This window comes from Cotesia typhae, unplaced genomic scaffold (assembly GCF_013202065.1).
Source record: "Cotesia typhae breed Kobodo isofemale line unplaced genomic scaffold, CoteBio_Ctyphae contig_43, whole genome shotgun sequence".
NCBI classification, from domain to species: domain Eukaryota; kingdom Metazoa; phylum Arthropoda; class Insecta; order Hymenoptera; family Braconidae; genus Cotesia; species Cotesia typhae.
Window position 1 is genome coordinate 1 of NW_027423752.1, and position 118241 is coordinate 118241.

At 26.2% G+C, this 118241-nt stretch overlaps 8 protein-coding genes across 13 annotated transcripts; 5 read left to right on the plus strand and 3 right to left on the minus strand.

Annotated features, from left to right (window-relative positions):
• Window positions 1-10872: 10872 nt before the first annotated feature.
• Window positions 10873-48174, plus strand: LOC141528196 (cytoplasmic polyadenylation element-binding protein 2-like). Of its 4 annotated transcripts, none has more exons than XM_074244123.1 (7): window positions 10873-10981; window positions 37127-37177; window positions 42086-42325; window positions 42508-42620; window positions 44118-44510; window positions 44595-44705; window positions 45648-48174. In XM_074244123.1, exons 1-7 carry the CDS (start codon window positions 10876-10878, stop codon window positions 45762-45764), a joined length of 1131 nt encoding a protein of 376 aa, XP_074100224.1. In that variant the 5' UTR covers window positions 10873-10875; the 3' UTR covers window positions 45765-48174. The 4 variants fall into 4 exon arrangements, with proteins under 4 accessions (XP_074100224.1, XP_074100226.1, XP_074100223.1 ...); XM_074244125.1 differs by having other exon boundaries at window positions 42152-42325; XM_074244122.1 differs by lacking the exon at window positions 10873-10981 and adding an exon at window positions 26158-26329.
• Window positions 48175-61363: 13189 nt separating this feature from the next.
• Window positions 61364-62396, minus strand: Lsm1 (U6 snRNA-associated Sm-like protein LSm1). The gene is made up of 4 exons (XM_074244105.1): window positions 62258-62396; window positions 62063-62140; window positions 61705-61889; window positions 61364-61609 (listed from the first exon to the last, which is right to left on the minus strand). Exons 2-4 carry the CDS (start codon window positions 62106-62108, stop codon window positions 61436-61438), a joined length of 405 nt encoding a protein of 134 aa, XP_074100206.1. The 5' UTR covers window positions 62109-62140; window positions 62258-62396; the 3' UTR covers window positions 61364-61435.
• A 1198-nt stretch (window positions 62397-63594) lies between these two features.
• Window positions 63595-65997, plus strand: LOC141528271 (uncharacterized). The gene is made up of 2 exons (XM_074244226.1): window positions 63595-63876; window positions 64897-65997. Exons 1-2 carry the CDS (start codon window positions 63808-63810, stop codon window positions 65956-65958), a joined length of 1131 nt encoding a protein of 376 aa, XP_074100327.1. The 5' UTR covers window positions 63595-63807; the 3' UTR covers window positions 65959-65997.
• A 360-nt stretch (window positions 65998-66357) lies between these two features.
• LOC141528252 (uncharacterized) lies at window positions 66358-96423 on the minus strand. 3 transcript variants are annotated; one of them, XM_074244203.1, is made up of 7 exons: window positions 96260-96423; window positions 92955-93588; window positions 92494-92770; window positions 70203-71789; window positions 69193-69727; window positions 67840-67999; window positions 66358-67092 (listed from the first exon to the last, which is right to left on the minus strand). In XM_074244203.1, the coding sequence occupies exons 2-5, from the start codon at window positions 93572-93574 to the stop codon at window positions 69401-69403; spliced, it is 2811 nt and encodes a 936-aa protein (XP_074100304.1). In that variant the 5' UTR covers window positions 93575-93588; window positions 96260-96423; the 3' UTR covers window positions 66358-67092; window positions 67840-67999; window positions 69193-69400. The 3 variants fall into 3 exon arrangements, with proteins under 3 accessions (XP_074100304.1, XP_074100303.1, XP_074100305.1); XM_074244202.1 differs by having other exon boundaries at window positions 69053-69727; XM_074244204.1 differs by having other exon boundaries at window positions 69548-69727; window positions 96260-96421.
• Window positions 96424-98434: 2011 nt separating this feature from the next.
• Window positions 98435-103625, plus strand: LOC141528228 (uncharacterized). Its single transcript, XM_074244166.1, has 4 exons — window positions 98435-98530; window positions 101620-102232; window positions 102601-103023; window positions 103093-103625. The coding sequence occupies exons 2-4, from the start codon at window positions 101967-101969 to the stop codon at window positions 103418-103420; spliced, it is 1017 nt and encodes a 338-aa protein (XP_074100267.1). The 5' UTR covers window positions 98435-98530; window positions 101620-101966; the 3' UTR covers window positions 103421-103625.
• A 1895-nt stretch (window positions 103626-105520) lies between these two features.
• On the plus strand, window positions 105521-110097 carry Rpii140 (RNA polymerase II subunit RpII140). The gene is made up of 3 exons (XM_074244360.1): window positions 105521-105675; window positions 106429-109651; window positions 109722-110097. The coding sequence occupies exons 1-3, from the start codon at window positions 105660-105662 to the stop codon at window positions 110005-110007; spliced, it is 3525 nt and encodes a 1174-aa protein (XP_074100461.1). The 5' UTR covers window positions 105521-105659; the 3' UTR covers window positions 110008-110097.
• A 1922-nt stretch (window positions 110098-112019) lies between these two features.
• LOC141528347 (E3 ubiquitin-protein ligase TM129) lies at window positions 112020-114174 on the minus strand. Its single transcript, XM_074244362.1, has 6 exons — window positions 113812-114174; window positions 113226-113478; window positions 112859-113054; window positions 112563-112757; window positions 112334-112482; window positions 112020-112271 (listed from the first exon to the last, which is right to left on the minus strand). Exons 1-6 carry the CDS (start codon window positions 114011-114013, stop codon window positions 112103-112105), a joined length of 1164 nt encoding a protein of 387 aa, XP_074100463.1. The 5' UTR covers window positions 114014-114174; the 3' UTR covers window positions 112020-112102.
• A 1298-nt stretch (window positions 114175-115472) lies between these two features.
• LOC141528346 (heat shock protein 68-like) lies at window positions 115473-117974 on the plus strand. The gene has a single exon (XM_074244361.1). It carries the CDS (start codon window positions 115552-115554, stop codon window positions 117487-117489), a length of 1938 nt encoding a protein of 645 aa, XP_074100462.1. The 5' UTR covers window positions 115473-115551; the 3' UTR covers window positions 117490-117974.
• Window positions 117975-118241: the final 267 nt, after the last annotated feature.

Below are 118241 nucleotides of genomic sequence, written 5' to 3' on the forward strand. Positions count from 1 at the left end.
ACAGAGTAGCTTATTTTACAAAAACATTATTGTATGTTCATTCGTCGTCGATTGTGACCTAATTTTCGCTTCAACTAGCTTCTCTCTTCCTGCGATCGATGTGTCTAGAATAAGTAAACTTAGCTTCTTTAACCGCAGAACAAAAATAAGTGATGCATACCATTCCAGACAGAAATGGCGAGAGTTTCGTTTTTAATCATCATTTTCTTTATTTTATTATTTTTATTTATTTTTTGACTTGCCAATTTTCTTCGGGAATTTTTTATCTTACCACAGGACCTTTTCCAACCATCTTTTTTATTAAGCTGGGCCGGGCTGGGTGTAAATATTGATTATATCCTGAAGCATTGTCAATCCATAAAAAGGCAAAAATTTATTAAGTGTGTGTTCAGTCACCCGGCGTACATTGTTGGCGTCAAACAATCAACTCAATTTCTAATTCTTTTTTCCTCCACTTACTTTTTATAATTTTTTAATTAACTGCCGATGGCAAAGTTATTTTTATTTTTTTAGTTTTGATTCGTGAACATGTAAACAGGTTAAAACAAAAATTTGTAAATCGATACCAGACAAGTGCTCCAAAAACTTGTAGCGTTTTTTTATTTGTATTGTATGCGCTGACTATTAAATCAGACAATTAAAAGCTTAAAAATAAATTAAAAGGAATTAATTAAAAACAATAATAAAAATATAAGTAATTTTTTGCATATTGTTTAGAAATAGAATCTATTTCTGGCCATAAAAAAATTCTCAATAAATTTTTTAAAAATTTTAATTCATTTTTTTTTTATTAATTAAAGTTAATTATAAAAAAACATAATTTGGAAAAAATTTCTTAAAATCTCAATTTTTGACATTAAAAAGAGTACTTTAAACTTGTTTTCAAATTGTTTACGGTGAAATGCATAAAAAAATTATTTGAAAAAAATTTTGGAAACCAATTTTTGTAAAAATTTAATTTTTTATTTAAAGCTGAAAATTAAAAAATTTTTAATTAAAATTTTTATTTCGAGATTACAAAAGAATATACTCCAGATATCACTCCAGTATAATCTGGATTCATACCGGATTACTATCTAAAATTTTTTTTTTTTGCAACAGATATCACTGAGTATAATCTGGGATAACTTATTCGAGTGTCATCTTGTTCTTTTCGAGTACTTAGTTTAAAAAAGAAATTAAACTGGATAATATGAATAATATCAATTTTAATTTTTCAAATAAATTATAATTTATAATGCTATATAATTAATGAAGAAATTTAAATAGAGTCACTTCAATCCATTGTAATTAATTTTAATAACTAAAAGTGGAACAATAACATAAAAAAGTTGAAAGGAGGTAAAATCGAAGTCATATGTATATATATTCGCTATTGACCTTGAGTGTGTATATCATACATATATGTATTGCTGTACAGTTAGCTTAATCATCGTAACATAGTCGTGGCGCGATATGAGTATTTGTTGTTTACTATGATAAATGTTATTTTATTTTCAGTCAAGACCGAGATTGTTACATTCCTGTAATATTTGTAAATATCTTTACAATATTTGTGAATATATGCAATAGTAAAGTGTAACTTGAAAAATGTACGATTATTCTATGCGAAAAAACAAAGTATTGATCTTTGAAGCTGGTCAAAAATAGTTTAGAACGAAAATGAGGCCGACGCTGCAGTCTAATGCATTCTGCAGTGCGGCTAATGTCGTTTGAGCTTCAATAAAATCATGTATTGTTCTTCAATGTAATTTAAAGATTCGAACAAAAAGAAATTTTTTTCTGCAAAATTTATCATAGGAAAAAAATTTATTTTATACAAATTTATCATAATAATAAATCAAAAGATTGCCTGGTTGAGTTGTAATTTTGAATTGTATGTAACTCTATAAATATAAAAAGTCAATTTTATAGTCAACTTAGTATGGCATAGTAAAGTATGTAAAGTAATAGAGCTTCTTGCGACGGTATAGTAAGATCATATTATCATATGTACAGTAAAAAAGTTGGCTTACAAGATCATGCATCGTTAGATATAACTATGTATACAAGATTTTTTTTATAAACTTATAACAGCGTAAAATTACAATTGATGAACTGAAAATCTTTAATTTTGAATAACTTACTTCAATAATTATTATTTGTAGTCGCAATTTATTTAAAAGTATTTTTGCAATTTGTTCCTACATAACACTTCAAACCGAAGTTGTCAAGTCGAATGGTCTAATTTTATCAAAATATTTATTTTTACTATTAAAATGTCGATAACTGAGTTTTGATTCGATTTTAATTGAGCTATACACTTTAAAAAAATTATATTGATAGTTTTCACCAAAAATAAACTCACAATTTTTTTATTATATTTGTCTAAATCATCAAAAAAATTTATTTTTATAAATAAAAATAAATATAAGGGAATGATCGAGAGATATTGCGCAGGCTCTTGACCTATTCGCGCGAGAAAATAAATTTAAATTTAAGCCTCTAGAGTCGCTCTGGAGTCGAAGTATAATTCATAGTTCAATATAATATGTTATCGATAATCTATTATCTTCGACGAATCGTACAGTATATAATTGACTAACCAACTAAGCTGTAAAGTTTATTGAGAGAATTTAATTCATTGCAGTGACATATATAAAATAAAAATTTGACGCGTAAGCAATTTGATATTGATTAATTTTTTATTAAACATTTTTTTCGTAGCCAAATTTTATATTGTACGTACGAGTTTCATTTAAAAATTAAATATCTGACCACAAAATTATTTAAACATCAATATTGAGTATAATGAAAGTTAGTTATGCCGATTTTCCAATTAATCAATTGTAATTTATATTATTAAGAGAATAAGAAAAATTTTGTCTCAGGATAGTCATATTGTGTCTTTTCAAGGTTTCATATTACTCTCACCGATAGTCAATTTATGATGATAAATATTCAGGCTGCATTCGAAAATACTCGATCTCTAGATACATAATTAAGAAATGACCTTGTATATCTTGTGAACTATTGACATTTTTAAAGATATAAGCTCACCCTGACATTACACTCATCAGAGACCTTTTATTTGAGTACCCACATCAATTTTTCATATATTTATATATATATATATATATATATATATATATATATATATATATATATATATATATATATATATATGCTATGCTATATATATATGTATATATGAAAAATATATCAAAATGCATGTGGGTACTCAAATGAAACTCTTGATGAGTGTAACATCGGGTTGGGCTTATATCTTTAAAAACGTCAATAATTAAGAAAGTACAGTGCAATTTAACAAAATTCATTACTTAACGAAGCAAAATTTTAGTTATTTACAGTTCACAAGTTACGGCAGTCACATAGTGTTTGCACGGTTGCTAGCTTTTATTTACTTACGTAATTACTGTGAAAATACTTTTAAGTTCATTCAGAATTCACAATTACATTTACAAATATATAGTCTACGCTTCTGGAAATTTTCGTATGTTATTTTCTCTTTACAAGTCTACAAATAAATAAATGAGACTTTAATCTAAAAGTTTGAACATTAAAGTAGATATTTATCTTTATTTTTAAGTTTTGCTCTGCTTACTGCTTGTTTCGTTTCAATCTCTCCTTCGTCATACTTTTTCTTGTTTTACTGATTTATTATCTTTACGGCTGAACTGACGTACTTCGTTCTCCTGCATTTGGAAAAGTAATTCGTATAAGTTACTTTTTCGCCTTATATTGATAAATATTAAAGTATAAAATACTAATAATTTTGTACAATAAATATGTGTATCAAGAAAGTTTGTTCAGAAAATTTTGTTTTCTCTTTATTTCGCTTTTGAAATTAAATTAAAAATCAACTTATATGAAAGAAAATAAATATGTGTAACTTTACGCGAGATTGAAGTAAAACTACGTTGACGTTTAGTTAAATTATTCTGACGTAAAGATAAACAAGTTCGATTAAAAATTTTAGCAGTATTAATTACATTCAATTGTCGTAAAGAGTAAAATCGAACTAGCTGCTGAGCTTTCGTTATTTTTTTATTACCCAAAGTGTCAAAAATTTTTTTTAGTTAAAAATTCTGCCTCTAATTTTCCCTACAATCAGCATTTAAAACCAAATCCATTCATAAACTTTTATAACAATGAATATTTGAATTTTATCCTTGTTTTTAAAAATTCACTAACATGTCGAAAAGAAGGAACTTCAAACTAAATTAGAATAAAAATTAAATTTCTGTAACTTAAAAATTATTTATATTGTATTTAGCAAATGAAAAAATAAAATTTCCCGTTCTAGTTCTGTAAGTTCTCTGTTTTAACTAGTACTTTCGTCGGCAGTATTTCAATTAATGTAAAATACTTAAGGGAATGGAAAAGCTCAGAAGAGAAAGAAAAAAAGAGAGAGAGAACAGCATTTTCCCAGGCTATATGAAAGAAAAGCGTTTTTCCTCAGTAGCACCAGCAATAGCATAAGTAGGTCACCCCATTTGTGTTGTAGCATGAGGGGTTGGCTTTAGTAATTGGGAAGAGGGTAACACAAAGACTGGTTGCACAAGAGGGGATGCCGTACGCGAATGGCGGCGTTATGGACTTGGGAGTAGGGTTGACGGGAATGAAAACGGGTGAAGAAAATCCCGACAGGGTAAGGGTAGTAAAAATCTCGCTACAGGTTTTCTCTTGTTTTGTTAGTTATGCCACGTAGCAAAGTCTGTCCCATTAAATATTGCCGCAAGCATCAACAAAGAATGTGCAGTATGTTATTGTATAATATAAATATACGCTAAAAATGTCATCGAATCAATAGTCAGACGAACGCAAGCTCGATCGCAGGCGTCACTAATTTGATTCATACATTTCACTCAACTATTATCCTTCATTCAGTATTTCCGCTAATTTTTTTATCCATTATATTTTAATTTATTAGTAATTTACGATGCAATTCTCATTACCATATATTTATGTATTATTCGCTGTAAATTTTTATTTCTTTGGTCCATTGGAACTAATTAGACTTTTCAATTGAGAAAAAAAATTTTTTAACATACAATAAGTGCCTGGATATAAATTATAGGCTAATTATTGGAAATTGTCAATCGTAGTATTTAGATATTGATGAAATACTAATTAAAAAATTGAAGAACATTTTTTAAATAAAAAAACAGCAATATCATTGAATGTAAATTTATTTTTTTTAATTATTTCAAATTAGATTTCTTAATCAGGATAATTAAACATGCTAAAACAGTTTGCATCGCTTGAAATTTAACAAAAATAAAATTAGTTGACATTTAAAAATTTTATAAATTTTTATTGAAGAAATTTCAATTAAACAATTAAAAAAAAAAATTCATGTGTAAAAAATTAAAAAAATTACAAGTGCAATTTTTTAGAAATATTTTTTTAGTTGTAATTTAATTTAAAAAAAAAACTTAAAAAATTTTAGACGTCTGCTAACTTCAGTGACATTTAAATTGATTAGAAATAATAATAATCTATTTTTAGTCTTAACGATACTTCATTAAAACCAAATGAAGAACTTCTCAGCACTTTCGCCATGTTTACTGATAGACGATTGACCTGATTATTTTTTTACCGTGAGCCTAAAATCTGCTAAATATTGAGTTAAATATTCTAGGATGTATTATAATAAATAATAATTTATAAATTTACAATCAGACCTTGAAAAATTTTGATAACTAATGCACTGTAAGTATAGTTCATGAAATAAAAACATTGAAAACTTCGGAGGGTTACAAAGTTTAAAAATGTATGTATAAAATATATTAAAATTTTCATACTGGTACTAGTACTAGTAGCAGTAGTAGTTAATATTCATAGTGGCTGATCGTGTCGTTGGTAAGTAAATAGTAAATGCAACGTCACTAATCGATACAAGTGACCTCAAGCAGAATAAACACAAGTCGTTAAGAACTGCTGCTACTGCGGCCTGCGGCACCGCCAGACATACGCAGCCACATCTAACCTCTAGGCGCACGCGATTCACTATCGACATTTTTTTGAATATCACAATATTTACTGTTATTTATTTTTATTTATAGAATCGAAAAATATATATTAAAAGCAGAAACTGACCTAGATATAACTTTTCCGACAATTTACTATATTTTTTAAATTTATGACCAAAAATAAATTTAGTAAGGGTTTTTTATAAATAAAAACTCACCTGTACAAACTAAAAACGGATTTATGGCGCTTAAAATGTTTTACTTTTATGAGTTTTACACTTTGCTTTGTTAACAGCGCGTGAGATGGAAAAAACTGTAAAATGTTTGACTTCATAGATCGTCGCTGTTTTCATTTATTTTCATAAAAACCTACTGCAAATTGCTGTTAAAACTTTCGGAATATATTATTTTTATTTTTGTGTTTTTGTACTTTTTAAGCTTTGAAACAATTTAACAGACATAAAACGTTTGAAAAATTATAACCAATTAACCAATTAAGCAAACAATTTTCCAATTTTCATTCGATGTTATTGTCAACATAAGTTAATTCGGAAACATTTCAATAACACGGTCTAAAGTTACACGTGTGTTGAAGCGTACTTGGCGCTAGACACTACCGCGTCTCTGAATATATTTCTGGAATAAATGATTTGTTTTTGCAATCACTTTTAAATTACTAGACCGATTGATTTAAAGACTAATCAATTCTGAAGCTTGATAAACTTCATTTGAATTGATCGAAACTCTGATTTGTTAGAAAATTATTCTTGACGTAAAAATTCAAAAAATTTGTCGAAAAAATCAGAATTATTAATAATCATTTATTTGACATATTCGTATAAGCCGCATAATATATTATTTTACATGCCTGAAAGATATGTTCAGTTATGTGGTATCACAAAAACGATATTAATTTCATTTAGATACACAAAGCATGTGCAGACATCCTACCAAAGGTAACAGAACGTAAGGCGTATCCGATAAACTTTATTATAAAAAAATTGTTGATTATTTTCTGTTTCTAGACGTACAATCTAATATAATTAATTTGATGATAAAAAAATTGACGATTGCTCTATTTTCACTGTTTTTATACTTTTTAATTTCCCGCTAAGAAAATTGAAAATTTTCAAAAATCGGAAAGTTATTGGTTAAACTCTGTTTTATTAAACTTCTATTAGATTTTTGAGCTTGGAAAGCTCAAAATGATACGCAATCTATATTTTTGAACTCAAATTAAATTTTGAGAGCTTAAGTATGGAATTAGCGGAAAGTTACAGGGATATGACCTTTAAGGTCAACCGTTTTCCTAATTTTTTCATTTACGTTAATGATGACTACATATTAATATATTATTCATATTAATTACAATTAGAATAATTAGAAGATGTATGTAAACAAAGTGAAAAAATATTTTGTAAAGAATTAGCATAATATCACCGAGATTTTTAGTTTTTCTTTTGCTTTGTATTCTATTTGAGTTCTCTCCACCACTCATTTGACTTATTCATTTTAAATTGCTTAGAGAACTTTTTCCCTCTTAAGTATCTCTCTCGCGTTCTCGCGGAGTCGTCAATGACGAAAGGAGACAAGAGGGTATCATTTCCTGAAGGGATAGAGAGTCTGTTTCTGGTCTAGACGGCGTTCTCTCTAGTATCATTACTTTACTGTAGTCTAATTTTTTTTACTCGTTGAATCTTCATTACTTCTCTCACATGCGTACAAATATATAGAAAATTTCAAATAGTACCGTATGTTTAAGTTTCCTTTCTTTTCAAACGAAAACATGGTAAAATATGCATAGAAAAATACAACACATTTTTTACTTTGTGTTTATTTTGTTTAAAACTTTTGTTTTTCGTTTTTTACTGTTACTTTGAACACATTTTTATTATCCACAAGCACCCAAACATTTATCAGACTTTCATAATAATAATTATTATGTCATGCGGAATTAAAGAAGAAACAAAGAAAAAAAACGTTGGTGTAAAAATAAATATCTATGAAACAATACATGTGTCTAGATTAAAGTTTTAATTTATGTTGTAGTTGAGTAATATTTTGTAAAGTACAGAGAACTTAAATTTTAAATTTGACAAATGACTTATTCTTTCCGCTATCTAGTAAATTTTTGCTGTCATTAAGGGCCATTTTTCAATCCAGAATAAAATTTTATCCAGTAATGAAATATTTATTTATTTATAATATAACAAAATGAAAAAAATTCAATTTGTTGAATCAATTTTTTTACAACTTTGATCCAAAAGAAAAAAGCTCTTGGAAAAATTATATGTATTTTATTTGGAAACAATTTAATGTTTAGTTAAATTTTAAAGGATACATTTTTTTTCAGGAATAGTTTTTTTTTACAATGAATTTTTGTTATTCTACTTTAGACAATGCTTGAATTACAAAACGTAAATTAGTGTTTCTGGTAAAAATAAATCTCCTGCTGAAAACCGCAGTAAATAATTAATCGACCGAAAGGTTACGATACCCCGGCCTTTTCTTCGCTCATCCGCTTATGACTTGAAATCCTATTCAAACTTGTATGAATGTATTGTAAGCTTCCTATCCATACCGCAACTCTCACTTATATTAGTAAGATTTTCAAAATCGAATTTTCTGAAAAATTATTGGACGCACAAAAAAAAAATTCTAAATGAGTTGCTATACTTCAAACAACGAGTAAGTTTTTTAATTCCTAAGCACATAATTGAATATTTTTAGTCATGGATATAATTTGTTGAAAGTTATTTGATTTTGATTGGCAACAAGGGCATTGCATAACTTTAACGTTTAGCTCAATCGATATAGATTAGTATATTTGAAACACGAGAGGAAAGCACGACATTTTGACTTACGTAGAACTACTTCTACCCTTTAGTATGCAATCTATTGTTCTCTAAATCATTGTTTAACCCTATCCTGTATTTAGGATAATGCTTGATAAGGAAATATTAGAGAAATTTGATAAAATGAATAGTTTTACACTCAAAAATTCAATTTCAACAAGGTATTAATTTTGATTCAAAAAAATCAAGGTAAGAAATTCTTAAAGTGCGATAAGTTATCTTTAAAATAAATTTCTTGGGTCAAGATAACTTCTTTTGAATCAATACAGTTTTTCATCCGTGTATATTTTCGAGTGCTTAAGTTAGAAAATAGAGTAGTGAAAAGTTTGAGGAACGGCCTGCCGGGTGAACGTTGTTCAGATTTTTTCCAGTGTAATGTACCTAAAATCGACTTGACCCTACTTTAGATGAGGATAGAAGGTTCCTTTCACTACCTGTACTGGTCGACCTGCATACACGGTTTACTACTACGACTACTATATTCTTATAAAGTTCTTCTGGCCGTAAATTTGCGCCAGCGCAATTTCACAAAACAAGGAACAGTTTTTCTCTTTCTTCCTTGCAAAACATATATATGTTGGTACAAGGGTGTTTATATATATAGAGAAACGACAGAGCCAGCTTACAGTGAAAAATCAATATAGGAAAACCAGGAACTAGTAGCAGCAGGGCGTGCAAGCTCCACCCTAGCGCCATCATGTTCTCTCACTTTCATCCCCTCTTCTACTTACTTTCACACTCTCATCTATATTCATGTATAGAAACTTAAAAATATGTATATATGATGTAGAAGTGCACTAGGAAAAATACATAGACATTAATTTTACCCTTTTCTAACTTTCAATCTACGTCTCAACGACTTCAGTACCTTGGAAGAAAAAAAAAAAAATCGTCTTTCGTTACAGGCGCTACTTCTGAATGCCTACCTAAAAAAAATAATATGCAAAAGTAATCACCCTTATGCATTTATGTGACGACGGAATTCGGCAAGTATGGCTGGAATTTTTTTGAGATAAAATTATAGAAACATTTGAAAAATTATTCTGTCTAAGGTAGCGCTTCATTATTAATGATGACGAAGATTTTGTAGTATAAAAATAAACAACCTGTATCAGTTGAAAAAAAAATCATCATTACTCAGATAAAATAAAGTATATACCATGTTTTTGTGATTTATCCATAATTATATAGAACTATGTGACCGCCGTGACTTGTGAACTATAAATAGATAAAATTTTGCGTTATTAAATAATGGCTTTTGTTAAATTGCACTGTACTTTCTTAAATATTGAAGTTTTTAAAAATATAAGCTCATCCCGATGTTACACTCATCAAGAGCTTTCATTTGAGTACCCGCATGCATTTTGATATATTTTTCATATATTCATATATATAAATATATAAAATATATGAAAAATTGATGTGGGTACTCAAATGAAAGGTCTCAATGACTGTAAAGTCGGGGTGAGCTTATATCTTTAAAAATGTTAATAGTTCACAAGATAAAAAGGTAATTTCTTAATTATCGACAGATCTTAATATATTCAGATATCTGAATCGATTGTCTGGTAATAAATATTATGACTCTGGTAGTTATGATATTTTGATTTATATAATCATTTTTAGTCTTAAATCAATTTGTGAGTAGTAGTGGTCATGTTCTGGTCGGACATAGAGTTAGCGTGTCAAATATATGTGGTGTAGTTATAACTTGGAATTTCCCTCAAATCTTTTTACTCGTAACTAAGCTGTTATTTTATGCTACGTACGTCTGTTTTTCTCAATCGGTCAACGTCAAAAGCTTTGTTAGGTTTCTCTAGACATTTTTCTCTCTTTTTTCTTCCACCCTTAAGGTATAGCCCTCATTTTCGAGGTTGTTGAACCTAAATAAATTTATATAGGAAATGGTCTGAGTTTTTGGTTGTTACATAAATTGCAGATTAATTTTTCTGTTAAAAGTTTTTTTAAACTAAAAAAATTAAAAAATTGTTTTCTGACGAATTAAGAAAGTTTAGTTAAATTGTTTGAATTTATTTCAGGATCGTATGACGGCGAACGGAAACTCACCACTGGATAATATGAGAACACTAGAGCATTATTTGAGTGACATAATGCGAGCAGGAGCGGCAGATACCCCAGAACATTTAAAAGGTGAGTCAGATTTAATTATTGTAAGTGTATTGACAGAATCCAGCGTTACTGTTTTTGACATAATTTATATAGGTAGCTGTTTGAGTTAAAAATTTACGAATTAATTTTAACAACAGCAATTACAAGTTCAGACAGTTTAAATTAATCCGAGAAAATTACATAATCTTCAAATATAAATATTTATGACTAATTTATATTTATATTAAATTCAAACATCACTTAAACTATGTTTTTTTTCAAATTGTTTTTTTGTATATGAAAAAAAAACTTAATTTTACAAAAAAGTGTGATTTCTTCAGCTGAAAAAAAAGAGTGAAACTAAAATTTCAAACAATTTAATTTTTCTAACAAGAAAGTTCTTTTTTTTCAAAATAGTAAAAATTAAAAAAATTTTTGAGCAGTTCTAATCAATGGAACTGTTCAAACAATATTTATTAACGAAGATTATGAGGATTGATTTTCTCAATCAGAAAAATGAACTATTCCTCTACATAATTATGTTGCACTTCCCATGTACAAAACCGAAATTTTGGTAGTAAGGGCTACAGTATCATTTGTCTTCCATAAATTTGCTGTGAGTAATCAATAATCCTTTAATCTCATTATTCTTGAAAATAAATGAGCAAATGGTCTTAAGAATATAAATTTAATAGTCAAAAAATGGTAAATCGTGTAGAAATTAAATTGTTGCTCGAATAATAAAAAAAAAAAAAATATTATTTTGCATTAACTTAACACAAAAATATTTAACGATAAGTTTTTTGAAGTTATGACGTAAAATTTTTTACTTTATAATAAATAATAAATTAATTCTTCAGTTGTAACCTTTAACCATCAAAAACCGAAATATGTGGTCAAGTTTGCAAATATAAGTATTTAGTATATTTTTATCTTTTTTTAATAAAACTAGAGCAGGAATGTTAAAGCAGACCTCAATTCCTTAGCCTCGTGGTAATAATCTATACGAAGGGTGGATAGTTTATTTCAATAAACTACCTTTATTTCTCTAAAACTTTATTTCAATCTTCTTTATATCTGAAAATTATTTCGCAATTTATACTTTAATAAGAAAGTGTGTGATTTTTGACAAACTTGTAGAAATTTTGTATTAGGTGTACTTGAAAAAAAATTCAAAGATTGTCATTGGCGAGGGTGAGATAGCACGTTACGCTTCAGTTGTTAGACTTCGCACGTTTTGTAGCGCTTTCGAAAGTGGCAAAGAAAAGTGGTTGAGATGACACCCTTGTCCTTGACTCAGCGCAAAAATGTCTGTCTGAAGAGTCATGCAGACGACTATAGTAGATAAAGCAGCTGCTCTTAGTAGTCCTTGTAATGCAAAAGAAACATCAAGAGAATGTGGCAATAAAAGAATAGGTATCAAAGATAGCACATGTACAGTTTTAACGATTTTCTTGTGATGACGATACAAAAATGGTAAAAGAATCAAGCCAATACAAAATTTCGTTTGATAGAAATGATGAAAGTAGTCTACATTCTTAAGAAAATAAGAAAAATTTTGTTTCTAGGATAGTCATTTGATAAAATCGGTTTTTTTAATTAAATTTAGTGTCATTACAAAGGTCTTGATTTGAATTTGTGCCTTTTCAAGATTTGATATTATTCTCACCGATAGTCAATTTATGACGATAAATATTCAGGTTGCATTCGAAAATTCTCCATCTCTAGATACATAATTAAAAAATGACCTTTCATCTTGTGAACTATTGACATTTTTAAAGATATAAGCTCAGCCCGACATTACACTCATCGAGACCTTTCATTTGAGTACTCACATAAATTTTTCACATATTTTATATATTTATATATATTATATATATATGTATATATGAAAAATATATCAAAAATGCATGTGGGTACTCAAACGAAAGCTCTTGATAAGTGTAACATCAAGATGAGTTTACATCTTTAAAAATGTCAATAATTAAGAAATGACATTGTATCTTGTCAACTAATGGTATTTTTAAAGATATAAGCTCAGCCCGACATTACACTCATCGAGACCTTTCATTTGAGTACCCACATCAATTTTTCATATATTTTATATATTTATATTATATATATAAATATATGAAAAATATATAAAAAAATCATATGGGTACTCAAATGAAAGCTCTTGATGAGTGTAACATCGGGATGAGTTTATATCTTTGAAAACGTCAATAGGTAACCAGTACGTTACGAATTTTTGAGCCAAACGATTTCTCAATTAATTAGTAGATAGACAATTCCTTAAAAAATAATAAAATTTAACAATGTATGCACAATAATATTTATAATTTCACCTTTGGTTTGTTTGTGTATCACTCCGAAAGAATGAAAAGTATGTAGGATTTTGTATTATGCACCATTAGTGGCGTATGTTCAGGTTGTCGGATGCGGACATCAGGACGACAAAGCTTTGCAAATATTCAAGGGACAAAAAACTTGTCTCAAACAGCAGTGAAGAGGGACGCGATGGGTGGGTGGTGAGTGCAAGGTTGGATAAAAAAAAAGACAGATGAGGGATCGGGTAAACTAGACTTACCGTGGACACATACTTTTATGTATACATCAAAATTTATAACTAGTGTGTGTTAGCATCGCTCTAGTATAGATCTCGTTGTAAATGTATCATAATTTTGATAATACACTAAGATGAAAATTTTTATAAAATTTTATTAATCTCTTTAATAATAATTTCAAAAAGTTATTTGGAATTAAAAATAAATTTTTTTTTTTTAAAAGTTGATCTATGGAAATTAACAAAATCTCTCTCAATTATAAACTTAAGAATTGAAAATTTCAAGATTTAACGAGAAAATATATTATGTTCTTGTAGTAAATCGTTTGAGTGAAGAGTTGATTCTAGATATTAATATTCTAGATACTGAGAGAGATATTTTATTATTTATTAATTGTCTGGAGTTGAAACGCAAACCGCAAAGATTTCTTTTCGTGGTTCGAGACGGTATTAACCAACGTGTAAAAATATCATTGTGGTATTGTTTACAAGTAGTACACGGAGCATCCAGTCGTTATAATGATTGTAGAAAAAAATTTTTTTATGTCAATTAATAAAGAAATCTTAGAAAATAAATATTGTTGGTGTAAATTATGTAATAATATAATGTAAAACAAGCATTTAAAATTTTTCAACAGATTGATTTCTTAAGTTAAGTATTACTCATAGATAAATCATAAACAGTAACTATTTCAATATTCAAAAACGAGTTTTGATCAAAAAAATTAATTTCGATTTAAGAACATTTTTTTTTTTTTTTTTTTTTTTTCCATAAAACAATTATCAAGTAATATCTTGTTAAAATTAAAAGAATGTGAAATAAGTAAAAAAAAAAATATACTTCACCTCATACTCGGTACATATTGTAAAACTTTTGACAACTGATAAAACACTAATTAACATTAAAAATAAATTATATCATAAATGAATTTATTTTACAAATATAGTCGAGTTATAGACTGTATTTAGGCATACAATTAAATGTTGATATTCATTGAAATGATGAATTACGTGGTTATCTTTACGAGGACAGACAGAAAAAAAAAAATCCTTTTGGTATATTGATTACATAATTTTTATATCTCGTATGCTCTCAGACAATTACGTAAAAATCAAGAATGATTACGTTTTTTTTAGCAATAAAAACACCTGAATAATTTTTTAAAATACTTATTATACCGGTAACATTATTTTCACGCAAACTATCCAATAAAAATTATCGTTAAGAAATAACACTTACATGTTAATGAAAAATAACTCTACAAATATACTTCTGTAAAGATACAAGTCTTTAGCCAGTTGTTTGTCAGGATTTAATAATAATTTTCTGAAAATTATTCATTTAATTTTAATAATAATTATATTGATGATAATAATAATAACATTGAGTATTTAGTCGAGTTCTGAATAGTTTATTCAATAATAGTATAGTCAAAATTAAAGAACTTTTTGTAGACAAGCGTAATAAATCGAAGCTATAAACTAGATAGCAATCTGCAATCTTAAATAACAACCATTACAACGTCCTTAGCTCCAGACTTTTTCTGGCCCGTAACAGTTTGTATCAGCATGTCCCCTCGTTTTGTAAGTTAAGGCCCATCTTCTTTTCTCGCCTTATGTTCCTATTCTACCTTTGCATCAACGCCCGTCATCACAACACTATACACTGTATAGTAACTGTTTCTAACAACGTTTTCGTCTAGTTAAAAATTTTTTTAATTATCTCCTTTTTTAGAATATCAAATGAAAATTTATCTAAATTAATCTAATTGTTTGTTTAGTGTATTGACTCCATATATAATGTTATTATTCTGTTTTATTGAGCAAAATATAATTTATTTTTCTGCTTTTGCAGTACACAGTAAAAAATTTAGCGTCAAAAAAATTTGTGTACAAAATTTAAAACTTTTTTGACGCATCCCACAAAATTTGCCATATTGATTTTTTTTATCATTATTTATTACAAATCGACAATTATTTATTACAGTTTACTTTTTTCCGTGTGATATTTTCACTCCCCATTGTAACACTCAACTGAGTTTTTCGGTATTTATAATTACATATTAACTAAATAAATGAATTTTTCATGTAATGCTCTTTGACTACCCAATTTTTGAGATCATATATCGTGATAATGATAACATTTGTTAAAGTTTACAACAAGATACCATTACTCCCTCATAAGTTCTCCTCAATAATTTACGAGTGCATGGAAGGAAGAAAATGAATTGAAAATTTCGAAAGCCCGGCTGTACGTTAAGAGTTCGTTGAACCCTAGAACCCCAACCACCCTTAATTTATTTTAGGAAAATGCTTGAAATCAGTTTTGGTAGATGGAAAATACCAAAAAATCAATAACAACTGCAATATGACAGGGTGGCGCGTGTTATTTTGAAATAAGGATCTATAATACTATTATTTATTGAGGGGTACTGTTAACAACGTATGTTTAATAGTAACGATAATTAATATTAGAATTGTTAGAATGGAAAAACGAAAGGGAAAGGGTTACTTTTGCTTTTATAAAAATATAATTTATTAAAATGTATTAAAAACTTGGAAAGAAAATATCACTGAAATATTTGAATTTCTAAAAATTTCGTCTATTATTACACTTATAAATTTTCAATAGATATTTGTAATATTTGTAATACATTGAGGTATGCTATATCACTCAATACACTGAGAAAAAAATTGATTTAAAAAAATGAGAAATTATAATTTTTAAAGAAATTACCTTGTATCTTGTGAAATATTGACATTTTTAACGATATAAGCTCATCCCGATGTTACACTCATCGATACCTTTTACTTGAGTACCCACATCAATTTTTCATATATTTTATATATTTATATATATGATATTAAATTATATATATGTTTTCAAATAAAACCTTATATGTGAATAAGAAATCTAGCTGTAAGCCATATATACTTTCCGAATAGAAAATGTAAAACGTTTTAGATGAAGGACTAAACGTTACACATTACGACATATAGAAAAATTAATAAGTGTGAGTGAAATGAAATAACCATCTAAAACGAAAAGCACTCCAATATATATTTCAGAAAGAGTTATACGCAAAGCCAAAGCTTGAGGTTTTTTGTCTCGGTTGTTGGCATTGGAATTAGGGTCAGGAAAGGTCTGGCTGGCAATAGTTTCACCGGGAAAGCATACTGTGGCATATATATTTAAGGATAGAAAGAAGGGATAAGGGTGAAAAGGAGGCTTCATCAATCACTCCTTCAGTCCAGATCCATTATCAACGTCGTTTCCGCATGTCCAGGGGTGGACGACCCTGTACTTGCGCCCCTTATTCCTATCGAGTTGTCTCTTTTCTGCTGACACTCGATACTATGATTATAAGAGACTGTTACGTCAATACATCATTTTAACAAAATATTGTTCTTTGATTTTAAGAAAAATTGTTTTTTTAAATAATAATAAAAATCAAAAACAGTAAATATGAATTTTGAGGGTACGGAAGAAATAAGGAGTTTCCTTGACAATAGAAAGATTACTTTTCAACTAGATAGACTTTATTTTTATGTCAATAACTAGCTACAATATTTAAAAATTGGATTGAATGAAATATCGAATTGTCGGCAAATAAAATTAAACTTCAAAAAATTTTTGATAAATTTTTTTTTCTTCATTCTGGGTGTACAGAACAAATTCATTTTTCTGAAGAAATAGTTTTCAACCTTTAGTTTCGGTTGTTTTTTTAAAGTTTGTCAGAGATAATCTTTTCAACAATTAAGGCCACCGACGTAATGCAGTCTCGGTTTTCTCTGAAGTGCGTGAAGTTGAATCTTTATTCAACTTTATTCATATGGGCCTTTGCCCATCATCTTTATTTATCCAATGTTATCAGGTGTTATATCTTTTAGTTTAGTAGCTGTGTATATACATATAATAAAACCATCTTTATTTAGGTTGAAATCTCTGTAAGGATTTACAACGTTGTTAATCTAAATTGAGGACTCAATTTTTGGACTTGTAAAGTAAAGAAAAATATTAGATAAAAAAAAAAACAACTTGTATTTTGTTGACTTTAAAGCCTATTTTTACTTATATTGTAACACACTTGGTAAACTTATTTATGGAATAAGTTATTATGCTAAAAATAAGTGGGTGAAGTTGTTACCTACTCTTTTTGTTGAAAAAATTATTTGTCTCTAGTGATTGTGATTATATTATGCTAAAACGTTGCTATAAAATATTTTTATCATATGGTAATAAAATAAATTAGATTTCTCTGATAATAAAAATGTAAATTTTCTTGTTTAAAAAATTCAAGGAGGATACAATCTCAAAATTATTCCCTCAACCAGTAAAGTTAAAAAAAAATTTTTTTCGATTCAAATTTATTAAAAATCTGTCTAATTTTCTGGTTGGAAATTTTTTATGAAAATTTTATTCACCATTAGATTTTCTGAGAAAGTAGGAATTTTTTTTTAATTTAATTTACTTATTAGATCGAACAATAAAAATTTATTTCCAATAGTTTTAAATTAAATTTGTAACGCAACCAGTCGACCAGTTTGAAACTTATAAAAAAATTTATTTCATGTCACTGAAGCTCAGCGTGAAAAAACTCAGTAGGAGGTTCTTTTCACTTTCTTCCATGAAGAACTTAACTTATTTAAAATGACCCATCCCTTCTTTTATGCTTTCAACCCAAACATCTTAATTATTAGTTTAAACATGTGAATATTTAGATTTATAATATAAAAAATACATGCTAATTCAATGAAATTTGGAATTTGTGCAAGTCAAAACAATATTCGAGCAAAATTTCAAGTTTAGATTTATATTCATATGTATAAATATTTAAAATATATGAAAAATTGATGTGGGTACTCAAATGAAAGGTCTCGATGAGTGTAATGTCGGGGTGAGCTTATATCTTTAAAAATGTCAATAGTTCTCAAGATACAAGGTAATTTTTTAATTATGTATTTAAAAATAGAGTATTTTCGAATGCAGCCTAAATACCTATCATTATAAATTGACTTTTGATGAGAATGATATGAAACCATGAAAAGGCACAACTCCAGGTCAAGAATTTTCTAATAGTACTAAATTTAATATAAAAATTAATTTTATCATATAAACCTAAGATTTGCAGAAAATAAAAATTTACTTCCAGTAAATTTATTCTACGATTTACTTTTTTTGTTTACCGTAATATTACTTTTTTTGCTATCGTTAGTGAAACTTTGCGTTTCATTTTTTTTTTATTTTGTTGGTTTTTATGCCTCTCTTTTTCTTTTTCCTTCTTCTTCTTTCGTTAGTTCACGATGGAATACACAATCTCGGCAAACAGGAAACGAATATAAGTGCTGTCGCACTACTTTTACTTTGTTTTACCTTGCGGGTGGCTGCACACTTCATACTTCAACTAGATTTTCAGAGTTTATTTTATTTAACTCAAGCCGGCGTTTTCTGTAATTATAAATAAATACAAATGAGTCATATATTTTACTAAAAAAATTAGTGCAAAGTACAAGTCCAAAATTTTTCGTCTTTCAGTTTCATTAAACCTCCTATGTTCATATATTATATAATATTTACTAAATTATGAATGTTTTATTTTGCACACTGAGCATTGGATGTTATTACATTATGTAACAAATTGTGCGTCACAGAAAACATTCTCACCAGTGGTGTACAAAACCTTTCTTGTACCCAGATCGCTGTGAAATATCACTTGTTACCTTTATACAATATATGTATATGTAGAGCATCGTAATGTCGTCAAGCGCGTTTGTAATTGCGTCAAACTGACCTTGGTATCTGATTATTTTCATAATACATTTTTAAAAATATGTAATATTATACAATAATACTTTGTAATGTGTTTTTAATTATCAAATAACTGATAAATAATTTTTTTATATGAAGTGTACAAAAAAAAAAAAAAAATACATTAAATGTTCAAGAGTAGGTAAATATTCAATGACATTAAAGTTAACAGTCACTAGATAATTTTTTGAGTAAACAAATTTGTTTTGAAAAATTATTTTTAAAAAATTGTATTTTCAATTTTTTTAAATTTTTACATTTCAATTTTCTTTTTTTGCCATAATTATTTGTTGAAAAATTTCTTAAAATTGTTGAGTATCTGCTGAATTAATTTTCATACTAAAAAAAGTCGCATTTTTTTCTAAAATTACAATCTTACCTATGATATTAAAATTACCTAACACCTGTCAATTTTTCAAATTTTCATAATAAATCAATTACAATAAAAAAAAATATTTTAATAATTTTCACTAATAATTTCTTTAAATTTTTATATGGGAAATTTCTTTATTAATTTTTTTTCATAATAATTTGTTGTAAAAATATAAAAAAATTCTAATGTCAGTTAACTTCAGTGTGTTTCTTATCTTAATAACTTTTAGTACTTGGATTTAAATTAATTGCATGATTACGCCTTTAAACTTTTTAAATAATGCATTAACTCTCGAGCACAGCGCAAATTTTTTAACTTCCTACTAAATGATGTATTTTTTTACTGATTAACATTATATTCAGAATTAAAATAAGTTTTATTGTATTAATAATCAGAGTGTATGGTAAAATTTAATCACGTTTCGCTGCAATCGACTTTTTGCGAAAGTACTCGGCCTTCTTCGTTTGCGTAAGCATGCTAACTAAACGAAGTGAGCTCAATACTATACAATAACTTAAAAATATAATATTTACTTTTAAGTATATTGGTTTAGCATTTATTTTAATTAACTAAAGATCTAAATAGTTCCTAAAATTAAATTTTCGGTTTACTCGAGAAATTTTGAATATTGGTCCTCGAAAACCGAATGTTTATAAAAGAATAATTAGTTAAAAATAGAAATTCTTATGTACTAAGATAAATACACGGCTAAAGTGGTTCATCACATCTTGCAATAAGTTTGAAGTTTCCATTTACTACTTGACGAGATTAACTACCGAGTCTTTCAAACCTAACTGATGTAAGTTTGTGTTTAATTAAATTGTATTTACCTGAAATAAAATTAAAAAAGGGTGACATTTAAATTAACTAGATACTCACTTCGTATCAATAGCATTAAATTTATTAAAGTTAAAGTAATTTTACCTTACCGCTTATCTTGATTGGGAATTAATCACTAGATGTATTTGATTTGTTAATTTGTTAGCGCCTTGTTTTTATTTTTATCTTTTAAAGTATTTTGACTGTAGTAAGTTTTCAACAAGTATTTCTAAAATTTCTACTACGATAAAAAATTTCTTTGCGGGAGAGTAAATATTCTTTATTCAAGAAATATTTTTAAAACTATTGATAGTTCTTGCAGTAATCAATAGAGTTTTTGGTTTATTTTTCTCTCGGTGAGTTTTTACACTCAGAAAGTAATTAAAAAAATTTTTAACAAAAATTAAAATTTACTTAATTAATTTTTTTCGAAAGCGATTATGTTACAAGCCGTTTGGCATATTCACATATGTTCATGCGTGTGCTCTGCTATATACATCCACTCGAACATCATTCCTTAAATAGACAGAAGATGAGCCTCTTATTAGGACATAGAAATATCGACGTATGTTTTGAAAATTTAATTTTTTAACTCTGAAAAAATCAAGACCTTTACCGGTGTAAAAAAATCATCTTAAAATTGTCGTTTGTTTAATATCTTAATCGTGATACAAATCAATACTTTTTTAAGACGCCAAAAATGAGATATATTGACATATTTTCATTAACTAGTCTTCATCTTTTGTCTCAACGTTTCTTAATATATTACTTCATAATTTAACATTTTTTATAACACTATTTTTCAATTTCTGTTTGTTTAAGAACACTTGTAAAACAAAGTTTCTATTTATTGTACAAGTGTAACAAAGATATTATCATTCGGTTCATTGAATAAGAAAATAAAAAAATTAAATAGCTCTTAAGCTACAATGCATAAAAATAATTTCTTTTCTAGAAAATTACATCAACAAATCAAATATCTTCATTTAAAAAATTTACTTCTATCGAGATATTTAATTTTTTGGAGCAAGAGGCTGAATTTTCTTAAAACAAGATTTTGTTGGAATAAGTGAAATTTTTTGTGTCAAAAAAAAATTTTTTTTTCGCTCAAAAAAATAATTAGGAAGAAAAATATTTTCTTGGCTGAAGTGAAATTTTTTTTTCTGTGAGTTAATTTTCTTGATAGAACTTCCCTCAATCAGGTATTGATTTTACAGATCTTTGGCAGGAAAATGTTTTTAAGGGATGTAAACTTTTCTAGTAAGGGTTTAAATAAGCCGGCAACCTTTGGTTATGCCGTCATCAAACACAAATGTCTGATAGGACGCTCCTCTATTTTACTCCTCAAAATATTATATAAGCTTACGTGGTGTCGTGACTGGGTCGAACCTCCTGCCAGTGTTGTAGCTCGAGGGGTTCCTAGTGCAGTGTAGTATAAATGCCGACCAGGGGGACATCTTTTTCTTTCTTTCTCTTTACATTAGTCTGCATTCTTTTCCCCTCTTTCTGTATATATATATATATATATATATATATATATATATTCCTGTCGTCGTAGAGACAAGAATATCCACACACGCGCTGACTAATGGGACGAGGAGAAATGAAATGAATCATTTTTTTCCTGAGTGCACGCGGCAAATAAAACTACGGCATTATTTGGGTATGGTAGTAGTTATTATACCATGATACTTACACATGTGTTGCACTCTTACAAGCATTTCGATAGCGGATTTTCGGATATTCAAGTCAAAATGAGGGCGACGTGTATAATAGCAAAGTAGGGGACTGTGATCGACAGGAAATGGAAAAGGCATTGAACTTTATCTTCTAAGCGTGGCCAAACTGAAACGTCCAAAATAGATACTCCCGAAAAATTTTTGTTCAACTGATGCATCATCCATATTTATGATTTTTTTTTCCCACATTAAATCCTCTTCTAATTTTAGATAATAAATTTTTATTATTCAACTTTTGTAAGACCCATGGGTATTTAGTCCTGGAAAATAAAACTTATTATTGTTATTTTTGTTTGTAAATCCTAGTCAAACTTATCTAAGCAATACAATTATACACAGAGATAAGATATTTTCCGCATAAATCCTATACTTCATAAACTCAAAAAAAAAAATAACATTGGGAAATCCCAGTGTAAAATATTTGTATTAAAAACATTTTAAAATGATAATAATTTTTCATATTGCAGACGTAAACTTGAATTTTTCATAAAAGAAATACAACTTATATTCAGTTGCATAAGGAAATAATTTGCTATGATATTAAATTTAACCGATATTTTTAATTAAAAAAATTTTTTTAATAAACTAGAACTAAAAATATTTTTAAAAATTACACTTATAGTTTTTCAAGTTTTTTTAAAAATGAACAATTTTTTTTTATTTTTTTGTAATAATTTTTTAATGAATGAAATTCTAAAAATTTTTAGGCATCAGCTATCTTAATTTTCATTAATTAACTCCGATCTTTTGATACACGTCAATTTTTTTACCACAATTTATTTGCTATAAAATTCAAAAATTATTAATCATATGCTAAATTAATTTTAATTTTCAATCCGTATAAGTAAATTTATTTGTTTACACCACTCCAGAAAAAAATAAATCTAGAACATTCTCTAAGCTTCGCGGTTTTAATCTTATCAATAAATAATGTGTCACCTCTTTCTAGTTCTGAAAATCTTGTATTTTCTGGTACTGTCTCATCGAACCGCGTTCATTGCATTATCATTATCATACCATGAAAATTTGTGATATTAAAATTAGCCGACGTTCAACAATTATCGATTTTTTTATTAATTAAATTAGAACTAAAAAATATTTTTACAAAATTGCATGTATAATTTTTAAAACTTTCTACATGTGAAATCTTATCAATTAATCGATATACTGCTTAATATCTGGATTATACCCATTGTAATCTGGATTATACTAGCTACTATCTGGATTATACTCATTGTAATCTGGATTATACTAGCTACTATCTGAAATTTTTTTTTACTCAGTGTAATCTGGGATTATATCCAGTGTCATCTTGTTCTTTCTGTGTAAACTTAAACAAATGTTTGATTTAAAAGTTATGTTTGTGTATTGCTTACAAAAGATGTACTTAGTTGTCAAAAAAACCATTTGATTAAAAAAAAACCATTTGAAGATATCTCTCAATTTCAATATCATAATAAATTATAAAAATTTTCAAATGCCGGCTAACTTTATTAACATTAAAAAATTTTGACATCTACACGTCTACATTGATGTGGATGTTTATAGATCTAACAAAATATATTGATGATATGGTCTACTTTTGTCATATTCACATCTGACGTGTGTACTGTGTACGTGCCTCGTATTGTCATAAGCACTTGTATCGTGATACGTATACGTAGATACGCATGATAAACAGCACATGCGTAGTAGGAGTTTACTGATATGATGGCAAGCTGAGTCGTACCTCAACTCACACTTACTTACATTATCTCTAACCCCTTTTAAACTTTAGGAAATAAGTACAATGTAAGGCTAAGGCACGTGCTTTCTCTCTTGCACTCTTGCGTCTGACATTTCATTTTCTTCGCAGACCAGTGTCGTATTAACCTAAAAATATTAAATAATCATCAATAAACTCAATCAATAATTAAAAGAAAAATAATCTTCCTAAAATACAAAATTAAAATTAATAATTAAAATAAAAACTAAAAATTTATAATTAAATTAAAAAACTAAAAATTATTTTTACAAAATTAACAAATAATGGCATAAAATAATTTGCAGTACGTTCCTGAAATAATTTATCCTTCCTTTTCAATCCCTGTGATTAAACGAGCAGCCATCTTTGTCTGACGAACATTAGCTCCATCTAGGGTAATTTTATCACTGCGTAAGCGGTCGCGAGTGTCGCTGATGTTCATACACTTCTCTACACACATATTTATTAGAGTTTTGTGCAGTAGTGTGGTCGTGATTGAAGTAGTATTGGTTTATACTGTGTTGCTCGAGTGAACACTTTTAGTACAGCGTACAGCTGAACGGGGAAGTAAAGAAAAAGGACGGCAGTACTATACACTACAGTATAGGATATAATATTTGAAATTCCCCACTCTTTTCTCAATTGACTCCCACGCACAACAACTCCAGACCATCGCGGAGCGGCCATTCCTTTACCAAGCTCCAAACAGTGCGCATTAAAAATACACTTTATTTTATTTTATTTTTTTACTCATATTTATATATCTATATATACAAATATCTATTTATAAATATATATATATATATATATATATATATATATATATATATATATATATATATATATATAGGTACCGATTGCAACCACCCCTCTACCAAATATAGATTTGTTTTTTTTTAAGTGTACATATATATTTAATTTAAAAAGTTTACCGCGACAAGTTATTTTATTGTTTTTTACTTTTATTTAATTTTATAAAATATGTATTGATGTGCAACATATTATATAATACATATATCGGAGTGGTAAATGGCCACGTGCGCATAGTCAGAAGAAAATTGAATTAAAGAACACGCAGATCTACAAAGAGGGAGTTAAAACACGTGTTTAAGAAGTGCGAATTTTTTAATATTTATTATTTTATTATTACAAAAATATTTTAACAAAACCGCAGTGATTATTCAAAGTGTTTTTTTTTTTATAACACTGAAGTTGGCTGACATTAAAAATTATTTAAAAATTTTATAATATTTCATTTACTAAAAAAAAAATTAAATAAAAAAATTCCACATGTAAAAATTAATAAAAATTTACATTAAAGTTAGCTGCCACTTAAATAATTTTTTAATTTAATTTAACAAATAAATATTTTCTAAAAAACTATTTTTAAAAAATTGCATTTAGAATTTTTAAAATTTCTAAATGTCAATTTTTTTCTCATTTATTGTTTGCCATAATTTATTTGTTAAAAATTCTAAAAATTAATAAATAGCTGCTAAATAATTTCTCATTAATAAAAATTACAAGTGAAAATTTTTAGAAGTATTTTTTTATTGTAATTGATTTTTATTAAAATTTTTAAAATTTACAGCTGACGGCTAACTTCAGTGTTATTTTTTTATCAATTTATTTTTATTACTATCATTACTTTTGCAATTACTAGTTTTCATGTAACCTGGTTTTGTTAAACGTCATTTAACAGTGACCTTGAGATCCGGCCTCAGGTAGTGCAATAAATTAGTGCGTTTTTTTGTGATAGGAAAAAAATTTAAAAAAAGGATACCTTTATATTTGAAGCGACAAAAATTAATAGTTGTTTTTTTTTTTTTTTTTTTTTAGTGCAATTTATATTAATGCAATTATAATTAAACCACTGGGAAGTTTGTAATACACTGATAAAATATTTAAAGAGGACAGATAATATATTTAATTTAAAAAATAAAATAAAACGACAGGAAATTCCGCAATAGTGATTCTTAAGTTACGCGATCACAAGGACCTGTAGTAGTATAGTGTTTCGTAATAGTTTCTTCTGTATAAGCGAAGGCCGTTTAGTTGTCTCGTAACGTCGTCATTTTATTATATCGTTTATTGTAAACATTATTATTATTTATATTTATATTATTATTAATATAAATATTAGTACGGCCGAAAAGAAAGAAAATATTTTAATGCATTACATTAACGTGACAAATAGTGAACAAAATAAACAATCGTCTTTAAAAAGTCCGAGCGAAAATCAAGAATTGTTTAAACTGACTGAAGATAAAATGTTTCGAGCTTTTGGAACCTCACCGGAAACTCCTGCCGATTATCTGTGGAAACCTCATTCGTTTGACAGAGGTGAATATGTTTGGAATTATTTACTTTTAGTTTTAGAAAAGAGATGGAAATTTTTGTTTATTAATTTATTTATTTAATTGTAAAGAAACTGCAATTTACAACAATATGATTACATTTTTATGTGTTGAATGTTTAGTAATAAGGATTTTATATAATAACATCTGCAAAGAGATGATATATTTAAGAAATTAAAAGAAAAAAAATTTTTTTTTATTTAAAAGAAAAAATTATAAAAAAATTATTTCTAAAACGAATGCAGAAGTAAAATTTTATTAAATACATATAAATTCAATTTATTAACCAATCAAAAAGAACAATACTAAAGTTAGCCGACGTTTTAAAATTTTTGATTTTTTTTCTTTTATTTAATAATAACAAAAAAACATTTTTAAAATTTTCTGCATGTAAAATTTTTTAGAATATTTCTCACTAAAAAACTTATTAAAAAAAAAATAAAAATGTAATTATTTACAAATATTTTTGGCTATATCTAAGTGAAAAATTAACATTTAAAATTTTTTTTTATTCTGTTTTGCCTTTAAAAGTTGGAAAAAATTTTGGCTCTCATGTTTTTGGATAACATTTCTATTTTAATTTTTTTTAAATATTTTTTTTTTAATATAATAAAAAAAAAATTTTTTTGAACATTTAAAGCTGATTTTTTAATTGAAGTATTTATTAGACAAAGAATTGAAAAAAAAAAAAAAAAAAACGATGATTCATCAATTCATCGATTTGTTATGGCCAAAAATAGAATTGACTCCACTTGTAAATGATTGCCAAAAAAAAATCTTACATGTAGAAAATTTGAAAAACTATAAATGTAATTTAAAAAAAAAATTTTTTTTAAATATCTGCTAATTTCAATACAATTTAAAAAAATTTACTTTTAGGCGTATAAAAAAACTAAAGGTAATTTTTTTTGTAGAAATTTATTTATTTATCGCTATATATTTATTTATTTAATATAAATCATTATAATTTACAAACAAATTCGATCGAATTTCGGAATCGCTTGTGTGTTATTCTGGAAATCACCATTATTAATTCAAAACACGTGCTACTTACGAACATAATGTATAGTTCTTATGACAGCTCAGCAAAATATGAATTGTTTTTTATTCACATTGTTTGAAAATTGCAACTTTATTTAGTGCAGAATAGCTTACGTTGTTCGGTTTCAACTGAAAACAAATTTTAATGTTCTTATCTAACGAAACAATCGCTATGTATTGGCGAAGGACATAACTCTATACTATTCTTACTTAAATATTCTGTTATGTAAATGAATTTTTAAGCTGTAAGAAAAATTGTTTGGAATAATTTTAGAGATACAAATTAATCAAATTAATTTTTTTCTGTAAAAATTTATTGATTATTTTTAGTTAAAAATAGCGATTTAATTTTTACAAAACTAAATCATTTATAATTGTTGAAAATTATATTAATTAACGTAAGGTTTAGATTAAAAATTTTATTTAAAAATCTCTTATCACCCTTGAATTTTAAATGAAAATTGAGTTAGCCGACATTTAAAAATTTTTAGAATTTTTTTAATAATTTTTTTCAATAAAAAAATTCTAGAAATTTTTGTATGTCGACTAACTTAATTTCCATTGAATTTTCTGACCTGAATAAATTAAAAAAAAATTTTTTTCACTTGTAAAAATTAAAAACTATAAATCTAAATTTTTCAAAATATTTTTTAGCGCTGATTTATTAACAAATAAATGGCCTAATTAAAATTTAAATTAAAAAATTACACAATAATAGGGTAATTAGTAATAAACTAAAATTATGCGTGTATAACTCACTAATTCATTCGTCTGCTCCATATTATTAAATACAATTACAAATGAATGCTAACTGAAATAATATTACGAAACTATACATTTTCCTTATAATGTATCTTATTCTCAGCTCCCTACCATTTTACTTTATTTGGACTGTTGATTTCTAAAGTATATAGCACGTTGAAGCTTCTATATAGCCCAAGAGCCAAGAGTAGAGTGCCTTGACCTGCCTTGACCTACGCAACTTCGCACCCTTCCAGTACCTGTTATCCCAGTACCGGTTACCCTATCGGTTGTCTTCAGCTCTGTTCCTGTCTTAATGATGGGCCTTACTATTTTTATTCAAAGAAATCTCTGAATAATCTCCAAATTTTCGTAACTGATCTCAAATAAAATACAAGTAAGAAAAATTAAATTCACACTTTGGAGTCTATTTGTAGAGGCTTATTTTAAATTTATTTATTCTTCAAACAATTAAGTCATTTATTATGTCAAAGTGAGTTATAGTTTAAATTTAAAATTTTGAAGGGAAAAATAAATGACTGAAAAGAAAAAGTTACCAAGTTCTTAGATATTTATTTTATTTGAACTACTTATAAAGCTTAGCGATCAATGAAAAAAATTTACCGTGCGGGCACCATCATCTTTGCTTGGAAAAACACTGATATTATTTTTTTCATCGAAAATTTTCTTCTTTTTTTTGTTTGTCTAAAAGTCATTTATATAAATAAATATTTGGATGTCTGTTATTTACTGAATGTACTCATTTCAAGTGGGTATCATCAAAATCTTTAATATGTGGCTTAACACCTATTTATTTTCCAATTCTTTTCAATAATCATTTATAATAGGATTAAGTATACTTACTTCAATGGAAATAACATTTTTTCTTCTTTTTCTTTCAATTTTTATTTTTTTTTTTTCGGCTAGAAAGGTCCCGAAATCGTTTGATCTTTTCGAAGTATATTATTTTGGAGTTCTTATCAGGTATATGGTTTTTGCACTAATTTCTATTTTTTATACTTATTTACTTATTGCAAAAGAACGTCGATCGGCAATATACGTTGTTAGTAACATTTATGGTAATAATAATATATTTTAAGTAAAGTTTAAATTTGACATAAAAAAAAAAAAAAAAAAAATTAACATTAAGAAAAAAAAACCAAGATTATCATTTTAAAGAACTTTGTTGTCTGAGGAAAAAAATTTTTGAAATTAAATTTACTTAAACCAAAGAAAATCTTTTGCTTCAAAGCTTTTTTTATTTGATTTAAGATGATCTGATTCTTTAAAATTATTCTTTTCTTGATACTTGATACTTGCATTAGTACACTGAAAAAAAGAAAATCCTTGACTTAAGGGTAAATTTTTTTGGTTCAAGAAAGTATTAAAGAAGATTGAAAATTTCTTGAATGAAGTCAAAGTTTCTTGAGTCAAGAAAATTTCTTCTTGCTCCAAAATAACTTTTTTTTTCTTTAAAATTTTATTGATACAAGAAATTTTTTTTTTCTGAGTATTATTGAAAAAATAAGGCGGCTCCTCAATAAAAAAAAAAAAAAATTTAATTTTCACTGTACACCGCAAATCAGAAACTAACCTAATAAGTTTGAATCTATTTAAAAACACGTTATCATTTTCACCTAAATTTAATTAACTGTTGTACTAACAAATTGATTGTTACAGAAGTTCCGCTGCTTTCATTAATTAATTTATTTTGTCGGTGACTATTAATAGAGGAAAAGGGGAACAGATGTTTGTAAATAAACTATAGAAAGAATTATTTTATCAAAATTGTTATAAAATGCGCGTTTAATTTTCTTATTTACAAAAAAATTGTTCTTATACAAATTGCGTAAAGAAACAATCTCTTCATTTTTTTTTTTTTTTTGTAGTCTATAATCGTTCCTTTCACTTCATTTGGCGATTAATTATCCCAAGTTATTGATTTTTCCCCTATATGAGCGGTTGTATGTGAAACTTTAATTAATAATTTGTCTCTATAGTATACCATAGTATATTGATGAGTCTCACTTTAAATCGAATGCAATTACAAATATATGTCAGTGTCAAGTTGTTTTACAATTGATGAATTATTAGCTTAGGTAACAATTACATATTAAACAATAATCTATAGTTAATTGATAATTAACCACAGTATAAATCATTAATTTTGTTTCCGTGCATTCATTCAATTTCTGTACCACATGCAACATTTATAAATCTGTTACAAATATTTTTTTTTTTTTTTTTTACTAATATTCAATCAATTTTTATGAGTAAAAAGTATCTTAGATAAATGATGTTAGTAAAAAAATGCGTCACTCATTGTAAATAAAGTAAATATAGTCATCGGCGTCTGCTAGATTACCAAAGATAAGGAAGATGACGTAGAAGAAGTTAAAAAGTATTCGTGATAAAAAAAATATTTTTATTATTGCACTAATTACCAGAAATTAATTTTTGTAGATCAATGTATACTCATTTGGTAATTGATTAAAAGTAGTGATGATAAAAATAACTAGTAACATTTATTTTATTTAGCTTAAGATAAATACTTATCGACAAGAATATTTCCAATAGTAGCTATTAGTTTTTAATAGTTTTAACTATAATTGAATAACTTACATTGATAAAAAAATTAAATTGATTCAAAAGAAAAAATTTTAAACTTAGTAAAAATAGCTTAGAAAAAATTTTTGTGTTTCAATACTTGAATTATTCAAAACTAGCAACCTTGCAGTCACTATGTGAACTATAAATAAATAAAATTTTGCTTTATTAAATAATGACTTTTGTTAAATTGCACTGTACTTTTTTAACTATTGACGTTTTTAAAAATATAAGCTCATCCCGATGTTACACTCATCAAGAGCTTTCATTTGAGTACCCACATGGTAGTTTGATATATTTTTCATATATACAAATATATAATATACATAAATATATAAAATATATGAAAAATTGGTGTGGGTACTCAAATGAAAGGTCTTGATGAGTGTAACATCAGGATGAGCTTATATCTTACTAATTTTAAACATACCAATTTTTAAGACTTGATATTTCTGAAGCGATTCGACTTTTTAAAATCTTTATTCTGATCTTTTTTTTAGACTTCTCAATTTCTTACTAAAACACGCTTTAACCATTCTTGTATTGTAATCCGTTGTAGAGTTATAAAATTCCAAAGTAAAAAAAAAAAATGGTTTTCTTGAAAAACTCTACTGTTATATTTCCAAAATATTAAAAAATTAATCGACTAATCCTTTAATTTTAATTTCTACGAAAACAGTTGAGTTTATTTATAACTTAACAAATCTTTTTACCTCAAAATCTTCCGTCACGATTTCTCTTGAACAAATTGAGCGATTTAGATCAACCTTGCGGAAGTTAATAGATTTAGTAGCTGATAGTTTACTTGAATCGAGTATTCCTCCGATATTCTCTTGTCACGAATTGGTACTTACTAGTTTTGTTGAATATTCAAACCAAGTTAGTGCCAACCAATACTTAAGAAAGATCCATTAAATTAAGATTCGTACAATGGTTGACGTTGGCAGTTTCTAGTTCAACAATGACGATAATTCATTGAATAAACATTCACTAGCACTAATCACCAGTGATAAAAAACTCATGAAAATAATTTTATGTTTCAAAAGTGATTGAATTGTTGAAGAATCCCTCTAATTTAATTTCTTATTAAAAATACTTTTTCTGTGTTTGTTAAATAGATTATAAAGTATGAAAATAAAGGTAAAAATCGATCTCAGTAGATATAATAAAAAATGGGTGCATAAATTGCATATATAGGTCATTCTAACTGAGGTTATCAGACGTTTTTGATATATTTGTATCTTTTTTATTTATTCAGATCAACTTTTACCAATAAATCGATTTTATTGCACCATTATTGCAGCTTTTATGTAGTTTTGTGGAATAAAAATCGAGCTTTTTACCATTTTGAGCTTGAATAAATTATCCAAAATCAATAATTTCGTAGTATTTTATAAACTTAATGTGATTATTCGTCTGATTTGTCGCGTGATACACCAAAAAAAAAATTATGTTATTTATTTATTAATTTTTTTATGTATCAAAAATGCTTATTTCCTTTTTTTTTTTTTTTTAATTTTATCCCTCAGTGTATAGCTGTTATTGTCATTGACTTTTCTTGGAGCATTGTAAAATAATTTTTAAAAATGTATAAATGATTATAATGAGTATAATGATAAAAATTTATCTTACTGCATGCGTTGAATTTTTTTAAGAAAAAAAAATTCTTGTCTGAAAGGTAAATTTTCTTGGCTCAAGAAAATATTAAGGATTGAAAATTTCTTGAATGAAGTCAAAGCTTCTTGAGGCAAAAAAATTTCTTCTCGCTCCAAAATAATTTTTGTCTTTCTTAAAATTTTCTTGGTGCAAGAATTTTTTTTCTGTGTGCTAAGTATCAATGAAAGTAAGAATAACGGTCAATAATATTTATTCAAACGTTTCTGAATATATTAAATGCCATTTGCATTCAATTATCTACGAAAGTCACTTGATAATTGCTTCTTCAATATACGAGAGTAAAGTAATTTAATTCACGCATTTGTGATATTATTTGAGCTCAGTTAATTTAGAGAATAAAAGAGAAAGCAAATAATAAAAAACAATATGAGTTAATCCAATAAATCTCGCAGAATTTGGCAGTTGTCTCTTAGAAGACGTAACTAAGAGACATGAAAAGTAATAGTATACCTTCAATCACGGTAATTGATGTTCTTAATTGAATCCATTCAATTTAATTAAAAAAATTTCATTTAATTTCGGTTCGTTATTATCTAAAGTTAATAAAAAACGCATTAAGCACAATCTTGAAACAAATTATCACGACAGGTGTCCAAGTTTATGATCATTCAAAGAAAGAACTCAAGCTATTGATTTTACTTGATTTAATGTTTGTATTGATCGTAAATCATTGATTTTTGATCGTTAATTTCATAGCTTATACAGAAAATAGTGCCGGACTTATGCGCGGAATGTCTTCTTGATGACAGTGTGCTGTTACTTGAAATTTGAGTGCCATCTGTGCCATCTGACTATCAATAGCTTCATGTATCAGTGTTCAATGGACAATTTACAGTTGAGAGAGCAAGGCGGAGTCAATCCTCGGCTCAATTCTCTTGAGGTGTGCAATACTGAAGAAGAGTGAAAAAAAATGAGAGAAAGCGAAAGGTAGATTAGAGTTTTGATGGAAGTGTGTGGTGTAGGAAAAGAGAGCAGGCAGGGGTTACGCATGTCAACTAGAGGACATTCACTTATCGATCAGTCTCGCTCGGTTTATGCCTCCTCTTTCACGCCCCCAATAATCTCAGTTTTTTTTTACTTAATTTACTGTTTAGTATTTTTAATAGTATTTTTAAACCTCGATTTTTTCTCGACAGTACTTTACATTTTATTTTTTTGATGGATATAAAGAAACAATTGCAAATATTTGGTGATAAATAGATACATTTACTATAAATTCAATTTTTTGATTCCGTAGATTTTTATATGACTAATTTCGAACTGAATTTTGTAAGGAAATTTTTAAATACTTCGTAATTTAATTATTTTTATAAATAATAAAACAAAAAAAAATGTTTTTGGGGTAAAGGGTTTTTTAAATCAAGAATATTAAAATTTAAAAACATTTTTTTTTTATATAAATATTTACGTTTAAATAAAGACAAGATTCATTATAATAAATTTGAATTTAAATCCCAAATTTCGTATCCAGTTGTGTCTTATAATATTTTAAAAAAGTTCATGAAAAATCACAGTTGTTTATAATTGACACGCTAATATTATTACTTTTAACATCGATATCAGCAAAAAAGCGGACGATAAGTACAAGAAGGATACATACAAGTATTGAATTTCCATGTTACTACTACTCTTTTTTATGACAAATGAAACAATGCTAAAAATGTTTTAGTGTAATTTGAGCATATGCAATCATTTAAATTTAATTAATTTTATTACGCTAACGTTGATTAATTATGAGAATTTGAGATGTATTTTTTCTGTAAGTTGTAATAATTAAAAATCGGATGCAGTTTTTTTAAGCTTTCTAAGAAATTAAAAAAATGTTGCAAAATAATTATGTAACTCATAAATTTTATGTGAAAAGAGTGTATTGACAATAAAATTAATTTTTTTTAAATGGTAGGAAAATTCTGTAAAGGCTTTAAATATTTGTGGACAAATTAAAAATTTAACTTGATCCAAGACAAAAAAAAGACTACGTTTTCAAGAAGCGTCCTTACGTTTGAAAGAGTCGGTTTGTACTAACTTAAAAACTAATCGGAAACATTTACAATGAAGTCTAAGCCTCTCCTTAAGAATCGTAAAATTACAAATGTTTTACTAAAATGTATGTACAACTCCAAAAAGTAAAAGAGTCCTTTATGTGACCCAAGTGTCCGGGGTCATAAAACAGAGGTAGGACTTACTTTTCCTTTCGAAAATATTTTTCAACTAAATATTAAGTTTCCTTAAACATAAAATCTAAGCATAGAGTAAAATACTAAAATAAAAAATAATTTGTAAAATAAGATTCAATTTTTGCTCAGAAAAATTCAACAGTATGATTAAGTTGCTAAGGAAGTCCTAATAAAAGGACAAATCGTTCGACTAGAATCAATACTGTGACCAATTTTAAGTTATTTAAATTTTCTGGACGTGATCAAGATTTTAAAGTAAATCAGAATAATTGTAGAAATGATCTATTGAGGTTTAATTAGTAAAAAATTTCGATAGAGTCACGAAGCACAGAGCACAGTCAACTCATTTGCAGAAGTGCAAAAACATAGAACATTGACATGAAAACATACTCAAGTAAATTTAAAGTAACTAGTTTATCCAATAAGATCTTTTTACGACTAATCCTTATATTATTTGAGTAAATGACGATATGCATCATGCAATCCCCAAGTCTTTTTTCTGTTTATTGAGCGTGAATGCATGTATGCGTTTAACGGGTGGAGGAGACTAGAATGAATAAGTATAGAAGAGCTGGATGACGGAATAAAATAGAAATGAGTGAACGGTGAAGATATATATCATATAACATGTGGAACTGAGAAACAACGAAATGGGGCAAGTGCCCCATTGTGAGATAATCCATCCTCGTAACGGTAGGACGCGCATGCGCGGTTCCTGCTTCCGGTTAGTCGCATTTGGCTTATGGCGACGTCAACCAATGTTGAAGTAATCTAGAAGTACTATTACTATGTTTTTACCACAAGCTAATTTATTTACTCCAAGTCACTCTTGTCGTTGAAATAACCAATCGTCAAACTCATTGATTTGTTGTCTTTGGAATAACAATTAAATAGCTCACTGATATTTTTAATTTCGATGCAACTGGCCAGACAAAATTATTGTTCTCATCATCTTGAAGATTTGTTTTTTAATTTGTCACCCAAATTTTAGTAATGAAGGCTATTATATTATTAGTTGCGTCGTAAAGTTTCCGGTAAGATCCTGATTAAAAATAATTATTTTCAACTTCCGTATGCTAGAGTCTTATTGATATGTAATAATTAAGAGCAAGTGTCTGAAGAGGTTTACTTTAAACTATCTTGATTCAAGAAAAATAATTTTTCTAATAAATTTATTTATTTTTCTTGTCTTATTTATTATTCTTGTCTTGGATCTTGTTATCTTGGCTCAAGAGGCATATCTTCGGTTGATAACTATTGTCACTTGGTTCAAGAATACAATCGATTGTCTTCGATCGATACAATCAAATTCTTTATCCAGCTATTTAAAAAAAAAAATTCCGCCAAATTTTCAATTTTTTTATAAAAACCTCTGCAAAAAATCAAATTTTCATTTTTTTTTTCTTCCGTTCAAGACCTAGTTTGAAGACTTAATTAAAAGCAGATATTTTTTTTTCACTTCAAATAATCGTGCTGGGAGTTCTACACAGAAAAAAAAAATTTCTTGACTCAAAAAAATTATCAGCAAGACTAAAGTTATTTTGGAGCAAGAAGAAATTTTCTTGGTTTAAAAAAATTTAATTTCATTCAAAAAATTTCAACTTCATACAAGAAATTTTCAGTCTTCCTTAAGATTTTCTTGATTTAAGAAAATTTATGCTTGACGCATCTTTTTCCCTAGGGCTCGTCGGAAATAACGTCACATTAGCAGAGTTTTTAATATTTTTTTTTTTTTTTTTAAATTTCAGTAATCCCTTATTAAACATTTATCTTCAAGTTTGAATAAAATATTTAATTTTTTCTATTAAAAAAAAATTGTTGAAAATAGACCATTCTTTCCCGGAGGAAACCCATATAATTAATCATCTGTCATAAGTTATTAATAAATCATAAAATTAATAACATGTAAATATCACAAGGTCTTGATAACAACCTTGAAATAACATGCCAAAGGTGTCAATTATCCTTTATCTCAAATAATTATTATGTCACCTATTAAATCAATGATTGCTGTTTTATAGTTAAATCTTGAACCGCTCTCGTATTGTTTTGTTGTTAGTTGTTATAATCAGCCTCGTCACGTTATGTTATTTACTCAATATTTCTCCTTCACGTCTACCGTTATCCAGATAATAAAGTAAAAAAATAGTACTTACACTGATATCGATAATATTCGCAAACTGTATTGGAAATTAATAAAAGTTAAAGCTAACTTTACTTAATAAATTTCAATCTGAAATCAAGCTAATAGCTTCTGTTGACTGGAAGTATCTACTAAACTTTAAATTGTTAATTAAGGTTCGATTTCCTTGTATCGAATTAAACCGATTACTCTCTCACTTGTTGATTTTATTTTTTTAATTATTGAGTTTTACGTTGTTGTAACAAAGCAATTAATTATCAATTAATGCTTGATTCAAATAAGAGATTTTAAACTTTAATAAATAAAAATATCCTTTCTTTAATGTTTCATCAATCAATTGCAATAAAATATTATTTAAAGAATTGTTTGATTAAACGATCAAATTTTTTTGTTACAGGATTTATCAATTGTAACGCCAATACACTACAGTCACTCGCTCAATTACACGGTGAGTTTTTTTTTTCGATTAAAATTTTTTACTGTGTACCATTGTAATTATTTCAGTTGCCTAGTGATTAATTATGTATTATAAATAATTTTAAACGTCGCAAAATTTTACAATAAGTTAATGTGTTAGATTTTTATCCAATTACTTGTTGACCATCTAATTTAACTATAAATATTTTTACAACACCACTCGAGCCACGTGGTTTCAACAAAAATAGTTTTTTTTTCTTGTTTTCTACGGACATTGTCATCCTTGATTTTACGAGATGCCCCGTCGTGCCTCGTAGTTTCCGTTATTCCTCAAACTTTTTCATATAGTAATTATTTCACTATATGCTAAAAATGTGTGACTAAAATACAAACTCTGCTGTCATGTCAACTTTAATTACTGAAGTTTTAAAAATTTAAATACAAACTTTTACTAAATAGTATTATGAAGTTCATGTTTTACATTTTGTATATTAAATTGTACAGTGTTTAATTATGAAGGGCAGTTTTTACTACCCTAAAATCTCGATAGTATTCGTATTTATCTACGTGTATTTTGTAGTAACTTGTGTCTATAAAGAATCTATACGGAAGAGGACGACGAGGCGCGAATGTGAACTCTGAGCAGACTACCTGTAATATTGATCGGAGCTAAAAACCCTTGCTCCTGGCTTTTTTTCATCCTCGATACGCCATTACTTTTATATTTTGTACAATATACCTTATTTACTCAATGTTTTTTTGGTAAAATCTACAGAAGATAGCTTTTTAAGTTTTTAGTAAAATTGATTTATATATTAGTACACGAAAAAAAAAAAAAAATGTGTATTTACCGAGTACATATTCTGTAAATTTTACAGACAAATTATGTATAATCTACAAGAGTATTATGTTATCGTTGTAGAGTAACTTCTTGAATTAAAACTAAGTTTATTCATTAATAAAAAATTTGAATAATGGTCCGTTAATAGTAAATTTCAAATTTTCATATGATAATGAATGATTTTTTTTACTGATGTAAAAAAATGACTTTGTATCTTGTGAACTATTGACATTTTTAAAGATATAAGCTCATTCCGATGTTACACTCATCAAGACCTTTCATTTGAGTACCCACATCAATTTTTCATATATTTATATATTTATATATTTATTAAATATATGTATATATGAAAAATATATGAAAAATGCATGTGGATACTTGAATGAAAGGTCTCAATCAGTGTAACATCGGGATGAGCTTATATCTTTAAAAAAACTCAATAGTAGCGCTTTTCAATTCACTACAATAAATTTTTAGTAATAATTACAAAAAAAAATTCTATCATAATTGTAGAATAAACTCCGTTATAATTACAGACTTAATATATAAAATTTACAAATTTAAAATCACAGAATTCACGATGTAAAAATAACATATCGAGTTCTGTAAATTTTTCACAGTAGTTTTTTCCGTGAAAATATAACTTTTTTAAAGTATAAATTAATGAAAATATTTTTTAAAAATAATGAACAAAAAATTACGTAGATATTTCTTCATTATTAATCGTACACTTCTAGCTATTTATTTGATTATTTGCTAATTTGTTTTAATTGTATTAGGTGACTCTGTAATTGGATTAACGGAAGCTTATTTAATCTTCTCGAGCAAAAGAATACAAGTATCATGGTTTCTACTGTAAAACCATTGAATTAAAAGCAATTAATTCTTAAGCTTAATTAATACGGAAAGGTTTTTTTTATGATAATTTATTATAATTAGTTTATAAATAGATTTATATTATCGTTAAATTTTCGCTTAATATATCAAGTAAATTTTTTTAAATTGAGTTTTTTTAACATAAAAAAAATTATTTAGTTTTTTTTTAATTTTTTTACTTAAATCAAGACGATAAAATTCTTTAAAATTATTTTCTTACAATTCAATTTTTTTTTTTTTTACAGTTTAGTAAATATTAATTTCTACTAATTATCAGTATTAGATTAAGCAATGTCGATTTCATTGACCAAACGTTGAATACCATATCATGTGCATCGCGCGTAAATATCTTTATCTAAACATCCATTAAAAAAATAAATATAAAAAATCAAATGTTTAAAAAACGGAGAAAGTGTTTCAATTTTCATGATTAAGCAAACATTTTATTCTTACTTTAATTGTTATGATTTTATCGTACTCTAGTTGTCTGCGTTATTTATTTATGTATAGAGCCTGTATCTAAGGATTTTTTCTGCTTGATGAAGAGCAATTCGTGGTAGTGTTGTAGGAAAAATCAATCAATATATAATAAAAATAGCAAAGTGGATTTGTATTTATTATTATTTTTATAATAATTAAATTACTTAATTAATTAAATAGAAAATTATACTAATAAAGTTAGCCGACGTTTTTAATTTTTCCTTAATACTTAAATTGGAAAAAAAAATTATTTTTTAAAAATTGCGCTTACAATTTTTCAAGTTTTTTATGAATTAAATATTTTTTTTAATTTTTTTGTAATAATTTTTTCAATAAAAAAAAATTCTAAAAATTTTCAAATGTCGGCTAATTAAATTTTCATTAAAAAATTTCTTATTTAGTTAAAAAAATTTATTTTTTATTCAAAATAATAGTAAATATTAAAAAAAAAAATTATTATTAAAAATATGAATAAAAATTTTTTTTTAAATTAATATAAGTAAATTTATTAATTGTAAATTTAAATATAATTAAACATCTAAAAAAAAAGATTTAAATATAAGTGAAGAAACAAGTCACCTTCTGTTAGACTAAAACAATTTGTCATTTAATTTACTCTAAAAATCGAAGAATTGCAACTTATAGTATTTTTAAGAATTTGTTTGTTGTACTCGTAGAGTTAAACATTTATTTATTTTTTGCGTTGATAATTCGGTGAATTACGAATTCTCCAAACTCCCGTTCGACACGTCACTTAAAATTAATACATCACAACGTAAAACGGAGTGAATATGAAGATGTAATACAATATTGGTTAACGCACGCCTTTTCCCCACTCTAGTCGCAAAACTCCACACGCAACGTTACTCGTCAAGACGTCAACGTGTGTTTGCCCGTCCCTGTTTCACGTAACGTAACACTCGTTTGCCTACTGATTGTCTTTCAAGTCACTTTTTTATTTATTACTATTACCACAACCTAAAAACCGAGTCATATTTATCTTAATTACATAAAAAACAGTCAAAAAATATTTTTTTATCAATTAAACAGCAAATCAGTGAAAAATAAATAAATTATTTTAAGCAAATCACAGTTTTTTGACAATCTATTTACCGTCATGTTTAATTATGGAAGAGTATTTACAATTTACACCCGAGGTATGAAAATTTAATTTCTTTTATTGTTCAATTAAATAAAAAAAAATTTTTTTTTTTTATAATTTTTATTAAAAATTTCAAGTATGATTTTTTGCAGACGTTCAAAATTATTTTTTTTTAATAAATAAATTTCTTATTTTATAAATTATAAAAAAAAAAAATTAGTGATGAAATTTTTAAAAATGCTATTTAATTTTTTACATTTATTTTTTAATTATTAAGTTTATAATTATTTGAAAAATTTTTAAAATTAGTTATTTAATACTCATAAAAATATTCATAAAAAATTTAGTTTTTTCTTCTTTTTTTTTTAACAACAATTGCCTATTCGATGCTCCTTTCTTCATCTGGTTGTACGCGATGTTTTCTACGTTTTTTGTTCCCCCTAACGACCAGTTTAATAATAATCGCGACTTGATGATAGTCGCATTTTTTATACTCATTTTTAACGGTAAAAAATTGAATATGAAATTTATAAAAACTGATTAATAAACGCTTTATACTATGACGACTTTTACAAAAAAAGCAAGATTTTCGATTAAACGTTATTTTGGTGAGTTTTTTTTTTACTGACTGGTTTTTTAATCATACCCGAAAAGTCATAAAAAATAGTTGATCTTCAACACTTTTAAACTGAAAATGTCAGACATTTAATCATTTTCACGATTTTGTCACCTATTTAATTTAATTATTTATAAAATTACTTCAAATTTTTTTTAAACTTTATTTTAAAAAAATATTTTGGAATTTTTATGATTTTTTAATAAATTATTATAAAAAAAAAAAAATTACCTCGCGTAAACATTTTTTTAATTATTTTTTTACGATAATTTACTTGATTATAAAATCTTCAAAATTTTTTAAATAAGTTATTGTAAAAAAAATTCCACAGGTGTAAATTGAAAAAAAAAAAAAAAAATAAATGTGATTTTTAAAAATATTTTCTTCAGTTCTAATTTATTTTTCAAATGAAATAAAAAAATTTTCAAAAATCTGTCCATTTAAATTCTGTTGAAATTAACAGACAAATGATAATTTTTTAGAATTTTCTTTGACAAATTTTGATGAAAAAAAATTCTACGTGTTGAAATTATGAAAAACTAGCAGCCTTGCAGTCACTGCTGTGACTGCTGTGACTTGTGAGCTATAAATAAATAAAATTTTGCTTTATTAAATAATAAATTTTGTTAAATTGCATTGTATTTTCTTAAATGTTGACATTTTTAAAAATATAAGCTCATCCTGATGTTACACTTATCAAGAGCTTTCATTTGAGTACCCACATGCCTTTTTGATATATTTTTCATATACCCATATATATGATATATATATATAATATATATAAATATATGAAAAATTGATGTGGGTACTCAAATGAAAGGTCTCGATGAGTGTAATCTCGGGGTGAGCTTGTATCTTTAAAAATGTCAATAATTCACAAGATACAAGGTCATTTCTTAATTAAGTATCTAGAAATAGAGAATTTTCAAATGCAGCCTACTGACTTCAATATTATAATATTTTTAAATGTTTTTATAATGTAAATCATAAATAATAAAAAAAAAATTAATTTATTTGTTAACAGGTAAGTCTCCATTTTTTCCCGGTCTTGAAGATCAAACTGGAACTTTATTAGAAGATTCAACCGCAGGGCAGCTAGATGGTGTAGGCGTTGGAGTTGGTGTCGGCGTGAGCATGAATCCGCCACAAGCAGCACCACTATCATCGCCAAGTCGCAGCAGCCCTCACAGCCAAAGCAGCGAAACTGGTGAACGTTTCTCAAGGAAAGTCTTCGTTGGTGGTTTGCCACCTGACATTGATGAAGGTTCGTTGATGGTTTTAAAACTTGCTTAATTATTTAACATGCTTCAACTAATTTTAACTTTCGAAAAAAAAAAAAATTAATAAATAAATTCTATTAAATCAATTATACTGTTAAGTTACAGTACCCAAAAAAAAAAAAAAAAAAAAACAGGCATAATAATTTACTTAAATGGAAATTTTCAGATGAAATCACTGCGAGTTTCCGTCGATTTGGACAACTAGTTGTCGACTGGCCGCACAAAGCAGAAAGCAAGTCATACTTTCCTCCAAAAGGTTACGCTTTCCTTCTATTTCAGGTAAACCATAATAACTATCTTAAATCGTAATAGTAAGTCTAACCAAGTTAATTGTATTACAAAAAACCGTGAAAAAAATCTAGGCTATCATCGGACAGGTGAACTCTGTTATTAACATTCATTTTTAAAATTTTATTTAATTCTACTTTTTATTTAATAAAATAGATTAATTTGACTGAGTTAATTTTAAAATTTTTAAATATTTTAATTAATACTAGCAACTTGCCGAGATTTATGAATTATTAATAAGATCACTTGGGGTTAATTATTTTTTGATATTTCTAATCTCACTAGACTTAGGGCCAGTTCTTCAATCCAGGATAAAATTTTATCCAATAATGAAATATATCTATATATTTCATATAAATAAATATACCGGCAATAATAATTTTATCATGGATAAAATTTAATCTCGGTTTGAAAAACTGGTTCAGAGTTTAAGTACTTTTTAAATAAATTCTAAAAATAATAGTGCTATGATAAGATCAATTACAAATTATTTAATAGACGAATATGACGGAGCAAATTTATAGAACCAACGAACTAAATTTTAATATATCATTTAATATTCATTGAATAATTATGACTAGAAATCTGCAGTTATTATGTAACTGCCAAGAGTTACGAATGATTAATAAGATCACTTTGGCTTGATGATTTTTTGATATTTAAAATCACACTATACTTAGTTTAGATATAGATTAAATAAATTTCCGTAACTTGTGAACTATAAATAAAATTTTGCTTTATTAAATAATGATTTTAGTTAAATTGCACTTTACTTTCTTAAATATTGACGTTTTTAAAAATATAAGCTCATCCCGATATTACACTCATCAAGAGCTTTCATTTGAGTACCCACATGCCTTTTTGATATATTATATTATATATACATATATATAATATATATAAATATATGAAATATATGAAAAATTGATGTGGGTACTCAAATGAAAGGTCTCGATGAGTGTAATGTCGGGATGCGCTTATATCTTAAAAAATGTTAATATTTCAGAAGATATAAGGTAATTTCTCAATTATTGACATTTTTTAAGATGTAAGCTAATTTCGATGTTACACTCATCAAGAGCTTTCATTTGAGTACCCACATGCCTTTTTGATATATTTTTCATATACCCATATATATGATATATATAAAATATTGATGTGGGTACTCAAATGAAAGGTCTCGATGAGTGTAACATCAGGATGAAGCTTATATCTTAAAAAATGTCAATTATATAGATTAATTAATTATTCTTAATTATGTAGATTAATAATTTTAATTAATAATTAAAACTCTCGACTAGTTATTTTAAGTTAATAATAATTTAATTAATCAAAACTTTAAATTATCTTCTTCAATTATTAATTTAACAAAGAAATTAATTTTAACATAATTATTACATTACATAGCTTTTATTTATTAAATATTTTAATATAATTTATTTTTCTGACTTGGCTTTAAAAGTTAAATAATTTTTTTTTTTTTTTTAGGACGAAAGCTCAGTGCAGCAATTAATTGACGCTTGTATTCAGGACGATGACAAATTGTATCTTTGTGTCAGTTCACCAACAATTAAAGACAAACCTGTGCAAATACGCCCTTGGCGTTTGAGCGACGCAGATTTTGTCCTCGATGCTTCAATGACACTTGACCCACGGAAGACTGTTTTTGTCGGTGGTGTACCAAGACCTTTGAAAGCCGTTGAACTGGCAATGATAATGGATCGGCTCTATGGCGGCGTTTGCTATGCAGGAATTGATACCGATCCCGAGCTTAAGTATCCTAAAGGTGCTGGACGAGTTGCTTTCAGTAATCAGCAAAGCTATATTAGTGCTATTTCAGCTCGATTTGTTCAATTACAACACGGTGATATCGATAAAAGAGTATGTATAATTATTCAATAGCTTTAACATTTTTTATAAATAATTTAAATTTTACTTTATTATTAATTATAATTTTATTTTTAGGTTGAAGTAAAGCCCTATGTTCTGGATGATCAGATGTGTGACGAATGTCAAGGCCAACGATGTGGTGGTAAATTTGCGCCATTCTTCTGTGCCAACGTCACCTGTCTTCAGGTACAATTCATTTTATTTTTTTTTTTTTTTTATTTTCCTTGCGGTTAATTATCTCCTGGGAAGTAAAGTGAACTAACTTTCATAGACTTAAAAATTTTATTACTTATTTCTTGCTATTATTTTATTGATACAATTAATTGGTAATTTGGAAGGAGGGGCTATATTAACTTTCGTTTTATATTCGACCTATAAAAATAAATAATAAAAAAAAATTTTTTTTAATTATTTTATTTTTCCTAAATTTTAAGAAAAAAGTCAATTAATTACGTTAATTTTATTATTAAAAATAAAGTAATCCTCACTTTAAAGCAATTACCAATTAATTGTTTATAGTAGATACTATTGTAAATTTTTTTAAGCATGATCTAACTGTTGAATACTATCAATTTTATTTCTTACTACACTACAGAATATCTAGGTGGTAATTCAAAGGTATTAACTCAATACTTTTGATTCGATGATAACTTTTAAGGCTTCTTACAGTAGTCTACTCACTAAATATAAATTTACCTTGAATAGTAATCTATATGAATCCAGTAAAAATCACTCGAAATCCACCAATCTAATTTTTTCCATTTAAATAAAATAAATAAAAAATAAAATTCGTTAACATATAAATAAATATATAGATAGATAAAAATTTTTATTTGACTCTGGAACCTAAGCTCTCCTAGAGCCATCATTATTTAAGATGCATTGGTTTACATCGGTTTGCATTTGTATTAAACTCATACAAGATTATATTACTTAATTAATTAAAGGTCTACAATTAAATTTAATTTTAAATTTTAATGAAAAACAGATAGATTATTTAATACAAAGAAATAATTTAGAAATAACGTTAGTTCACTTTATCTATCAGTTGCTCAAATAAATTAATATTAGTTGGAAAAAAAAAAAAAAAAAAAACTATAATGATATATATTTATTTAATGATTTTAGTACTATTGTGAACATTGTTGGGCAACGATTCATTCAAGACCAGGACGTGAATTTCACAAACCTCTTGTTAAAGAAGGCGCAGATAGACCACGTGCAGTGCCGTTCCGCTGGTGTTAACCCCCAGCTGGGTTTTATAACAATATCGCGGTCTTAGCTAATTAACTATTATTTTTACAATCCTCTTATATCTTTATCAACTTCTACTATTACTTTATTACTCTAATACTTCTATTCTTAATACTATTACAACAACTATTGATAATATATTAATCGTCACGACTTATTGTTAATCCACATCGTTTATCAGAATTTAATGATCATCAATTATTGATGATCTGTTAATTAAACTATTGATCACTTTTTAATACACAATCAGCTGAATTTGCTAAATTTAAGTTAAGTTCAGCTTGTTATCAACTATTTTATATCGATCTCAATGGACTTAAGCGTACGAAGGATAATTATAATATTATTTATTGGATAATCTAATCAAAAGAACGTTAAATCTAACTAAAAAAAATTTTATTATCAATTGAATTTAAACGATCTTTTACGCAGTGTGGATCTTTCATAATATAGATGCTTTAATGCTGTATATTATAGACAATTCATCGTTAGGCAAGACCGAATTCAACTGCAGTAAAAAAAAAAAATTGATAAAATATTTTTGGTCTCCAATCGAGGGAAGTAAATTTTTTTTTTTTTTAATTCTCTAAGCTGTGTAGAGAAAAACTATTTTTTTGTGGTAAATGAAGTGGAAAAAATTCACACGTCCAAATCTTTCCGGTGGATCCTGTAGTAATTATTATATTAAAAGTATTTAAATACCATCTTGAGAAAAAAAATTTTTTTCGAATTTAAGATCAAGATTTGAATTTATACTAGTGATTATACACGGAAATAACAAGATGACACTGAATATCATCCCAGATTATACTCAGTGATATCTGGATTATATTAACTAGTATCTGAAATTTTTTTTATAATTTGGAATGACATGCAGTGTTATTTTGTTTTTTCCGTGTACCCTGATAAAAAAAAATACAACACATAATAATCATACATTTAAAGAGTAAAATAAATTAAAATTCAATACTTAGCGAAAAAATCTTTACAGCTATATATAAATATATATATAAATAAATATCGTTTGTATATATGTTCTCGATATCGTAAATTGCTACGCAAGTAAAATCCTTGCGACCCACGAGTTGACGAGATATTAATAAATTAATCTTCTATCTCTATTTAGGCTGCATTAAAGGGGGGGAAAAAAAAAAAAAGAAAAAAAAAATAAAACATTTTATTTGCAGCTCGTATTTATAAGTAGTCAAAAATAAAAATGTTTGTCAAGAATTTTTTAATGCAAACGTGATAATTGTCTACGAAAAAAAAAAAAAAACGTTCTTTTAATCAAATAATACATAAATTTATTATTACTTATATACGATAATTAGTCGTATTTTAACAATAAACAATAACTAAGTTTATTAAATTGAAATAACTTCAAAAGACATTGATCGATTCGATTTTAAGAAAAAAAACCAACAATAATTTTTTTATGTAATTAGATAAATTTATATTAATTGAATATTTCCAATAAATTATTAATTTTTTATTTTTATTATTACAAATAAAGAAATTATTAATGAAACGTATGTGAATAATTAATATGAGCGTTAGGTAGAGCAATTTTACTACAAGTCTTTGGGTCACTTTTTCCATTGACAATTTTTAGATAATTATGAACCAAAAAAAAAAAATAAATAAAATATGTAATAATAATAATGACGGTTCTTAAACAAAATTATTAGGATATTAATGTGTTCTACGATTAGAACATTCGCATGGATAAATCGTACAGATGTACATAGTGTGTTAAGCGCATAAATTTATCCGCGAAAAATTAAATAAATATAAATTAAATAATTTGATATAAATTTAAGTAATTACACTTAAAAAAAAAAAAAAAAGGAACGTTTGAATATTCTCATTAACTGAAACTTCATATTTTTGGCCATGTAGTTTTAGCAATAAATATAATCTGGCAGTCAATCTTTTTACGTGTTATATATCGTGACTATATAAAAAAAAAAATAAGATTAAGTTTAATAAAAAAATATCTAAATAATAAAATTACGCCAGCCGTTTGCCATCTTCTAATTCTAGAAAAATCACTATAAAAAAATAAATTTTATTATTATTATTATTATTATTATTATTATTATTATTATTATTATTATTAAGATTAAGATTATTAAGATTATTATTAACTAAAAGCATTTATATATAACTAATTTTAAAAAGCTAGAGCTAAATTTGTCCTCTATGTCGACAATCTTAAATTTTTTAAACATAAAAACTGCAAACGTCTGGCAAATTGATTTTTATATTATCGAATCCTATTTATTTACTATTTTTTTTTAAAGAAAACTTATTTTGTTATTAATTTGTTAAAAAAAGAAAATAAATATATACAGAAAATTTTTGTAGTAAATCAAAAATAAATTTGATAAAAACCAACAAACATTCGCTTGGTTAAACACCGAATATCATGCTTTGAATCATCAAGATAGATAATAAATGATTTACATATTCCAGATCATAAATAGAATATATTTGTACTGTAATAGTTTGGTAATTGATAACTTCATGGACATAAATACAGTTACGGAGAAAATTTTAGGAGAATAATTATGACAAGGAGCTAAATAATCGCTAAATAAGGAAAAGCCCCAATTATTGACACTGTAAGAGACAAAGTTATGATTTCTTTTTTTTTAAGCAATCAAATATCAATATTGTTGAATTTTGTTTGTGGTAATGTCTCAAGTAATGTTTTTACAAATTAATTTCTTTTTTTATAAAGATGATTGATCGATTAGTAAATTTTTATTACTATTGTACTGAAGATTAAGATTAATTATTACTTGATATGATAATTTATTTAAAAAATTGGTAACAATTCGCGTTACTGATGCTATAAGGGCGTATAATAAAAATCCTATTTTTTTTTTTAAGTCCAAAAAAATTTTTAGCTTGAAGAAAAATTTTTTTTTGCATTTTTTCACGTTTCATACAAAAAAAAAAAAATTGATTCCCGAAAAAAAATTTTTTTATCCGCCCGTATAGCATCCGAGGTGGGTTTCGGGAACCAAAAGGGCGTATAAAATTTTTTTTTTGCATTTCTGCACATTTCGGACAAAAATACTCCGATTCTTGAAAAAAATTTTTTTCTACGCCCTTAAACGATGATGGTAGTCTTCAAAAAAAGAATAAGAATAATATTTAACAATAGATTTGTATTTTTCAGTGTTGGAAAAAAATTTTTTATACTGCTGTTGTATTCTTATCTAAATATCTTAGTTTTGAGTGCAAGTAATAATAATAATAATAATAATAATAATATTGGTAAAATTATATTTATTATAAATCATAATAGTTAATGTTGCGAATGTGAGTAAATATAAATAATTAAAAATTAGATTAATACACGGGAAAAACAAGATGACACTGGATATCATCCCAGATTATAATGAGTATAATCTAAGATTATAATGAGTATAATCTAAGATTATAATGAGTATAATCTAAGATTATAATGAGTATAATCCAGATTATAATGAGTATAATCCAGATATTACTCAGTATAATCTGGAATTTTTTTTTAGTTATCTGAAATTTTTTTTTTCACCACAGATATCACTGAGTATAATCTGGGATGATATCCAATGTCATCTTGTTTTTTCCGTGTACTTAAAATAACAATGAGTGATAATGTAAGTTTATAGACATCGTCGATACGCAAAAATTAAATACGATCGCTGAAACATTTTTTTATTGAAGTTATATTAGTATTTTCAATTTTTAAGCACACGATATTATTATTAATATTCATAATTATTAATTAAAACTTAGATCATGAATAAAAGAAGTAATGAAACTCCGCGTGAATCACTATTAACAATAATTGAAATTAAAAAAAAAATTTTTTTTTGTTGTTAAATTTATTAAAAAAAATTAATCTACAACCAATTTGAAGTTTCAAACTAATGAGTTATTAAATAATCCCAAAATTAAAGGTTTAAAATTACTCTTAATAATTTTTAGACTTATTACTTTTTAAAAATGGCATCTAAAAAATATTTACTTGTAATTAATATATTAATGAAGTAATCATACATCATTGAAGTACAAAATCAAATAAAAGAATTTGGATGTCGTATATAAAAAACTCGACTAATTAAATGTATTTAAAAAAAAATTAAAACATAAAATTCTTCTACGTGAAGACGCAAGAATTTTGATCGTGAGTTTTAAATTAACGTGTGTTACTGTAAGTGTAAGCGTAACTGTCGGGATATAAAATCTATACTTTTCATAATTTTTGCTTTAAAAAAAATATAAAAAAGATTTAAATATTTTGAAAAAAAAAAAAAAAAAAAAAAAAAAATTTAATCAGGTCGAACAATGAAAGTTTGAAAATTATGATTTTTATTTGATAATTTAGTCATCTGAAACTTCAGTGCAATAATTATACTCGAAAAAATTTCTGCAAAGCTTAAAACTGTTAGTCACGCAAGATTTTATCTCAAGCTAATTGATAAATTCTTGTAATAAATAAAAGTTTTAATGATATATAGATTAGAATTTGATAAGAGACTTTAGTTTTTTGTACTCTATAAATTTTTCAAGTGGCATTTTAATTAATACATTGTCATTTCATCAGTTACACCTCATAAATGTATATATATCAAGTATATATTGGGGTACGTTGAAATGGAGTATTGTTAAACAGTTGATAAAAGTTTTTTTTTTTTTTTTTTTTTAAATCCTTAAGGTCCAGTTTTTCAATCCAGGATAAAAGTATTATTATTATTGCCAGTATATTTATTAGGGTGCATCAAAATTAAATCTCCAAGAGCGACCTTTTAAAATTGAAATTTCAAGTTTGGCTTTTAACAGGAGCTGTGTTTGAGCATTTCCTGAGATATTTTGAAGTGTCACAATTTATTTGATATTCACAGAATTTTTTATAAATGCAATGCATGGATAGAAAATTTTTAAGAAGCATTTATGCAAAATTTTTTTGACAATTTGGGGTTGAAAATTTTTTGGTAAATATTTTCAAGTAGGGTCACACCATTTAAACAATTTTTTTTTTCAACGAAATTTCTTTTTGATTTTATTGATATATTTTTTTTTGAAAAATACATAAACAAAATAAACAATTAAAAATAAAATTAATTATCAAAATTTTAACAAATTTTAAAAAAAATTTACAATTTAAATAATAAAAAAGTTAAATATCACAATTTTCAAAAAAATGATATCATCCCAGATTATACTCAGTGATATCTGTAGTGAAAAAAATTTCAGATAGTAGCTAGTATAATCCAGATTATACTGAGTGATATCTGGATTATACTGAGTGATATCTGGATTACACTCATTATAATCAAGATTATACTCATTATAATCTTATATTATAGTCATTATACTCTTAGATTATACTCATTGTAATCTGGGATGATATCTCAGGAAATTTCCAAACACAGCTTCTATTAAAAGCGGAACTAAAAATTCCAATGTAAAAAAATTGCTTTCGGGGATTTAATTTTGACACATTTAATATTTAAATATATGAAATAAATATATATATATATATATATATATATATATATATATATATATATATATATATATATATATATATATATATATATATATATATATATATAGATCATTAGATAAAATTTTATCCTGGATTGAAAAACTAGCCTTGTTTAATATTTTTGACGCAAGTAAAGCACAAAAATTTTTTTCTATCAAAGCAATATTGCAAAGCCCGATAATTTTTTTTTTTAATTAAAACTCCAATTATTTTTATAATAAAAATTAATTTAAAAATAACTTTAAAAAAATCTTTTAATTTTTATCAATTTTACAAGTACTCCATTTTTCTCCGTCCACCTTGCAATATAAAATAAGTAATACATATATATATATATATATATATATATATATATATATATATATATATAGAAAATATAGACATTATTTTACATAATACACAGACATCCTCACATCGTGCTCATTCTTTAATCTATAATTGTTTAATTTGTCCGTATATGTTTAAAAAAAAAAAAAAAAAAAAAAAAATCAACAAGAAAAAACAAACAGATAAAGTTTTATTTTTTGAGACAGTTATTGTATCATAAAGATTTATAGTTATAGATAAATTTTCTTAGTAATTATAGACAATTTTCCTATTTATTTTTTTTCCTTAATGCATAATTAAATATATCGGATTAGTAATGATTAATAATTAACCGAAAAACAAAATAATTTGAAATTAAACATATTGAATAATCAATTGTAACTTAAATATAAATTTCTAGTGTTCATATATATATGTATATACATATATATAAATATAATATATATTGTAATTTTTGTGATTTTTCATATAGGTGTATGGGTAACAACACTTATGTCTTTTAGTGATTAAATACGACAACACTGAACAATTTGATGAAAAAATATTTTATATAAATTTTGTAAAGATTTTTTTTATTATTGTAATAACTATAATGACTTTTAAAATATAATTTTTTTTTATATTTAATAAGTCATTGTTATAAATTAACTATATTATTATCATCACTATAACATAGTTAAGATCTCCACATACCAAAGACACACAAAACATTAACATAACACTCATACTTAGTCATGTTCAGATGCGATTAAGAAGAACGTTAATGCAATAAGTAGTTGCTTTAATTACCATTTTCATTTTTTTTGTATTATTAATACACTGATATTTAATCTATCTTGATTAAAGAAAAATTATTTCTTTAAGAAAATTATTGAGGAATATGTGGGTAACTTGGTTCAAGAATTTTGCCTCTTAGGCTCAAGAGATCATTACTTTTAATCGATACAATTAAATTCTTCATTCAAGACAAAATTTTTAAAAAGAATTATTTTTAATTTATTAAATTAAAAATTTAATTGCAATAAATCCTTTTAAAAAAAAATAAATTTTTAATCTGTTAGAAGGTTTTAATTTCTTGAATCAAAAAAAACTAGCAAATTGACTAGCTAATTAAATAATGACTATTGTTAAATTGCACTGTACTTTTTTAACTATTGACGTTTTTAAAGATATAAGCTCATTCGGATGTTACACTCATCAAGAGCTTTTATTTGAGTACCCACATGCATTTTTGATATATTTTTCATATATAAATATATATAATATATATAAATATATGAAATATATGAAAAATTGATGTGGGTACTCAAATGAAAGCTCGCGATGAGTGTAATGTTGGGATGTGCTTATATCTTTAAAAATGTCAATATTTCACAAGATATAAGGTAATTTCTCAATTAATGACATTTTTTAAGATGTAAACTAATTTCGATGTTACACTCATCAAGAGCTTTCATTTGAGTACCCACATGCCTTTTTGATATATTTTTCATATATACATATATGTAATATATATAAATATATGAAATTATGAAAATTGATGTGGGCATTCAAATGAAAGCTCTAACATTGTACATAAGCTCTAACATTTTTATTATGTACATAATTTTAATTCAGGATTAAAATTATGTACATATTAATTCGATAAGTGTAATGTCAAGATGAGCTTATATCTTAAAAAATGTCAATAGTTCACAAGATACAATGTCATTTCTTAAATACTTTGAACTAAAAATTTTGAAGAAAAAATTTTTCTAAATCAAGTAATTTTATAATTCAGTGTAAAATAAATTTTCAGGCATTATTGCTTGCGTTTCTTATTATCAAAAAATAAAAAAAAATATAAAAAAAACCATAATTTTCTACATAAATGATAAAGTATTTTATAATGACCTGACTAATCCGCGCATTAAATTAACACTTGATAAATGAAACTACTATTGCTACCACTAATAAAAAAAAATAAATAATAAATAATAATAATAATAATAATAAATATAGTGTAATTGAAAATTATAGTAAATTAGAAAAGTATAGAAGATGTATAGATGGTAAAAGAAAAAACTCATCTAAACGTAAATACATCACAGTACTTCGCGTCCCGTCTTTTATATCTATCCAATTAGAAAATAAAAATATGGATTAGAGCTAAGACTTCATACGAAGCAGCTGGGAGTAGTGCAATGAAAATTAAGAGATCGATTTTTTTTCTATAACAAAAATCTGTTAAGGAGGAAATTAAATATATATTATAAGAATTATTCGAAACGGCTAAAACATTAAGATAAACATATTGTAATAAGATAAATCAATTTGATTAATTAAATCTTTTAAACTAAGTATTCTTTAAAAATCACCAGTCAAACTCTTCACTAGAGTTATATATATTTTTTTAATTCGATAATAATAATAATTATAATAATAATAATAATTATACCGTTTCAATCATATATTCTTTAGTGTAAAGTTTTTCTGTTGATCGAATTTTCTATGACCTTATTCAATATAAATTAACAGCTATATCACAGAATTATTAATTATAGTCATAAGAATGGAGGAAAAGCAAGTGTAATGATTAAAAAAAAATAATTAATCATTACTACTCTACTAGAGTATAATTTATAGGAAAATGGGACATTGCAACAATCTAAATTATTAATCCGACCATTTTTGATTAAACTGAAAAATCTCTGTCTATGTTTTTAATATTTATAAGAATTAATTTTATAAGCTCTTTAATTTTGAAAGAAATTTAAAAATTGGTAAGGAAGATAGCCACTGTGAAGATCGAAAAAATAGGAATTTTTTTGATTAGGATAATAAAGGAATTTGGAGATTGGATTTTTTTGTTGTATAGAGTATACATTGAAGATCATTCTCCTAAATTTTTATTAAAAAATATCATGTTGTTAAGAAGTTATAAGCATTTTTGTGGAGCGCCAAAAAAATTTCTCCCACCACGGCAGGATCTCTAATTCAAAAACAAATTATTTAAAACAAAAAAACCAAACTGCGTTGTAATCTGCATGTATGTGGTTATCAAAACCAGACAAATGATAGTTTAAATTGAAGGTAATTAAATGAAGTTGAAGATAAATTTAATAAATTTTATCTATCTGTTCCACCTGGAAAATTATTTTCATAAAAGTACGAAATTCAAAATTTTTTTAAATGAAAAAAATTTTCAAACACCACAACTTGTAAACTAACCGGCCGATTTTGTTCATCTTCGAACTTGATCTTGGTATTGATCCACAGAATGAGCCCACAAAATTTCTTATAGATCGGTTGAGAACTGTGGGCGCAATTCTGTTAACATGGCGCGTTTTTGCAATAATTATTTGACACGCTGTCACAAAAATGACTATAACTCGAAAAATATTCAGAATTTTCACATAAAACTCTAGATACATATTTTTGAATGTACAACCATTTAATAAATTAAAAAAAAAAATTTTTTTTTTTTGAAATTTCACGGTGACCATTTTACCCCAATTTATTTTTTTTTTTTTACATTTTTGATATTTTTTTGTAATGCAAATATTTATTCTGCTTTTCTGTCAAAAATTATGCAAAGATAAAAAAAAATTTTTTTTTTAATTAAAAAAAAAAAAATTATTATAAAAATTTAAATTTAAAAAAAAAGCTTATAAAAATAATTCTATTGATAAAACCTAATAATAAAAAATCAAAAATGGTCATGTCATACCTAATGATTAAAAAACTAGGTACCCTGTTTACATATACTAGGCTACTGATATCGATTATTAATAATAAAAATGAAAGAATGTGTATCGTATAATTAATGTTAGAATATTTTATATTAGTTAATAGCAACGTGTGTTTTCTAGTGAATGCAATAAGTTTTTGATTGTTTTATTTGTATTGATCAATTGAATTAGTTAATTTGTTGATTTGTTTATTTTTATTTTTGTAAACACTTGTTCTTTGCTTATTAGTTAATTTTTATGTTTAATAATTATTATTATGTATTCAATAGACGCAATTTGAATTTATTTAATCAATTTATAAAAGGGATTTTTATTCATAAAAATATTTTTATCTTATAAAATGTAATCAATTTTATCATTTTTAAACAATATAAATTAAACATAATAAAGACATTTATTTTTTAATAAGACCGTAATACATATTCGAAAAACTTAAAATATTTTTTATTTATTTATTTCTTCACTGTATTACTATTATTATCTTTTTTTTTTTTGTCATCAAATGTATTGAGGCAAAAGAAAGTGAAGGAAGTGAAACTATTTTTAAAACTAAAACATAAGCTAAAAAAAAATTTTTCATAATTAAATTTAAAAATTGATAATATTAATTGTTGAATAAAAAATAATATTGACGCGATAGCAGAGTTCGAACCTAATTTTCGATAATTATTTTTAGTAATATAGCATAATCGAAAAATAGAGTAATTCATAAGAATTTGAATGAAAAAATTAAATAAAAAAAAAAAAAAAAAAAAAAAAAACGTTGACTACTTGCGTGAAAAATTGCTATACGATTTGCAATTTTATGTAGTCATATAGCCAATTTACTCCACTGTTTTTTATACAGTTCTTTTTTCTAAAATATATTAATGTTTATTTAATACATACAATCGTGGTAATTTATTTAAGTATGTTTTTAATATTACTGGAAAATAGCCGTTTGTAAAATAGAATTTTTATTAACTCTAAATTTTGAAATTAGTTGATATTTTAATTTGTAAAATTAGCCGCAAATAAAAAATGATATTAATTAAATTAGCGAAATGGAAAATTTCACCAAATATAAATTCAGTCATTTAAAAAATAGCGAAAAATAAAAATTTGTGACGATGTAAATTTAGCCAATTTCAAATTGACAATAGTTTTATTTATAATAATTTTTTTTTTTTTTTTTTTTTTTTAATATATATATTTAAGAAAAATATGACATTTACAAACAAATTATTTTGTCATAATTTACTGAATAATTTTTTTAAAAAATTTTTAAAAAATACTGAACAATATTTTTTAAAAATTTTTTTTGTTATAAAGGAACATTTTTCGACGACTTATTTAAAGACCTTTCAAATACAATTTACAGAAATTCGATAAATTATCCTATTCAAAAGTTATTAAAGTACAAAAATGAAGAAATATAAATTTTTATGATTTAAAAATTTTTTTCAAATTAAAAATTTTTTTGGACTTAGAAAAAAAAACAGAATTTTTATTATACGCCCTTATGGTATCTGTAACGCGATATGTATTTTCTGACTCAGCTCGTCGAGAATAAAATTCTGATTGAAATTCAAATTTTGACACAAATATGAATTAATTTTGAGATCAATCTTAATTTAAAATACTTTTAATAAACTAAAGAATATTTTAAATATCTAAGACTTAAAAACATATAAGACTAAAGAATATTTTAAATATAAAATATCCTAAATATTCTTAAGCCTTTATTAAAATTCTGAAGCAGGATCAAAAGTTCTCTAAGAATGCTAATTTCTATCTAGAAATCTATTTAAAATTTTGATTGATCTTAAAACTAATTCATATTTGTGTCAACAAATGAATTTCAATCTTAAATTAATTTTGAATCAGAATTTTTAGTCACAAAAGATTTAGTAGAGCACTTCCGGCCAAAATTTGAGATTTCAGCGGAAATGCCCAAACTAAATTCCTGTTAAAAAATTCTATGAAAATCAAATAAATCGTCTCACCCCAAAATATCTTGGGAAATGCTTAAACACAGCTTCTGCTGAAAGCGGAACTCAAAATTCTAATTTTAAAAGGTTCTTCATGAAAATTGAATTTTGGCACACCCTAATGGATTAATATAGCAAAATTTTTCAAAAGTTTCGTCTTGAGGGCCATTGCAATAGATTTCTATGAAATTTACTAAAAGCGGCAAATTTTAAAATTCTAAAGTTTAAAATCGGTTAATTTTATAAAATTCTTCAGTAAAAATTTGGTAAATTCCCACAAATTTTTGTTTTTCGCTATTTTATAAATGACTGAATTTTATATTTGATAAAATTTCAATTTCGCTAATTTCATAAATATTACTTTTTATTTGCGACTAATTTTACAAATTAAAATATCAACTAATTTTCAAATTTAAATTTAATAAAAATTTTATTGTACAAACGGCTATTTTCCAGTAAATTTAATGACATACTTAAATTAATTACCTCAATTGTAAAAATATATACACATATAAATATATGTATATATTTATACACATATATAAACGAAAAAATACGCTTAGATAAAAATTTTTGTATACTTCGATAATGACACGCGCGTAATTTACACGTTCGCAGTTTATACATTCAGTTGTAATTTTTTAATATTTTTAGATAATAATATTGGTTGAATCGATTATTGGATTGATAATAATAATAATAATAATAATAATAATAATAATAATAATAATAATAATAATACTAATACTAATAATTAATAATTAATACTAATAATAAAATTTAACGATCACACATTAATTCTAGATCGTTGTGTATAATACATATTCAATTATCAATTACTATTATTTTTTTGTAACATTTTTTTTTTTTTAATTAGTGTTTTAAATTCAATTTTTGACATTAGTCAATAATTTAAATAAAATAAAACTAAAGAAAAATCGGTATACTTTATACTCGATAATACCATAAAAATATATATAAATAAATATATATATATAATACAAAATAGAATTATAGAATTTCGTAAATAAATGGAAAGTAGCGATAAAAAATAAAAAAATAAAATAAAATAAAATATATATTACGAGTCATATAAAAATCAATAGATCAATCTTTTTCTACCTAATGTTTTTAAGTGTTTTAACTTTTATCCTGCGTTTAAAAAACCCTAGCTAGGCATATTTAAATGTAATTAGATTTTTTTTGTAATGATATTATATAAACTTTTGTAAAATGGAAAGAAGTCGGATTGTATTTGTCGTGATGAAAGTGCCTCGAGCGACTGAAAAATTTTGTGAAAGATGGTGAAAATTTCTTTCCCACCTTTTTTTATATATAAAGAAACTAATCTATTTGTTACAACAATTATTTATAAATGATTAAATAGTATCAAATAAAATCAAGTCCATAATTAATTATTGATTTTTTATTTTTTATTCTTTTTAAATTTATTAATTATTAATTATTTTTTCCAATTTTTATTGTTACATAAATTTGAATAAAATTTCAGATAAAAATATCTCATGCATATTTTTAAATCTTATAGAAAATTATATGGAACTTTCTGCAAGTTCTTTGAAAGTTAGCCGACGTTTTTAATTTTTTTAATTATTAAATTAGAACTAAAAATTGCACTTGCAGTTTATCAATTTTTTACTAGTGAAACTTTTTTTTATTTTTTTGGATAAAAAAAAATTATAAAAATTTTTAGATGCGCCGGCTATCTTAATTTTAATTCTTGGAACGAGTTGAAGACGAGACGGAAGTAGTGGATGACGATACGAAAAATCTTGGATATTTTTGGAAAAAGTATGAAACAGAGATATTTTTAGGTGAAACAAAAAAAAAACGTGTACACGGAAAGAACAAGATGACACTGGATATCATCCCAGATTATACTCAGTGATATCTGGGATGAAAAAAAAAAAATTTGAGATAATAACTAAAAAAAAAAAAATTCCAGATTATACTGAGTAATATCTGGATTATACTCATTATAATCTTAGATTATACTCATTATAATTTTAGATTATACTCATTATAATCTTGGATTATACTCATTATAATCTAAGATTATACTAATTGTAATCTGGGATGATATCCAGTGTCATCTTGTTCTTTCCATGTAGAGAGCTTTAATTAATTTTTTTTGTACTTAAATAAATGAATTATCATATAAAATTGTAAAAATAAAATTGACTTTTAATTTTCACTTTCAAGCATCTAATCTTATATAAGATTGTAAAGCACTTCTCAGCTCGTCACGCTTGAGCCGTGCAAAATCAGAATTAATGTGTGTCATACATAGAAAGGCAACGTTTATAATAATAAATAATTTTAAAACATTAAAATAATAATTAATAACATATGATATATATGACAGTGATACTCGTTTGTTGAACATTAAGGGCATAGTGATTTTTCATTTTTAAGTTATTAATAAATCGTGAGAAAAAAGTACAATCAAGTACATGAGGTGAAAATTTTTTACCTTTTTCTAAAAAATATATATAACAAAATACAAACAAAAAATCGTATTAATCTTAGTTAATATTAGATTTAAATAAATTTATCAATCGAGCGTAAAATTGTTCGTAGTTAATTTTTCTATGTACCGAAAAAATATTTCCCGATAAAAAGGATGTAAGGGTAAAAGAGTAAGAATATCTTTTTAAAATAATTATTAAAATTATAATTGTGTGATTATTAAGTTAGAAAATTTTATGTTTTATGTTTGCTGGATTTTATATTGCCCTCCATAATTAGCTTCTTCAATGAACCTGATTAAATAAATGTGTAAATTAAATTAAAATACAAAATTTGATATATCAAATTAAATACAAGGTTTTTTAATTATTGAAATTTGTATTTAACCGAATTTTAATAATTATTAAATTAGTAGATGGTAATTACAGTAACCTCGATATTATTTCACTTAATATACAGTATTATCCGTGTACTGGAATGTCTAAAGTTTGTATTTTTTATTGTATGTAAATATTTGTATATATTTATAAAGAGTAAACGTAGAATCGCGACCGCTTTGATAACGTGATTTTTATAATTTTAAGTGTCTAAAAAAATTTTTAATCGGTAATTTTTATAATATAAAATTTAATGAAAGAAAAAAAGATAATTTTTGATTTGCCAAAATTGAAGAAACTTTATAAAGAAGAAATAAAATTCAAAAAATCACAATGTTATTTAGCAGCCGCGATTTTATATAAGTTTACCCTTATAAATAAAAATTTTTCTTTATAATTGATTTTTAAAAATAAATTGAATTTTAAAAATACTCTTCCTTACTGCGCCTGTACATGTACATCTGACGAACGAAAACATTAATAAAGTTACATAAAAATCGCTGTTAAAAATAAAATGACTTTCATAAAATAAAATTTTTTTTAAGCTGCATAAATTGCCGTTAATAAGTGATGTATGTTTAATGAAATTATACTAGCTACATAAAAGTACTAACTGTTGTTAGAAGTTTAGTAAATGAAAATTAAATTAGCCGATATTTGATCACTTAAAAAATTTTTGCAACAAATAAATTAAGGCGAAACAAAATTTAGAAAAAAAAATTGATTTAAAAATTTTTAAAAGTTAAAAATGCAATTTTTTGAAAATAATTTTTCCGAACAAATTTATTTGTTAAAAAAAATTTTTAAATGGTCAAGTGACAGCTTAATTTAATTTCATCATTTTGCTGTAGGTCAGGAATAGAATTTTATAAAAAATTATAATTAAACTGAAATTGATAAACATCTAACAATTTTTAAGATTTTTACAACAATTAAATTATTACAAAAAAAGGTAAGAAATTCTTCATACAGAAATTTAAAAAGTTTTAAGTAAAAATTATTTAAATTATTTTTTTTTTAATTTTTAAAAATTGTCAGATGTCTTCAAATTTCAGTGTCATAAAATTATACGTCATTTATTAGAAGTGTTCATACTTATTTTTCATAAATAAATAAATATTAAATCTGAAATGAGAATAAATGGAAAAGATTATTAGATTTCTTAATTTAAGTGTTTAATTAAAAAAAATATAGTCAACAAAATTTGAGATACAGAAACACCTTAAAACATATCATCATGACCTAGGTCAGGTATGTATGATAAACCTCTCTCTTTCAACGCTTTATTCATTAAACGTTCTTGATCTTGTTTTAATTCTTGTTCTTTTCTCTGTGCATCCAAAATGTCGTCAACCGATACTTCAGACAGTGGCAAAACTCTTTCTTTATCCCTGTCCTGATAAATAAACAAAAAAAAATTTATGTTTATATTAATAATTAATTAATTTATTACTGCAAGTAAATTAAATAAAATAAATTGTTTATACATACGATTTCGCCTAAAAGAACAACATTTTCTCCACGGACAATAAATACTCCACGAGGAATGTCTCCATATTCTTTGCCGACGTGAATTCTTTCAATAGTTCGATGTAAAACGAGATTTGCAAATTGATCGACACTTCGCAAGTACCCAATCAATGTTCTTCCATCTCGTAATAATACCATGAGTTTTTCTGTTTAAATAAATGGAAAAATTTACAATTCTTACGAATATAACTGAAATCAGCTGATATTAAAAAAATTGACAATTTTTTTTTCTTATTAAATTATTACTAAAAAAATATTTTTTTAAATTGCACTCGTAGTTTTTGAATCTTAAAAAAAAAAAAAAAAAAAAAAAACGTACTATCAAGTTCATCTAGAAGTGACGCTGTTCCAGGTACGATATCCATTGTTATCAATTATTGTTCTTCACTTGTTTAATCTAAACAAAAATTAATTAAGAGATATTTATATTTTTTTGTGCAATAACAATAATGAATAGAGAAAAATAAACAACAGTTAAGGTTATGTTTTTTATAATAAAGTAATAATTCAATACCTAGTTTATTGATTGTAGAAAATTATTTCTGCTTTCAATTAGTGTTTAATAAATTCTTTTTAATATTTAATTTTTATATTGCCGTGAAAAACTTGTGATAATTATTATTTAGTGTTTTGTTGAGCACTCGTCTCAATACTTTTTTAAAATAAAACAATGATGTAAGTAGTGCCCTCTGGTGTAAAATTAAAAAAATAAACTTTACGCGGGAATAATTTAAATTTTAAAAATTTGAATAGAGTAAAATTTATTACTTGACAACTATGATTGTTAAAAATGTAATTGTTATAATTGCAAAGTCTTATTTTTATTAAATGCAAAGTGTTTTTTTTTATGACACTGAAGTTAGCAAACGTCTAAAAATTTTTGATTTTTTTTTATTAATCAAATTACAACTAAAAAGATATTTTAAAAAATTGCACTTATAGTTTTTCAAGTTTTTTTTACACGTGACAATTTTTTTTAATTGTTTAATTGAAATTTTTTCAATAAAAAATTTCTAAAAATTCTGAAATGTCGGTTAACTTTAATGACATTTTTTTTTTTGGCATAAAAATTGTTATTTTCAAATCTTTTTTTGTTCAAATTATTCTATTTCACAAAATAACAATAAAAAGTTATAAAATTAAATTTTTCAAGTAATTTTAAAGTTTTTAATGTTAATAAAAGTATTATTAAACGAAAATCGTCGTTAAAATTTGTCTATTTGTCTAGTTACATAAAAATAAAAAAAAAAAATTGCAAATTTAGAAGACTTTAAAAATTGTAAGTACAATATTTTATAAATATTTTTTTAGTGCTAATTAAATTAAGAAACTTTTAAATTCCTGCTGATTTCAAGATAATTTTTTATTGTATAGATCTAGAATAATTATAAATTGTTAAGGACTTCAATAATTCAAACATAAAAAAAAATAAAATAAATTTATTTCTATTATTTTACTCATAAAAAAAAAAAAAAAAATACCTTTGAATTAAAATTTTTCTCTTTAAATTTTGGGCCTGAAATAAATTTCTGAAAAATTCCTTCTTGAGAAATACCTTAATTTCTTCAGATAAGGAGCTGACACGGTTCTTATCAGCAAAATGCCTTACTAAAGAACGCTTCTATTCACCTATAAGGATGATACCTCAGGACAAATTCTAGTCAGTTATTAATGATGTTGAAATATTACAGAAATTATTTCATCAAACACAATTCCATTATTCAAACTAATGATTTTCAAATAATAAATATTAATTAAAATATTTTGATATCCTATTGTATTATTTAAAAACTATTGCATATTTATATTTAAATACAACAGTATCACTTTGACTGAAGAAACATTATAATTTTAATCTGGAATCTTTTATGGAAACAATTATAATCTATTGAGAATAAACTGAAGAGAAGGAGAAAAGGTTATTGCAGAGGTGGAACTAAAACATAATACAGCATCTTGTAACAAAGTCACTTTCACTCGACTCTTCGTACTATTGAAAGTATAATTGCTCTTGTCTTATTTTATGAATCATTTGGTACCGTAAATTTACTTTAAATAATCAAAATGACAGTTTTATTTGCTGCTTATATATTTTACAGTATTTTTATTTTTGTAATTGGCGAAAAATCCCTTGTAAGTATTTATTTTTTCATAATTATATTTTTTTTTTTTTTTTATAAATTAAATGAAGAAATAAATTATTGTATGCAATTTTCTTCGAGTAGAATCAATTTGTATTTATTATTATAAGACTAAAATAATTTTTTATGCTTTCATAAAATTTTTAATAATATTACAAAATTAATTTATTCCATTTTCATTATTAATATTTATATTTCTCTTTTAATTTAAATTTAAACTTCACTTAAAATTTATTATTGTTACCGTAAATGTATTTTGCCGATCGGCTTTCTTTTGCAACAAATAAATAAATAAACTTATAATATTTTACTTAAAAAGAATATTTTAAATGAAGAAATTACTTCTTGAAATAAAAATATTTAAAAATTAATCTTGTTTAAAAAATTTAATTATATCGATTAAAAATATATTTTCATAAATAAACGATTGAAGATATATAAAAATCTTATTTCAAAAATTTATAAACTAAAAAAATTAAATAATTGATGCAAAAAAATTTTTTTTTTTTAATATAAAAATTTTTGATTTTAGAATTATTTTTACTTGTCAAGTTTTTTTTTTTTTATCAGTAAATTGAACTTGAAAAATTATAATTTTTTTTTTTTTTTTTTTTATACGGTTCACTTCCAGTTTGATAAATAATAATATAATTAAATTCAAAAATATTTTGTTAATTGTTATATTATTTTTCCAGAGCTTGATAAATTTTTAAGACTAAAGACAAAAAGTTGCAAATTGATTATAATTCTTCTTTTTAATTTTTTCAAGGAAGTAAAGTATCATTACACTTCACCATATTTATAAAAAAAATTTTTTTTTATGTAATTAAGCATAATTAATGAATAATTATATATTTAGTCAAAAATACAATTTTTCAAATTCAATCAATATTTATTTTTACAAAATAATTTTTAAATTTAGTTTTTTAATTTGTACTTTATAATAAAAAAACAATTTTTTTGACAAATAATTAAAAAAACTCGATAAATTAAAATAAAAATAATTTTACAGAATTCAATTCCGCAACAATCATCAAATTTTAGTTGTAAAAGTCGTGAGACTGGATTTTACGCCGATATTGAATCAAATTGCCGGATTTATTACACTTGCGACGATCACGGGAACAAATTTTCATATAATTGCCCGCAGGATACAGTTTTCAATCAAGAAACGCTCGTTTGTGATCACACGTATCGAGTTGATTGTCAAAAGTCTGCAAAATTTATTTTACAAGATATTAAAACGCAAAAAATTCAAGAAAAAGATGTTGAATTTGATAATACACAAAATGCAAATAAATTCTCGAGGTCTTTCCGAATAACACCTCAACCATCGATTTATTTCTTAGCTCCTAATAATAATAATAATAATAAATCATCAGTTCAAAAAGATCAATCAAATTCCGGCAGTAATCAAGATTTCTTCAAAAGTTCAAGAAACTCGCAATTTAACAGAGGAAATTTATTTTCTTCCGTAATAAAATCATCATCTCAACCAACATTAACTTCAAGTACAACAACTACAACAACGCGACCTCATCTAAGAAGAGACGAGACCAAAAACATTTCTTCTAAAATTGAGAAACAAAATATTTTTATAAGTTCTCAAAGAAGTACTAAAATAAATGATATTGAGCTTCAACAACCCAGAACAACGACAAAATCTTTAATTACTATTGATCCTTATTCAGGAACTTTGAGATCAATACAAAATAATAATAAAATTTCCAACAGCAGTACTAAAAATCAAAATAAAAAAGAACAATTTATAGTTACAACTGTTCCGACAACAACGACCGCAGGAACGGATTTTCCAATTCCTAATTTTGAAGAATCATTATTTTCTGGATTGAATAATTTAAATGATGATCCATATTACCCACGTTATACGACGAGCACAGAAGGATACACATTAGAAACAATTGAGCAAACTCCATTCTCCTTTACAACACAGAGAATTAGAACAACTAATTTTAAATTAAATCTTGTGGATCTTCTGCCGGATTTGAATTCTGTTGAAGATTTAGTCGATCGTCGGAAGCATCTTTTTATTCCTAAAACTAAAAATATTTAGCTTGATTTTATGTTTTTGTTGTAAAGAAATGTAGGTGTGAATTGATGGCTTTATAATAAAAGAATTTTAATTATATTCTAAAAATTGTCTCATTGCTTATTGAAATTTTTTCATTCTAATGGAAAGAGAAATAATAATTAAGCTTCAATTATTTGGAAATTAATTTTTAAGCTCATCCTGATGTTACGCTCATCGAGACCTTTCATTTGAGTACCCACATGACTTTTTTCATATATTTTATATATTTCATAAATATGAGAAATATCATATATATAAAATATATGAAAAAAATCATGTGGGTACTTAAATGAAAGGTCTTGATGAGCGTAATATCAGGATGAGCATATATCTGGAAAAATGTCAATAATTAAGGAATTTTCAAGAGCCAAATAAAAAAAGTTATATATGATGTAGAATTTTTATTTAATAATTACAATAACATAAATATTACAATAATTGAATGATAATGATAAATTATAGATGAAAAATTAATATGTGAAACTAACCGATGATAATAACAATAACTATTAACTATGATATATAATAACTATAAATACGCGGGCAGAAAACAAAAAGCGTAGATCAACAGAAGCATGACTTATCAACTCTATTTTGTTACTTCTTGATCAAGCATAAAATAACAGCTAACAAAATTGTCGACTAGAGATCACCTGAACCTTAAGATTTATGATGTATTAATTATGCATTCATTTTATTTCTTCCATGTAATCACAGAAAAACTCAGTAATAATCAAAAACACATGAAAAATCATCAGGATAAAAAAAAATGTATATGCGGATATATTGTATACATTGATTCGAGTTATAAATCGACTTTTACTCTAATGATAATTATTGTTGTGAATTACTATTGATGTTCGCATTGATTTACTCAAAAGAATCGGAATAATATAATTTTAAAAAATCGTACAAGTTTCACGGTGACTGTTGCAAAACAATACAATAATGTGATGGAGCAGTAGTGTATAATCCCACATTGAAGTACCCGAAGTACATTAAATCCTTTAGTATGCAAATTACGGTATCGGTTTAAAAAGATTTTTCGCTTGCGTGGTAGGACGTACCATTTCTGGACGTCACTTGGACATACCAAGCAGCGCCAGCAGCATTGTCCTGAAAAAAAAGATATTTTTTTTTATTAGTAAGTATTGAATTGTATAAAATATTGTTGAATAAAATTTCGCTTTTTAATTTTTTATTAAAAATTTTATGTCAAGTTTTAATTGTTGTCGCTTTTCATTGCTATGATGACCACCTTAGCAACGGTTACCATGGCAACAGTTACCATAGCAACGGTTACTATGGAAATAGTTACCATGGCAACGGTTAAATATTAATGAGTAAAATTTATAAAAATATTGATTTATTAAATTATCAATAATAAACATTTTGAAAGAAGCGCGTTCAATTTTCTAGTTGATATAAAATAAAATGAACAGATATCTGAGAATTTTTTGATTTTTTTATTAAAAAAAAAATAAAATAAAAAGAAAAATTACACATGTAGAAAATTTGAAAAACTATAAGTGCAATTTTTTAATAATATTTTTTTAATAAATAAATAGCAAAGTTTTACATGAGTTAAAGTCGGTTAAATTTCAGAACACAGTAACTGTTAATGTTAAGATTGAAAAAAATTTTTTTTATTAAAAAAAAGTTTGTGCGCCAAATTTATAAAAAGTTTGATTTATGAATAGAAAATACTTGAATATAAATATTTTTAAGAAAAATTACTTAAAATTAAGGTCTCAAAGTTTTAAAAAAATGCAGCAATGCTAAAAAAAATCAGGTATTAAAATTTTGCAGATACTGTGTTTTAAAATTGGGCAGCCGTAAAATATGTAAGTAAAAATTATTTACCTTGTAGATGATATCGAAAACAAAATTTTCTTGACACCCTCTTCAAGATTGCTGGTCACGCGTTAAGCTTGTTGAGAAAATACAGCCACCGTTTTAAAAACATGATACCGCATTGAAAAATACTTGTTATTTTTCTTCATCTCCAACGAAAATAGATAATCTATCAAAACACATAAGCATTTGATTAGAAATTAACAACTATTTTTATTTCTTCGATTGATATGTGCAAACTCATAGAAAGATGTTTTGATATACTAGCTACATAGATCTATTTAAATTAATTTAACATGTTATTGATAATCATCACTACCATTGTACCAAGCACAAAATTATAGTATAATTTATAAGTTTAAATTAATTTTTTAATTTTAGAGATACTCAGGCATTTTACAATTTGACCTTTAAAGTTAAGATTTAAGACATTAGTCCAATTAAAATTAGTTGAGAAGAAATATCTATTTGTTTTTATTCAAACTACTAGTATGATATTTTTAAGGTGGTCCGAAAAAAAATTTTTTTTAAAGAGAATAACGCTTTTTAATTTTTTATCTGTTTTTTTCATCAATTTATTCTTATTTATTATTTATTTATATAATAAATTTTTTTATATTAATAAAGTTAGTCGACATTTTTTGATTTTGCTTTATTTAGTAAATTAAAACTAAAAAATATTAAAAAAAAATTGCAATTTTATTTTTAAAAATTTTTTTTTAATTTTTTTGATAAAAAAAAATTTTTTTTAATTTTTTTAATAAAAAAAAATTATAAAAATTTGTAAATGTCGGCTAATTTCATTTTTATAATTTTTTCTTCTTTCATTAAAACTTAAAAAGAAAAAAAAATTTTTTTAGACCACCATAAAGCGCATGAAAAGTTTTTTCTACAGAAAAATGAAGTATGATAAATATATTTCTTTTTGTACTGTTCATTAAAATCATGAATGCTGCATTTTTCTTTTTAATTTCATAATTTTTATTAGTTTATCTAATCAATATTACTTTACAAAAAAAAAAAAAAAAAAAAAAAAAAGAAAAAAAAAAAAAAAAAAACCAAAAGTACTACTATATTAAAATTTATTCCCAGTGAAAATTAAATTGCAACACATCATGACCTTTTATATATTCATAATACTAAAAGTTATTTATAAATTTCAGCAGTAATTTTTTCGAAGACATGCGATCTGTTTTTGACCGTGACAATTTATCAAACTGACCTTAGGCCAGTTGAAAGCTAGCCAAACGAGACAAACATTGTATCTGATAATCCATTTAATTGGCGCAAGATAAAATAATATTTTTCATTAATATCACATTTCCTTTCACTTATAGTACACATTATAATTGTTTGAATCACCTCTGCTTTAAAAGTTCCGTTAGGCAGTCAATAAGTGTTCCATTATTACATATTTAAATATGTCTCTGTGTTTATCTTCTGATTAGTTCTGTTATGTAAATCATTTGGTCACATTTTTAATTTTAAAATATTTAAGATGTTTAAAAAATATAAAGTTTTATTTGTACATTGTCGATCATTAAATTTAAGTTCACGCGAAATATTTTTTCTAAATGCTTAACTCTTGATAGAGCACGAGTCTATCAAAATTGACGAGTGACTTAACGCTGTTTCTGGTATGACTACCCGCGTTCCAGACTCTCATTGCCCAACCATCGTACTCATTATGTTTTAATTTTTTTGTTCCATCTCTAACCTTCTCGTCAGCTTCATTTTTGCTAACTCTTTCATAATCAAAAGTTCCTGGATTTTCATCGGGGTATAGCACAATGTAATTCATTCCATTTTGTTCTCTTTCGTCATTTACTTTCTGCATTTTATATTTATTATTCTGTGGTGTATGTTCCGAGATTACTAATGGACTCTCTGATACATCCTGCAAGAAAATTTTATATTTAATTAGTATTTAAGAATAGCTTTTCATTAAATTTCATAGCAGATAGACAAAAAAAAATTGTTACAAGACATAATTAAGAAATGACCTTGTATCTTGTGAACCATTGACTTTTTTAAAAATATAAGCTCACCCTAACATTACACTCATCGAGACCTTTCATTTGAGTACCCACATTAATTTTTCATATATTTCATATATTTATATATATTATATATATATGTATATATGAAAAATATATCAAAATGCCATGTGGGTACTCAAATGAAAGCTCTTGATGAGTGTAACATCGGGATGAACTTATATCTTTACAAATGTCAATTTTAAAAAAATATTATTGTATAATAAAATTTAATTTCAAAATTAATTAAGAAAGTTCTTAAAAAAATAATTTTGATTTTTTTGTCCATCTGCTATAAATTTTCAAAAAAAAAATTACATATGTAAAACCACTCACCATTTTATTACAACCATTATAATTAATGAATTCAATCTGAGAAACTCTATTAGTATTATTTTCATTATCTGTTATTTCCATAAGTTCATCAAATTTCTTAATTTCATTCCCTGAACTGTTACAATTTCCAAAATCCGTTTTCTTCCCAAGCCTATCAGTTCCATCAACTTCATCACATGTATTATTTTTACGCTTCTCAAGTTTAGCGATTCTTTCCACCAATTGTTGATTACATAAATTTTTTTCCTTCAATTCCTGGTGAGCTTTTTCCAGCTGAGCTTTTTTGGCTTCAAACCTTGACCAGGTCATATCAACTTGCTTAACCGTTTTCGAAACTTCTTTCGTGACCGTTGATTCGGTCATCGTAGAAGAATCTTTAAAATCAATTTTTGTCATCGTCCCAACATTAATTTTCTTAATATTTTTAAACTCCCGTGAAATTTTGATCTCATTTTCCATCCAATAAATTCTAGTAGAAAGTCTTCTGTTTTCATTAATTAAATCTTCTTCTTTCTGTTTGGCAGCGAAATTTTCATTTAAAATTTTCTTTTGATTTTCTTGATACTCAGCAAGTTGTTCCTGGAGTTCACGGACTTTTTCTTTATAAGAATTCAATCGTTCTTCAGTAATTTCAAGAATTTCCGTAGAAATTGGTACTTTGGCCGCTTTTTCTTGAATTCTTTCCCGTAAAACTTGTAATCTTTGTACTTCTTGTAACAATTCACCAGCCGGTGTTTCTGTTTGTGTACCACAACTAGTTACTTCAATGTCAATATTTTCATTATCGTCTTCATCCTCAAAAATTCCGCTTTCTTGTAAAGACAGCGAAGATTTCTGCACTGAATTCAAAAGCAAAGAAGACTGACTGTTGCACGAGCTGTAAGGTATAACAGTGGCAATGGCACGATCCTTTTGTTTATTGGACGCAGTACTTTGAACTTTGAATAATTGAATAGGCTCGGGTGATCCAACTCCACTATCAACAGCATCACGACTTTCACGTGGCCCAATTTCTTCCAATTCTATCACACGAAACTCCAACAATTCATTTTGTTCTTTAAGTTCTGACAATTCGGCAATCAAATCGGCTTCACGTTCTTCAGCTTCGCGCAACTTGTTACTCAGTATAATTCGATTATTTTGACCACTGTGTGTCTCTTGTAGTAATGCCTTTTCCAATTCACGGACAAGATTTTTAGCTTGCTCTAATTCCTGTTGTTCTTCACTGTACTTCGTATGTAATTCATCATTTTCAAATAACAAATCTTCATAAGCTTCACGCGTTACAGTATTTGGTTTCCATATAATAGTATTGGCTTGCAGTGATACCGATGAAGTTTCACTTGATAAAGCACTATCACCATCTTCATGTTCCTCTTCATCATCTACCTCAGCAACTGGCTCCAATTCCTTCCATCCCCTGTGTGGTACCTCTTTCTTCTTTTTTCTATTCCATAATAACTGGTCAAGCTTCCGTTCTCGTTCCTTCAACAGCTGACGTAAATATTCTATAACTTCCTGTTGTTCCAATGCAAGCTCACGGAGTCGTTCGATCTCTCCCTCACAATTGTCTTTGTAGAGGTTCATCTGAGAAATAAATGTTCGCATTAATAACAATTTAATTTTTTTTAAAGAAGAAAAAAAATTAATTTCAGAAAATTTATGCTTAATAATAATAATAATAATAATAATAATAATAATAATAATAATAATAATAATAATAATAATAATAATAATAATAATAATAATAATAATTTTTAATTGATACACGGAAAGAACAAGATGACACTGGATATTATTCCAGATTATACTCAGTGATATCTGTGGTGAAAAAAAATTTCAGATAGTAGCTAGTATAATCTAGATTATACTGGGTGATATCTGGATTATACTCATTATAATCTGAATTATAATCATTATAATCTGGATTATATTCATTATAATCTTGATTATATTCATTATAATCTTGATTATACTCATTATAATTTGAGGTGGAAAGTTTTGTTTTAAAATACCAAGTATACAATGATTTCTTGCATTTCTAATATGAGAAAAGTGATATGACAAAATTTATTGAAATTGATGACGGAATTCAAAGTAACACCTAAATGAACTACACTTGTTTTTACTCCTTGATTAAATTATCTGATTAAATTTTATTAGTAAGATGATAATGCTGACTAGAATACATAAGTTTTATCTTTAGGATTCCATCAGAATATTTAATGAGAATTTAGTTTCAAATTCTTAAATCTACAACTTCCACAAATTTTACATGGTTTGTTGATTTCATCTTTATTTATTATAATTCTGACTTAATAAACAACGTATTAAAATTAATTTTGTTGGTATTTGATGATTTAAAAAAATTTTTTTAATAAATAAATTGCGTCAAAAATTCAGATGTAGAAATTTTAATAGTTTAACTTCTAATAGTTTAAATGATGGATTTTTTTTAATTTTGTAAATTTTTTAAGTATAATTTCTTTTTTAACGGAAGAAAAATAAAGAATTTTGCGTCAAAAAATTTTGTGTTAAATATTTAACACTTTTATTAGTAAATTTAACAATTTTCGGTGTTAATTATTTTAAATCAACTCAAAAAAAGTGTTAAATGTTGAAGACAAATTTTTAAACACAATTTTTTACTGTAAAAGCTTATAACTTACTAAGAAAAATAAAATGATTGATTTTTGTGGGAAGAAACATTTTTATAAAAATTTTTATTTCTTAATTTAGTGAAAAAAAAAAAAAAAAAAATTACATACATTTGTAATTAAAATTATGAGAAGAAAATCATTAAGGGACATTTGAAAATTTGTTTTCTGCAAAAATGATCATCGTTTTAAATTTTGTTATACGATTTATTAAAATTCATAACTATAATTCTTTATCAATTACATAATTTGGTAAAAAAAAAAGAAGTTGAAATAAATGAAAATAAAGTAAAACTTTTAGTAAAATACGTACAATTTTCTAAAATCCCCAAATAAAAAAAAATAATCCATTGATAATAAGTTAAGTATTTAAAAAATGATCACATCAAATAAACGTCATCGGTTCACAGCGCACAAGTGTAAATTGATAATAAAGAAGAAAAAAATCAACTCTCACATGATCGGTATCAGGATAATTAAAAACATAATAATACAAGCTTTCGGACTATGATTGATTACAGTAACGAGTTACGAATGAAAGGAGTAATGAACATGAGACGATTTATTAATAAATAATACTCGTAAATGACGATAAAGACTGAATGATGAACGAAATGACCTGGCTAAAAGAGGCTGGAGACTAAAACCGTTACTTTGGCCCCGTGACACACAGCTGACTCGTCTTGTACGTCTTGTCACAATTTCTTTCTCTCTTATTTTTTTCAAGTAACCCTCCTGAGAAGAGCAACCTGAACCGTACAGGTCAGGTGTACAACCAACCAGTCAATCTTTCATTGAATTATCAATATTAAATTATTGCCATCGGTATTTTATATTGATGCTTATTATTTTCTCCACTATCTTATTTTCTTATTATATTCTGTAGAAAGTCGAAACAAATCCTTTCTACAATTTTGATTTCATCTAAATAATAGAGGACTCAAAAAAACTTGACACAAATCATTTTCATAAGTAAGAAAATAGAACAAATTTTATCTCAGGATATCTAGGCAATAAAATGAATATTTGTAGTTTAATTTGTAAAAAAATCGTCTTAAAATTGTCGTTTGTTTAAGATCTTAAACGTGACACAAACCAAGACTATTTTAAGATTTTTTTAAGACGACAAAACAAAATTCTGAGAGCAGATTTTTTAAATTTGGTTCTCGAATTTTTTATGAAAATTAATTTTTGACGATTTTACGATTTTCTAACCGCTACATTTTTGAGTACGCTATTTTTAAATTGTTGAAAATTTATTATCGGACAATTTTAAGACTTTTTTAAGACTCTCCGTTTTAATGTTCCGGAGCTCTGTCGCTGTTAGCTCATCTCAAAATATTCACGAAAAATTTTTTTAAAACTATTTAAAAATTTTTTAGGATTTTTTTGAAACTATTTCAAGATTTTTTCAAGACGATTTTTAGATTATTTTAAGACTCTCTCTAAAATAATTTTCCGGAGCTGTCGCTGTGATATCGTCTTTACAACAAATTCGAGAACCAAATTTCAAAAATCTTAAACAAACGACAATTTTAAGATAATTTTAAGACGATTTTTTTACACAGGTCTTTAGTTCGGTTTTCTATAAAAAGCGTGTTTTATAGTTTTTTTAAACTATCAATTTTTATTAAGCTTGAATTTTGAATTCCCAGTACACGGAAAGAAAATTGTAGGAAAAATTACAATGGTAACATCACAATCCAAGACCAGACTTTCAATACAGTCCCTTTAAAAATTTTTTATTAAAAAATTTACGATGTTATGGTAATTTTCTCTACAATCTTTTTTTTCCGTGCAATCAAATAATGACTGAAAGTTACAAGTGATTTTAAATTGTTTTCTAATTCTCTGCTTACACTTCACTTGATCTTCGAAAGTGATGCATGCAAATAAATTTCTTTTCGCATAGAATAACACATTTGATTTCTCTCAATGGAAATGAATCCGATTTTCTCTAATTCATTAAACATATCGTAATTTTTAAATCTTTTTTTGACATGACATCTTTTGAAAAGTGAATTCTCACGTGTCATTGCTCAAGTATAATTATAATTACCATTAACTTTTTTCTTAACATTTAAACTTCATTAACTTTATTTATATTGCCGGTATAAAATGTAAAAGCTGTAAGTTATCGCTAATAAACATGTAAGTTAAATGGATGATTAGACTGATAAGTATCAAATAAATAGTGGTTTTATTATTTTGGTTATCGGTTAGATGAAATTAAATAGCTTTTAGATTATATCACGAGAAAGTGTTTATGGCTAGAAGTTATGATCTTTTTATTATTGGAAGAGTGGGATGATGGTGTTGATGATATTCGAAAGAAAATTGTACCAATGACTTATCAGGCATATTTAGTTCTCGTGCAATCGATCTTCGCAACAGGTGAGCAGAACACGCAGCATTACCGTTATCCTCACCTCGACTCTCTCTCTCTCTCTCTCTTGTATGTATTATTTGTGCTCTCTATAGTGTACATGTAATCCCTATTTGTGATGATAATTTTCAACTAATTTCAGATTTGGAGAATTAAAAATCTTTGAATTTTTTTATAAAGTTAATTTTTTGACTTATTCTTCTTTAAATGATTTTTTTTTATATTTTGCATGAAGAAATTTTATATTGAAAGAAAAATATGGTAAATATTTACAAGTGTTTTTTTTTTTTTTTTTTTTTTTTTTTTATCAAATAGATCATTTTTTCTTTAATGTTCGTTTTTTTATTTAATTTAAAAAAAAAAATATATATATATATATATATATATATATATATATATATATATATATATATATATATGTATATATATATATATATATATCAAAAACATCAAAAAAAAAAAATAATAAAATGGAAATTTTATCCAAAAACATGAAACCTAAAATTTTTCCAACTTTTAAAGACAAAAAAGCTATCAAAATTTTTTTTTCCTTTCACGACATTTTTTATCATAAATAATTTTTATAATAAATTTTTATCATTTTTAATTTTTACCTACTTACTAGTTATGGCCCAAATTTTTTTGCTATTTTGCATGAAGAAACTTGTTAATTAAACGAAGAATATAAAGTCCTAAAAAAAAGTAAATTATTGTAAATTTTCAAGAATTTTTTTAAGGATCGGTTTCTTGAGCCAAGACAAAAAATTTTAATTAAGACAAAAAATTCTTAAAAATTATTTTCTTCACAATTTTTTTCTGTTATATGTACACAGTAAAAAATTTAAAAATTATTCGTGTTAATTCTTTCTAAATCAATACAAAAAATTTTTAAATATTTAACATAAAATTTTTTTGACGCAAAATTTTTTACACAAATTTTAAAAGTAAAAAAATTACTTACATTCTAAATTTAAATTAAATTACACTAGAATTTAAAACCGACTTGCCAAGTTAAAAAAATTCAATTAAATATAATGGGACCACTTTAGGGTAGGTGGCTATTCTTCAGCATTGCAATTGTAAGATTAAAAAATCATTCATAAAATTTTCAATGAACAATTGACTATTATTGACAACCCAACAATAAAATTATATAACTTTAGAATACCTGATAAATTAAAACTATTAGAACTAGGAGGTCCTCATAAGGTTCGGTCAGGTGAGACAAATTTTACAATCCTTTTTATCCTGCATTCTTGCAGAGTATTCAGTTAATTATTGTATAGAAAAATGTTCTATTGTAAATATTTAATAAAAAAATTTTTCGCAATATTAGAAATCTTATATTATGTTACCGCCTATTGAAAGGACACCTTGCCCACTGCTTATTCGTCGGAAGCTATACTTGGCATAATGATTAAATGATGATTAAACGAATAGAAAAGGATGACATTGTTTAATTATAATTATAAATATAATTTTGGATAGCGCTATTGTAATAAAATTAAGGATCGTTAAATATCGTGATTGAGGCCACCATTTCCGAGAGCGATAAAGGAATCAGAGTCAATTCCGTCGCGTGCCACGTCCCATTCGAATTGAATATATTGATGACCTTATCGTCGGTATGTGGAATAATGAAATATTCGTTTGGTTGCTGTTCTTATAAGGATAAAGTATAATGAGGAGTTTATCTATAGTGAAAGAATATTTAACAACAGTTTTGTAAAATCGTGACTCTGTTTCATCTCTCAATCTCTTGTTTTATTTTTCCTCTTTCTACAAAACCTCACTCCGTAACAGCACTGTGTCAGCGGAGTCTCACTTGTTCCACTTTTTGTTGCGTCTTATTCCAACATACCATTATACACTTGTATTATATACCTCCTTTTAATATCATCAACACATACTCATATACTTTAGTTGTAGTTGGAAAATAGAAATCGCGGTTTAATAGATGCATCATTCAAGTGTATAACACTTTTACATTACAATCTCTACTTAATAATTTTTTTTCCTCAATTATAAATTTATTATTATGTTCCGTGTTGAGGAATTCTTTCGGAACTATCCAATCAAAATTTTAGACTCAAAAAAATTGCTTATTTACGTAGAAAAAATTTTGTGTTGAGGATTATAATTTATTTTAAGTTTTTGGGAACTTTTAAGAATTTTTGTGGCTTTTAAACCAATAGAAAAATTATTTAGTAATTTACAAGAGGGTTCAACCTCATTTTGAGCAATAACTAGGTGAAAAATTAACATTTTCAATTTTTTTTTATTCTGCTTGTTTTACGGCGCATTTATGATAAAATATGTCGTGAAAGGAAAGAAAAAAATTACACTGCACATCCTCCTACATTATACTCAATGAAAAAAAAATTTCAGATTATACTAAATTATTTTTGTATTATATTCCGTGTAATCTCCGATTTGACCAAGTAATTTTTGCTGGTTATACTGCGTAAGATTACACTGGATGTAATCCAAAAAAATATCCCGTATAAATTGAATTATACTCAGTAGAATCTTGGATTAATATAATTTTATCTAAAATTGTAATATTAAAATTTTTTCTTATTTAATTTATAAATTTTTTTTAAATTTGTTAAAATTTAGATAATTATTTTTTTTTTTTTTAATTGTTCATTTTTTTATGTATTTTTTGAAGCTGCAATGCATGGATAGAAAATATTTAAACACAATTTTTCCGATAATTTGGGATTGAAAAATTTTTGGTAAATATTTTTAAGTGGGATCACCATTTTAATTTTTATTTTTTTGAACGAAATTTCTATTTGATTTGATTGATATATTTTTTTTTGAAAAATACATAAAAAAATGAACAATCCAAAAAAAAATTGATTATCACGCTAAATTGCTAATTACTTAAAATTGTCATGTAGATTAATTTAAAAAATAAAATGAATTTGTAAAAAATTTTTTAAAAAATATGTTTAGTAAAGCGCTACATTAGAATAAAAATCTTCCAGCGAATTTTTTGTTCCTCCGAGAGAATTAATTTATCAATTAGCCAATTAATTCCCTGAGAAAACATAATATATTCTTAAATTTTGAAAGAAATATTTTCCTTCAATTGAAATTAACATAATTCTATGTAATTTTAAAAGTTTTTAACAAAAAAATAATAACTACGTCGGTTGTAAATTCTCAATCTTACCAGAGTGTCGCAAACAACTCAAGAAACTAAAAAACATCTTGTCATACGGTGAGAACAAATTTAACAGAAATGAGAGCGACCTCGTACAAGTTATTCATTAAATTATGCAGTCTACTACATAATTCTTTTTGTTATACAGTTTTGACATTATTAAATGCATAATATTGCGTTATTGCGCGAAGAATAGGGAAAATGAATTAAAAAAAAAGAGAAACCGCGAGGCATTTGGAAAAAAAATTAATCAAAAACATTTAACTGAAAATCGAACTAACGATTGCTCAATAAATGCATTCTACACAGTTCATGGCTTTCTGCATAGTATGAAGTTCCGCTTTTAATCGCACTATACGACATTAAATAAAAGTGTAGCTGTTTGCTACAATGGAATATTCTGGGATGAATGAAGTAAATATTTCAACACAATATTTCATTTTCTGTGTTACCGGATAGGAGGACAGTAGCATCGATTCTTCTAAATTTACATTCAGTAATGCTTGAGTAACTTGTAACGCCATTTATACTGCAAGTGTTGTCATTAAATCTTTATGTAATTATTTTATTTATAATTTAAATTCTATGCGAAAAAAAGTTAATCAAAACGGCTCATGATCACGTTACATTATAAATAACATACATAATTACTTAAACTATATACTTTTTTATCATGTAATGTCCTCCGGCTAAGCATCTCGAGGCAAAACTTACAGTGAAAGGAGTATATATTAGTATGATACTCAACAACACACAGTCCATTGTCTTTAGAAATATTTTTATGTCTAACTTAAGTATTGTATGAATTTTATTTTTTGATTTATTCATGTAGGTTTTACTCCGACTATAATGGACATTTTTTATAAAATATTTTTTAAAATAATTATTTACAAGTAGTGTTGATAATAAATCAAAATTAATCATGTTCTATGAGGTTTTTTTTACTTAAAAATTTTTACTTTTAATATTTCACTTAAATAAATGTTTTATTGAAGATTTTTTTTCTAAGTCAAAGCAGAAAAAGATTTAAAAATTAAAGCTCATTTAAAGTAAATATTTGGTAATTATTTACAAGGAGTGTCTACACGGAAAAAAACAAGATGACACTGGATATCATCCCAGATTATACTCAGTGATATCTGTGGAAAAAAAAATTTCAGATAGTAGCTAGTATAATCCAGATTATACTGGATGATATCTGGATTATATTCATTATAATCTTAGATTATACTCACTATAATCTTAGATTATACTCATTATAATCTAGATTATACTCATTGCAATCTAGATTATACTCATTGCAATCTGGATTATACTAGCTACTATCTGAAATTTTTTTTCACTCAGTGTAATCCGGGATGATATCCACTAGTTAATAATTACCAAGTATTTTACTTCAAAATGATTTTTTTAAGTCAAGAAGTTTTTTTCTTAAATCAAGTTTATTTTTTTTTTTCAGTATGTGAACGCCCAAGAAATTGTAGTAAAAAAAAAAAAAAACTGATAAAAATCATATTATCCATGAAATTAATTAAATTAAATGAAATTAATTTCTATGATTCATTGAGAATATAATGAAATTTATTTTAAATTAATATTCATCGTTAATAAAGGCCAGCAACTGATTACAATAGTATAATTGAAAATTTAATTAGGTATCAAATTAGTAACTGACATTTATCTGTTTTATGCACCGGTTTTATCTTTGTTATGTGCATAAGTTTATTTTTTATAATTCTTATTATATTACGATATATGTTATTGTAAAGTGACACTTTCTCATGGCTGCAAATTACTTACACAAGCGAATAAGCAAAACAGTTTGATAAAATAGAACTTTCTGAGTACTTCTAATTATTATACATAATAATTTAACAATAAATGCATAAAATAATAAACTGTTTAATAAAAATCTTTAAAACTTAAATTCTCGAAAGTGTCATTAGTCATTATTATATTTATTTTCGATTCTACACTTATTTATTCCTGCAAAGAATTACACTTTAATAAAAAAATTTGCTCTTATAATTTTACATTCAAAAATTCCTCTACATGGCATGCAGTTATAATTATTGATATTTTTTTTATCAGCTAGTTTAAAGAATGTAAGGTTGTGAAATTCAATTGACATCTAGCTACATGCGTATTGCAGAATAGACTTGTTAGATCTTGGAATTTGGGTAGATCGCTAAGAAAATATTTTCTGTTGATTCTTACTTATTTCAAAGGTTTTGAATGTTTCTAAATTTTTCCGAGGAAAATACCTCAAAATAGTTTGTATTTTTGTATGTGATCTCATGATATTTGGATGCTGATTAAATATTTTTATTATTACTCATACTCATAAGCATTTTAAGCTATTTTCAAGAGCTCTGTCTGTTACCGGGCACTTTTTAAGAATATTTAAAAAAAAATTAATTTTCTCAGTTTATTTTAAATTATTATAAGTGATTTTCAAAAAAGCAGGTAGGCATTTTATGTTTAATTTAAAAAATTCTAGTTAAAAAAAAATTACGTATTTTTATATTTAAATAGAAAGAATAGAGGAAGATGATAAAACAAATCAATATTTGTAAATAGTTTTCAAGTGCTTTCAGTTGCGGTGATGGATCACATAATACAGTTGTTTCCAAACTAAGACCTTGCACCTATACGTAATGCGTCGGAAAGATCTTGTGATGTGATCATCTCGGTTTGTGTTTATGTTTATATATAAATATACATGTTAGATGTGTATACGTAAGAATGCATGAGAATAAAGTTTGTGGTCAGTCATACATAATATACGACACGTGGGAGCAAGTCTTGTACATGATGCTCACGCGTATATACGTGATCATTGGTATGCTCTTTCATTCCTACGGTAACATTGTACTGCGATGACTTGAAATTAAACTTTTCATTTTCAACATATTTTGTTCTGCTCAGAAAATTTAATAATTTTAGTCCGGTTTTTTTTTTTTTTTAATTTATCAGATCTCAGATCTCAATTTTTTGGAATCCTAAGAAGCTACTTTGATTGTTATTCTAAGCATGTGTTTGAAAGTGTGAGTGTCCCGAGTCGAAATTTAAATCGTTGATTTAACGTATTGAACGTTCAAATCGGAGGTTGAGTGTATTAAACTCGGAATAGTTTCAAAAATTAAGTAAAATTTTTTTAAATATCATTCATACGATTTTATACCAAAAATGGCCTCATAAATCTGTATATAAAATGATAACTTTTTATACAATTTTATATAATTTTGTACCACTGAATTTTTACAAAAAAAAATTAAAAAGACATCAAAAAAAAATTTCCGAAAACAGATTTTTGAAATTTTGTTCTCGAATTTGTTATGAAAATAAATTTTTAAACGATTTTACGACTTTCTAACCGCTAAATTTTTGAGTACACTCTTTTTAAATTAAATTTGAAATTGTTAAAAACTTATTACAATAAACAATAAACTCACAATTACGAGCGAAGTATTAATTGAGTTATCTATGAGAACTAGATTGAAATCGAATTTTACTTCAATGTTTGATCATTTTCGAGATTGCATTATTGATTAAGACCAGTCGATTTTCTAGAAAGTTTCATTAAAAAAAAAAAGTAAGTTTTTTTCAACTGCAATTTATTGAAAAAATCAAATTATTCTGTTTTTTGTCGCGAGCTATCAAGTTAAGCGACAAAAATGATCAATTAAAAACAACTTTCGGTTGACTTGAATTCTATTATTTATATAAACGTGTTACACTTCTACAGTTACTGCAAAAAGCGTAAAAATTAAATTATTTTTTATACGAACTTTAAAATACGGATGTACGGACATTTAGTTAAAAATAAATCAAATCAATTTAACAGAGTTAATAAATTTTATATTACGATCAATCAGCTCCCAATTGACTAAAATAATTGAAATGTTGTTATCAACTGGGTGCAAGAAGTTTTTTTTTTTCTGTGTAGTTATTTAATTTATACTTCATAAAAAGAAACAGATTTTTTGTCAAATAATTACAAAACTCGATAAATTTAAACCTAAAATAATAATTAAAAATAATTTAACAGAATAAAATTCCGCAACAATTATAAAATTTTAACAATTCTTTTAAGCTATACAAATCTCAGTTATCTTATTATTTTAAAAACGTTTATTTCCGAAATTTTTTGACATATATGTGCTTAGCTTGATATTTACATTGAGAGACTTCAAATGTGCCGAATTTAGTAAAAATTATCTTGTATAAATATTGATAAGGATCAAATTGTCAATTAACTACAAAATTTATAAATTATTACTATTATTATAATAATAATAATAATAATAATAATAATAATAATATTATTATTATTATTATTATTATTATTATTATTATTATTATTATTATTATTATTATTATTATTATTATTATTATTATTATTATTATTATTATTATTATTATTATTATTATTATTATTATTATTATTATTATTATTATTATTATTATTATTATTATTATTATTATTATTATTATTATTATTATTATTAATAATGCACGTAATTAGGCCATTGCGTAGTTGAGTTTAGTTTACGAGAGAATTTTCCCACGACTAGCAGTCTGACCGTGGTCAGTGAGAGTCAGATATGAAAACAAATCAAGAAAGTATACTTTTAGTTCTACTGTATACGTACAGTAGGGCTAAGAACACTGCAAGTCTTACGGTATATAGCATATAAAACTCAACTTGGAGTCTGAGATGTGTGTATTGTATGTATATATAAAATAGTCACGTGTTTAACCATTTACCGGCGGCAAAACACTTAAATACAATAAACATTTAATCACTGCTATGATGTTTATTATTATACCTTTAAATTTATTTATTATATGTGTATAAACTAGAATATATGCATTTGACCTAGTTTGATATTTCATTGCATTATGTACCGTACGCCTATTATATGTTATGGTCAAAGTCACCGACACATGGAAAATTGCAAACATGTATTTAACAATTTACTTGTATGGGATATAATTGTTATGGTATATCAATGATTAAATCTCCAAAGCTCTAATTTAATACTTTATGTTAAAATCTACAAATCTATTTTTTTTTTTTTTGATATTTTCATAGTATAACTATATAAAAATATTTCCCTAAAATAATTTTTCGGAATTTGAATTATTATCGGAGTTGCGGCTAAATTTAGTTTAGTAAATTGTCCTCAAACTTTAAGCGCGTTTTTTTTTAAATTACTTTTTTAAAAACGGAGTGCATGATTTCTCAAATTCTACTCAACCGATTCACTTGAAAATTTACACAGAGTTTCTCCATACATTAAACTATCGCACTGCGAAGCGTTTTTACGAAAAAACATTTTCTATACTTTTAAAAAATTCCGAACGGCTGAAAAACAAGGAAAAAAAAATATTTTTTTTTAAGTGTGATAAATACATCCTTCATTTTTTAGGATTATTATTTTTTTTTTTTTTAAGGTCACTGGAAGAATTGATATCCTGCACACCAGGATGTGCCATTTTTTCATCAGTCTCCACTTTGCCGGTCTGCAGCTTTTGGAAATTTGATTTTTTTTTTCAATTTTATTAATGTTTTCTACTCGGCTGCTCAATTTTAAAACACAGTATCTGCAAAATTTTAATACCTGATTTTTTTTAGCATTGCTGCATTTTTTTAAAACTTTGAGACCTTAATTCCAAGTATTTTTTCTTTAAAATATTTAGATTTAAGTATTTTCTATTCATAAATAAAATTTTTTATTAATTTGAAGCGCAAACTTTTTTTTAATTAAAAAATAACTGTTTTTAAAAAAAAAAACATAAAAAAATGTATAGTACAAATATTTGTTGTTTTTTTTCTAAAACGATTCTAAACGAGAATACTCCCTTAAAATTTATTTTCTCAAATTCTCATCATTCAATTTTTTATAATAATGTAACATAAAAAATAAAAAATTTCTTAAATTTTTTTATATCTTCATAACATTAAAAAAATAAAAATACATTTTTTTTAATAACAAATTTTAAGCCTTAAAATTTTTTATTAACGAAAAAAAATTATCAAAAATTACCTTCTTAAGCGTAAATCCCATCAGATTGTTATTAACTCTAACTAACATTGAAAATAAAAAAAAAAGTTTATAATTAACCACAATTTTAATAAAATAAATTTATTTTTTGCAATGAAATTTTTATTTTAATTCATGTTCTCACTATTATATACTTTGTAATAGATTTAAAAGTTTGAGTTTATGTGATATGAGAGAAAGTTGTAAAGAGAAGCACAAGTGCGTGTACACTCAGCTAACGTCTAGACAAGACTGAAATCAGACGTTTACCTGTGCTTCATACAAGCCTCTCGGGAGCACATCCTTTCTTTACCGGACTTATGACTTCTTTATACACACGAACACTATTCGTAGCGTAGTATTCAAACGAAACTTGTTCCTTTAATTCTTTTGTAAAACTCCGATCAATTGGTCCGGAAAAACGGTTTCACGGATTTACTTTAACCTCGAGACACCGGTCGCCTCATCAATATTTATTATAAATAAGAGATTTACTAAAAAAATGTTTTTTTACACCTGTTTCTAATCAAAGCTGCAGGTGAAAAACATTTTTTTCCCAAAAAAATTACAGAATAATCTCAAGAGAAATTTTTTCAAGGTTTTGAAATATTGATGAGTAAAAACCAATGGATCCATTTTTATTTAAAGTCGAATGGTTTAACAGAAAGTTACACAAATTTTTTTTAGTCGGTGGAAATACGACAGTAAGCTGAAAATATTTATTTTTTACTTTTATTTATAAATAAAAATTTCTTTTTGTGACTAAAAAATTTTTACAAAGTATAAAATTTTGAAGATAAATTTAAATTAAATTAATATTATTGTTAAATTATTTTTTGCAGTGGTTCAAATTTTAATAAAAACATTAAAGATTTTTTTTTTCAATTCTGAATTGATCGATTTGAGTTTACTTAGCAGCTAATAGTTATCCTGATGTTTCACTCATCGAGAGCTTTTATTTGAGTACCCACACGATTTTTTTCATATATTTTATATATATGATATTTCTTATATTTGTGAAATATATAAAATATATGAAAAAAATCATGTGGGTACTCAAATGAAAGCTCTCGATGAGTTTAATATTGGGATGAGCTTATATCGTTAGAAATATCATCAGTAAACAAAATACATAGTCATTCCTTAATTATTGACATTTTTACAGATATAAGCCCATCCCGATGTTACACTCATTGAGACCTTTCATTTGAGTGCCCACATGACTTTTTTCATATATTTTATATATATATTTCTCATATTTGTGAAATATATAAGATATATGAAAAAAATCGTGTGGGTACTCAAATGAAAGCTCTCGACGAGTGTAACATCGGGATGAGCTTATATGTTTAAGAACGTCAATAATTAAGAAAGTACTTTGCAATTTAACAAAAGTCATTATTTAATAAAGCAAAATTTTATTTATTTCTAGTTCACAAGTCACGGTAGTCACATAGTGACTACAAGATTGCTATTAGTAACAAATAAATATTTTACAAACCTTCATAGTTATAAATGATAATCACCAAAAAACTACGGAGCAGTATTTAACTAAACAAAAATTTGTTTAAATAGTCTAAACCTTTTGTAACTAAAAAAAGTTAAATTAATAAAAAAAAATCTTTTTAGAAATCGTAAAATATTTATCCAAGATTTATTCCAAAACTAACAAGTGGAAATAATGTATGTCAATAAAAATTTTTCCTAATGTATAAAATATGATTGAAGAACTCAACATGAAAATATCTTTAACTGAGTGATTAACTTACTTTTGTTGATAATTATTGTTATACAGGTCATATAAGACACGCACATCAACTCATAGAAATCTCTTATTAATATAAATGCTATTGCAATACATACAAAGGTAAGCGAGGATGTATATGTATATATATATATCTACTCTTTAAAGTTTTCTAACGGTTTGAAACCGGTACGCGGATTCATTGTATTTCAATTCTCGTCGTGACATCACATTACCAATTACATTAATTTAATAAATGGCACAATAAAATATCAACATGAACGAAATAAATAACAATGATAGAAATGAAGAAGAAAATTAGTTTCGCGCCGCTATTCAATAAAAAGAAAGTCAGAAAGTCAAAAAAAGCACACCCCCGGTGGTTACAATTGCTTAGCACGAAAATAAAAAAATTTTAACAAATATCGGCTTAAAAAGTCACCGACGATTATTCAGTGGTGGACCTCACAAATAAAACAAGTAATGTATAAACTTCTGGGTGTCCGGTATTAAAGACCTCCCGTCATTTCTCTCATCCCATCCGGAATCGAAGAAAAATGTATTATATCGGCTGTTATGTGAACGATGAGGTGCGAGTGTAGTGTCGCCGCGTGAGCCTTCCTCAACACAAAAATAACAAAAATAAGCCGACGACGACGACAACGACGACGATTTTACCTTGAGTATTTTATCTAAGTGTCCAGCGGCGTTGAATATAAATAAAATGGTCAAAGTAGTGGCGGCGGAACAAAGAAAATTAAGAGAAATAGGGACAGATTTGATATTTGAATATTTCTACGTACTTAGATTATCATTGTCATTATATTCTTGAGGCCACACATAAGCCGATTAAAGTTTTAGGTCATCAGAATTAAACTGATAAATTTTTTTTTTAATTTTCTGTATTTTTTATTATTAAAACTTCGACTGTGTCAATCGTTTTTCCGTGACATTGTTACTTATTCTATATTCTATGAATTAAAACGTATCGAAGATTAAATCTATGTAGCAAACAAACAAAAATTTTAACGACAATGCTTATTAAAGAAACTAATTGACCGATAATAATAAAACTTATTACTACACGCTGTAAAAAATTATTACCCTCCGGGATTATATGCCGTGAATGATTTGGTGTGAAAATTATACTAAACAAAGCGTTTTATTGATATGTATAAAAATGAATTATAAAATAAATTGTAGATAATTAATTATTTTGTTTTACGATAAAATACTTCAGTCTATTAAAATGTTATTTAAATTTTTTTTTTAACAATCACTGATTTTTTTTTAAAGTTCATTAAAAATAGAATGATTAAATAAAAATATTTCATTTTTTTTTTCATTAGTAAAATAAAAATTTGTTTTTAAATTTCGTTTTCTAAATTTTTTTTTTTTTTTTTTTTTTTACAGGTAGAATATGAAATAAATACTGAAAATTGCAAGACCACAAAAAGAACAAGATGATACTGGATATCTTCCCAGATTATACTCAGTGATATCTGCGGTGGAAAAAAATTTCAGATAGTAGCTAAAAAAAATCCAGATTATACTGTGTGATATCTGGATTATACTCATTATAATATGGATTATACTCATTATAATCTGGATTATACTAGCTACTATCTGAAATTTTTTTTTACTCAGTATAATCTGGGATGTTATCCAGTGTCATCTTGTTCATTCCGTGTAGCTGAGCAAAAAATTTTTTTAATATTAAAAGCTTTAAAATTAATTATAAAATTTGTCAAATAAATGTTTTAAAATGTTAATTTTTTATGCCAAAAACATCAATGCGATCAAATTTTGAAAATACAATTATCTGAAGTTTGAAAATTTTTCTTATACTTTTTAAGAGTAGCATATTGTCCACAAAGTAGTTTGAATCTTAATGAAAAATCATTCAACAAAAATATAATATAAAATACGTAATTCTCCAAAAAAATTAAAATATAAAACAAAATTTTTATTAGAATAAAAAAATATTTCCTCTAATCGCTTCTATAAAAAATAATGTTATATTAATATCAAAATTATGTAAAAAAACTAGTAGAATATTGGATAAGAAATTCCGTAAATAATACATTCCATTAAGTTTACTGCTTGGTTATAAATAATTAATTTTCACTCGGCACTTGCCTAAAGAAAGTTTGATTTGACCCATGTTTCATAAAGTTATAAGCTATAAATATTTAATATAGGAAACCATCAAATTTATAAAAAAATCAATATCTTTTAAATAAATTAAATAAATAGCGTATTGTGTAAAAAAATGAAATAAGCTTTCAGCCACTTAGTTTTTACAACTAATAATATGTAATAAGAAAGTTTATGTGTTTATTTATAAAAAATTAATTAATGTTTAATTGAAAACATTCTAGACATCTGACACGAAATAGAAATTAATTCTTAGCTCAATCGTAATGAAATTTGATATTATGAAGAATGAAATGTACGTAATCTGTAAGTAGAATAATCGCATCGATGGTTGCAATATTTTTTCTGTGTTGTACTCTCCTTTGTAAGTAATATATATCTTCTGTATCGTGAATTATAAAAAAATTTTCCCCGAAGATTTTTTTTTTGTGCATAAAATCTCGACAAAATAAAAAACCAGAAATTTTAAGTGATCGATTTGGCATGGAATATCTTTTACACCACCGGCTTCCAGCTTTCACCTGATACTTTGAATAATTCATCAATTTATGATGACAATGCGTAAGAGAAAGGCTCACTGTGTTCATCTTCTTTCTCCACGTACTAAATGTAACAAGATCCTATAATTGATCATTATCACTTATTCATTAACAAACATTTGATATAAATAAACTCTCAACATTTCCTTGTCTTTGTTTTCTTAATCACCTATCGTCGAATAATTAATCTACTTTTGTTAAAAGTAAAATTTATGAGATTTTTACATCGATAAAAAATTATCTTGATTCAAGCGAAGTAATCTTGATCCAATGAATTTATTTTAAAGACAAGAAATCATCTTGCTTCGATATTTTCTTGTCTTGAAACTCGTAATCTTGACTCAAGAAACTTAACTCTTCGATTGGTAACTATTGTCACTTAATCCAAAAAAATATGTCTTCAAAAAAAAAAAAAAAAAAAAAACTTAAATCAAGAGAAAAGTTCTTGAACACAGAAAAAATAAAAATCAAAAAATTTCATTATATAATATAAACGTGGCTCGTTGTAAAGAAAATTGTAAAAATAATTTAATATTATATTTTTTATTTCTGAGTTGAGAATTTGCAGAGAATCCTCTAAGAAGTTAATAACAGAGCAGTGTTCGTTGACTAGGCTATAATGTAGTTTTTCAATTTTTCTTTTTTCCGTAAACCAAGAAAATAATTTTTAAGAGTTTTATTGTCCTTAATCGACAGGAAAAATTCTTGAATTAAGTGAAATTTACTTAAACCTAAATGAATTTCTTGATTTAAAAATTTTTCTACTTGAATCAAGAAGATAAAATTTATCAAAATTATCTAGTTGATTCAAGTAAATTTTTTTTTGTGTACGTAAATTTGTATAGAATATTTGACACTTATGGTATCTGTGGCACTATCGTAAATCAAGTAGTTTTTTTTTTTTTTTTTCAATGGTATTAACAAAATATCAAAGTTTCCCCAGAAATAAAATCAATTCCGTTCAAGTATCAATATATGTCATGACATGAAAAAATAATCGAGATATCTTTAATTGAACTCATATAATAGCTGCTTTTTAACATAATTAATGCTATTTTTTTAAAAGTAATTTAAAAATTTAACTTAACCGGCTTTTAATGTATTATTTCTCTCAAATTTAACTTTCTCAAGAGTACTTGTAAAAAATGAAGTAATCAACATGTAGAGAAAGCAGTATCTCCGACAATCGTAAATTTTCAATATTGTCTTTCAAATTTATGCTACATTCACAAGACACGCATGCAGTAAATCATAAGCTCATACTTTCATATCATGATTATTAAATTTAAATATGATAATGATAACTCTAAACAGGAGACCTTAAATAGGTTTTAAAAATTAAAAAACTTGTGATAAAAACTGGATTTCACATCTATAAGATTAATCGAGTGAAACTGCCAAGCCGGACAATGTTGACAGTCGTCGTTTTTTCGTTATATAAAATTATCTAGTCAAGTTTTTACCCAGAAAAATTTATAAAACTCTCGAGCTCCCAATACCAATGAAGAATGTCAAATCCTTTATACTTTAAACAGTTGTAGAAAAATTAAAAATTAAAAAATAAATGACGTTGTCCTGTATATCCGGAGGATGTAACTACGCTCTTAACGCATGCACGCGATACCGGCTTTTAAATACGGAAAAAGATTCTTTAAGCATCCGGTTTCACAATAATATTCCAAACGTCATGTCTCGAAACACGGGTTATGTGTTTGAAACGTAACGATTAAAACGACTTTACTTTTTATTCATAAGTATTTTACTCGGTAAAAAACTTAGCATTCAATTCTAGATCTTAATAGGCATTACAATTACAATAACAATAAGAAAAATTCTCCGATATAGATCATTTCATTCATTATAATTTTTTTTATGCGATTAATAAAATAATAATAAGATCAATTTATTAATAAAAGACAAATGCAAATATGATAAAATCACTAATCGACTAGCCTTGGATTAACAATATCCTTTCTCTTTTAAATTCTTCAAAACATGTTCTTGTATTATTATATATCCTATGAGCCAGAATCAATTTAACTATCAGCAAAGTCAGATAGCTAATAATTATTTTGAGTTTTATGATGACCAACAAGTTTATCAATTCTTAGTTGGATCATAAATAAATAAATAAATAAATTTGAATGATTTACATTTTATCATCTTGACATTCTGCATATAATAAATATACTAATATTTATAAGTCATTGTCATTTTAATGTATGTCATTGCCACTAAAAATTTTTTTACTCGACTCAGTTCAATTCAAATTTTCCTACCGTATACACTTTAAAGATAATTTATGTGTTTAACAATTTAAAAAAAAAAAATTCTTCGCGTTAATTATTTAATAAAAATTTTTTAAACTCAGTAAAAATAATTGTCGAAAAATATCTTCAATTTCTAATTTTTTTTTTACTAATATCAGACTTTTGAAAAATATAAATTTTAATATAAAAAATTTTTGAATCATTTGTATTAATTTGTAATAAACTTAAAACTTACGATTGAACATTATTCTGTGGTAAATATATTTCTATCTCCTTTTTTCTCACGGTTTACTTTCTCTCTCTAACAAATGTTGACAATAACGTTAGTGTGACGGTCGTGTACTTTACATTAACTTAAATCACTTCAAATAACAGTAATAGCAATCATAATAGTTACAATCTTAAAAAACACAAGATAGAATATCTATCATATATTCATTATAATGATTCATAAATACGTGTTAATGTTAATTAATAATTTATGTTTTAAATGACACATTAAAGGTGATGATGAACTCATTTTAATGATGACTATCATTTTTCAAAATAAATTAGTAAACTATGGGTATAAAATAAGACAAATTTTTGTAAGCCTGAAATTGCACTGTACTTTTTTAACTATTGACGTTTTTAATAATATAAGCTCATCCCGATGTTACATTCATCAAGAGCTTTCATTTGAGTACCCACATGCATTTTTGATATATTTTTTATATATACATATATATAATATATATAAATATATGAAAAATTGATGTGGGTGCTCAAATGAAAGGTCTCGATGAGTGTAACCTCAGGATGAGCTTATATCTTTTAAAATATCAATAATTCACGAGATACAAGGGCATTTCTTAATTATGTATCTAAAAATAGAGCATTTTCGAATGCAGCCTAAAAACTTAAAGAATTTTGAAAATTTTTCCAATAATCAAAATTAAATAGATAATTTTCGTTGATAATTTAAACAAAATATAAAAATGTAAATTTCTCGATAATCGATAACTTCTTTCTTGTCATTACATGAATGGGCGTCTACATTTAAATTTACCAACTTTCTTTTTTTCGCACTGCATATGTCGCAAAAAAGTGAACAGAAAAAAGCATAAGAGTGGAAAGTTTTTGTAAGAAAGCGAAAGATGTACAAGAAAAAAGATGTAAAAAAAATAAATAAAGAAACATCCTATACAGGGTGTGAATTCCCCGACAAACTCAAAAGCGGTTGACTTTAATAGAATTTTACACGACTAATGTCTGATCACGATAAAATACTCGATTCTAAATTTAAGATTTCTTTATCCAAATAAAAATTTTCTTACCTGTAAATTTTGTTCAAGTTCCTTATTCACCATTTGTGAATTTCGAATCTCGCATTCAATCGTACGTAGTTCAGCCTCATTCGAATATTTTCGTTTTCTTTTCGTACAATCATCAGAGTCTGATGAATCTGAATTGAGATTTTCAATCGTTTGATTAAGCTCCGCACGACGTTTTCGTGCAACTAATATTTCACATCTCTGATTATCATCTTTTGATTGTTCGCTTTTTAAACTAGTAGAATTATCCAATGAAACTTGAAAGGGATTTTTAGTTAATCTGTAAGAAATATAAAAATCAATCGTAGTTTTCTTAGGATTGTTTTAAAAAATTGAGAATCATTAGTTGAAAAAATAACAATTATTTTTTAACAAAAATAACATAAACGAGCGGTATTGATTTTTTATAAAAAATGTTTGATGTTAGTGACTTTTGATATTTTACGTGAATGAAAAAAAATTACCTTGCTCTTAAATCGGCTATAATAATTTGATATTTTTTAGCTTCTTGATTACGAGCTTTCTTAACAGCTCTTTCAATATCTCTTCTTGCCATTTTAGCAGACTTTTTTTCTTCATGAAGCTCAGCTCTGGCATCAGCAAGATCTTCCCTTAATTTTCTCGCACCTTCTTCGAGCCACTGAATTGTTTTTCTAAGCCTAGTAGAATCATCTCGACGATTAACACTTATTAATCGTTTGTGAGGTATATCTGGATGTATGGGCGGCTTATTTTTAACAATTATCGAATCTCTACTGTCTTTTTGTAAATTTTCTTCATCATCAACAGTAGTAATCGCTGATGAAGAAATCTCTCGATTATTTATAGCGCAGTGCGAGTCTGTCAGCTTATCGGTAGATGATGTACCAGTCAACTCTTTTAAAGACACTGAGTTAGACGACACAGTACATTCATCATCTTTCGAGTCTCTTCGAGGTGCTTTCGGAATTTTAGATAATGGCAGCTCGTCCATTCGCCGCTTTCTTGCCACGGGGTTCGATTCTACCCGCGGTGAAACGTTTTTAGTTGAACGGCTTCCTTTTACTTCCATCGTTGTGACGGTGCCTCTCGAAACAATATTCATCTTCCTTCTGTTATCTAAAGATACCAAAAAATTCAAATTTTTTTTATTTTGTTTATTTTTACGGCGCATTTACGATAAAAAATGTAGTGAAAGAAAAAAATTAAGATTTCGATAGCTTTTTTGCTTTCAAAAATTGTAAAAAAAATTTGTTTTATATTTTTTTTTTAATTATATAAAAAAACGTACAATTGAAAAAAAAAAAAAAAAAAAAAAAAATTAAATATCACAATTTTTTATAAAAAATTTATAAATTTTTTTTTGAAAATTTTTAGAATTTGTTAAAATTGTGATAATCAACTTTTGTTTTTTTTTTATTATTCATTTTTTATTTATTTTTCAAAAAAAATAAATATATCAATAAAATCAAATAGAAATTTCGTTTAAAAAAATGAAAATTAAAATGATTGAATATTTCCTTATAAATTCAATTATCAAATATATTTTTTGGAAAGATAAATTTACAAAAAATAATTTAGTTTTAGTTACTAATTTATCTAGAATTTTTCAGGTTTTCTTATGGTTAATATCTTTTCAATTAAAAATACAAAACAAGAATGAAGATTGAAAAAAAAATCTCGACACTCGGCACATTGTGAGAGAATTGCAACGACACTAAAAACGGTACTTCTGTGAGACAGTACTGTAGAACAACAAACAGCAAATTCCGCGCGATGGAAAACTCTATTCGAAAACTATTTATAAGTTAATTACTATCTCACATGGTTTCTTTAAAATAACAGAGTGTCACGTAACAATTTTAAGAATGTTCGTACGCTTCCTTATCAGGCCATGCTGTGTATTTGATGGCGCTTTTGCACTTAATGACTTGCTTAATTGTTTCATTATTATATTATTTTCCAATAATTTAAAATTGATGCTTAGTTGTAAAGTTAATTTTGTACCAATTCTTCTATTTCTTACTAGTATATTAAATTTTAAAAACTTTCAATAAGAAAATTCCTATAATCACAATGACAAAAAAATTAACTAGATTTTAGAGGAAAATTCTTCAATCAAAAAATCGTTTTAAAGAGTTTGATCATCTTGAATCAAGTGAAAAAATTATTGAACTAAACAGAAAAAAAAACTTCTGGCACCAAGAAAATTTTAAGGAAGATAAAAGTTATTTTGGAGCAAGAAAAAATTTTCTTGAGCCAAGAAAATTTACTCTCCACACGGAAAGAACAAGATGATACTGGATATCATCCCAGATTATACTCAGTGATATCTATGATGACAAAAAATTTCAGATAGTAGCTAATATAATTCAGATTATACTCAGTGATATCTGGATTATACTAATTGTAATCCAGATTATACTGAGTGATATCTGGATTATACTCATTATAATCTAGATTATACTGAGTGATATCTGGATTATACTCATTATAATCCAGATTATACTGTGTGATATCTAGATTATACTCATTATAATCTGGATTATACTAGCTACTATCTGAAATTTTTTTTCACTCAGTATAATCTAGAACGATATCTAGTATAATCTTGTTCTTACCGTGCAGTCAAGAATTTGTTTTTTCAGTGTAAGTTTTTCTTGATTTAAGTAAATTTTACTCAATTTAAAGATTTTTCTATTTAATTCAAGATAATCAAACTTTTAAAAATTGAATTCTTAGTTCAAAAATTTGTCTCTTAATTTAATTTAATAAATTTAACAGCAAAATTATTTATCAATATATGTAGATTAGAATCCAATGGAATATTTTTCCCAGACATCCCACACATCAAAAAATTATATCAAGAATAAAATAATCCTAAAAAAAGACTCAAGCAAAGAAATTTAATGACCCAAAATCTCGATTTCCGACGATTCTGCTTGTCCAAATCAAATAACGAAAACAACTAATAATAAAAATAAACATTGAATGTACGCGGATAAATCACATGGATGTTAATTGATACACGAAGCTACACGGCAAAAATACTCAGGCGCTCGGTTTGAGTGGGCACATCAAACAATTATTTACAGCATTAAAACTATCACTTTCTTCCTCTTTCTATTTAACTCTATCACTCTCGTACAATTTGATATTATACGTTTCCCTTTTCCTCTTATACAGTTAATGTTGAACTGCAACTTAACATCACAAAGCTATTCATAGCTGTGGCCAATTAGCCGCACCCTCCGGCGGTGCCCAACTTATGTTATTAAATTCAAATAAATCGGGAAAAAATTATCAACTACTCGCTTAAAAATGCTTAACGATTACAAAAAATTATTTTATTATTTTTAAGATGTATTTCACTAAGTACTTATTTCATTACAGATAATTGAGTCAGTCGTTATGCCATATTACAGTAATGAAACCATGAGATAATGAAAACATTTAATTGCATTGCAGTTGATTTTTATTTATAAAATAAATTATCGTAAAAAATTTTTTAAATTTAAATTTATGCTGTGAGACTACAAAGAAAATATTTTTGAATATTTTAAGTAAATTTTATGAAGAAAAAGCAAATATCAAACGGACATTGAACCTTTTATACTATAAATATAATTACGAACGATAGAAAAAAAAAACATAAAAACGTCTAACTAAAAATAGAGTTAAATTACGTGTTCCTGTACACAAAGACTTGACGTAATGTAACTAGTAATTGCTTAATTGTGTATTTTTTGCTCATATTGAGTTAACATTACTTAAAATGTGATAATCTTACCAATGAGATTAAGTGACTCTACAAATTATAAATTCGTGAAATCACTATGCTTTTATTTTGCGTATAATCTCAGCAGAACCAAATATACACTCAAAAATTTAGCAGCTACCGCAATGCGAGAGACACCGTCACTGAATAAACTATAACTAAAACTAAGCGATGAACTCGAAACGGCGAGTCTGTTGTTACTAATAGCGCTGCTGATGACGATCATCACGATGAAAATTAAGAAGAGATGATATAGCATGCTTGTGCTATATCACGCTTATAAAAACTAGCATCTCTTTATTTCAATTATCAATTTATCTCATTGTACGCTTTTGTAAACTTATTTTTTGTGTATAAAAATTTTATAATAAAATATGCGTTTGGTTTAATTGAGTTTAATGTAAATTATTTAATAAAATAAAAATCTAGATCTATTTTTTCACTCTTTATGAGATCTCTCGTGTAAGATATAAAGATTTGAAATTTCAATAAAATATTCCTTTTGGTATTGGTATTTAAAGATAAGCTAACAAAAGATTATGAAATTTTTTTAAATTACTGATTTTTTAAAATCAGTACAAGGTATTATCCAAAAAAAAATTGAGCCAAAATTTTAATGTCGATTTGACGATTTTCAAAAATTTTAATTTGACAAATTTGGCATTTTTCAAAAATATTTTTTTTTTCAATAGCCCTAAGTGTCCCCTTTTAAACAAACGAAAAGCCATCCGTATATCTGTAATAGTGTTTGAGATATTACAAAAATAAAATTGAAAAACTGGAAAAATTGGGAAATTTTGAATTTGCATATCTTTTGAAAAAAAAATTTTTTTTCCTTTGACAGAACTTCGTTATATGGTAAAAAAAATTTTCTGACCTAAACTTGTCCAAATCAAAAGGGGTCGATTCCAACTATTGATCGATTTGAAATAGAATGACTCAACCATTAATCAGCGAATAAATTTATTTTTATTTTTTTTTTAGAGCTGTTTGGTAAACAAACTGAATTTTAAGTCTAGAGAAGTGGATGAGAATCAGTGAGTTATTTATACAAAAATTTTTGCACTCTTCAAATTTTTTTAACAAAAAATCAAAGATTTTTTTTGAATACCTTGATGCCTTTCTTTTAATCTAATTTGTCATTCGTATTAAATTTTAAAACTCTAAACCCTAAAAAATATGCTAAAATTCTTGAAAAGCAGTTCGAATATTTCATTCATTCCAATTCCAGAATCTAAATCCCTTAAAAGCAAATCGCTCTTTTTTTATTTACATTCTCAGACTTCCAATCTTAGATCATCCGTTTATTTTTCTGACACTAAGTCTGGAGTTTAAAAATAACTTCAAGTTGCGACAGTCTCTACTGACTCGACAATTTTTTGTTTTTATTAGTGAAATGTATGAACTACTTTAGTCAATTTATAGAAGGATAATGATTATATGAAATTTAATGAAGTGTGTTTATTGCTATAGCTTATTACCTGTTTGACAATTTAATAACATATTAAGCAACAAATGATATGTAGGATAAAAGTATTCGAGTTTGATATTTTTATTTTATTTTTCAGATGTATCTTGTTATTTTTTTTTCTGTGTATAAATTGATAATTATTCAAAAATCCAAAAAACCAAAATAACAAAAAAATCTTTAAGTAATCTTTAAGTTCAATGTCTATCCCTTTTAATAAGTTACTATCGTACACTCAAACACGATTACCAACCAGAAGTGGGTTCGAACCCCAATCCGGGCTGAATAGAATTTTTCTCTACAAAGTGTGATCCATTAGCTTCTGATAAAATCGGCTTTGGAAGAAGAAAAATAGTGATTATAATCGCAATGAAGAAAATAGGGAAGGTCAATGAGAAAAGTATTGAAAAATTCAGAAATTTCACTTTACATTAGCGTTAATGACCGTAAACTTTTGAACAATTGTAATTTAAAAAGTAAACTCTCTTTGCATTTTTACGGTTCAATTTTTCCTGATCAGAAAGGTGAAAATTCCGTAAATAAAGATTAAGAAAAATAGGAATCTAATCAGAATCTAAGATAAAGTATGCCTTACGATCTAAATTATTTTTCCCGGGTAGTATCTCGAGTAATGTACCCTTAGTCCTCCCTCGCCCCTATTGATCGACGCCTGTGCAGTGACGACTTTCCCCACAGCAGCCTCATACCGGAAATAATCGCCATTCATTCACTATTCTGAATACGGAGACATATTCGTGTTCCATATACTTCTACCATATCAAGCCTCAAGTTTCTCGGCCATTGCACCCAATAAGGTATTATATCTATTGCTTCTTACTAAATTTCATCTCACTAGTTTTCCTAATTCCTTTCAGCCGCAAAAACTTCACCAATACTTTAATAGGTCACATTATTTTCCAAAAACACGAAAATTCATTCTTTTTTCATAGCTTTAAAAAATCTATAATTTAGCATGCATGTGTCATCAATAAGTGATCTCTTATTTCAAATAATTAAAAAAAACATATCCGTTGATTAGGCTACTATTTATCATAATAATCTAGTGCATTGGTGCGGCATGCTTTTCGCAAATGACGTCAACACACACAAGTGACCGAATTCTGTTGTCTTTGCATTACAATTGTAATTCATAAAATTAACTTGAATTTTAGTTATTAAAGTTCGTAGTTTTTTTTTTAAATCATGTAAAAGGTGTTAATTGTTTGTTATGCGCAGCTACGAAGTATATATTGACTTGTATTATAGGATATTCAGTGAATTTAATTGAAGCAATACAACATATTGCGCTTTAACCACCTTTTTTGTTCTAAAACAGAAAAACTACACAGAAAAAAGAAAAATAGAAAAATTACAGTTTCAGATTGTAAGTATTACAGATTTTATAAGAATTACATTGTAAAATATAGGATTTACATTGAAAACTTTGAAAATTAACATTAAAAGTTTGAACTTAGAAGAATGTTATTTCGAACTGTAATTTTTCTAGTTTTGAATTCGACGGGACACTTATTACGCAGAAAAAAGGTTCACTTGAGTCGAGAAAATATTTTTCTTCCTAATTATTTTCTTGAGCGGAAAAAAGAATTTTTTTTGACACAAGAAATTTCATTTATTCCAACAAAATTAATTCTCTTGCTTTAAAAAATACGTATCTTGCTCCAAAAAATTAAATATCTTGATAATAAATTTTCATGAATATTTTTATTGACTAACATGTCAAATGGGAAGATCAATTAATATTGAATCATTTTTTTTCATTCAATATGTATAATTGCACACTAAAATAATATAAAATAGGTATCAAATATTCAAGAAAAAAATTTTTTCAAGGTGAAAAAATTTTTTTCTTAGCTGAAGTAGGTGGCGTTGCTTCCCTAAAGTATCTAAAAATCTTGATTAAATATAAAAATTTATGGTATCAAGTATTTATGATAATTTGAATCAAGAAAAAATTACTTCCACCAAGAATAGAATTTCAAGAAAAATTTTTACTTTGGCCAACACAACTTCGGTCTTCCTTCAGGCACCCGAAAATTTTTTTGAGCCAAGAATTTTGTTCTCCAGTCAAGAAATTTTTTTTTCTGTGTAATTTTTCGAGTTTTCTTTTTCCCGTGTCCATTTTAACATTGATAATTTATAAAGTAACAGATTACTTTGTGTTAGTAATTTAAAAAAGTTATGTGAATAATATATAATAACCGGCCAAAGAGTAACTTTCCTGACATATTGACATAATGTTCATATAAATAAATACATACTTCAATAATACCGGTATTCAATATACTTTGTGTCATAATTGAATAAGCTTTATTCAAAAACGTAAAATCACATACGCTACATGAGAAATTTATTATTTAAAATTATAGATCTATGTACTTTCACAGAATAATAATAGCAGGACCTTGAAGTTTGATTGAATAAAATAAAGAATCAAAATAAAAAGTTACGTAATTATTGTTACGGATTCACAGTTGTTTTGACTGCAATAAATTGTTTAAGGCTTGTTTGCTTTAAAATAATTCAAAAATTTTTGCATGAATGATCGTAAAGTTTGTAGTAAGAATTTTTTATAACTTCCGTTTAGATAATCGTGAAGCGCGTAGTTCTGGTTATAGTACATTAAAATAGTCTTTAAAAGCACGCAATGTTATGTCTTACTTCCGTTGAAAGGTTGTTTGTTAGCTTCTTGAATTTCATGAACTTCTTTATGGACTCTTCTGATTATCAAATTTTTAATTTCAACAAAAAACGATATTTTGAAGTTCTAAACACGTAATAATGTCTATTTCAGGTTTTCTACGCGTACGCACGTGTCTAAGGTGCGTTTCTTTTAAATCTGTCGGTTCAGTCGGTCCAAAAATTTAAATTAAGCCCTTATCGGTCTTCTTTCAATCGCTATGAACCATGAATATTTTAATCAGTCCATTAGTTAGATACTAAGATTAAAATTCAACAATAACTTTTTACTTCTGTGCTTAGTGTCAATAACCGAGTATCTAATAAGTTAGTAACAGGTGATAACAAAACATTTTCTTCTATTCGTTTATTTAAAAATGCTCGATTATGTCTGTAAGTAACTGTGTGGTATTTGGATGATTCACTAAATTTTTTTGTTAATGACATTAAAGTTAGCAGTCATTCGAAAATTTTTAAATTTTATTTAACAAAAAAATCAGTTCCAAAAAATAATTTTTAAAAAATTGGATTTTTAATTTTTTTAAATTTCTAAAAGTCAATTTTTTTTGCGATAATTTATTTGTTAAAAAAAAATTCTAAAAATTATTAAATTAATTTTCATTTTTTTTTAATTAATTACAAAACTTATTTAAATTAAAAATCTGATGGAAAAAAAATTTTTTTTTAAAAATGGGGCTAAATCAAATAATTTTTTGAATTTTTGGAAATTCAAAAATAGTGAATTTAAAAAAATAATAATTTTATGATAAAAATCTCGAATTTCTTAATTTTACCTTGAAATTATTACAAAATTAAAAGTAATTTAAAATTCTATTTTTAATTCATCTTCAGTCAATATTTATGACGAGTTTTTTTCACACTTTTACTCAGTCACTCTCTATTTCATTCACTCATCACTTATTTCTATCACAATACCTTTCTCAATACGTATTCAATATTTATATATAGCTTTCATAATTTATAGCTCACTTTTATTTTAAACTCTACTGAAAGAAAAGTCAACCAACGCTTTTCATCACCAATCAATCAATCACTAATTATTAGATATTTATCAAACATTTCTATAAATCAATTATTAATTTTTCAGCTATAATTTCTAAAGATTTGAAATTTTTTTTTAAATATTTTACACGGAAAGAACAAGATGACAGTGGATATTTTTTAGTTAATTCTTTTTTTATTTCAGAACTAATTCAATGATACCAAAAACGACTAAAAAATTGGATCCAAACTACAGAGATTGATATGATCAGATGAAAAAAAATAAAAAAATTTGATTATTCAATTAAGTATTCCATGCTGAAATAAATTTTTTGATTCATCAGCAGTACTATCAAATTTTTACAACCATTGAACCATAAAAAGTGAATTTATTCTTCTCTAACTGTTTAACAAAAACAGTAAATCAAAGTAAAAATACCAAAACAAATTGCATGATAAGCATTTGATGAGTACGATGACGTGAAACAAGTCTGAATAAAGTGGAACAATCTCCAATAATTAATTAAAAAAAAAAAAATCAAGCAAATTAAAATGTCTGAGATCGAACATCTGTCTGTATCACCAGTTCCATCTCAACCAGTGGGAACTTTAGTTATCCAACCATCAAGTTATCGTATTCTACGTTCGCCAAGTCACGAGAGTGTCACAACAGATTTATCACTATTTAGCGTTTCGTCATTAGCAAGCAATGCTAAAAGTAGTAATCGGTTGACTACTTTCAAATCTTACAGTGATGCACATCTTTCGGGACGTGGATCATCACCAAATCCTGATGCTCGCGATAGTCAAGGAAACCGGTAAGATCATTGATAAATATCAAAAAATATAATACCCCATAAAATAATCTATATTATTAAGGGAATAAGAAACGACGTTGTATTTTGATTACTGATGATATTTTTAATGATATAAGCTCATCCTGGTGTTACACTCATCAAGACCTTTCATTTGAGTACCCACATCAATTTTTCATATATTTCATATATTTATATATATTATATATATGTATATATGAAAAATATATCAAAATGCATGTGGGTACTCAAATTAAAGCTCTTGATGAGTGTAACATTGAAATTAGTTTATATTTAAAAAAATCACGGCAGTCACATAGTGACTGCAAGGTTGCTAGTCAATTATTAACTAAAAAACGGATATTTTGTAGGCCAGCAGACATACCTGAAATTTTGTGGTTTGAAGAGGAAACAGAATTAATCCGTAGTTGCGCTGCGCTTTCATCGGCCCTTGGCCTACAAAAAAGTTTCAGTGCAAGCGACGTATCACAGTTACCCAGTCCTGAAGCATCCTGTCCTCAGGCACTACGCTCTGCAGTTTCGGCGTTGGCTTTAGATTCAGCACATCGTGATGGATTTTTATTGGAACAGGCTCATCTAGATCATGCATCCAGATCTTGCAGCACTTGGGTAGCAGTTGGTGACATTGCCAGTACATCACAATTACCGAGTCCCCATGGAGGTGTTTCTCAACAAATTTCATCGTCATTGCATCCGCAGCCTATACCATTCACAGCTGCTGATCTTGTCAAGTCTGTTAATAAAAAAATTCGCCAAAATTATATACGCAGAAGGTAATTTAATTTTTATACAATTTATATAATTTTAATATTTTATTAAAAATGATAAATTTTTTATTGTAGATTATTGACGACCTACCGAGCTCTTGAAAGACTCTCTCAAAGTGAATTTAATTTAGACCGACTGGAAGCAGCTGCTTCCGCTGCTCAAACATCAGGAGTTACTCTTATAGTGCCTGGTACTATTCCAAGCATAACTGGATCGGCGATTGTTAATCGCAAGACCAATGATCATCCGCTCACTGTTAATGATGTTGAACGTGAACGTGGTAAACAATTAACAAAGTATGAAAGAAATATGATGATCTTCAACTGGTTACACAATCTAGATGATGATCCTGACGACAGCCTTCCAACAGAGAGTGGAGTAAAAGTGCTAAAAAATGAATAGTTTTGTTTGTTACTGGTGTACAATATTTAAATAATGTGTTAATTTTTGTGATTGATACACATTTTGTTTATAAATATATATTTAATTGATAAATTTACATTTTAATAGTATTTTGTTCTAAATCTTTAAAAAATATATAGAGGAGGGGAAATAAATATTTTTTAGATACATATCACGTTTAAGGATTTATAAAACCACTTTGAAAATATTTAATTAGTATTATTAAAATCAGCCGACAAAAAAACAGTTTTTGAATCATTTTTTTAACAATAATTTACTAGTTTAACAATAAATAAAATTTTTGTTTCAAGTTATGCATACAATTTGATTTACACGTGTGGAATAATTTATCTTAATGTATTTTAATCGCTAATTATCATTAAATTTGAGAATTATTTAGTTATTTTTTAATTTAATTATTTTTAAGAGTTCTTTAACAGATAAATTATACCAAAAAAAAAATTTGCATGTAGGAATTTTAAAAAACTATAAATATTAATTGGTTCCAATATTTTTTGAAACTAAGTTAGCCGACATCTAAAAATTTTTAGAATTTTTTTTATTAAAAAATTATTACAAAAAAATTTTTTTTAAAATTCATTTAAAAAAATTTAAAAAATTACAAGTGCAATTTTTAAAAAATATTTAGTTTTAATTTAATAATTAAAAAAAAACTCAAAAAATTAACAATGTCAACTAGTATTATTAAAACTGAAGCTAGCTAGCTGACAATTATCAATTTTTGAAAATTCTTAAAACAAATAAATTACAATGATAAACATGCTTTTAAAAATTTTCACAAATAATTTTTTTAAATTTTCACATTTGGAATTTTTTATTAAATTTTTTTCACAATATTTTTATTGCTATAAAATTCTAAAAAAATTTCTAATGTTTGTTAACTTTAGTGTCATCAATATTTTTTTAGTACTATTTAATTTGTTGGAAAAATTCATAAAAACGGTCAAATATCTGCTGATTTTAATCAATCAAATTCATTATTATATAATAATTATAAAAAAAAGTTTACTTTATGAAAGTCCAATTTATACCAAACAATTTTTTTTTTTATATTAATTTAACTAAATAAAATTTGTATATTCAGTAAAAAATATGATAAAATTAAAAATAATCAACTTAAATTTTTAATTTGTATTTTTTGTACGTATTAAAAAAGATTAATTAATACTTTTTATCAGTATATTTTTAGCCTTTACTCTCCATCAATTTACGAATTACGATAAAGCATTAGATCGTCAAAATTTACAACTTTTAAAGATTTTAAGATTAAATTGATTGAAAGTTATTTTTTTTTTTGCTTCTAGTTTAAATTAAAAATTAAATTTCTTTTTTATTTACATTTTAAACGGCTTACTTTCTCGTAATGACTGCGCTACTTCTTTTTCTCTCCTGAACTGCAGAAACTTCTACATACAACGCCTCTATTGAAGATAAAATTTTAGAAGAAGATATTAGCGCTTTGATTTAATACACTGAAGCAAATATAACTATTGCCGGGATTTCTCAATTGAATTCAAACGTTTTTTAAACATTTGTCATTAGTTGTTTTATCAAATTCAAGTAATACGTCTATTCTATCCTGTATTATAAAATTTACAATTGAACTGAAGTTAGTTTAGTATCGATAATCTCGAAAATCTCGAAAGAATGGTTGCTGATTCCTTATTGGTTAAGATTAAAGCGCGCGCGCATGCGCGCAATTTGAATTCCTAATTAAAATTTATTTTATCAATTGGATACAATTTAATAAGTATTTTCTACAATATAAAATAATTTTTTTATAACAAAAAAATTGTTTATAAATTATTAAAAAATTATCTAATGTCTGCAAAATTCACACTCATAAAAAATTTCAAGTGCAGAAAGTTTTAAAAATTATACGTACAATTTTATAAAAATATTATTTTTGTTCTAATTTAATTGATAGGAAAAAAATCTAAAATTGTTAAATGTCGGGTAATTTTAATGTCATCCACTCTTTAACTTATAATTTAATTATTCATTATTTTATTTTTTATAAAATATCAACTGAGCGACACCAGTGATTAACACTGAAAGTAATATAACCTCAAATAAGATAGATGCGTACATTGGCCGCCGAATTAGCGGTTGTCATTAGCAGTTGTTTTGGTGTTGACTGTTATTAATAAGATTGTTAATATTTTTATATCAATAACTATTATTTAATTGCAATAGACTTGAAAAAAAAAAACCAATCATGTATGCCGACGAAGGTAATTTTATATACAAATAATTAAAATTTTTCCAATTGATTGGACGTATTTTTTTTTTTGTCATTTGCGTTTATTTTACATTTTTACAATAATTAATCAATATGATTTATTTATTTTCTATATTAAATAAATTTATCAGTCTATTTTTTAATAATTATTACCTAAGAAATTAATGACTTAGCAATTATTAATTTATAAGCAATTAATTTGTTTTAATTTTAAACAAAGTTAAAGATAACCTTAAATTTTAATTGTTAAAATTAAAAAAATTGAATAACAATCAATTATTACAATTACATTAAAGTTAGCTTACTTTTTAACACGGTAAAGTGACTTAAAGTCACTTGCTTACTTTTTATTTTTTTTTAACAAATAAATTTGTAAAAAAAATTGCAATTTTTATTTTTTTTAATTTCTACATGTCAATTTTTTTTTCTAATTTTTTTTGCCATAATTTGTTTGTTAAAAAATTTTTAAAATGATCAAATATCTGCTAAATTAATTTTCATATTATTACATAGTTTTTTTTTTTTTTTATTTTTTACAATTAATTTATTCTAAACAATTAATTTTTTCAATTAAAATATTTTTATTGTGAAATTTAAATTAACGCTAAATTAATTATCGTAAAAATATCAAACAAATAAAATTTTAACAGTTATTTAGATCAATAATGAATTAATTTATCAAAATCAAATTATTATTAAATAAATTAATTACAAAAATATTTAAATTAAATATTATATTATTTAGATCCGTACGAGAGCGGAGACGCGGAAGAAATTTCATCTAAACTATGGCAAGAAGCTTGTTGGATCGTAATAAACGCCTACTTCGACGAGAAAGGTCTTGTACGTCAACAGCTGGACAGTTTTGATGAATTTATTGAGATGTCTGTTCAAAAAATAGTGGAAGACTCACCACCAATTGATTTAGAAGCAGAAGCTCAGCATACATCAGGGCTAGTAGAGACTTCAGTTAAGCACAAACTCAAATTCGAACAAATTTATTTATCAAAGCCAACTCACTGGGAGAAAGACGGTGCACCGTCACCCATGATGCCCAATGAGGCACGTCTCCGTAATTTAACTTACTCAGCCCCCTTGTACGTCGATATAGCCAAAGCAATGCTAAAAGCAGGAGACGATCCAATAGAGACTCAACATCAAAAAACATTTATCGGTAAAATTCCTATAATGTTGCGTTCAAAATATTGTTTACTTGCAGGTTTATCTGATCGTGATTTAACGGAGTTAAACGAATGCCCACTAGATCCTGGTGGTTATTTTATAATTAATGGCTCTGAAAAAGTACTGATAGCCCAAGAAAAAATGGCCACTAATACAGTTTACGTCTTTAGTATGAAAGATGGTAAATATGCTTACAAAAGTGAAATACGTTCGTGTGTTGAAAACAGTTCACGACCAACATCAACACTTTGGATTAATATGATGGCACGTAGTGGTGCAAGTATTAAAAAATCAGCAATTGGTCAACATATAATTTCAATTTTACCTTATATTAAACAAGAAATTCCAATAATGATTGTCTTCCGTGCTCTGGGTTTCGTCGCTGACCGTGACATTCTTGAACACATTATTTACGACTTCGATGACCCGGAGATGATGGAAATGGTCAAGCCGTCTTTGGACGAGGCTTTTGTAGTTCAAGAGCAAAACATTGCACTTAATTTCATCGGTAATCGTGGTGCACGCCCTGGTGTCACAAAAGACAAACGTATTAAATACGCACGAGAAATTTTACAAAAAGAAATGCTGCCTCACGTGGGTATCAGTGACTTTTGTGAGACGAAAAAAGCTTACTTTTTAGGCTACATGGTCCACCGTTTGCTGTCTGCAGCATTGGGACGTCGTGAGTTAGACGATCGTGATCATTACGGTAACAAGCGTCTTGATTTAGCCGGGCCACTTCTTGCCTTCTTGTTTCGTGCTCTATTTAAAAATCTAATGAAGGAGGTTCGTATGTACGCACAGAAATTCATTGATCGTGGAAAAGATTTTAATTTGGAGCTGGCTATCAAGACAAAAATCATAACTGATGGCTTGAGGTACTCTCTAGCTACTGGTAATTGGGGTGATCAAAAGAAAGCTCATCAAGCACGTGCTGGAGTTTCCCAGGTATTGAATCGTCTGACATTTGCATCAACATTGTCTCATTTAAGACGTGTCAATTCGCCCATTGGTCGTGATGGTAAACTAGCTAAGCCACGTCAATTGCACAACACCCTGTGGGGAATGCTGTGTCCTGCTGAGACGCCAGAAGGTGCTGCTGTAGGATTGGTAAAAAATCTAGCGTTGATGGCTTATATCAGTGTTGGTTCACAACCTTCTCCAATTCTTGAGTTCTTGGAGGAGTGGTCGATGGAAAATCTTGAAGAAATAGCACCCAGTGCCATTGCAGACGCCACTAAAATTTTTGTAAACGGTTGTTGGGTGGGTATTCATCGTGATCCTGATCAATTGATGGCGACTTTACGTAAATTGCGTCGTCAGATGGACATTATCGTATCAGAAGTATCAATGATTCGTGATATTCGTGATCGTGAAATACGAATTTACACTGACGCCGGTCGCATCAGTAGACCTTTGTTGATTGTTGAGAATATGCAGCTGTTATTGAAAAAACGGCACATTAACATGCTGAAGGAACGCGATTACAACAACGACGGCTGGCAAGAACTGGTCGGAAGTGGTGTCGTAGAGTATATTGACACGCTTGAAGAGGAAACTGTTATGATTGCAATGTCACCCGATGATCTAAGACAAGACAAAGAAGATTCTTACTGTGCGACCTACACCCACTGTGAAATCCATCCAGCAATGATACTGGGTGTTTGCGCGTCAATTATACCATTTCCCGATCACAACCAGAGTCCTAGAAACACTTACCAAAGTGCTATGGGTAAACAAGCTATGGGTGTTTATATTACAAATTTCCACGTTAGAATGGACACACTTGCTCATGTGCTTTATTACCCCCACAAACCACTTGTCACTACACGTTCAATGGAGTACTTGCGGTTCCGTGAACTGCCGGCAGGAATAAACAGTATTGTTGCTATTTTATGTTACACTGGTTACAATCAAGAAGACAGTGTTATCTTGAACGCCAGTGCAGTTGAACGTGGTTTCTTCCGTTCAGTTTTCTATCGATCGTACAAAGACGCTGAGAGCAAGAGAATTGGAGATCAGGAAGAACAATTTGAAAAACCAACGCGACAAACTTGTCAAGGAATGCGTCATGCTATTTACGACAAACTTGATGACGACGGTATTATTGCACCGGGAATTCGTGTTTCAGGTGATGATGTTGTTATTGGTAAGACTATTACTTTACCTGAGACTGACGACGAATTAGAAGGAACGACTAAACGATTTACTAAAAGAGATGCTTCAACTTTCTTGCGTAACAGCGAAACGGGAATTGTTGATCAAGTTATGTTGACTTTGAACAGCGAAGGATACAAGTTTTGTAAGATAAGAGTTAGGAGTGTACGTATACCCCAGATTGGTGATAAGTTTGCGTCCAGGCACGGACAGAAAGGTACTTGTGGTATTCAGTATCGGCAAGAGGACATGCCGTTTTCATGCGAAGGTTTGACACCCGATATTATTATCAATCCTCACGCTATTCCATCTCGTATGACAATTGGTCACTTGATTGAGTGTATTCAAGGGAAGGTTTCTGCCAATAAGGGCGAAATTGGTGACGCTACGCCGTTCAACGATGCTGTCAATGTACAAAAAATTTCTACTCTGCTCCAAGAGTATGGATATCATTTAAGAGGAAATGAAGTCATGTACAATGGACACACTGGAAGAAAAATTAATGCCCAGGTTTTCTTAGGCCCTACTTACTATCAGAGATTAAAGCACATGGTGGATGATAAGATTCACAGTCGGGCACGTGGTCCAGTACAGATTTTAGTCAGACAGCCTATGGAAGGTCGTGCTAGGTAAGATAAATTAATTTTTTAGATAAAACTTAAATTTATCAATATTATAAATAAATATTTTTTTTTTAAGGGATGGAGGATTACGTTTTGGTGAAATGGAGCGAGATTGCCAGATTTCCCATGGAGCTGCACAATTTTTACGTGAACGTCTATTTGAAGTATCCGATCCCTACCGTATTCATGTTTGCAATTTTTGCGGGTTGATTGCAATCGCTAATTTACGTAACAATACTTTTGAATGCAAAGGATGTAAAAACAAAACACAGATATCTCAAATAAGACTTCCTTACGCTGCTAAATTATTATTCCAAGAGTTAATGGCGATGAATATTGCTCCGCGGCTTATGGTAATGTAATTGTGTAAGTTTCAAGTAATTGGTTAATTTTATAATTTAATAATAAGTGTAATTTAATTTGAATTAAATGTTTTTTCAAAAATTTAAAAATTTATTTATTTAAAAAACATTATTTCATTTTTATTTAAATATTAATGCACGTTAAGATTTTTCTCAGTGAAATATTCACTTCTGCTGAAGTTAGCAGACATTAAAAATTTTTTTCGAATTTTATGGTAAGTAAATTATTATAAAAAAAAAATTTATGAAAAAATTCCACATGTAAAAATTAATAAAAATTATTTTTAAAAAATTGCATTTGTAGTTTTTTAAAATTTCTAAATGTCAATTTTTTTTTATAAATTTATTTTTTTGATATAATTTATTTGTTAAAAAAATTCTTAAAATTATCAACGATCTGCTAGTTAAATTTCGTTAAAAATTATTTTAAAATTTTACAATAATGCAATTATTATAAAAATAATTAAATTAAAAAATTCCACTTGTGAAAATTAATAAAAATTACACTTGAAAATTTTTAGAAGCATTTTTTTTTGTAATTGATTTTTTAAAAAAATTTTTAAAATTGACAGCTTACCGCTAACTTCAGTATTATTGATTTGTTACAAAAATTAAAAAATTAAACAGCTGACAGCTATCTTCAGTATCATAATTAAATAAAGTTAGTAAAATAAAAAATGTCTGAAAATAATCCAAAATGTGTTTTCTGTGGAAGGAAAAAAGAAAAAATAATTTTTTTTGTCGAAAAAACATTAAAAAAATCTCAAGAATTTTTAAAGATCCGCAAGAAGTTTAATTTAAAATACAGTAACTCTAAATTACCAGAAAATGTCAACAGTACTGACGGATACCATAAGCAATGTTACAGTAGTTATACAGCATTAATGCCCAGGTACCGTAATTCTTATTCCGACGTTGCTTCTTCATGTCCCAACACTTCTTCTTCAACTTTAAATTCTTCTACAATTAATAAAATTAATACAATTAATAAAACTAACCAAGAAAATAAAATTCCTGAAGCTGAAATAAATAAAAAAAAAATCTATAAATCTATTTTTAAAAATATTGTATTAAAAATAGAAGAAGAAGTAATAAAGAAGAAATGTCCTCTGTTGTTATCTTCTCTTTGCGATTTGTATAATTATAAATTAACTCATGAATTAAAAATTCAGTCTGAATCTGACGCAAGCTTGATGACAAATCATGAACTTAAAGAAGAAATTGTAAAACATTTTAAGAAGAAAATTAAAATTTTGAATAATGATAAAAAAAATATTATCGTTCATCCGGATTGTAATTCATTGGAAGATGATGATCTTGTCAAGCTTGAAGAAATGGATTTAATTGAGAAAGCTGCGTTGATTTTACGGAAGACTATTTTGGAAATTAAAAGCGAATTTTCCATTCCGGAAAAATTAAATGAATTTTTTAAAGTATTGATCGGAGGTAGAGATTTTCAACGCGAAGATATTAATCTTGATAATTTAAGCAACTCGATGGCTTCTGATTTAATTTTTTGTGTGAGCAATGGAGCTGTTGTACCACCTAAACACATTGCTCTTGGAAAAACTGTAAAAAATTCTTTAAACAGCAGAGAAATTATCGAAACTTTGAATAAATTAGGACATTGTTGCGAATATAAAATTCTGGAAAAATTGGAAACTCAAGCTAGTGTTTCAGCTGTACAAAATCACGAAGAAGAAATATTGGATGCCGAAGAAATGCACCAAGATATAAATTATAATTCTTGTGATAAATTTAATGGGAAGAATATAATTGTGAGTGAGAATTTTAATGAATTGTCACCACCGTTGAAAAAAAAAAAATTTTCTGGAGTTGTTGTTCTGGACTGATTTTTTTCTGAAAAAAATTTAAGTGTTTCATAAATTTTAAATAATGTTATATTAATTTAATTTTTTTTTTTATTTCAATTATACTTACTTATATAATTAAAAAAAATTTATATTTATTTTTTCAATAATAATCTTACTATAATAAAATAAAATTGTAAATCTTGAAAAATTATTAGTTTTATTGAAAAATATAATAGTTATTAAAAATATAAATCACAAAGAGTTAATTAAATTAATACTTATCAACTTTTATTATCCGTTGAAGAATTTCCACTGGGGTTATAGTAAGGATCAAAAGCGACGTAACTTGCATCGGTAAGACAAAAAGTGGAACGGCAGTGAGGACAACTGCTTTTTATTTGCACTAAGTTTTCAATTGGTTTTGTTAAATCAATTGATGTTGTTATGAACCTAAAAAAAATTATAGTTTATGAGTAATCTATGTTATTAATGAGAAATAATTAATAACACACCATTTTACTAAACAATCGATACATAATCTTGGAGGACAATTGCATGGTCTACATGCTGGGTTATTGTCTACAGCTGGAATATCCGGACAACGTTTTACTAATTTAATATCTGATGTTGCATTTATACAAACGGCACATTTTTCCAATTCCTATAAAAGTAAACATAGTTATAACTTATAACTATTATTATTTTATGTTCATTTATTTTACGATTGAAAAAAATGTATACTTGATTAGTAAAGTAAATAGGATTTTTAGTAATTTCTTCTTTAATCCAATCAATGCATAACTCTCTCAATCTTTTAGGAAATTCACATTTAGGCATTGTAACAATTTCCATCGTAACTTTTCCCGTAAAATTTTCAACATCGTTATAATTTAGTCTTATAGTAAAATTTTTTCCTCCTTGTTGCGTTGTACATATCTAAAATTAAATTATCTATAAGTAACTAAATTATAATTATAATTTTTTATTTATTTATTAATTTATTAACTATTAAATTATATTCACAGTTCATCACTTACGCGATATTTAACATAAGTTGATCCAATATCTTCAATTGTAGATGATGGATTAGTGTACGTATTAACTTTAAAGCATACTAGTTTAGTATTAGCTTGCTTGGCTATGTCCAAAGTATAGGATGATACTTGTATGATCCAATTATCCGTTACAACAACTTTCGTCACTGTATTTGTGGCTATTTGTAATTTTGTCAAACTGAAAAAAAAAATTTTATAACATAAACAATTTTATGATTTATATTTTTTATCATATACATTTATCCCTCTCTTTGAAAGGTATCTAGAGCTTAGACCAAATACTCATTCAAAATATTATTCTATCTTACTCATTAAAATATTTATTATACATTAAAAAAAAAAAAAGTACCTTTGAAATTCTATATTAACATTAGAAGCTATGTCAATCCATGACTTATTATCATTATCACAATAAATAGCTAATTTTTTCGCTATTGGATGCTGCGACCAATTGTTTCTTGACCAGTTAATGATTCTCGCCAGGGTATAAAGTGGTCCGACTAATGCACAGAGAGATAAAGTCAGCCATAATGAATGCTCCGTACCAATTAATAATTGCACAGCATCAATGTAACCCAGCAGTGTTAATCCGATGATATAAACTGAAGAAAAAAATCATTATATTATTAATCAAAGTTAAAAAAATATTGTTGAATAGGTTTTAAAATTTTTTTTTCAACAAGTAAATGATGACATTAAAGTTAGCTGTCACTTGACAATTTTTAAAATTTTTTTTAACAAATAAATTTGTTCCAAAAAATTATTTTTAAAAAAATGCATTTTTAGTTTTTTAAAATTTCTAAATGTCAATTTTTTTTACAAATTTTTTTTTGCCATAATTTATGTGTTACAAAAATTCTTAAAATTATCAACGATCTGCTAAGTTAATTTTCATAATAATTTTGTTTTATCACAGTATTTATAACCAAACTTACCAAAAGGAAGCAACGAATGTATTAAAAAAGTAATTATACTTCTTTTGATATGATATTGCATAAATGCTGAAGATTCATTACCCAACCACGATGAAAATACTTCTGAAATGGTGAATCCTGCTGATACAAATTCTTGAGGAGGATAAACAATTCCCGCAACAAATAAAATATAAAATATTGTATATGCTATTATGTTAGACATTTTTTTTAAGTAATTAAATAATATCAATGTGTAAAAAACTGATTAAAATAAAAAATTTATAATTATTTTATAAATAACAAAAATAATATGTTTGAACTATTTTTTTTTCACTAGTTTTTAAATAATATGTGTACGTGGACAAACATATAATTTTATATTTATATTTATGATTTTCAATGACGTCATAACTATTCAGACAAATTGTAAATATATAAAGTAACAAAATAATTTTTATCTGTACGTGTATTCGATTATTAATAATATTTTTCGCATCACGATATAAAAAATAAAACTAGTTAGAAATCAGGTTATATTTTTATGAATATTGTATATTTTTATAAATATTATAGTTATATTTATAGAAAAACGTCAAAGTCAATTACGTCAAAGCGAATAGATGCGCTTTTTTATCGACGGGCGGTAAAATCATTTTGGCGCGCAAAATTGCGCCATCTTGTTTTTTTTTAATTATAAATTTGGGAAAAAGTTTGAAATTTAATTATTGTTTGTAATTAAATCTTTAATAAAAAATATTAAATCTAAATAGGTCTAAAAAATATTCTAGAATATTTTAATTGATAAAAAGTTTTATAAATAATTTTTAGAAGCATTTTTTTATTGTAATTAATTTGTTAAAAGAATTAAATTTAAAAAACATTTGGTTTGGCGAAAACTAAGTTATTGACCTACTCAAGACAAACAATAAAAAACAAGATGATGCAAAGGCCGAACGCCAAAGATACATACTCAACTTGCAGCTAAAAATATAGAACACTCTCGAATATTCGAGAGAGGATGCCCCAATCAATAAAATAAAATACCAGAAATTTTTTTTTGCAAGAATAAATAATTTTATAGTATTTTGCAAACAAATTTAAATGTTTTGATGAATTAAACGATAACGATAATAGGAAATAATTACTGTATTAGAGAGAAAAATTGAATTGAATGGGCTCTCGAACATTGCCGATTATTCGGTAGATATACTGAATGTGCTCGATGCGTCGAGAATGTTCACACCCCACTATGACGACTGGGGACAAGAGCCTCGATCAATAACATCTAAAAAAACAGTAATCAATTTTGAAAATATATATTCTGACAATGTTTTTTTAAAAACATTTTATGATTATAAATTAAAAATAATAATTAATAAATAATAAATTAAATAAATAATGGAATTATTTAATGAGATCTCGAATATTCTTCTACATTACTCTGAATGTGCTAGATAATTAAAAATGAGCAGACAAATTAAACAATTGATGATAGGCATTTTTAATCAGCTAGGTAAACTTTTTTTTGGGATTAATTATGATAAAAATAAGAAAAAGAAATCAAATTGATAAATAAAATTATTTGGAGTACATGGATATAACGAGAATGTGCGCGATCCGTCGAGAATATTCACGCCCCACTCAGGTGACTGGGGACGAGAGTATATAAGCAGTCGCACTGACTGCTACCGGTACCAGTACACAAAAATAAAGCAAACTAATAAGACGTTAAGTGAGGAGTTAAAAGTTAAGTTAAACACAATGCCTGCCATTGGTATTGATCTTGGAACAACATACTCCTGTGTGGGAGTGTGGCAGCAAGGGAAAGTCGAAATCATCGCCAACGACCAAGGTAACAGAACAACACCCAGCTATGTTGCCTTTACGGACACCGAGCGACTCATTGGAGACGCAGCTAAGAACCAGGTGGCGATGAATCCATCCAACACAGTATTCGACGCCAAACGACTCATCGGCAGAAAGTTCGACGATCCTAAAGTTCAAAGTGACATGAAGCACTGGCCTTTCAAGGTCATCAGCGAGGCTGGTAAGCCGAAGATCCAGGTGGAGTTCAAAGGAGAAGTCAAGAGGTTCAATCCGGAGGAAATCAGTTCGATGGTCCTCGTCAAGATGAAGGAAACCGCCGAGGCTTACCTGGGACAAAAAGTGAGAGACGCAGTCATCACAGTGCCAGCATACTTCAACGATTCGCAGCGTCAAGCCACCAAAGACGCGGGTGCGATTGCTGGACTGAACGTCCTCAGAATTATCAATGAGCCCACCGCTGCTGCTCTAGCCTACGGGCTGGACAAAAACCTGAAAGGTGAGAAAAATGTGCTAATATTTGATCTCGGTGGTGGTACCTTTGACGTTTCCATCCTGTCAATCGACGAGGGATCACTCTTCGAGGTCAAATCAACTGCCGGTGACACACATCTTGGAGGAGAAGACTTCGACTCGAGATTAGTTGACCATCTTTGCAAGGAGTTCGAACGGAAATACAGGAAGAATCTTAAGACCAACCCCAGAGCTCTTCGAAGATTGAGAACAGCTGCTGAACGTGCCAAACGTACTTTGTCATCCAGTACCGAAGCCAACATCGAGATCGATGCTCTCTTCGAGGGCATTGACTTTTACACCAAAGTCTCGAGGGCACGTTTCGAAGAACTCTGCGCTGATCTCTTCCGGTCGACTCTGGAGCCTGTGGAAAAAGCACTGGCTGACGCCAAGCTCGACAAAAGATCCATTCATGATGTCGTCCTCGTAGGAGGTTCTACTCGCATCCCCAAGATCCAGTCGATGCTCCAGAACTTCTTCTGTGGAAAAGCACTCAACTTGTCCATCAATCCCGACGAGGCCGTGGCTTATGGTGCAGCCGTGCAAGCCGCCATCCTAACCGGAGAGGGCGACAAGAACTCCGCCCTCCAGGATGTTCTCCTTGTGGACGTTGCTCCCCTATCTCTGGGTATCGAAACAGCAGGTGGAATGATGACCAACATCATCGAGCGCAATGCCCGAATTCCCTGCAAACAATCCCAGACATTCACCACGTACGCTGACAACCAGCCCGGCGTGTCCATCCAAGTCTACGAGGGTGAACGAGCAATGACCAAGGACAACAATCTGCTCGGCAAGTTCGAGCTCAGTGGAATAGCACCTGCTCCACGTGGTGTACCAAAGATCGATGTCACCTTCGACATGGACGCCAACGGAATTCTGCACGTTACCGCCAAGGATACCGCCAGTGGTCGTAGCAGTGACGTCCGAATCACCAACGACAAGGGACGTCTTTCCAAGGAGGAAATCAGCCGCATGCTCTCTGATGCTGAACGGTACCGCGAACAAGATCAACAACAGCGGGACAAAGTAGTAGCTCGTAACCAACTTGAGAGCTACGTCTTCTCGGTCAAGCAAGCTGTCCAGGACAACGGATCACGAATGACCCAGTCTGACAAAGACCGGGTCACTCAGCTTTGCGACGAAACCGTCCAGTGGCTAGACAACAACACCTTAGCCGACCAGGAAGAATACAAACACAAGTTAGACGAGCTTCAGAAGCAGTGCTCTCCAATCATGACCAAACTCCATCAAGGTGGTGGAGGCGCTAACCCTGCAGATTTCCAGAACTGTGGAGCACAGTACGCCCAGGGAAACAACAACAACAGCTACTCCGGGCCAACGGTTGAAGAAGTTGACTAAACAACATCGTGATCTCTACATTCCTGAACAAAATAAAAAAAAAAAAAAAAAAAAAAAAAAAAAACCAAGCCAGAGCAAACAAATGTAAATAAACAAAAAACAAAAAAGTGATATTGAAACTCCCAAGACTGGTGCTAGGATGAATATGACAGCAAGTGAATGGGTATCTTACTTTATTCATTGGTAAATTTGTTTGATTGCTGTTTTCTGTCAAAAATTTATTGCAGGTTTCTGTAATAATTTTTTGACTTTAATAGTTGTTCAGCAAATTTATCCGTGAGTACAGATGTTTTCAATTATCACTTTATTAAATTATTATTCACTCGTTATCATATTCACCCTACTTTTAGTTTTTAATAATTTTATTTGTAAATTTATTTTTTTATTTTTCTAAAATATAACGTACGTTGTGAATAAAAGAATCAAAGACCATCATTGATTCATATAATAAGAAAATAAAAATAAATTAATTTATTTTTTTTTAATTACTGAGTAATTATTTCAAAAAACCACCTATCCCTCCTATTCCATAGTTCAATAAAAAATTATAATTAATTTAACAATAGTCCTTAATTCTATTATTATAAGTTATTTACAATAATATTCAACAGTAAGTATGATTTATTTCTTTATTTAATATTAAAAATTTTAGACTTTATATCTAATAAATACCAACAATAGTTATATCATTTACTTCTTCGAGAAGCTTATAAATATTTCTTTCATTGAAAAAATTACAAACACTTTCATAT

Bases quoted from the DNA above. Each gene is read 5' to 3' on its own strand.
- LOC141528196 (XM_074244122.1), top strand. From the start codon at position 26,158: ATGCATTACATTAACGTGACAAATAGTGAACAAAATAAACAATCGTCT. The intron at 37,178-42,085 runs GTGAGTTTTTTT...ATTTGTTAACAG, and splicing joins GTCACTCGCTCAATTACACG to GTAAGTCTCCATTTTTTCCC. The intron at 44,706-45,647 runs GTACAATTCATT...TAATGATTTTAG, and splicing joins CCAACGTCACCTGTCTTCAG to TACTATTGTGAACATTGTTG.
- Lsm1 (XM_074244105.1), bottom strand. From the start codon at position 62,108: ATGGATATCGTACCTGGAACAGCGTCACTTCTAGATGAACTTGATA. The intron at 61,890-62,062 runs GTACGTTTTTTT...TTATTTAAACAG, and splicing joins ACTTCTAGATGAACTTGATA to AAAAACTCATGGTATTATTA. The intron at 61,610-61,704 runs GTATGTATAAAC...TTTATTTATCAG, and splicing joins TTGTTCTTTTAGGCGAAATC to GACAGGGATAAAGAAAGAGT.
- LOC141528271 (XM_074244226.1), top strand. From the start codon at position 63,808: ATGACAGTTTTATTTGCTGCTTATATATTTTACAGTATTTTTATTTTT. The intron at 63,877-64,896 runs GTAAGTATTTAT...ATAATTTTACAG, and splicing joins TAATTGGCGAAAAATCCCTT to AATTCAATTCCGCAACAATC.
- LOC141528252 (XM_074244203.1), bottom strand. From the start codon at position 93,574: ATGAATATTGTTTCGAGAGGCACCGTCACAACGATGGAAGTAAAAGGA. The intron at 92,771-92,954 runs GTAATTTTTTTT...TATTTCTTACAG, and splicing joins ATAGCCGATTTAAGAGCAAG to ATTAACTAAAAATCCCTTTC. The intron at 71,790-92,493 runs GTAAGAAAATTT...TTTATTTCTCAG, and splicing joins AACTTGAACAAAATTTACAG to ATGAACCTCTACAAAGACAA.
- LOC141528228 (XM_074244166.1), top strand. From the start codon at position 101,967: ATGTCTGAGATCGAACATCTGTCTGTATCACCAGTTCCATCTCAACCA. The intron at 102,233-102,600 runs GTAAGATCATTG...GATATTTTGTAG, and splicing joins CGCGATAGTCAAGGAAACCG to GCCAGCAGACATACCTGAAA. The intron at 103,024-103,092 runs GTAATTTAATTT...TTTTTATTGTAG, and splicing joins CAAAATTATATACGCAGAAG to ATTATTGACGACCTACCGAG.
- Rpii140 (XM_074244360.1), top strand. The intron at 109,652-109,721 runs GTAAGATAAATT...TTTTTTTTTAAG, and splicing joins CCTATGGAAGGTCGTGCTAG to GGATGGAGGATTACGTTTTG.
- LOC141528347 (XM_074244362.1), bottom strand. From the start codon at position 114,013: ATGTCTAACATAATAGCATATACAATATTTTATATTTTATTTGTTGCG. The intron at 112,758-112,858 runs GTAAGTGATGAA...ATTTAATTTTAG, and splicing joins CAACTTATGTTAAATATCGC to ATATGTACAACGCAACAAGG. The intron at 112,272-112,333 runs GTGTGTTATTAA...AATTTTTTTTAG, and splicing joins ATCGATTGTTTAGTAAAATG to GTTCATAACAACATCAATTG.
- LOC141528346 (XM_074244361.1), top strand. From the start codon at position 115,552: ATGCCTGCCATTGGTATTGATCTTGGAACAACATACTCCTGTGTGGGA.